The following is a 144,179-nucleotide window of genomic DNA, read 5'->3' as shown; positions in this document are numbered from 1 at the left end:
GTGAGAAGTGCTGTGAGGTGGGGCAGTTAACCTAATGTCCTGACTCATCATTCTCCAGTGCTGTCTCACCAATAGTCTGTCTGCTTCTCTCCAGCTTCGTAAACTCTGCCCCACCAGCGAAGATTCTATTAAGCTTTAGATCCTATAGTTTGTATTATGAAAACCCATATATGTGTAGGAATGTAAAATTGTTACAATACTGAATGTTTTCTCAAAGTGTTTACACATATCTAAAGGGAAGATGATAAAATGGGAATTACAACACAACATGAAAAACAAACTAAGTCAAATAACCTCACTTGACTGCTAAAACTCTTCAAAGGCTTCCCTTCCCCCTAAAAATAAACCTGCGCTGGTTCTTACCATCACTAAAGGTTTCTGCATGATCTGGCCCCTACGGGCTCATCCCCTCCACACTCTTTTCCCACTGTGCCCTAGCCAAGGTGGCGCCCAACTGTCCCTCTGCTTGGCACACTCTCCCTCCATCCCTTGGTGGTGGTGGTGACTGGAGGGTGTGGGGTGCACTGCTTAAAAATCATCAGGAAGGTCTTCTCTGGCCACCCCGTACAAAGGCAGTTGTCCACCATTATTTCCTCTCAGAGGAGCCTGATCTTTTCCTTCACAGACCTGTCATAGCATGGTATTATTTCATTTGACTACTTGTTTCTCTTGCTAGATTATGAGGTCCACAAAATGTTCTGTTGTTCAGCAGCCTGTCCCCAGAGACCCACGTGGTTTCCGGTTCCTTGTAGATACATTGTGAATATATTTTGAACAAATGCATGTTGCGGTGGTTCACAGAAAGAACACCTACTCGCAAAAGGGAGGCCGTCTTTTTGGGAACAGAAAGGGAAAGGCCTCTGCAGAACCAGAAGTGGTGCAACAGCGCCACCAAGCGGTCTGTCTCATTACCCACGGCACCTGCTTCCAGAAATCTCAGCATTTAGAACATTGTTCCAGGTATTTAAAAGAGAATCATAATCCACTAAGCTTGTTTCTTTCTTTATTTAAAAAATTACAAATTGCCCTCAAATCTCTCACACTTCTCCCCCTTCACAGAGCAGGATATTTGAAGGCCTGTGGAGGCCAGCTAGCTAAGAGGACTTTGGGAGTTGCTATGGTAACTTTTCCTTTCCTTTTTTTTTTTTTTTAACTAATAATTTGGAAACCTTACATTTTCAAATCTGCACGCTTTGAAAAGGCCTACTTGCTTCTACTTTTTTTTAAAGCTCTGCTTTGATTTACCGTATTTAATATGCCTCACCTTCTGATTTGTTCAATGACATGTTACTCACCTTCTGATTTGTTAAATGACATGTTATTACCCTCCCCCCCCCCCCCCCCCCCAAGGAGTCAGTAGGAGTCTGCTGCCTCAGAGACAAAACTGCATTCTGGAGGCGTCCGTGATTGCCATCTGAGCACCCCTTACACGGTTTTCAAAGCCCATTAGGGTGCTATTGCTTGGCCGCTGTGGCCAGAGTGAGCGGGGCCTGGCTGATGCTGGAAAAGCCGGCCTTATCTCTTCATTTCCTGCCCTCTGCGCCGTGTTCTCTGCTGCTGCTGGTCCTGATGCGAGAAGAGTGACCCTGATTACACCTGCTTGCTTCCTCTCATTAGCCATCCCTACAAGACAGGAAACCAGAACGTTCTGTGCTCAAATAGAATGACACTAACATGCGCCGCTGAGGTCTGTCCATCTCAGATACGAAATGAATGTAAGCAGCAGAACAGGCCACCGCGGTAATGAGCGGGGCCGCGCCTCAGGCTCAGGGCGGTGGGGAATAGGGTAATTCAGGGAGGCTGCACAACGCAGGACTGCCTCCTGGCGGTCGGCCCATGGAAGTGTTAAGGAAAGATTGCAAAAAACCTGCTCATGTTGCTAGTGGTACCAGAGCTTCCAGGAGGAAGGCCAGGGTAAAACTGTTTTGCATTGTGAGAAAAATAGATGCCAGCACCCTCTCAACATTACCAAACAGTTTTAGGCCCCATCTTGTCCTTTATGTAGATGGGAGGCAATGTCTGCTACAAACATTGGTGTCCTTTCTGTTAAGTGATATGTGCTTCTACCCCTTCCCTATTGTATTTTTCAATGGTAAAAATGTGTTATTGTTTTACCTGAATGCATGTCCCATATAAGAGGGGGTGGCGTCAAATAACACAAAACTACATAGAGAAAAACCCAAAGTCCCCTTATCTTAGCCCCTTTCTACTTACCTCACTGGTGCACGAATTCATGCATGGGTGGGGTTCCTTGGCCTGGCTGGCAATTGGGGCTGATCAGGGCCAGAGAGGGGGTGGGGGTGGGCACAGCTGCTAGAGGTTGACTGTGGGAGCACACTGACCACCAGGGGGCAGCTCCTGCATTGAGCGTCTGCCCCCTGGTGGTCAGTGTGCATCAGAGCTACCAGCTGGTCGTCTGGTCATCTGGTCGTCTGGTCATCTGGTTGTCTGGTCATCTAGTGGTAATGGTCACTTAGGTATATGTGTGTGTGTGTGTGTGTGTGTGTGTGTGTGTGTACAGTTTAGGTGTACAATTAAACTTTAGAGCTCAGTGCTCTTGTTGGGATATTTTTATTGAGTGCAGTTTTTATTGTTGCTTAATTTTGGTCCAGTTTGTGTCTCATACGCAGGCCTCCTTGGCCTCCTGACTCCTCCCCCCTTGGTGCTGGACTCTCTACACACCAGGCGCCACTCCTTGCGGGGTGGCTCTGTGTGTCCTGGGCATGTAGTCTGGGTTTTGTTCATGCCCTTCTGCCTCCTTTGGGTTTTCTTCAAAAGCCCAGCTCCCAGGCTGACCACCATGCTTCCAGAATCACTTCACCTGAGTAAAACCCAACCCCTCCTTTAGCTCCAGGGCTTGAGTTGCCCAGCGCTTCCATGCTGTCTGCTTGTCTCTGGGTGTGACACAGAATTCCAGTGTCTTCCCTAGGGTGTCTGATGGACCCGACACTCACCCGAGGTCTCTTTTCACCAACTTGTTATCTTGCTGCCTTAACATCAGGCTTGCCTCTTTCAACCCTAGGGTTTCCCAGATTCAGATCAATGGAGGGCACTTCCATCCTACATAAAATCTATCTGGTTGGCATTTTGCATAATGACAGCCATTTTTGCTTAAGAATTCTTGGGAATCCCGGCTGGTATGGTCATGGTCAGGCCATCAGGGCACATGCCCTGGTTAAGGGCTCAATCCCCAGTAGGGGGTGTGCAGGAGGCAGCTGATCAATGATTCTCATCATTGGTGCTTCTATCGCTCTTTTCCCTCCCTTCCTCTCTGGAATTAATAAACTATATTTAAATAAATAAATAAAAATTGTGGGGGAGTAATGTACCTTCAAGGTACATTCAGGTGGTCTGATAATTAAATCTACATGAGAGAGATTAACAAGAGAAAATAACCAAACTTAATTACGTATGTGTGTGGGAACCCCACATAGATAAGAGAGTCAGAGACCCCACATGCATGAGAGGGTCAGGGACAGAAATTAAAATGAAGTGTCTATGTCATTCTGAGATACGGGTGAGGTAGGTTAATGCCGGTGGTCTTAATCCAGCATCTAGAAGGGTTCAGGAATCTGGAGAAGCGCTGTATGTAAATTAATCAAGAGTCCAGAGATGAAACATAATTTTGGAAGGCATTTTGGGGGCCAGCGAAGACTTAGCTAAAGGAACTAAGTTCTCCTTTGTCTCAGGATCCCTTGTTTTTTATTAACACAAATTGTCCTAAGACAAAGTAGATACACATCAAAGGCCAGGGTTTAGTATACAGAATCCATTGTCAGATTGGAAGAATTGCCTATGGCTGTTCAGGTGTTTGGCCAGCAGGAGGCAATAACATGTAGATTGAAATGCCCTTAGCTGTCTGGTAGCAAGCAATCCTTTATGCATGCTTTTCAGGTTTGGGGAAATGCCCTCAGCCATCTCCAGATGATTCAGCCCTGCTGTCAGGCTGGAATTGGCTTTGGGCAGTAGATGCCTTAGGGCTTCAGAGGAAGGGAAGGTGATTGCAGGACAGTTAGGACAGCAGGTATTCAGTATTTGGTAGTTTGCCCTGCCATATAGATAATGTCAAAAAGGTTATCTCTAAAAATCTCCTATTCTTGTAGAGGACTCTAATTTAAATTCTTCTAGGTAAATAAGGAGTGGGAAGGCAAAAATTTCTCTTGACCCCAAAGGGTCTCAGTTGCCTTTACCTCAAAATAACCCTCACACCACAGAAGCATGTCTTGGTCGGTTACTCCGTTGGTTGGAGCGTCCTCCTAATGTGCTGGGGTTTGCGTTCAATCCCTGGTGAGGGCACATGCAAGAGTCCAGCGATGAATGCATGGATGGGTGGAACAACAAGTTGGTGTTTCTCTCTCTCTCAAATCAATAATACATTTAAGAAAATTTTAATAAAAGAAGAAAAAATGTGTCCTTATGGTAAAGCTTGTCACAGTTACTCCACAATAAAATCATGTTGCATTTTGCTGCTAAGTGGAATTGTCATATCTATTGGCTGGGAGAATCTACCTCCTTTCAGATTCTTTATTTTCACCTATAATTTATTTGACATCGACCGAGAAAGTAGCTATTCAGGGCATCACCCTGTGCTAGGCACTGCCAGGGATATATAAAAGCCATGGGACCAACTCTTTTACAAAGGTGTTAATTGGGCTTTCCCCATTTAAAACCCCCCATAGCATTTTATTTCCTAATACTGCTTCTCACAGTCAACTTCATTGCTCTGTTTAATGCAATTTGCTCCTCGTGATAAGATTCTATTAAGTGATTATTAAGACATTCTGAGTTACTTCAGCCAAGCACGTCTATAATCATTGCCTACCTCCTGGGGGTGATGCGAGGTGTAATTACCTCCCAGCATCCGGAACTGCAAACAGAGGTGCTTCCTCACAGCCAGTCTGCCAGCCCGAGCTTGCTCCCCCAGCAGGACCCATGCCTCCTGCACGCGTGCACACGCATCCCACACACGTGTTTGATGACAGCCAGTGTCAGACCCATGCAAACAGACAGCGTGCTGGAAGCTGGTGGTCTCTGTTACCGGAGAATTGAATTTCTCTGCTGCTGGTGGGAGTGGGGTTCTTGGGGCACCGCTGGAATAAGCATTTCCAGAGGCTCCCATGGGAGGATGCGATGTGGTAAAAGACTTAATTCCGAGTTCCAAAGTCCCATTTCCCTTAACCCAGTCCTGCAAAGGGTGCAGCTGGGGCTTTAGCAGAGCTAGAAGCAAAGCCCACGTCCAGAGTTTTCGTTCCCATTCCATGGTAGAGTTGGGTCAGATGAAGCATCGACTAGTTAAAGTCCATTTTTAAATATATTTTATCGATTTTTTACAGAGAGGAAGGGAGAGAGACAGAGAGTTAGAAACATTGATGAGAGAGAAGCATCGATCAGCTGCCTCCTGCATACCTCCTACTGGGGATGTGCCCGCAACCAAGGTACATGCCCTTGACCAGAATCGAACCTGGGACCTTTCAGTTTGCAGGCTGAGCCAAACCAGTTAGGGCTTAAAGTCCATTAGTCCGCTGTGTGGAGCCCACCTAGCTCTGGGCCACATGGCGGGTGCAGAGCATGCGAGACCTGCAAGCCAGGAGTGAGGCGCGAGCAGCAGGAGAGAGAGCCGAGAGATCCAACTCCCTTTGCTCAGGAGTTTAAATATCAAATCTTCCCGCGCTTGCAGTGTCAGGCCTATGCTGGTGACTGGCTTGGTCCCAGGTGCGACTGAGAAGTAAGCATCTTCCCACATCGCCCAGACCTTCCTGGGCATGCGTCTACACTGCCTTTGTCCAGCCCTTTCCCCCATCCGTCTTCGGGGAATGGACTCGGAGAGTGTCACACTGAAGCTTTCTGGCACAGCTGTTTGAAGGGCATGCCTCTACCATCTACTCTTCCCTTTAGTCCAGTGGTTCTCAACCTTCCTAATGCCATGACCCTTTCATACAGTTCCTCATGTTGTGGTGACCCCCAACCATAAAATTATTTTCGTTGCTACTTCATAACTGTAATTTTGCTACTGTCATGAATCGTAATGTAAATATCTGATATGCAGGATGTATTTTCATTGTTACATATTGAACATAATTAAAGCATAGTGATTAATCACAAAAACAATATGTAATTATATATGTGTTTTCCGATGGTCTTAGGTGACCCCTGGAAAAGGGTCGATCGACCCCCAAAGGGGTCTCGACCCACAGATTGAGAACCGCTGCTTTAGTCCTTTCCTGTTAATAATCACCAGGTTATTCATGGTATCATCTGCCTTGATATCAAATTCTATTCCTAAGGGTTGACTTTTTTGTTTGTTTCTAAACCATATTGCATATGGCTCCAGTCTTGCTGTTCATAAAGCGAACAGTGGAACCTCCCATAAAAACGGAACGAGGTTGAAGCGAACCCACGCAGCGCTACCCTCCACCTGTGTTCTCACTGAGCACGGAGCCCTGGGCGGGGCCCGAAGGCGGTGACGCTGCTTGAGGAAGTCCCTGCCCTCCGGGAAGTTTCCATCCGCCAACGACACATGGTGGGAATGATTTTTGGCAAACGTTGACATTTGCTGGCACACCAACCGACCTGGTAATAAGGGAGGGTGGGTGGCTGGGAGGGAGATGAGAAAGAAACAGCCTCTTAAATACTTAAATACTTCACGGATTAAAGAACGTGAGTCAAGTACCCGAGGCCCGGGGGCTAGTGTTCAGGCCGCTGCAGGATCAGACGCCTTTAATTAGGAGAGGGGCCAAGCGCCGCCGCAGGCGGACACCGTGAGGAGAGACAGGCGTGACATCCCCGTAGGAAGAGACCAGGCCGAAAAGCTGAACAGAGAAGCAGGACTTGGTGGACTCTGAGGGTCCGGAAGCTCTAGCCCCCCCCCCTCATCCCCCCAACCCCACCCCCCCTCCCGCTGCTCTGCACCCCAGCACAACGCACTCGCTCCTTTCCACCACTAACACACCAAGAGAAGGTGGCGCCCAAAAGGGTTCCTAGAACTTTAAGTCTGTTCTTAAGTGATTCCTCAGGAAGGAAATGCAAAAGGCAAATTCTGGTTCAGTACAAGGCAGTGTTTCTGGCCATGTGACGGGGAGCTGCCCTGGGTGGGTTGGCTCCGTGGAGAGGGGGTGAGCGCTCTGGGCTCAGAGGCAGTTAGGCCGAGTCTGAGCAGACACCTTGCAGCGGCTGCCAAGGGGCGACTGCCCACCTGCCACGCACTCTGTCCAGGCCGAGAACTGCGGATGGCGCTTACAGCTGTCAGTGTGGATGGTGAAACCCCAAGGTCTATGGGCTTTGCAGGGAGAACCGGGAGCCCATCTCACCTCTGGCCCCGGCAAGTGTCGAGTGTCTCCTGTCTGGTCCTTTACAGGAAACGGGCGCCTCCTGGTCTGGGGGCTGTGTTTCCCCGACTCCGAGGTGCGGGGTCTGAAGCTCGGCGTCTCCTGACGAGCCTCGGCCTCGGAGCAAGAGGCGCTATAGCGAAGGTGCTGCACGTGGAGCGGAGACGTGGGCCGTCCCCAGAAACAAAGCGGGGCGACTTCCAGGGAACGCCTGTGAGGCCATGCACACGCTGCAGCCCTCCTCCCCTCTTCCTTGCAACTTACATTTTATGCTTTCGGATTTTATGCGCCGACTAGGGATTTCATTCCCAGGCAAACAGCAAGAACAGGGCGTGTGTCAGGCGCCCAGACCTCCTCTCACATCAGTGCCAGTGGGACATTCCCTGGGGCACCCGCAAATAAAGCCCACAGTCCCTGGACCATCCTAGGGGTCCCTCCAGGGAGGTGGTAGCGGCAAGGGGCAGGGACCACCGTGTTATTTTTACCCGAGAAAAGAAACACCCTTAAGAAACGAAAGGGTACAGATTTCTCTAAACTTGTTTAACTTTTATTTATGTTATTTTGTTGTTGACAGTATTACAGATGTCTCCCATTTTCTCCCTTTTCGCCCTCCTCCACCTCCCACCCCCACCCCATGCTGTAGTCTCTGTCCATGGGTTATGCATATATGTTCTTTGGTCAATCTCTTCCTATCTGCCCCCTCACCCCCCCCCCCCCGCCCCTCCACACACACACACACACTGAGATTTGTTATTCCATGCATTCATACCTTTGGACCTGCTTTGTTCCTCACTTTATTTTGTTCATTAGATTCCATAAATGAGATCTCATGCTACTTGTCTTTCTCTAACTGGCTTATTTTGCTTAGCATAATAGTCTCCAGGTCCACCCATGCTGTGTGAAAGGGTAGGAGCCCCTTCTTTTTTACAGCTGTATAGTATTCCATGGCGTAAATGTATCACAGCTTTATTACCCACTCATCTAATGATAGGCTGTTTCCAGATCTCAGCTATTCTATATAATAAAGAGGTAGTATGCAAATTGACATCACACCCTCCCACAAGATGGCTGCCCCCATGTGGTCAAAGATGGCCTGCAGGGGAGGGCAGTTGGGGGTGACCAGGCCTGCAGGGGAGGGCAGTTGGGGGCGACCAGGCCTGCAGGGGAGGGCAGTTAGGGGCAACGAGGAGCACAGTTGGGGGTGACTGGGCCGGCAGAGTAGGGCTGTTGGGGGCAATTGTGCCAGCAGGGGAGCAGTTAGGCATCAATCAGGCTGGCAGGGGAATGGTTAGGGGGTGATCAGGCTGCCAGGCAGAAGCGGTTAGGGGCAATCAGGCAGGCAAGCGATTGATAGCCAGCAGTCCAGGATTGCGAGGGGGATGTCTGACTGCCTATAGGGATCAGGCCTACACCGGCAGTCGGACATCCCCCGAGGGGTTCCAGATTGGAGAGGGTGCAGGCTGGGCTGAGGGACACCCCTCCCCCTGTGCATAAATTTTGTGCACTGGGCCTCTAGTTGTAAATAATGCTGCTATGAAAGGGGTGCATATATTCTTTCTGATTGTTGTTTCGGGATTCTTAGGGTACATCCCCAGAAGTGGGATCACTGGGTCAAATGGCAATTCCATTTTTAATATTTTGAGGAACCTCCATACTGCTTTTCACAGTGGCTGCACCAATATGCATTCCCACCAATAGTGCACACGTGTTCCTTTTTCTCCGTATCCTCACCAGCAGTTGTTGATTGATTTTTTTGATGATAGCCATTCTGACAAGGTGTGAAGTGATATCTCATTGAGGTTTTAATTTGCATTTCTCTGATGGTTAGTGACATTGGGCATCTTTTCATATGTTTATTGGCCATCTGTATGTCCTCTTTGGAGAGTTGTCTATTGAGGTCCTTTGTATATATATATATATATATATATATATATATATATATATATATATATATATATATATATATATATATATATATATATATATATATTATTGACTTCAGAGTGGAAGGGAGAGGGAGAGAGAAATAGAAACAACAGTGATGAGAGAGAATTATTGATTGGCTGCCTCCTGCAGGCCTCCTACTGGGGATTGAACCTGCAACCTGGGTATATGCCCTGACAGGGAATGGAACCGTGACCTCCTGGTTCATAGGTCAGCGTTCAAACACTGAGCCACACAGGCCAGGCTGCCCATTTTTTAATGGGATTGTTTGTCTTCCTGGTGTTACGTGTATGAATTCTTTGTATATTTTGGAAATTAAACCCTTATCAGATGTATTATTGGCGAATATGTTTTCCCATGCAGTAGGTTCCCTTTTCATTTTGTTGATGGTTTATTTTTGTTTTTGCTGTGCAGAAGCTTTTTAGTTTGATGTAGTCCCATTTGTTAATTTTTTCCTTTGTTTCCCTTGCCCTAGTGAAAATTCTGCTATGTGAGATGTCTGAGATTTTACTGCCTATGCCATTATTTCTAAAAGAGAAATACCCTTAAGAAAATCAAAGTGTAGACATTTCTCTAATACGTTTTGTATTGTTTTTCTCCCAGTCTGGGGGGAAATAATCTTAGTTTAGAGACATGGCACCTCTGCCTGCCCTGCCTTTGCTGAGGGATTGGCAGCCCCGGAAAGGCTCTGGTCCCCGGGCAGCTGCGGGCAGGAAGAGGGGGGTCCTCTGTGACCACCACAGGTGTGAGGCGGTGGTCTCAGTAAGGAGGCATCCCTGAGGTGGAACAAAGGCAGAGAAAACCCTGGCAGTGCCCATCTTCACGGGAGGTAGCAGATGCCACCGCTCAGAGTGTGCGCCAAGGAACAACAGTCTTCAGGGGATTTCATAATCTCCAAGGTCATGTTTGATTTTGTAAATGTGCGTTTACACGTTTCTTAGCACAAGTCACTCTGAGCACGACAACGTGCCATGTGTGGCATTAAAAACCCCACAGTCTAAGTATTTGTAATTGTTTCCAGGGCTCTTTCTGTCTCTCTCTCACACACACACACACCAGCTCCGGTTCTGACTTTGCTCCGCTGTATGTCATCATGAATCCACGTCTTTCACTGTATTATGTTCATGTCACAGGTTACTACACATTAATTTCATGACCCACGTGCATCCCTCAGAACGCAGTGTTCGCCCACGGTGGGTGCTTTCTCTGCGGCTGTTTGCATAAGCATCTGTGAGAGAGGCTATGACGGGCCAAAGTTCTGCCATGGGAAGCTGCTTTGGGGGATATTGATTTTAAGCTGTTTATTAAGAAACAAAAGGCCCAGAAAGAAACCTTGACCGCCTCCCCCCTCCCCCCCCCTTTCCTACCGAAGAGATTCAGACAGAGAAACTTGCTTGAGGAAGGAGAACTTTGGATGCTCCAATGGCCTAATTTGAATTGTGTGGTACACAGAAGGCTTCAGGCAGGTGCCTGGTAGCTACACACTCCCCGTGCCCCACTGTTTCTGAGTCTCCCAGCAGGGATTTTCCTACCAAGTGTGTTCAGCTGTTCCTCCACTCCCTGTAAATCGCCCATTTTCACCTCTGAAATCTGATACCCTGCACCCCACTCTCTCCTTTGTCCAAAATGTCTTGTATACTCAATGTTGCCTCACTGTCTTTGGACTTTTCATGCATTTATCATCTCTATGTGAACTTCCCAGGCTCATGTATTAAACTGATTTTCTCCTGTTAATCCATCTCTGTTAATTTGCTTATTGGCCCAGCTGGAAGAACTTAGACGGTGGGAGGAAACACATTAATATATTTTAGTCCCCACAGCTAGAACTATCACAATTCCTTTTAGAGTTAAATTATGGTCAGGAAGCTACAAGTAGCCTCACTTTGTGTGTCTAAGCTTCCGGTCCCTGCTCCGCCTTCCTCCTTCTCTTTACACCCCTGCCCTTCACCTTCCTTCTTCCTCACACACATAATCTCACACTCCCCCTGGAGAATGCACTTGGGTCACGGGCGCAGTGAGTGGCAGCCTGGATGGGCACGTATCCTCCATCACAAAAGGGGCACATGCCTTTCTCCAAGCCGCTCTCCTCACCCCCGAGGTCCCGTTTCCCAGAGAGAATTCAGCTGGGAGGGAAGAGATGGCTGTAGGTGGCACCTACAAGCACACTGAACACCCACGCCTCCGCAGAAAGCTCGGGGAGCGCCACGTGGGAGCTGCTAATGTTGCCCACAGAAGGGAAGGTTTGTTCTTTTGTTGAGTTTGTTTTGAATGAAGAACATAAATAATACACACCCACCACTCCTTCCCGGCAACTGTGCGGAGCTTGCTGGCAGTCATGGTGGAAGCTTGGAGCACCCACATTTTTCCTGAACACGGCTGGGTCCAAGTGCTGTGTGCAATTAAGTCTGATTGATTGCCAGCAGCAAATAGTACTCCTATGGCTTTGCTCATAGTTAATCAGTGAATGAGAGTGTTTGTTTGTTTTTGCTGAGACAGTTATGTTTCCCTATTAAAAATTAAGATCTTTGTTTTCACAAAACCCCCAAAATCTCACAAAGTTATTGGAGCCGTGGGTGTCCCACCACCTTGGCCAATGTGTGTGCTGGGGAGGGGAGGGATGCAGGAAGGAGTGCATGCGGGGAGGAGGGGCAGGGACATCCCTACCCTCAGGCTCCTGAGAAAAGAATGTGCCATGAAGAAGCCGCAGGCCAGCTCTGCCTCCTGCCAGCCAGGGTTGCGTCTCCCCAGGCTTCACAGACTCACTCCTTTCAAGCTGTGCAAGCTCCTAAGAGCTCTGGGAGGCAGCACGGCTTTGCTCAAGGTCTTATCCAGTCCCAGGCACGGCAAGTTCTCCATCACTGTTACCGGCTGAGTGAGTGAGTGGTTAAGTGAATGACTGCTGGATAGAGCGTCGGCCCGCGGACTGAGGGGTCCCGGGTTCGATTCCGGTCAAGGGCATGTACCTGGGTTGTGGGCACATCCCCAGTGGGAGATGTGCAGGAGGCAGCTGATCGATGTTTCTCTCTCTTCGATGTTTCTAACTCTCTCTCTCCCTTCCTCTCTGTAAAAAATCAATAAAAAATATATTAAAAAAAAATGAATGACTGCTTTCTGGGTTAAATACATTTTTGATAGCTTCAAATGTGTTTTGGAAACACATTTAGTGTGTGTGTGTGTGTGTGTGCTTGTATGTATGGGCACATGTACACAAAAAGGAGCTAAAATAATCTAGCTAGCATATTAAATATGTTAAATATTATTTATTGTTGGTCTGTATTTTATGTTTTTCATGTATTCTGTTAACTGAAGAAAATTAGCTTCATTTTGTAAAGGAAACAAAACATGTAACTCTAAATAAACCAAAACAGCATCAATCATCATCATTAGAGCAATTGCAGGGTAAAAGGAAAGTCTGAGTGGGTGCTGTGTGGCAGACTTCTGAGTCTTAGGTGCGTTGCCTCATGTCATTCTCATGAGCGCACTATTAAGTAGGAAATGTTGTTAACCTCTTTTATAGAAAGGAAATTCATTACTGCACATGATTTATGTCCTTTAACAGTGTGCATATTGCAAAGATAAACAAAGGAACACAGCGTGCAATTTACAACCCATTTCTGGCAGTGGTGTGTAACCGACAGCTGGCACTGCTGAAGGTCACCTGGAGGACAACTGCCGGCCTCGTTGGGTTTGAGAGAAATAGAGAGATATCTAAGTGAGATGTCAAAGTTTCTGGCACTGTGCCTAGCTCATTGACTTCATTAATAAATGATAGTTCTCCCCTTCCACCCTCAGCCCAGTCCTCTCATGTCATTTCCTCCTCTTCCCCCGCCCCCCAGCTTTCTCAGAGACCCTTCAGGGGTGAGTGGTAACATCTCAGGCCTGAACTGCAGCATCTGGAAACACAGATAAGCAGTTTGTGACCCAAGAACAGGTCTGCACTAGGTGTTCTATAACCATTACATCATTCAGTCAGTCAGCCCACTGACTGCCCCTCCAGTGGCAACCGTATCGACCCCATTTGCCAACAGCGGGACTTGAATCAGTTTCCCTAGTGCACTTTTCCTGGCTTACTCGCCTGTCTCAACAGGAAGGGGTGGCAGCACGCATATTATTTTGCCGTTGTTTCACTAGAAGCTTCCAAAGGGCACATGCGTTCATTGTTGTTGTGAGTGTAATATAGTCTTGGATGTTGATGAGTTTTTGTAATACAATAATATATTTTGGTGTTCTGAGCCAGTTTTTCAGCTGTCCATTGTCCTTCCAATTAACTTCACATTGGACCCATACCGAGCTTGCACTTGTATAAAAGTTCCTATTATTCATAGTTCTGGCTAGATAATGAGAAAAAAAAAGTTCTTAAAAACAAAAATGCAGCTGGATTTTTGGAATTATTGAAGCATTATTATGATGTGTAAGCTTAGTTCTCAGTATCTGAGCCTCAAATGCTGATGATTTTCTGCACAACTAATCCTGCCTAATGCTGTCTTCTACGTTCAATTAGTAACGTGTTCTGGACGCTTCACAGTGAAGCACAGTCTGATTTTCATCCAGCCATTTGGGAAGCAGATGCTCTCGTAGAAGACCAACTATACCTCTTCCCGTCCTTAATGGATCCGGTGCCCGCCCGCAGTGGGGAAATTTGCAGACGTCTGAAGTGCACACAGGTCCCCTGTCTTTGTTCAGACGTCCCTAATGAGGCTTCTCACCCGAGGGGGCAGTCCACTCCGCGTCTTATGATCACAGTCAACTCCGGGGAAAACAAGGAAGCCTCCTGAGTTACTGCTAAAAGCAGGTTTTATACTCTCTGGGTGTTTTTTTCCAAGTTCTTTATAGCTTTTAAAGGTGATTATCTTTTTCACCAGGGAAGAACCACTGCAAAGGAATGCAATCCTTGTGATGCCCAAGGGCACAGGGTTTCTCTGGCTGGAAGGGAAGGGCGGCTCACAAGGCAGAGAGGCCGCCTGGGACTCTTGCTGCCAGGGACAGGGAGGGAAGGAGAACGGAGCCAGGGCTCCAGCGCTGCCCTCAGGGAGGCGGCTGCCATTTGAACTGACGCTTCTGCAGGTCCCCTGCCGGGAAGGAGCAGGAAGTGCTAATGGATGTAATGAACCGGGACTCCCAAGGAAGCCTGATTGAGCAAGCAGTACCACTGCCCAGCCATTTAAAACAGAACAAGGAAAACACTTGGGAAGAGAAACACATTGGGGCCATTTGGGGCCCAGGAGATGGGCTGCAGCCCCTGAAATCAAGGGCTAGTCATCAGCCCTTTGCCCGGAAAGAAGTTGTTTTGTGTATGTCTAGCGCGGAGACTAGAGGTGGGCGATGAGCTCCAAACAGGAGTCTTGCACCGGCTTTCGGGAGGGGCCTGGGGTGGTGAGAATAGCTAACAGATGTAGTCTGTAGTGGAGGGGAGCACAGAGAGCCCGGGCGGCTGGACGTGTCCTCCCACCTGGACCACCTCATCCTTGTCTGCACTCACCTGGGCGCCCACGTCCACCACTGTGTATTAGAGTCCTATGGCTGCTGCCCCAGACTGAGGGGCTTCAAACAAAACACATTTATTCTCTGACAGTTCTGAGCGTAATGAGTCCAAAACGCGTCTTATTTGGCTAAAATCAGGGCGTCGTCAGGGCTGGGTCCCTTCTGCAGACCGAGGGAGAATCCAGTTCCTTGTGCTTCAGCTGCAAAAAGCTGCCTCCAGACCTGGGCCCATGCTCCTTCCTCCGTCTTCAAAGTCAGCATTAGAGCATCTTCAAACCTGTCTCTGCCCCTGCTGCCCCTGCCTTTTCCCATAAGGACCCTGGTAATTGCATTGGACCCATCAGAGTAACCCAGGACAAGCTCCCCATTTAAAAATCCTTAATCTCGGCCTGGCTGGGTAGCTTGTGGGTTTGTTCTCTGGTCAGGGCACATATAAGAAGAAACCAATCCTATATAATAAAGAGGTAATATGCAAGTTAACCCTCACAAGATGGCTGCCTACAACCAGGCCTGCAGAGGGGTTAGTGAGGAACGACCAAATGACTGAACAAACAGGCCAGCTGAGGGGGCAGTTGGGAGCAACCAGGCCGGCAGGGGGGCAGTTAGGGGTGATCAGGCCAGCAGAGGGGGGCAGTTGGGGGTGACCAGGCTGGCAGGGGGGGCAGTTAGGGGCGACCAGGCAGGCAGGTAGATGAGTGATTAGGAGCCAACAGTCCAGGATTGTGAGAGGGATGTCCGACTGCCGGTTTAGGCCCGATCCCAGGGATTGGGCCTAAACCGGCAGTCAGACATCCCCCAAGGGGTCCTGGATTAAAGAGGGTGCAGGCTGGGCTGAGGGGACACCGCCCCCCCCCCCGCCCTTGTGCACAAATTTCGTGCACCAGGCCTCTAGTGAATATATAAATGAGTGGGACAACAAATTGATGTTTCTCTCTCTCAAAACAATAAAAATAAAAATTTAAAAATAAATAATAGCCTTAATCTCATCTGCCAAGTCCTTTTGCCATGTAAGGCAACATATTTACAGGTTCCTGGGGTTAGGACTGGGTGTTTAAGGAGAGCCATCATTCTGCCTACCACATCCCCTACAGTCTAATCTCAGCATCCAGCAGGGCAGAAATGCCAGGCTGCCTCAGGAGCAAACAGCTCAGGAGTCAGGGTGACGTTGAGCCAGGGCACTGGGAGCTGGCGGTGCTCTTTACCAGTTAGATTGAGTAGCATTTCTTTACTCCACTACTTCATCCCCTGGTCCCACCTGGCTCACTGTCTCCCTGGTTCCTGAGCTGCAGCTCTGGGACAGCCTGGCCCTCTGGGTAGACACATTCACCTGGAGCTTGGACCCTCTCTGCCCACACCCATGAGTCCAGGTCCACCGAGGCATAGTTCTTCTCTGTTATACCTCAAGCTTGGCTCCCTACCTGGGGCTCCACACATGTAGAGTTAAAAAATTATTTCCCCCTCCCACGCTTCCTCACCCACTTGCTAAGAAGCCCTTGAATCACCATGACAACGAGGAGCATTTGAGTCCTAGCATAACCTGTCAGAAATTAAAATCCATTTTCCAATGAGAACAGCATTGAAAATCATGGAGAGAAATCACTGAAATTGCACCATGCTCAAGGTACATTACAGGTCTGTTGGATGACTGAGAACTGACCTTTCCCTTGAACTTTATTTCCATGGCAAAAATGCTACTGAACAGCAAGCATTCATCAGCTGTCCCTGTCTGACTGATAGCGTTCCAGCTACTCTGCTGAACATTTCACTGCATTGCCTAGTCCACACAAATGCCTCCATCACCACTCCTCCATAGGAATTATATTATCTCAATGGTAGCTTCAGTTCCCTTGCTATGCTGGGCAGATTCTGCATGTGCCTCTTTGCCTGATGGAAAGAATTTACAATATTGAACCTCAATGGAAGGTTAATGGGAAGAGCCAGGAAATACAATGAATGGGCAAGCTGTTAAACTTGATGCAGTCTGTACAGCAGGTGAGGGAGGCATCCAGAGGTGTGTGGAATCTGGGCTCAAGATCAGACCTTCCTGAATTTTAATCTGAATTCTATCATTTCCAACTGTGTGACTTGGGCAAGTATAACTTTAACCTCCTCACATCTAGCTTCCTTGTCTTTAAGTGGGAGATAAAAATAGTACATTTCCAACCCCATCTTCCTGGCCTGCCTGAAACTAGAAGTTGAGTTTACCAGACATGTGCTTTCCCATTCTCCTTTGCAGATAGAAATGAAGTCTGCCGGGGAAGTTGGGAATATAGTTTCCTCAATCATAAAAAGCATGGGAGGAGCCCTGGCCACTGTGGCTCAGTTGGTTGGATCTTCGTTAGTCCCATGCACCAAAAGGTTGCTGGTTGATTCTTGGTCAGGGCACATGCCCACGTTGTGGGCTTGATCTCTGGTAGGGGGCGTGCTGGAGACAGCCGATCCATGTTCCATTCTCACATCAATGCTTCTCTTTCTCTCTCCCTTCTACTGTCTCTAAAAATCAATTTTAGAAAAGGCAGAGGATGAGATTCCTCTTTCCGCTTTGGGTGTTGTCATGTGAGAATGCGATGTTCGGGACTGCCATAACCATGTCACCATGACAGGAAGGCCAGAAGAAGGTGGAGGTGCTCCCTGACACCCTGCATCGCTGACTCCCCAACTAACTCTGGGACTGCTCGCCTCTCTGCTGGGTATGTCGAATGAACTCAAAGAGTCTGGAGACCTTGGCTAGAAGTCAATGATAAAGATTTATTTGAGGTTCTTAGAGTGTTCAAACTGGAAACACATCTAGGCAATACCCAGAGTGTCTGTCCTGAAGAAGAAAGACAAGCTAAGAGTTCTTGGAGTAAAAAGTACATCCTTGAGAAGAATCAGTCCTGCATTCATAGCTTCTGGATTGTTCTGAGGTCATCTCTAGATGACTGGTGGTCTGAATACATGAGCATCCTTTCCTCCATCTTTCAGTGGCCAATCAGAGGGTTGTCTGGAGGTCTGATGTATATGCAGGCATTGATGCAGGCCTGGAAGAGTCAAAGGTTAAGTTCCCAGGCTAGTTAAAACAAGAATAGAATTCTTTCCAATTCTGGGTATTTATCTTGAAGAAATCCAAAATACTAATTTGAAAAGACATATACACCCCTATGTTCATTGCAGCGTTATTTACAATAGCCAAGATATGGAAGTGGCCTCAGTTTCCATTGATAGATGAATAGATACAGAAGAAATGGATGACGGGAAACCATAAAAATCTTAGAAAAATCCATAGTTAGCAAAATATCACACATATCTCATAGCAATATATTTACCAATGCATCTCCTAGCACAGTGGAAACTAAGGAGAAAATAAACAATGGGAATACATCAAAATAAAAAGCTTCCATACAGCAAAATAAACCATCAACATAATAACAAGAAAGCCACTGCATGGGAGAAAATATTTGTCAATGTTACTTATGATAAGGATTTAATTTCCAAAATCTATAGGGAACTCATACAACTTAACAAAAGGAAGATAAACAATCCAATCAAAAAATGGGCTAAGGATCTAAATAGACACTTCTCAAAAGTGGACACACAGAAGGCCAAGAGGCATATGAAAAAAATGCTCAAAGTCACTAATCATCCGAGAGATGCAAATCAAAACGACAATGAGATATCACTTCACACCTGTCAGAATGGCTATCATCAGCAAATCAACAAACGACAAGTGTTGGCAAAATATGGAGAAAAGGGAACTCTTGGGCACTGCTGGTGGGAATGCAGACTGGTGCAGCCTTTGTGGAAAATAGTATGGAGTTTCCTCAAAAAATTAAAAATGGCCCTAACTGGTTTGGCTCAGTGGCTAGAGTGTTGGCCTGTGAACTGAAGGGTCCCAGGTTCGATTCTGGTCAAGGGCATGTACCTTGGTTGCGGGCATATCCCTAGTAGGGGGTATGCAGGAGGCAGCTGATCAGTGTTTTCCTCTCATTGATGTTTTTAACTTTCTATCCCTCTCCCTTCCTCTCTGTAAAAAAATCAATAAAATATATTTTTTTAAAAATTAAAAATGGAACTCCCATTTGACCCAGTGATTCCACTTTTAAGAATATAGTCCAATAAATCTGAAACACTAATTAGAAATAATATATGCACACCTATGTTCATAGTAGCGCAATTTACAATAGCTAAGAAACAGCCTAAGTGCCCATCAGTAGATGAGTGGATTAAAAAACTGTGGCACATCTACCAGTGGAATACTACACTGCTATGAAAAAGAAAGAACTCTAACCATTTGCAACAGCATGGACGGACCTGGGGAGCATTATGCTAAGTGAAATAAGCCAGTCAGAGAAAGATAAGTATCACATGATCTCACTCATTTGTGTAACATAATGAACAATATAAACTGATGAACAAAAATAGATCCAGAGACATAGAAACATTGAACAGACCATCAAACCCCAGAAGGAAGGCAGGGGAGGTTGGGTGTGTGTGTGTGTGTGTGGGGGGGGGGGGGTGTAAAAGATCAACCAAAGAATTTGTATGCATATAAGCATAACCAATGGACAGAGACAACAGGGGTGGGAAGGCCAGGCCTGGGATGTGGGGGTGGGCTAGGAGAGGTCAATGGGGGAATAAAGGGAACATATGTAATACTTTCAACAATAAAGAATTTTAAAAAAATAAATTAATTAATTTAAAAGAAAAAGAAGTGAATGAAATCTTGCCATTTGTGACAACATGAATTGACCTAAAGGGTATTATGCTAAATGAAATAAGTCAGATGAACATAGACAAATACTGTGTCATTTCACTTATAAGTGGAATCTAAAACACAAAATAAAACAGGAACAAACTAATAGATACAGAGAACAAGTAGATGGTTGCCAGATGGAGAGGGGGTTAGGGGGGTGGATAAAAAAGGTGAAAGGAATTAAGAAGTACAAAAAAGGTGAAAGGGGTTAAGAAGTACAAATTAGCACTTATAAAAAGTAGTCATGGAGATGTGAAGTACAGCATAGTCAATAACCTACACTAATAAAAGAGAAAAATACAAATTGGCTGTACCTTCATGACGCCCACCAGCCAATCAGAAGAGAGTATGTAAATTAACCAAACAAATATGGCAGGTTAATTTGCATACACAGGCACTGAGCAGCTGGGGGTGGGGCGGAGGGGGATGCTTGTGTCATCACCATGGTGACAACATAGGAGTTCTACACCACCCCAGCCGCTCTGGGCCTCTGGGAAGTGTGGGAAGGTGGAAAGGTGGCTCCGAGCCTGAACGAAGGCAGAACGGTGGCTCCAGCCGGAGCGAAGGCAGTGCCGGCAGCCAGGGGAAAGAAGGCCCATTCTTGCACAAATCTTCGTGCATCAGGCCTCTAGAATTGTAATAACCTTATATGGTGCCAGGCAGTATTACATTTATTAGTGGGATCACTTTGTGAGGTATATAAATGTCCAATCACTATGTTACACACTTGAAACTAATATAATATTGTATATCAGCTATAATTGAAAACAATTTTTTAAAAAATTAGAAACATCCCTCATGCCTCAACCTATTTCATTTTTTTAAGTAATTTAGCAACTTGACCATTGTGATCTCATTCTATTTTTTCACTCTATTCCTCAGGTCAGATGATTCAGTGACTCTGTGGTTTAGGCCATTGTCAGCTGAGTAATTAGATTTTTGCAACTTAAAGCATTCTAAAACTGATACAGTCTTCTGTCTTGAGCTTAGCCCTTTGCCAACCTGCAGTACGGAAGCTGGAGGGGTAGTAGAAAGGTCCACCATCGGCCGGGTCCTCAGTTTCGGTGCTGCCTCTTTCCCATTGTGGCACATGCAAAAGTTATAATATTTGTACAGCATGGAGGCTGGGCCAGTCTCCTTCTGGCACATCTCCCACTGCCCCCTGGGCAAGCGACACTAATGCTCATTCTTGTTCCAGGCTTCAGCCCAGGATCCCACATTCCACTTAGTGGTCCTGTCTCTTTGGTCTCCTTCAATCTGTGACAGCTCCTGTCTTTCCTCGTCTTTCATGACCTTGACACTTTGGAAAGTACTGGTCAGTTATTTTTGTAGGATATTTCACAGATTGGGTTTGTTGGATGTTTTCTTATGGCTAGATTGACATGATGCATTTTTATCAAGAATGTCAAGAATGCCATGTGCCCATCTCAGTCTATCATATGTGGGGGTACGTGATGTTAGTATGCCTTATCACTGGTGATGTTGACCATGATCATTTGTTAGAGTGGTGGCTGCTGGGTTTTCCCACTGTAAAGTGATTATTTGTCCCCTTGGCAATTGATAAGCGTCTTGGTAGAGATTGACACTAACCTCCTTCAAATAACCTGTTCAAACTTCTGCCCACTAATTTTAGCGCCCACTTGTGGATCTTAGCTATGGTGTTCTAAAGATGAATTTTATCCTCATTCCCTCATTTATTAATTGTAATTCTTCTGTAAAGAATATCTGCCCCTTCTCCCCTATTAATGCTATTTATTCAACTATTTATATCAGTATTGACTTAAAGATATTTCTTTTATTCTTTGAATTATAATTCAATACTATCATTATTTTGCTGCTCAAATCATTTCAGCTCTGGCCATTGGGGACCCTTTCAGGTTAGCTCCTTTGACACACCAAAGGCTCCAGATTTATCCTGGATTTGTCTTGCTTTGATCCTATAATCATCCACTTTTCCAAGGGGCCCTAGTCCCTCTTATTGGAGAAGGGTATTTAGGAAGCAAGTTCTTCATGCTAGGTGGCCTTCTATGTCATTGTAAGATAGTTGAGAATCAAAGTGTGATTCCAATTCAGAGATGAGAAGTATCGAAATTAGTGAGGTTACAGGATTGCCCAACGTTACCCAGGTCACAAGTGGCAGAAAAAGTTCAAACCAGGGCACAGCCTGCACTCTGGACCTTCCACTAGTGTGAATGCCTCATTTATTATAAACTAGTGACCTGGTGCATGGATTCATGCACATTGAAAGGAAATTAATTAGAAGGTGGCCAGCGGGGTGGGACTGGGCAAGAAGGGCTGGATACGCCTTGGAGCCAACCTCCCGTGGTCTGCAGAGTGAGCTGGGTCCCTCTGGCAGGTGGGATCCCTCGGCCTGGCCTGTGGGGATTAGGCAAAACTGGCTCTCCAACATTCCCCGAGGGCTCCCGGAGTGCAAGAGGGCACTCTGCAAAGTTGCTGTCGTACAGAGTGTGGAACACAAATGAAAGTGTGCCCCAGCAACAATATAACCTATGGCTGAAGGTGGAATCTTGTGGCCCTTGAGGAATTGGGCTCCCTCCTCTCTGATTTTTGGGTGTGTCACCCAAGAACCTCCACTGCCAAGTCACTGCAACTCTGCAGCTCCTGCATTGAGCATCTGCCTGCTGGTAGTCAGTGCATGTCATAGCAACCAGTTGGATGGTTGGACACTTAGCATATTGGCCTTTTATATAGAGAGATAGGAATCATTACTTCGCAGGAAAAATGCAGATGCCAAAGAAATGTGACTTCTGGTTGATAGAATGTCAAATAAAATAGATTCATATATCAAAACAAACTTGGCATCTAATAAATACTTTTGGATCCATTTTGTTCAGTGAATCATCATTACCATTAAATAGTTCCTGATCTCTATCTCTAGTAATAAAGTATCCCTACTGTTCAGTTGTACTTTCCTTTCCTTCTGGAACATGGTAGAGCATGTGTGGAAAAAAAAAATGTGAAAAACAGAAAAATAGAAACAATGGCAGGTTCATTTTCTGGGTCCCCGTGGTCTTGGCTGGAAAACTTGATGGCAGAAATTGACCCTCCCTTTGCCATGCTGCTTTAGTAAGCCAGGAAACCAAGGCTTGGGGATGTGAGCGGCTCACATTGGTGAGTGGTGAGCAGAGCAGAGTTTGCATGAAGATCCCCACCTGCCTTTGACCCTTATGATCTGGCCAATTACAGTTCCACGTAGGACGACGTACCCCAGAGGCACAGCCTGGGCAGGATCACAGGAGACTTCTCTGTACCTCGTGGTATTCTCTGACATTTGGTCATCTGTGAGGACCAATCCACACTGCTGGGTGTTAGGTCTGATCAAATAATTGAATGGATACCCTCTTCCCTGGGAACTGACCTTCAGTCTACTTCACCACCAACCTTCCCTTTCGCTTAGACCACCTTCCATTTGCTAAGACTATTACCTCTCCCCTCCGGACTTGTCCAGGCTCCCGCCCAGAGAATTCCCCGCCGAAAAAGCCTGCCTAGAGTCCTTTAAAATCTCTGATTCCCCATCCCTGTGAGCTGGCACCATTTTGGGGCCCAGCCCATCTGGTGTGTAGGTAACCTAATAAATGTATAGGTCATCTTATCACTTCTGGCCTCGTGCGTTCCTCCTTCAGCGAACCTAACACTGGGGAGGAGACCTAACAATTCCACTCCCTTCCTGTTTTTCTGGGTCTAATCCTCAACACCAGAGCTGCCTCCTGCTTCAGGAGTGGCCAAGAACCGAGACACACATAGCTAGAGAGAGAAAACCATGGTGGCTGGGCTGAGTGAGATGGATCCAGAGGTAGGGGACCTGGTTTCCATGCCCAGTTTTGCATTAACAAGTTATTTACACCAGGCAACATCTTTCCTCTCTCTGAGCATCACTTACCTGGCCTTGAGATGATAGGTTCGGACTAGATGACCTCTAAGACCCTATCCTGCTTCGAAATTCTTGGAAGCTTCAAATTTCCTCTCAGAATTTCCCTACCAGGGCCTTGGGCCAGCCGGAGTCTCATTGGTAGAACTCTTGCGCCACCTAGTGGCCAACACAGAGCCCTCTTCCTTCCCTAGAATGACTTCCCACAGATCTGGGCTCCACTGAAGCAAGAGAACAAAGCCGGTTCAGCCTTTCCTTTGCTGGAGTGCGGCAAACTGCCAGACCTGGGAGAAGCACATGTTTCACTCACGTCCGAGAAAGATATTTTCTGTGGACACACTGCCACGTGCTATGGCAAAGGCCTGGTGTGGTGGGCATATGGCTACAAAGCTAGGCTCCCAATGTCAGGTAGGCCCAGTGAGGTGCCCAGGAGAATGCAATCAGGAGGAGGTGCGTTTGGGCTACTCCCTGCGTGCTAATCGGCTACCTGCTGGTCCTTAATGCTTTAAGCTGCTCCCTAGTTAACACTCATTAAGCATTGCTTGCTGGGCCATCCCCTGCTGTCAGACCCTCCTCCAGGCGTCTGAAGCGGAAAGAGGAGGAGGGACCCCTTGGGCCTCCTGCTGACCCTGGCACAGTCCTTCATCCTTTGGAAGGTCCTCCTGGGTTTCCCTTTCCCTGAAATTCCCATTTCAACAAAGACCACTTCTGAGGCCTGCCTGACTCCCATGTGAATCCCTGTGTCACCCCGGAGCCGTGGTACATTTTCCTACGCATCCTGGCATTTGCCAGGTGTTGCCACTGATCCCAGAATGGCAGCCCCTACCTGCTTGCTCATCACCTGCTCGTGATGACTGCTGTTTTCCTGGGGCGGGAAGTTCCCTGACTGTGCTTTTATTTTCTCTATCCTGGGGAGGCAAGTACAGACAGCATTACTGGAGCCCATTGTACAGGCACGAAAAACAAGGTCAAATACGGGTGAGGTGACTCTCCCCAGCTATCCAAACAGGGAGAGGCTGAGTTACAATAGAATGAAGGAGTTCTGACTCCCATTTCTCACTCCCTGGGGTGTTTCAGAATTTATTTTTTTATGATCTCAGTGAGGGGCCATTGGTTAGTTACTTTTCACCACAGACACTGTTGAAAACTATCAATTGCCTCTGCCTTAAATAGCTGTCTTTTTTTTTTTTTTTTTTTCGTGCCAAGCAAGACAATAGAGTCAGAGGGTGGAGAGCATGGGGCTGGGAAGCGGACAGCATGGGTTCTTTTGCGAAATGGCCACCACCACGGTGAGGCTTCAGGAAAGTCCAACCACTGAGGCTTCCATTTCCTCGCCTGTGAAAGGAAGGGGCTGTTAAATGTTCCTTGCCTTCCAACACTCCTTGTGTGTAAGGAAAGGGCATTTCTGATTTGTGAGTTTCAATACTGGCAACCACGATCTACCCAAATAAAACGATTCAGTGAGGATATCTTTGCTTAGTAATTATGTATCATTTACCTGGCCAGTCAGATCATTTAGGTGGGTTTATTACTTTATTGGTTTTTAATCTTTCTTTCCTTTCTCTCTTTCTTCCTTCCTTCCTTTTCCCTCTCTCTTTCTTTCTCTTTCTTTCTTTCTTTCTTTCTTTCCTTCTTTCTTTCTTTTCTCCCTCTCTCTCTCTCTCTTTCTCTCTCCCTTCCTTCCTTCCTTCCTTCCTTCCTTCCTTCCTTTCTTTCTCTCTCTCTCTCTCTCTCTCTCTCTCTCTCTCCTTCCTTCCTTTCTCTCTCTCTCTCTCTCTCTCTCTCTCTCTCTCTCTCTCCCTCCCTCCCTTCCTTCCTTCCTTCCTTCCTTCCTTCCTTCCTTCCTTCCTTCCTTCCTTTCTTCCTTTCTTTTTCTTTCTTTCTTTCTTTCTTTCTTTCTTTCTTTCTTTCTTTCTTCCTTTCTTTTCTTTCTTTCTTTCTTTCTTTCTTTCTTTCTTTCTTTCTTTCTTTCTTTCTTTCTTTCTTTCTTTCTTTTCTTTCTTTCTTTCTTTCTCTTTATTCTTTCTCTGAGCGACCTGGCTGGTCCTTTGGCACAGAACTTCATTCTCAGGTTAAAATTCCTTTAGGGCATGATGACAGGCAGGTTTCACCTTGAGTGCCCTTCAAACCAGTGAGCATTGGCTGTCAGGAGCTCGGTGTTAACGGTGTTCTAAGGCTCCACAGGAGTGATTGATGAGCCATGTCTGCCGTGAGCACGGGCTGGGTACATGTGGAAGGGCAGGGCGGTATCTATGACTCAGCGAAGCATTAGCGAGGGGCCAGGGAAACCCTGCCATGCTTAAGGCACCGGGCGACTTACAGGCAGAGAGGAGGTGGGAATCCAGGCCTCCTCCCTTCGAGCTCAGCTGCCTCCCACCCAAGTCTTCCTCTTGTTGGGTGTCACGGCAATCAGGTGCTTAGAAGGTGCTTTTTGATGATGGCGTTGATAAGATTAATGGCACAGAGGCACCAGGCTCTCTGCTGTGCACACCCCACAGATGTGTTTCTTGCTTCCTGTGGGACAGAAAGCCTCAACACTCGACAGGAGCTTGTCTGGGAGACTTTAATGAAGGCTCTAAAGCAGCGGTTCTCAACCTGTGGGTCGAGACCCCTTTGGGGGTCCAACCACCCTTTCACAGGGGTCGCCTAAGACCATCGGAAAACACATATATAATTACATATTGTTTTTGTGATTAATCACTATGCTTTAATTATGTTCAATTTGTAACAGTGAAATTGGGGGTCACCACAACATGAGGAACTGTATTAAAGGGTCGCGGCATTAGGAAGGTGGAGAACCACTGCTCTAAAGACTCATGTCCCCACTACAAGGGGCCTTTCTCCTCCCGCCAGTTCCAAGAGAGACTGCTAACAGTTACGGCTGCACCACTGGCCGGCAGCAGCGGCAGAGGAGCCCCAGCTGCAGTGGGAGGCCCACGAGAGGGGAGGGCAGGGGCCGCGCCCGCATGGGCAGTGGGGCATCCGCGTGGCTAAGGCACCGGCCCCGGAGCTGCGTGGAGGCCCCCCCAGGTGGGCTCGCTGTTCTGTGAAGGAACGTTCCGCGCTCCCCGGCTGGCAGCGAGTGCCGGCCCATCAGCCGCCCCTGACTGCACACCCAGGGCCCCGGCGGCTTTCTCACGGCGCCCCGGAGCTTCTGCCCCGAGCAGATGCCTGGGCTGCGCGTTCCCACCGAGCGGGCCGGGCGTGCCTGCGGGGCTCCGTCGGCCTCCCTCTCCTTCATCTGCAGGCAGCGCAGCCGCCCAGGGTGCGCAGGGCGCCTCCCCAGGCCCAGGAGGGAGAACGCGGCCGGTGGAGCAGGCAGCCTGGGCCCTGGGCTGGCAGACCTGGCACCCACCCATGGCCCTGGAGCCTGAATGCCCTTCTGTCCGCAATGAAATAAAATCTACTCTTTAAAAAACCATCCGCGTTGCCAAAATCCTGGTGAAAGGAGTGCAGCTGACAGGCTGCTAGGGAGGAATTCCTCAAGCTCCCTGGGCCGTGACCCCTCTCCAGGTAGGCCTGGCCTGGCTGAGCCTGAGGGGTTTCCCCAACACACTCGCCTCCCTCCGCGGGGGCGTGGCTCCTGGGACGACCCTCCTGTCCCCAGGGGTTCCACCACACCCTGCAGGAGCGGAGGGAACACTCGCTCCATTGCTCAGGCTAAGCTGAGTCCCCTCTCGTTGAGCCACCCTTGCCCTGGGGATGGGATCAGGACATTTGTGTCAGCATTCCTGACCCAAGGCATCTTTCCAGGGTTCTGTATCCACTGTCCCCATTTCGTGTTCAGATCCACATGCACTTCTCTGCATTTTATTATAGGAAGAGGCTGCTCCCTATCCTTAGACAAATCAGTGAGCAAACATGTAGTGAGTATCCAGTCTGTTCCAGGCACTGTGCCAGGCTCAGGGCCCCCATGGGTCCTCAAGAGGCTTTCATACCTGCAAACCCACCGCCACAACACAGTACAAAAGGCTGTGCCACGTGGAAGGACGTATTGGGTTCAGGGGAGGGGCACAAAGTAGGAACCATTATCCCCCCCCCCCCCCCCCCCCCCCCGGAGGCGCTGAAGGAGGCAGGGGAGCGTCCCACTGCTTGGAGTTGCTTGGGGAATAGAAGAGGCAACACGGAGCTCCTCCACACGCCCTTAGATCCGCTTGCCAGGTCTCAGTCCTGGTGGTCACGGGCTGGCTGTCTGCCCGGTCTGGTGGGGACCAGCGTCTGGGGCATGGATCCAGTTCTCCAAGCCCCCAGGGCATGGTCAGGACAACAGGACCCTAATTTCCCACAGTGGGAGCTCTGTTTATCCATCAGAGAGTATAGCCGTCCAGAGAGAGGCCACAACCTTGCCCAGGAAATCCTTAACAGAGTTTTTTTTTTCATTAAGAGTTATGTTTATCTAAGAAACACTCCAAGTTGGGGCAGAAAATCTATACTAATAAAAGAGTAATATGCTAATTAGACCGGGAGATCTTCCGGGAGACTGAATGTCCTTCTGGACAAAGCCATGGTGGCAGGGCTGAGACAGAGGTGGTTAGGGGTGAGCAGGCCAGCGGGGGCTGGGGGGAGTGGCAGTTGGGGGTGAGCAGGCTGGCAGGGGGGGATTGGAGGTGAGCAGGCCAGCAGGAGGGCAGTGGGGGTGATCCAGCTGGCAGAGGGAGGCAGTTGGGTGTGAGCAGGCTGGCAGAGGGGGGCAGTTGGGGGTGAGCAGGCTGGTAGGGGGGGCAGTGGGGGTGAGCAGGCCAGCGGGGGGTAGGGGCAGTTAGGGGCGATCAGGCCGGCAAGGGGGGGCATTTGGGGGCAAGCAGGCTGGCAGGCAGGTGAGCAATTAGGAGCCAGCGGTCCTGGATTGTGAGAGGGATGTCAGACTGCCCGTTTAGGCCTGATCCCCCTGTTGGCAGTCGGACATTCCCCGAGGGGTCCCAGATTGGAGAGGGTGCAGGCCAGGCTGAGGGACACCCCCTACCCCGTGCACAAAGTTCGTGCACCAGACCACTAGTAAGTAAATAAAAGAAACAGAAGAAACATCTCACCCACAACCAGAGACCTGAACATTGCCCAGGGAATCGGGATAGTGAGCCACAAACTTGTGATATCTGGGGGGCGGCTCAGGACACTTCCAGTGCATACTTTCGGCCCACCCCACCGCATCATCATGACAGTTTGGGTTCTCCCAGCACCCATATTCATCTTCAGGGTATTATAGCTCTTACTGATTGCACCGCCCTGTCCAGTAGAATCACAGTCATGGTTACATTATGTAGCATGTACATTACCATGGAAACGCTGTCTACATCATAGACAATACCTTTCCGCTAAGATCCAAAGGCAGCTCCTTCCTTACCTTGCCAAGGTCACTGCTCAGGGTGGACACAGAGAAACCAAATTCTAACGTGAAATATGCCAACTGCTAGAGTTCAAGGAGCATGCTCCCCCTTTTGCCACTTGTCATTTTGTTTCATTTACTTTTTCTCTTGCTGCATTTCTCTGCTCTCTGCAGGCTTTGGGAAGCCACACGTCTCTTAGTACTGTCTCTAACAGTGCTTAGAATTTACAAGCTTTGCACTTTGGAGAAACTTCATGCCTATTGGAGGCGCCTCTAAGTCAGTCTCTGCTGACGGCTCTCAGGCTCATTACTGTGCCCAGCTGGCCCTCTCTTGGGGTCCCAGGAGCCCCAGCAAGGAGCTGCCAGCATGTTTACTGCTCTGAGCCCCGGTTCCTCTGGCCTTCCCCAGGCAGCAGCCAGAAGGAGGCAGCGCTTTGTCCACGATGCCCCATGCCGACCCCCACCAGGTGCCATCTGCAGGGCATGACAAGAGGAACGCAGGTGGTTGCACCTGAGTGGCAGCCAGGTAGAGCCAGGAGCAAACCTCCCTTTTGCTTTTACTGACTGAAAACCATGCTCCTGGCTGTGGGCTGCCATTAAGAGCCAATTTCTGGGTTTAAAGCAGTTGCCTACCCATTGCCACAGGCTACTTTTAAGACATGCTTTTAGTTCTCAAGGAAGTTGCACTCACTAACCAATAACAATCCTGGAGGGAGAGTAGAAGGGAGGACTAAGGGCGGGAAACACTCATTCTGGGGAGGGGAGCTTCTGCAAAGTTGCAGAGTCGCTTCCGGCTGTAATTTTCCGAACAAATGAAACAGTGAGCAGGTGGGATCCCCTCCCCTGGCGCAGGGGTTGCTTTGCACTTTGGGGCTGTAGGGCTCCCTGGACCGCAGCTCAGAGCCTCCATGGGTCAGGCCTTCTCGGGCACTCTGCTGGCAGCTCTGGAACCCAAGGCTTGCCCCAGATGTCCAATAGCTCCTGTGCCCAAAGTCCAGCTTTAGGCTGTGTCACTGTATGGATCATAACCTACTCAGAAGAGAGGCCTTGTACCCACATGCCTTCAATAGGCAGCTACTTGGTACCCTCTCCCACCCCCCTAGGGCAGACAAGCTCTAGGCACGAAAAATCCAACACAGTTGCTGTCATCACGGGGCTAATGTCCTTTGGAATGAGACAGACGATAAGCAAAGAAGCACAGGAACACGTAGGATAGCACCTGGTACCGGTGGTGCCATGAACAGCTTAAAGCAGGTGGATGGACCCGAGCTGCTGTGGTTGGGGGTGGGGAGGTGGGGTCAGGAAAGGTCTCGAATGGGCTGCCATTGAGTAGGATCCTGACGGGAGAGCGTTCAGAGGGAGCAGCAGGCGCTTAGAGGGACGAAGCTGGCCAAGAGCATGGTGGACACGCAGCACAGCTGCTATTGTGAAGTGCTTCCTGCGTATGCAGCGGGGAGGCTGCATACACTGTGTGGTCCGCGCACAGAGAGTCTCCTTTCATTGTCACGGCAGCCCTGTGACAGGCGCAGTTATTCCCCCATTTTATAGATGATGAAACAGAGGCTGAAGGCTGACCCAGTTGTTCCCACTGAGGCTGAGCCTGCGCCCAGTCTGATTCCAAACCGCCGAGCCCCTGACCCTAAGATCAGGTGCGCCGTGCTGCCCTCTCTGAGAGCGCCCAGGCCAGGCTTTGCGCGGAGGGCAGACGTGTCCAGGCTGCCGGATGCCCGGGAGGTGCGTGCTCACCAGGCAGATTGCTTTCTTTGACATTGTTTTCTCTTTCTTACTTGGAAACGCTGTCCCACCGGACAAAGCAGCTTCCCAGGTGGCTTCCCCAGTCGGTGCTGCTTCACCGTATTGTGAAGTCCCCATGGTCGCTGCCAGGATGCCCACGGATGCCACTCTGGCACTCAGTTTTATTGCGGGCTTCCTGCTGGTGCCAAAACATTGCCCAGCTCTTCCAAGGACCTAGGATCTGGGACTCACCGTGGATGGGTCTCTCCATTCATATGTTGGCCACGAGATCAGAAATGACTCGCGAAGGAGCCCCGTCTTGGGGAATGCCTCGCCCAGCAGAAAACATGGACGCAGTGCGGTGCGGCAGAAACAACAGCCATTGGGAATCCGTAAGTTTGCAGTTTTGCAGAGTCAGATGGAAAGAACAACAAAAAAGTCTGCCTGATCCTGAGCCAATAAGCCAGGAATCCTCCCTGAGCCTGAGTCCTCATCTGAAAAACGGAATAACCGTGCCAACGCCTCTCCACCTTGTCAGCAGTGGTGACCGTCTGCCTTCTCCCCCGGGAAGGCACAGATGAAGCGCCTAGTCCGGAGCCCAGGCCCTGCCCCAGATGGTCACTATTCGTGTTCAAACAGGAGCTGTGGGTGCTGCGGGCTCTTCACTGTCTTCCGGGGGGAGAGCAGGGTCACGGAGGTGTCATTTTAGGCAGAAGCAGCCTGGAAAGTACCCTGAGTCAAGATGAGGAGGAAATTATCTCAGTGAACACATTTCGGATTTAGAAAATCCCCAATGACCTAAAATACAGATATATGTGTGGGTGGCTGTGGGTGTGATGTGTGGCTAAGGTATAGATGTTGAGCCAATGCTTTTGAGATCAGACTGTGGCTCTGCCACTTACTTGCTGTGTTACCTTAAGGGACTTAATTGACCTCTCTGTACCTTTATTTCACCCTTTGGATAATAATAGCACTTACCCCAGGGTTACTGTGAGATTTAACAAGTAAATGTGCACACACACACACACACACACACACACACACCACAAACAGCAACGTGTAAGTGTGGGCTATTATTATAAGGAAAGGACCAGGTAAGTGTTGGTGCTTGATACTGGTGTCTAAAAACAAATGAAAGAGAAGAGGAAAACAAAACAAAACAAGACAAACTCAAGGGTCTTCCAGCTGAAACCACTGGGCTGACTGGAAAACAGTCCCCGGCCATGAGAAACGGGATCCTGCTGGAAAAGCAACCCTACACGTGCCCAGGAGACGTGGCGCCGTGGCCGAGACACGCTGGATGGACGCCTGGCCCACACGGAGGAGCCGCTGGCCTCTCTAGTTGCCAGGAGCGCGAAGGGCAGGCGGCATCGTCCTTCATTAATTCCCCGAGGGCCGCAGTGACCAGGGGGCTGCTGATGTGTGCATCCCGCCTTTCCCTCGGAGAATGAGTGGTGAATGGGAATGCAGTGCGCTGGAAACCGTGAAGAGCATTCGGGCTGCAGCGGTAGGGGAGAGACTGGGATGCCTCTAAGGAAGGGAACACCCAGGAGGCTCCTTTCATCACGGAGAGAGGAGCCATCCTAACTCAACAGCAGCAGGGCTCCCTGTGGCTTTTCAAAATATTATCCTTTGGATCTGGTTGTCGCTCTGCTCGTACCCTGTTGAACAATGCCAGGCTTCATCCATATTTATATTCCTCCCAGCAGGGAGTGCGGTCCTGCCAGGCAGAGTCCAGGGGCCGGATCGGCGGGTGTCCCTGAGCTCACTGAGATGTGCAGCAGGAAGGGCTGCCCAGAGGAGGCCCCGGAGGTCCCCCACCAGGGCCAGGCTCCGGGGCACAGGCCAGTGGCTTCTCTAATTCTTCGAGGCTGACCTCGGGGTGACACACACTCTCCTTTGCTCTGCCTTGGACCCCCCTGAGGAGGAGCTTGAAACCGAGCCCATCCGTCTGCTCTGCGAGGTCAGCGTGTTTCAGAGGACCTTGCACAGACCTGGACCCACCCTTTTCCCCAGTTGGTCCTGCCAGATGGAAATGTAAAGGGCCTGGAACAATGCCTCGCTGACAGAAAGCCCTCCAGGAGGGTGTGCTGTTCTCCTCGTGTTGTCATCGCTGACCGCCGGCAGACAGAGGCCACAGGACTTGGGGGTCCTGTCCCTTCATGTTCCACACTGGGCTTCCTGACAGCCATCGCTATACAAGTCCTCACACGAGGAGCCGTAGCATCTTGGATTGTGACTCACACCTCCATCCTTCCTAGTTCCCCATCTTCATCTTCGATCCACTTAGGTGGGTACCACCTCCTCCCATTCTTACCCTCCGCAGTGTGAGGAGGGGGCTGGGCCTAGGCCTCTGGGGGGAATGAAGGTTAGCCCATAGGCCAGTGATGGTGAACCTTTTGAGCTCGGCGTGTCAGCATCTTGAAAAACCCTAACTTAACTCTGGTGCCATGTCACATATAGAAATTTTTTAATATTTGCAACCATAGTAAAACAAAGACTGATATTTTTGATATTTATTTTATATATTTAAATGCCATTTAACAAAGAAAAATCAACCAAGAAAATGAGTTCGCGTGTCACCTCTGACATGCGTGCCATAGGTTCGCCATCACTGCCATAGGCAGTATTAGTACTAGATCAGTGGTTCTCAACCTTCCTAATGCCGCGACCCTTTAATACAGTTCCTCATGTTGTGGTGACCCCCAATTTCATTGTTACAAATTGAACATAATTAAAGCATAGTGATTAATCACAAAAACAATATATAATTATATATGTGTTTTCTGATGGTCATAGGCGACCCCTGTGAAAGGGTGGTTGGACCGCCAAAGGGGTCATGACCCACAGGTTGAGAACCACTGTACTAGATGATCAAGGCATATATCTAGACGGACTAGCTGCATCCAATGCTTTACAGATGAATATTAAAGCATTAATCACCACTGTACTCAGCAAGTGATGACCTGCTCCACAGTCCTTTTCTTTGCCACTATTTCTTGCCTCAGGAAAATGTGCAGGATGAGGGTCTTGGGGTAAGATAACCAACCCCAAACACTGTAAAGGCTGCCCGCTGACCTGTCACCCCAGTTAATCACCGTGACCTCAAGGGAACCAGACACACAGCTCAGGCTCCCCAGGCTGTTTATTGCGCTGAGGTAGGTGCAAGTGACTTCTTCAAAGTGGAGGGAGGCCCTGCAGAAGCGGCCCCCTTCCCAGATCAACATCCGCAGCAAGTTGGGGCACACTGGGCTGGCTCCATTCTCCCTTCCAAATAATAGGCTATTCAGTCCTGGGGAGAGGAGTGAGTCAGCCTCCTCAGGGCCATTCCGCAGCCCAGCCGGCTGCCAGCCGGGCGGCCCACTTCAAACAGCCAATTAGTAGGAGCACCACAAGCCAACTTGAGCAAACCCAGGCCCCTCGGTCCGTGCGGGCACGAGAAGAGCACGTATGTCTGCATGAAAATGAAGCTGTCTCACCCTCCGAGGCGCTGTCCCACTCAGAGGAACGAGCTTGATGTCCCTCCAACCGTGGCCCCCCTCCACTTGCCCGATGAAGAATGATGTGAAGGCACGGGGCCCGTCTGTCGAGGGGGATGAACCTGAGCTGCGTGAAAGATGTGGTGCTGCTTTTGCAAAGCACATCCGTCAACCTGTCTCCTAAGCAAAATGGAATTTTGCGCCCAGGCAAAGCCAGTAATTATTTCAAGTGACAATTGTATTAGAGGCAGGAGGTAATGAGGAATGAAGATGCTGGGCCCACATATGCTTCCTGTTCTGGTGAAGGTGGCACAGAAACGCATCGTGAAGCAGCCAGGGGATGGCAGCGGCCCCCTCCACCCGCCACGGACTGAAGCAGAATTCATCACAGCCCTGAGCCTCCCAGATGTGACAGGCCAGCAGGGCCCAGTGCACCCTGGATCCAGTCCCGCCCCGGGTGCACAGTGACCCTTGCAGAAAATGGAAAACTACGAGGTTGTATGGTAGTTAGTGAAATGATAATTTAGAGATATTTTTGGCTCTATTGCTGAAATGAAATAAGGAAACTCCAGGGACCTGGAGTATTTTTATTCAACATCTTCATTTTCTTATTTTAAATATATGTCTTTCTGCCCTTCCGGCGTGGCTCAGTGGTTGGGCATCGACCTATGAACCAGAGGGTAACGGTTCGGTTCCTGGTCAGAGCACAGGTCTGGGTTGCAGGCTCGATCCCCAGTGGGGGGCATGCAGGAGGCAGCCGATCAATGATTCTCATCATTGATGTTTCTATCTCTCTCTCCCTCTCCCTTCCTCTATGAAATCAATAAAAAAAATCACGTGTTTCTGGAATGGGAGGAAAGAAAATAGAGGGTGGGAGAGAGAGCGAGAGCAAGGACCACCTTGTCCTGGGAGGACTTTGACCAAACTGGGTTAGTGTGACCGAAAAGGTGGAGGCAGCCAATAGCGCTTTTGCACATACAGCACATTTGAGGTTTCTGCTTTGGTTGATGCCTCTCTGTGTTGCCTGAAAAGTCTATCCCTAAAGCAAAAACTGACTTCAGGGAGTAATTGACAAATTCGTCATCAGAGTGGGAGATTTAGCACATTTTTCTTAGTAATTGATAGATCAAACAGCCATAATATTCAGCAAAGTTATAAAGGTTTTGAACAACATGATTAACAAGTTTGATGCACAGGACTTACATAGATCACTGCACTCAACCACTGGTGAATACACCGTTTCCAAAAATCACATTACACTTATGAAAACTGATGATACATTAGGTATGGCGCAAAGCAAATAAACATCCCAACAAATGTCAGACATCTGTATCATAAGACTGCATACAATTAGGTTAGAAATCAGTGAAAAGGATAAGTTAGACCCTCCATACATTCTGAAATTTAAAAGCACGTCACTTAAAAATCCAGAGACAGAAAGCTTGTAGTTGCCAGAGGCGGGGAGGAGAGAGGGCTGTGGAGTGACTGCGTAAGGGGCAGGGGTTTCCTTTTGGGGTGATGAAAATGTGCTGGAACTAGATAGAGGTGGTGGTTGCGCAATAAATTATACACTTCAATATGCTTACCTTTGTGTACGTGCACGTCACTCAATTTAAAAAGGCGTTCCTATCTCTGTGTATAAATCCTAATCTGTGGATACATGGGTATGTGGTTTGTGAAACTTTTTCAAGCTATACACTATGACCTAGGCCAGTGATGGCGAACCTATAACACGCGTGTCAGAGGTGACACGCGAACTCATTTTTTTGGTTGATTTTTCTTTGTTAAATGGCATTTAAATATATAAAATAAATATCAAAAATATAAATCTTTGTTTTACTATGTTTGCAAATATCAAAAAATTTCTATATGTGATACGGCACCAGAATTAAGTTAGGGTTTTTCAAAATGCTGACACGCCGAGCTCAAAAGGTTTGCCATCACTGACCTAGGCACATTTCTATATCATATATGTGTATGTGCTTTCTATATTATGCCTCAATAAAGAGTTTAAATTAAAACACACACATACTTAACTCATAGGTCAACAAGAAAAGTCATACTGTAAAGTATAAAAAACAAGAACTATATGACACTACACTCAAAATTTATGATGTGCAGTGAATTCATTCAGATATCAGCCATGATAGAGGATGACGAGCTGTCCAAGGTGCACGTGAAAGTAAATGTACAGCTTTAAATGTTTATTTGGGGCGAGGGGGGTGGGGAGGAGGCTTAAAGCTAATAAGCCAAACATGAAACATAAGAAGGCAGAAACAAAATAGAATATCTTCAAATAAAGTAAAAAGGAGAAAATAATCTTAAAATAATGAAACAGATAATAGATACAATAAAGATGATCAACAAAATTAAAAGTTGTTTTTTTGAAGAGACTAATCCCTGGAAAGATTGAATAAGGAAATTATATATATACTAGAGGCCCGGTGCACAAAAATTTGTGCACTGGCGGTGGGGGGTGTGGTGTCCCTCAGCCCCACTTGTGCCCTCTCACAGTCTGGGACACCTCAGGAGATAACGACCTGCTGGCTTAGGCCTGCTCCCGGGTGGCAAAGGGTAGGCCCAGTCCCTAGGCGCAGCCCCTGGTCGGGCTCAGAGCAGGGCTGATTGGGGAATTGGGGCGCTGCCCCCCGTCATGCACAGAGCAGGGCGGATCGGGAGGTTGCAATGCCACCCCCAGTCATGCTCAGGGTAGGGCTGATTGGGGGGTTAGGGTGCTGCCCCTGTCACACACAGAGCAGGGCCCATTACGGGGGTTGGGGCGCTGCCCCCTGTCACACTCAAGGCAGGGTCGATGGGGAGGTTGCGGCGCCACCCCCTATCACGCACAGAGCAGGGCTGATCAGGGGGTTAGGGCGCTGCCCCTGTCACGCACAGAGCAGGGCCCATTACGGGGGTTGGGGCTCCGTACCCTGTCACACACAGAGCAGGGCCGATCAGGGGGTTGGGGAGCTCCCCCTGTCATGCACAGAACATGGCCGATAGGGGAGTTGGGGAACCACCCCCTGTCACACTCAGGGTAGGGCCAATGGGAAGGTTGCGGCTCCACCCCATCACACACAGAGCAGGGCCCATGGGGGGGGGGGGCGCTGCACCCTGTCACACACAGAGCAGGGTCGATCAGGGGGTTGGGGAGCTCCCCCCTATCAGGCACAGAGCAGGGCCGATCAGGGGGTTGGGGCACTCCTCCCTGTCACACTCAGGGAAGGGCTGATGGGGAGGTTGTGGCTCCACTGCGTCACACACAGAGCAGGGCCCATGGGGGGGGTTGGGGCACCACACCCTGTCACACACAGAGCAGGGTCGATCAGGGGGTTGGGGTGCCTTCCCCTGTCACGAACAGGGCAGGGCGGATAGGGAGGTTGTGGCCCTGCTCCCTGTCACACACAGAGCTGCAGGGCGATCAGGGGGTTTGGGCGCTGCCCCCTGTCACGCTGATCCCGGTGCTGGGAGGCCTCGCTGCTCCACTGATCCCAGTGCTAGGAGGCCTTGTGGCTCTGCTTGACACAGGGGCAGTGAGGCCTCGCTGCTCCGCTGATCCCAGTGCTGGGAGGCCTCACGGCTCCGCTGATCCCAGTGCCAGGAGGCCTTGCGGCTCCACTGATCCTGGGTTTGGGAGGCCTCACGGCTCCACTGATCCCAGTGCTGGGAGGCATATTACCCTTTTACTATATAGGATAGAGGCCTGGTGCACGGGTGGGGGTCAGCTGGTTTGCCCTGAAGGGTGTCCTGGATCAGGGTAGGGGTCCTGCTTGGGTGCCTGGACAGCCTGGATGAGGGGATGATGGCTGTTTGCAGCTGGCCACACCCCCTTCAGGGTGAGGGTCCCCACTGGGGTGCCTGGCCAGTCTGGATGAGGGGCTGAGGGCCGTTTTCAGGCTGGCGGGTGACTGCAGCTCCCAACCTCTCCTTTTTTTCTTTTTTCTTTTGTATTCTGGGATTTATTTACCTTCTATGGCTGTCACTAGAGCTGAGAGCCAGCTTTAGCTCTGAGGCTCGGCTCCAGCTCTGAGACCTCGGTTTGTTTGGCTTCTATAATTGAAACACTGTTGCAACTCCAGCTGGGCCAGCTGGCTGAAAGCGTGGGGTTTATTTAGCTTCTATATTTGCAACATAGTTGCTTAGACTGCAGCTCAGAAGCTGGCAGCGGCAGACAGGTAACCTTGGCTTCCTCCTTCACTGGAGCAAGCAAGCCTCCTGTTTGCTTCAGCTGCCTGGCTTCCGGCCGCCATCTTGGTTGGCAGTTAATTTGCATATCCTGCCAATTAGCCAATGGGAAGCATTTGGGGGTATGGTCAATTTGCATGTTTCTCTTTTATTAGATAGGAAATATATATATATATATATATATATATATATATATATATATATAGCCATTGTGGCTCAGTGGTTGAGCATCAGCCCTTGCACCAAAGGGTTGTGGGTTTGATTCCCAGTCAAGGGCACAGTTCTGGGTTGCAGGCTCATTCCCCAGCCCCAATCAGGGCATGTAGGGGAGGCAACCAATCGATGTGTCTCTCTCACATCAATGTTTCCTCTCTCTCCCCTCTCCCTCCCTTCTACTCTCTCTAAAAATCAATGGAAGAGTTATCCTTTGTTGAGGAGTAACAAAAAAATTAAAAACAAATCAGTAAATAACACACACACACACACACACACACACACACACATATATATATATATATATATATATATAGAGAGAGAGAGAGAGAGAGAGAGAGGAGGTGTAAATAGTATTAAGAACAAAGGAGAAAAACATACAAATAGCAAAAAGATAATAGACCTATAAGATGCAAAACCTATGTTGGTAAGTTTGAAAATGTGTGCATTTTAAATGGAAATATTCCTAGAAAAATATAAATTACCAAAAATTGACTAAAAAAGAAATAGAACATAATCAGCATAAAAAAAAAATCTTCCCACAAAAAACATCCAAGGCTTTGAGACATTTTAATTATAGCTGCAGATTCTAACCAGTGCATTAAATAAGCAGAATTCAAGGATATACTACATTTCTGTCTCCTGCTGTCCCTTTAAGTCTCCTCAGTAAAGGTAATCCCTACCCTGGCACTGGATGAAAACTCAGGCAAGCCCTTGACTTTATGGTTATTACTGAGTAATAAAAATGCCTATATTTACTTTTAGACATAAACCCCGACTCAAATTACTAACTTAAAATGATAAGCGAGGCTTTCAACGTAAAAGTTGAGACCTCTCCACCTTCTCTTCCCCCAACCAGGGCTGTGCAGCTGGCCACCCCTTTGGGGGAAAAGAAGGTTACTGTCTTCTCTTTTCCTCTCCCACCTTCTCAATCACCCTTCTCCTGCCCTCCCTCTATCAATCAGGGTCCAAGCGGGAGGCAGAAGACACACCAGTTACCCGAGGACAAATTTAATTTAAAGAATATTAACTAAATGCCAAGTTACTAACCAGGGAACTGAGGAGGCAGGAAGAGAATTCTAAAGTTTCATCAATGTAGCAATTTCAAGAAGCAGCTACCACCCCCAGGGCCCGAGGGAATAAAAGAACGAGGTTTAAGTTTTTAACACTTCAGAGCTGAGACCAGGGATCCTGTCACCGAGGAGGAAGGGGGGGCCCGGCTGGTGCTGGTATCTCTGAGCTCAGAGAATTGAGCCTGGGAGGTGGGACCCACACTCTGGAAAGGGGGTGCTGGCCGGCAGGCAGTGCTGCCTCAGGATGCAGGCGTGGATGCCAGGAGCCTGGGCCTGCACGTTTTTTGTAGACACTGCACGTGGGATTGGCTGCTGCTCTGGAAGGAGCTGCCACTGACGGGGTGAAGAAATGATGCTGCAGCGGCCCTCACAGGGACCGCCAGCAGACAAGCTGTCCAGGGAGAGACGCAGGGAGGAGTTCCTCCTGATAGATCCTCCCGCCTCCCAGTCCCCCTTCAGCATCCTGATCAGCAGCGGCCAACGGGGAGCAGGCGTCGGAGCAGAAATGCGGCCTGCAGGGCTGTGGCCCAGCATCACAGACAGAGAATAAAAGGGCAGGTTTGGGCTGAAAGACAGTAACTTTGTGGCTGGCACAGCCCCATTCGCTCACTGTTGTTTCTGCTCCAGGTCTGGGGGATGGGGAAGGGAGGGAGACAAAACCCTCACCGAACTGCTGCTGTTTATTTTTAGGGTGCCTTGCTCTCTCAGGACCTGCTGGCTGTGGAAGCTGGCTCTCCCTCTCAGGAGTGCTTTCCTGTGAATCTATGTTCCTACCCATCGCTGCTGACTTCCTCTGACCTGAATGAATGCACTGCATTCTGGAAGTTGCTTATTAACCCCCATTTAGAATCAAAAGAGCTCCATCCCCAGCTTCCCTGTAATGAAAGCTGTTCACCTCTCCACTGACCCGACTCTATGGGATGCGATCTAAGATGACCCCATGCCAGCTCTTTTGTGCATTTCTGGCTGCAGAGGAGCCAAGGAAACACTCATGCGTTCTTTGCCCAGACAAATTCGGGGCAGCAAGCTGATTCAAGCCCAGCAGCGCCCTTCTTTCTCTCCATCACCTAAGGAGCCAGCCAGCCTGTTCTTGCCTTCTGTGTGCTAGATGAGAGCCAGACACAAGTCCACTGGACAGCCCAGCAGCAGAGAATACATACGGGGCTCTCAGAGAGGAAGTACTGAATCCCATCTTGCTCAGTTCACATGAGCCAGTAACACTTCCCCCCAAATCTTGAAAAATCTCCATCAACTGCCCTCAAGACATTACATTACACAAGGAGTTGACAATGTTCAGGAATGAATTCCTGGGTATTTCCATCGAAAAGGCTCTCTTGGCCTACCATTCCACTTTGGAAGTTCATATCTCTTAAATCTTAGTGCTTCAAATGAAACTTAATTGAACATCTTCTTGCACCAATCTTAAATTCTTCCAATTCAACCTATGAGATTAGTGTAACATTGGTCTTAAAATTAAATTTAAAAGACTAGGAAGGAAAGTTTTAGGCCAATTTTTTTCATAACCAAAGTTGCAAAAACAAACTATTCAAAACAAACTATTATCAGCCAAATCCAGGAGAATATGAAAAAGATAATCAATCATACTAAATTGGGTTTATCCCAGGAATGAAAAAATGGTTTAACATTATACAGGCCATTAATGTAATTCCTTACATTAACAGATTAGAGAAGGCAGACCATTTGGCTATCTCAATAGATGCAGAAAAAGCATTTGAGAAAAGCAAACTCATTTGTGACAGAAACTCTGAAAATAAAAATTAGGAATGTAACTTCTTTAACAAGATAAAAGTCCAAAACAAAAGCTTATGACAGACACTAATATTATTAATGGTAAAGCTTACAAGTATTCCCTTTAAAATCAGGAACAAGTTGAAGATGCTCAATATCATCATTCTATTCAACATTATTCTCATTAGTAAAATTTTAAAAGATCCTATATAATAAAAGGGTAATATGCAAATTGACCCTAACAGCAGAACGACTGGGAATGACTGGTCACCATAACACACACTGACCACCAGGGGGCAGACGCTCAATGCAGGAGCTGCCCCCTGGTGATCAGTGCGCTCCCACAGGGGGAGCTCTGCTCAGCCACAAGCCAGGCTGATGGCTGCCAGTACAGCGGTGGTGGTGGGAGCCTCTCCCACCTCCTCAGCAGCGCTAAGGATGTCTGACTGCAGCTTAGGACTGCTCCTTGCTGGCAAGTGGACATCCTCCGAGGGCTCCTGGGCTGCCAGAGGGATGTCTGACTGCCAGTTTAGGCCCAATACCCTGGGGAGCAGGCCTAAGCCAGCAGGTGGTCATCCCCCGAGGGGTCCCAGACTGCGAGAGGGCACAGGCTGGGCTGAGGGACCCCCCGAGTGCACAAATTTTTGTGCACTGGGCCTCTAGTAAATAAATAAAAGACATACAAATTGGAAAGGAAGGAATTAAACTATCATTATTAGCAGATGACATAATCGCTTATAGAAAATATACAAAAGAATCTGTAGTCAAATTATTAGGATTAAGAAAATAATTTAGAAAAGTGTCTTTTCACACAGCAGTCATAAAAATTATAGCAATATAATTTTTAAAAGATATTATTATAATAAAAAACTATAAATAAGGGCAAGATCTTAAATGGAGAGAAACTTTATTGAAAATCTTAAAACTAAGAGATATACTGTGTCCATAGGTAGAAAGACTCAATGTCATAAATATGTCAACTCTCCCCAAATTCAATGCAATTTCAACCAATATCTCAATAGTTTATCATAGACGTTAATAATCTGATTCCAAAATTTACATGGGAGAGCAAAGGCCCACAAATAGTTCTTATTCTTGAGGTGTAATGGGGTGGAGGGGGGTTGCCCTGACAAATAGCAAGATTGATATATCTATGTATGTAAGACAATATAGTATTGAAACAAGGATGGAAAAATAGACCAAAGGAAAAAATAGTGAGCAGTGTGTGTGTGTGTGTGTGTGTGTGTGTGTGTGTGTGTGTGTGTGTGTTGTGCATGTGTGAGATACAGGGGATGACAAGGAATGAATTGTTCAATAGATAGTGTGGGAAAAAGAGTTTATCCATATTGGGAAAATGATATTGTATTCCTTCCTCACATTATATAGAAAATAAAGTTGGGGTGAAATAAAAACTTAAACATGAAAGGGAAAACTTTAAAAATTGTATATGTCAATATAGGGAATATTTTATGATTTGGGGTAAGGAGTATTTTCTAAACAAGACCCAGAAAATATAAACCATAAAGGAAAAGATTGACAACTTAATATATTTTTAATTTTTATTATTATTATTATTATTTTTTGCTAAAGCTGGCAACTTTACTCACAGGGAGCTCTGGTGATACTTAGAACGTTCTATTTCAGCCCTGGCCATGCGGCTCAGTTGGTTAGAGCATTGTCCCAGTCAGGGCACATACAAGAATCAACCAGTGAATGCATACATAAGTGGGACAACAAATTGATGTTTCTCTCTCTCTCTCTCTCTCTCTCTCTCTCTCTCTCTCTCTCAAACAATTATTAAAAGTTTTTTTTAAAAGAACATTCTATTTCTTAATTTGGGTGGTAGGCGCATGGCTGTTCATTTTATTGTTTTATTTAAAAAACAAACCAACAAACATTAAAGCAAGTCTGTCATTGTTTATAATTCTTCTTGGTGGATCCAAAGCTTTTGCCAAGAAATCAGCAGTAGCTGTAGGCTAGGACTGGGGTGTCAGGTGCTGCTCCTCCCTGGCCACCTGGGGATGCGTCCAATTGCTTGTGGTGGGGCTTTCTCCTTGTTGCTCTCTTTGTGCTTCTGTTGGTGATTACTTCTTCTACCCACAACTAAACAGCGGCTGTTGGAATCAGTTAGATAGGCTATCCCACCATCCTCCTTTTATAGTGTCTGGAAGTGTGAGGTGGTATGCAATGCAAGATACACTTTAAGGTCATGTTCCAAGCCATAAAAGATTTTTTAACTATCAAAGGGCCCTGGTATCTCCCCAGTTCCTCAGAAAGAAACACATCAGAAAAGAGATCACAAAGAACATCCAGATTAAAGAGCTATTACTTGCAAAATCACTTGCCTAGTTCCATGGGAAGGAGATTAATGGAGGGAGAAAAGCCTTCCATACATTTCATTGATGAAGACTCAATATCTAAAGACTCTTCTTGAAGCAAGTGCATAAGAAGAGGGTAAAGACTTTGCACAGAATACTGAGAACCCCAAAACAAGAGTAGGAAATTCTAGCATAGCACTAATAGCAAGGGGTGGGGTGTGGGGGCTGCTCAGGGCATAAGAGGAGATTCCCACCAGATAGGCCATTAACAAGCCCTGGGATTGTGAGCAGCTCATGCTGTATTTATTCCCTGTGCTTAATCCAGTGGCTGGCATAGACTTGTCCTCAGTAAATGTTTGTGGGTGGAATGCACGAATGCATCATAGATGAAAGAAATACTAAAGGGATTGTAAAGGTTATTACCAGATCCTTAGAAAAGAGGCATTAAAGAGTCACATCAGACTCTGTTGATTGTCTCCTTCATGTCCAGAGAGGGCAAAACCAAAGAAGCAGCGATTCCTAATGGATATTCCTAACAGGTACCACCTTACCTAGGCCTGCGTTCTGTCTGGGTTTGCTCAGTCACTCCTGCACGCTGTTTTATACATCGTTGGTTCCTTCTGGTTTCTTTTTCCATAAGGTGCGGATACACTGGCCTTCTCCATCAAGTCTTGCATTTAGGTAATCATTCATCCAATAAGTATGCATACGGCATGTGTCAGGCACTGTGCTAAGCCCTAAAGAGTTAGAAGTAGTTTTTAATGAGCACTTACTAAATCAGGCATAATTTGCAGCCTGCAGCAGCAGGTACTAGTATTATCCTATTTTACAGATGAAGAAACTCAGAGGCGAATAAGACAACAGCTTCAAGAGGGAAGACGCACATTTGCAATACACTGTTCTGAGGATTTTCCAAAGTGCCATGGGAACATAGTGTATATGTGACCTGAGATGCTGTCCCTTACCACCTATACTAGATAGCTACTGCTGCACAACAATATTAGCATCCAACGAGCACCCGAAAACAACACACACTTATTTTCTCACAGTATCGGTGCAATTAGGGGTCCAGGTTTAGCTGAATTCTCTGCTTCAAGGTTTCTCACAATCAAGGTCTCAGCCAAGGCTGGGTTCTCATCTGAATGCTCGACTGGGGAAGGAGATGCTTCCAAGCTCCTGTGGTTGTTGACAGCATTCAGTTCCTCCTGGGCTGTCAGACTGAGGGCCTGTTTTTTGCTGGCTGTCAGCTGTCGGCTGCCCTCACTCAATTCCTTGCCACGTTGCCCTCTCCATAGGGAAGCCAATGGCAGCCTGCTTCTCCAAAGCCAGCGAAAGAGCAGGTCCCCTAACAAGCGGGGCATTAAAGTCTTATGGAACACAATCTAGAAGGGACATCCTATCACCATTTCCATATTATATTGGTCAAAATGAAGTCACAGGTCTGGCCACACTCAAGGATGTGAATATAGAGGTTGGGAAGCAGCTTAGAGCCTGTCCACCTACCACCCTTTGCTCTTCTTTGTGTGCCCAGGTTAGCGGCCCCTCCCATCTGCCTCCAGAGCCACTAAGGCTGCCACAGGTGGCTGTGCATTCACCTGACTGCTATGTGAAAGGCCCCTGCCCCACCTGGAGTTGTGCAGTGCACCACTTGCTTATATAACCACACCCAGCAGCCCTGCACTTCCACCAGTGTTCAAAATAATACATTGTGATTATGTTTGCTTTTCCCTCTCCTCACTCTACCGAAAGCTCCTTGAAGTCAGAGACTAAAACATTTATTTATTTACTTATTTATTTATTGTAAGCATTGTTTTTAATTTTATTCTTAAATTACAGTTTACATTCCATGTTATTTTGCATTAGATTCAGGTGGACAGCATATGGTTAGACAGTGGTCGGCAAACTCATTAGTCAACAGAGCCAAATATCAACAGTACGACTGAAATTTCTCTTGAGAGCCAAATTTTTTAAACTTAAACTATATAGGTAGGTACATTGTTATTCACTTAATTAGGGTACTCCTAAGGCTTAGGAAGAGCCACACTCAAGGGGCCAAAGAGCCGCATGTGGCTCGTGAGCCGCAGTTTGCCGACCACGGGGTTAGACAAACATACACTTCACAAAGCGCTCCCCCCTGTATTTCTAGCACCCACCTGGCACCCTGCACAGCTATTACAATACTACTGATTGCATTCCCTGTGCCGTGCTTACACCCCCGTGACTACCTGTAACTACCGATCTCTACTTCTTAATCCCTTCACTTTTTAACCAGTCCCCCTACCCCCCTCCCCTCTGGCAGTCACCAGAGACAGAAGCTCTTATTTTTATAGCTCAGCACAGCAGGTGCCAAGCAAGTGTTTGTCAGACAAATGGGAGACGTTGCAGCCAGCTCACCTGGAGTAGCCGGGAGGATGCGTGGGGACAACGTCACAGAGGAGGCACCTATGCTCTTCCTTGCCACTCAGCTCTCACTGGACACTGAACGTCCTCAAGGGGACTTAGGGAACAATTTCCAACAACATATAATAGCAATAAAAGGAACAATTTCCAATGAGATGTAATAAAAATCTTGGTTTATTGTGCTTTAGTTTCTACTGAATAATCTCCATGGAGATAAAAACAAAAACACCCGGTTGATTCAATCCAGTTAAAACCAGTGTCGTTGTTCTCTGAATGTGGTCGGGGGGGGGGCAGTAAGTGGGGTGTTTCCTAGTTTTCTGGAACTGGCAGGTTGCACCCAGAGCAGAGAAAGGGCACTAAGCTTCCTGCAGTCCGAGTTGGGATGGCATCCAGCACTGGGTGCACCATTCTTCAGGGCTTGCTGAGGGATGGATGCCATCCCAAGCGCCATCCCACAGCGCCATCCACAGCGCCATCTCACAGCGCCCTCCCACAGCGCCATCCACAGTGCCATCCCACAGCGCCATCCACAGCACCATCCACAGCACCATCCCACAGCGCCATCCCACAGAGCCCTCCCACAGCGCCCTCCCACAGCGCCATCCACAGCACCAGCGACGTGCTCCTCCCGCCACCTGGCTTCTCTCACTGCCCCACTGTTAGCCCCTGGAGTGCCCTGGGAGCTCTGAAGTGAATATGAGATGGAAGTGGACAGAACTAAGAACAGTATTAAAACTGGTTACACAGGGTGGGGCAAAAGTAGGTTTACAGTTGTGAGTACACGAAACTTTACTCTTGTGTTATTATTAATTAGTATTATTTTCCTTACAGACAACTGAAAACCTACTTTTGTCCCACCCTCTATATTTCCAAATCATTGTCAAGTCTCTTTTTAGGTTTTTCTTCTTTCATATAAAATCATTTTTGTTTCTTTATGGTTCACACGTTACAGGCCTTGAGCCATTTGCTGTGATTCTTCTGAGGCCTGATAACGGCAACATTAAGACCAAGGCTATTAATGCCAGGTCAGGACAGCAGCTGCCAGGGCTGTCTCACCTGGACCTGACCGATGGGCCCGCGGGGAGCAGAGGGAAACTTCGGGACCAGCAGCCACACATGAAGAAACCAATGGTGCCTGCAGCAATGCATGAGAAAGAACGCACTAAAACCCGAAATGGCTGCCATTTCAAAATGACTCTTCTGTGGGGACAGAGTTGGTGCCTCAAATTAAGCTAATAAAGAAACAGAAAGTCAAATGCTTTCCTGAATGCCACACTTAGGGCAACGTCTTGGGGAGGAAAGACGGATGGCAGAGTAGAGTTTGATGGAACTCAGAATGCTGTCTGTTCAGTCACTACAGGCCTTTGGACCTGATGGTCCTCCTGTGACAAGGAACACTCTGGCTCAGAGCAGCGGCACCCACCAGCGAAGCTCATGGCCCTCTGCTGCCCACCACAGCACAGGCCACCGTCACACTGTCTGCCTCCCCGGGCCCTGGCCTGAAGGATGGCAGAGTTAGAAAGTTTCTTTTATGTTGCTTCCATTAAATATGAGCTTTTTGGTGCCCTTGGGTGGTTTGAGGCAGTAAAAACCATTCAGAGCTTAATGCTGCTTTTAAAAATTAATATTTAATTTATTAAAGTTACAGATTAAAAAACTATTTTTCCTGAAGCTTTAAGTTCTGCATCAAATATTATTGTTCTTTGTATATTAGATACAGCCTGTTGTACACTTTTTAAAGCTATGTTAAAGGCTTTTGACTAGTATGTGATCCTATTTCTAAACTTAACTAAGTTAATGATTTCAAGCTTTATAAATTGACTAGAGGCCTGGTGCATGAAGATTTGTGCAAGAATGGGCCTTCCTTTCCCTGGCTGTTGGCACTGCCTTCGCTCCAGCCCAGAGCTGCCTTTCCACCTTCCCACGCTGCCCAGAGGGGCGGAGCAGCTGGGGCAGTGCGGAACACCTGTGTCCTCCCCCGCCCCCAGCCACTCTGCACCTGCGTATGCAAATTAACCCGCCATCGTTTGTTGGGTTAATTTGCATACTCACTCCTGATTGGCTGGTGGGTGTCATGAAGGTACAGTCACTTTGCATCTTTCTCTTTTATTAGTGTATATGTCTTCTATTTTTTTCTTTCTTTTTTTTTATTTCAGTGTTTTGATTGAACTAACATAACTTCCTGAGTACTCAACACATACCTAGGTTTTGAATTAGATCCCTGGTTGGGACAAGTATGGGAAGCAATCAATCTCAATCTCTCTCTCTCTCTCTCTTCCTCTCTCTAAAAAATCAATAAAAACATATCCTCAGGTGAGAATTAAAAAACACAAATATGTTAATTTTAATATTAGGCCAAATTGTCTTAAACATTACAGGCCCATAAAATACCAAATATGTGCTTTTCTTTCACACAAATATTAATATACAACAAGTTGATTTCCTTAAACACCACAAAACTTAAATCTAAACAAGCCTGGGGTTAAGTGATGCTTAACCACTGTATTGGTTTCTTAGGGCTGCTGTAACAAATTACTAAAAACTGGTTGGCTTCCAACAACAGAACTTTATTCTCTCACAGTTCTGGAGGCTGGGAGTCTACATCAAGGTGTCAGCAGGGCCCTGGCCCTCTGAAGGTTTAAGAGGAGACTCCTTACTCTCTTCCCGCTGTGGTAGCTGTCAGCTTTCCTTGGCTTGTGGCCACATCACTCCAATCTCTGCCTCTAGCTACACATCACCCTCTCTGTGTGTTTCTTCTTCTGCCTCTCATAAGTACAATTGTCATTGGATTTAGGCCCACTTGGGTAATCCAGACAGGATAATCTTGAAGTCCTAATTTTATTACATCTGCAAAGATCTTTTTTTCCAAATAAGGTAACAAGTACAGGTTCTAGGGATTTGGATATGGACATATCTTTATTATTATTATTTTTTTGGGGGGGGGTACCATTCAACCTACTCCAAAGTGCCAAGAGTGGGGTAGGTTGTAGTTTAGATGGGATGGTTAAGGCAGATCAAATGGATAAGGTGACTTTTTTTAAGATTAAATATTTTTTTACTGAATATATTGGGGTTACATTGGTTAATTAAATAGGTTTCAAGTGTACAATTCTATAATACTTCAACTGTATATTGTATTGTGTATTCACCACCCATAATTTAGTCTCCTTCTGTCATCATTTATACCCCCTTTATCTTCTTCTACCTCCCCCCATGCCTTCCTCCTTTCTGGTAATCACTATACGAATGTCTTGTGTCTGAGGGTGTGTGTGTGTGTGCGCGTGCGTGCACGCGCGCGAGTGTGTGTATTTGCTTAATCCCTTCCCCTATTTCATCCAGTTCCCCAACCTCCCCATCCCTGACAGCTGTCAGTCTGTTTTCTGTATCTATGAGTCTTTTTCAATTTTGTTTATTTTATTCATTAGATTCCACATATAAGTGAAATCATATGGTATTTGTCTTTCTCTGATTGGCTTATTTCATTTAGCATAATACCCTCTAGGTCCATCTACGTTGTCTCCAAAGGTAAGATTTTCTTCTTTCTTAGAGAATGAGACTTCAAGGACGTGAGGGAGTGAGCTATACGTAGATATATGAGGAGACAGTAATTCAGGCAAAGGAACCAACAGTGCAAAGCCCTTGAGGTAGGAGTGGCCCTGACATGTGCAAGGACAAACAAGAGGATGATGTGGCTGGAGTGGTGTGAGTGAGGGGGAGACAGCGGGAAGGAGGCAGGGAGGTGACAGTGTGGATACGGAGGTCATTGGCATCACTTTAATAAGATGGAAGGGCATTGCAAGGTTAAGGGCAGAGGGATGACATGATTTGACTTGAATTTAAAAGGCGCACTTTGACTACAGTGTGGAGAATAGATGGAGGAGGGGAAGGGTGGGAGCAGGGAGACCAATCGAATGGTATGTAGGAATACGAGCAGGAGATGAAGGTAGCTCAGACCAGGAGGCACCGCTGAAGCTGGTGGTTAGATTCTGCTTTTATGTTGAAAAGAGTTAAGGCAATCTGTTGGCTGACTGCATGTGGGGTGTGAGGAAAAGACATGGAGGGAAGGCACCAACACTGTGACCTAAGCAAACTGGAGGATTGCGTTACCAGCAACTGAGATGGGCAGGGCTATGAGTAGAGCGGGTTTGAGGTGGGAAGGAATAAATACTAGATATTCAAGGGGAATTTTCTTTTTAAAAAAAACATATTTGTATTAATTAAAGAGAGGAAGGAAGAGGGAGAGAGGGATAGAAACACCAGTGATGAGAGAGAATCATTGATTGGCTGCCTTGAGCCCACAACCTGGGCATGTGCCCTTGACCAGAATTGAAGTCCGCAGGCCAATGCTCTACCCACTGAGCCAACCAGCCAGGGTGGGAATTTTCTATATGAGTTTAGAGTTTGAGAGCAAGAGAGAGGTCTTGGCCATAGGTAGAAATTTTGGAGTTGTCAGCAGATAGATGGTATTCAGAGCCATGTGACTTGAGATGACCGAGAGAGTGAAGGTAGATGGAAGAGAGAACTGGGCCAGTGGCAGAACCTTCCAGCAGCTGTAGCCAGGGAGAGCAAAACCAGCAAAAGAGGCTGAGAAGTGGCAGCCAAGAGAATGTGGTGCCCGGAAGCCATGGAGCGGTACCCTTTGCGGTGCTGGAGTCCGTATTTAACTTTGGAATGCCCTCCGTGGGACGACAGCACGCCCCTTAGCAGTCCAGGTGGCACCTGCCCTCGCCCTCCCAGTTCCCCTAACTCGTCCTCTCCAGCAGAACATCTTTTGCCTTTCTGCATAGACTTCTGCCGGGGAATCAAGTGGATTTTATTTTTATTTTTTATTTTTTTTAAAAAATATATTTTATTGATTTTTTACAGAGAGGAAGGGAGAGAGATAGAGAGTTAGAAACATCGATGAGAGAGAAACATCGATCAGCTGCCTCCTGCACATCTCCTACTGGGGATGTGCCCGCAACCCAGGTACATGCCCTTGACCGGAATCGAACCTGGGACCCTTCAGTCCGCAGGCCGATGCTCTATCCACCGAGCCAAACCGGTTTCGGCAAGTGGATTTTAATAATTAAAAAAATAATAAAGGAAATAAAAATCAAGAAATGCACCTAGAATAGCAATAATATTTTTTTAAATGTAGGCCTATAATGAATTCACATAATCTCCGTAAAATATGCACTTCAAGATGCAAATACCCTTGTGGTCATTAGTTCTTAGGAAAATTCCAGTTGGTCCCGTAGCAGTAGTAAATTTTACACCAGACCCTGCAAATTGTACAAAGGCGACCCAAACGGCACTTCTGGGCAGTCATAAATCTGGTCATACATTTGGGCAGTGTGGGCAACCCCTGAATATTAGCCTCTTTCTTGCCCCATGAATATCTACTGCAAGAGCCCTAGTTACTAGTGAAAGGTCTTTTTGAGCTCAAGGTCCGTCTTACTTTCCTTGGTCTTATTTTCAGTGCCCAGCACACCGTCTGACTCAGGGTAGACACTCTATAAAAGTTTGCTCAGTGAATGAATGAGTAGGGCCGGCTGCATTAATGAACTACTTGAACTAAAAAAGACTTTCACGGTCAGAAATGGAAACTCAGACAAGTATAACAATCATACTTGAAAGCTACCTTTTATGTTGAATTTATTGCGTACCTTTTGACCGGATGATTTATACTCTTTTCCCTATAAATAAAAACTCACCAGTGTAGGCTTTCTACTACAGGACAGGCAGGCTACTTTCCCACCTTATTTGGACCACATCTATTTCCCAAAGGAATAACGAGGCAGCGAGGAGGACCCAGCTCGCTAATCAGCACTGCTGTTGAGAACAGGTGCTGGTTTAGTTTTCGTAAACCTCTTGTTTTGCTACTGTTTCAGGAATTATGGTTTTCCCTCTTCTTAAAGTAAAAACAAAGCAAAAATATCTCTGTGAGAAGGCAATCAAGCTGATATTATCGCTGTGTTCATCCCACAGGTGGGTCTGAGCAGCCAAAGAGGCATATAGCAGAGTTACTTGCAAACCAATCAAAAGGGCCATTTCAGGAGCAGCCGCCTTATTAGATGCATAATCAACAGTCTACTTAGGGCCTTTTCCCATGGGGGAAGCGGGGAGATAGAGATTCATTCTGTCATGTTTTCATATCATTCTTTGCTGTCTCCAGAATGTTTTGTGTGTTCTTTCAGCACTCAAACAGACGGCTATAAAATTGATTGGCTTGAAAGCCACATAAAATAAAACACAGTAGCCCACTTTATCACTTACTACTGGCGATGCATTCTGAGCAGTGCTGTGTTGGGATATCGACCCCGAGATTAAAACTAGAGAAATATAGATGCTAAGATTCTGTGGACACATAAAGCTCCTCGGCCGTGGTGACTGATGATAATGAGATTATGCTCAGGGGCCATCTTTTATCTCAATGGAGCCCAAGAGCTATCATTTCTGAAAAATAAGGAATTATAAAAACAATATAGGGGGCATTTGCCTAGCAGTTTGGCAATGCAGCTTTCTCAGGCCCCACGTATATTGGCAGGCAGCCTTGCTCTCTGGCTACTGAAGACAGACACCATCCCAATTCATTTATGTGCTGGTGGGTGGATTGAATAATTTGTTCCTTCATTTACTTCATCCCACCTGGCCACGAGGGGCATCCTTCCCCCCGAATATTCCTTGCATTCATCTTGTTCTTTCTCGCCCCCCAGGCCTTTCTTCTCAGAGCATCCCTCGCCCTCCAAAGCCCTCTTGAATCTCCAAAATCACAACCCCACTGCGCCTTTAACACACAGCTCAAGTCCCATGTCTTTCACAAAATTGTAAGAATAAATTGGTTCTGGATCTAAATCCTGGCTTTGCTCCTGTTTAGTGGTGGAGCTGAGGGCAACTCACATTGCCTGTCTGGGTCTCAGCTTATTTACTCTAAAGTAGAGGTTACAATTCTTATTTTATTCGGGGCTGAGTATATAACATTCACAGCACAATGCTAGTTTCTCCTCTTGGGCTCCTTTGCTCGGTTAAATTGGCAGTCCCCGTTTAGATAATTTAATAGACACTGAATTTTTCACAGCAGGAGTCCTGGATCTCAGGCTCCTCTGCGAACCCTCCCTTCACCTTTAGCTTTATTTAATCCATTGCTCTGAACCCCGGCTGCATGCGGCGAGCACTTCGGATATGCCCACTGGAGGATGGGCCCTAGAGATTCTTATTTAATTGGTTGGGAAGGAGCCGAGACACTGTTTGACAAACAATTCCACTCTGTCTGCACCTCGACTGCAGCCAGGCAGCAAGACAGGCTGCAGAGAAACATGAATTTTTGGAATTGTCCCAGGTCGGTGCTCACCGGCCCCCGGGATAGGCTTTGGTCTGGCAGCCCCACTAAGCCCCCTGGTCCACCAGCTGTCCCAGGCCCCCTGATTCTTCGCCTCCTCCACTCTCCTCAAACCTCCAGCTCCTCTGCCTTATCAGTTAAGAATCTGAAGCACTCACTCAGGAATGAGATAGGAGAAAACAGTAAACACACCCCATCAGCACATCTTCCAGCGCCCTGCGTACATGCCCCGCCTTCCTTCCTCTTGCTGTGGATGTCATGGTCTCTGCTGTCGAAGCCCCACTTCTTCCAGGACTGATCCCTGTGGCACCTGCATCAGTACTTACTCCCTTTCTACAGGATCATTCCCACCAGCTGCTAATACGCTGGGATGATTCTGATCTTGAAATAAATCCCGCCCAGCTGGTGTGGCTCCGTGGTTGAACATCGACCTATGAACCAAAACGTCACCGGTTCCCTGTCAGGCACATGCCCTGGTTCCTGGCTGGAGGCTTGATCCCTGGTGTGGGGCGTGCAGGAGGCAGCCGGTCAATGATTCTCTCATCATTGATGTTTCTTTCTCTCTATCCCTCTCCCTTCCTCTCTCTCTCTAAAAAATCAATGAAAACATCTATTTTTAAAAGAAATAAATCCCACCCCTCCCCACTGGCCTCATATGCCCCTCTGTCTACTACCCCATTTCTCTGGGCCCTTTTTAGGAAAATAAAACAATTTAAAAAGAGCTAGTCCTCACAGTCTCCAAGTCTCTCCGCCCGGTCTCACGTGAAGCCCTTCCAATCAGGCTTTCATCTCCACCACCGCCCTGAGACAGCTCTGTCAACCTCCCCGAAAACCTCCCGCCCAGTCAGCTGTCAATTCTCAAGCCTCAAGTTGCGGCATTTGACACAGCTGATCACTCCAGTCTCCTCTGACCCTTGGTTCTCTCCTTACATCACAGGCTGCTCCTTCCGTCTCCTCAACGGACTCCTCATTTCTCTACCTCCAACATTACAAATGCTGGGGGTCAGTTCTCAGACGTGTCATTATCTCTACGCGGACTGTCCATGGGACTTAGGCTAGCCTTGTGACTTTAAATACCATTCCCATCCTGCTGACTCCAAGCTAAATGCCTCTGCCTGCCCCTCTCCCCTGAGCGGCAGATTTGTTTATCCAGCTGCCTCTGGACATCTCCACCTGGCCCTGTCTCTGCAACAGCAAATGGCACCCCGAAACAGAAGGCCTTCTCTCCCTTCCTCCTTCCTCCTTTCCCTTCGTCCCTCTCTGTCTCAATCTGCCACGTGAAGACGTAGCAAGAAATCGGCCTCGGCAAGCCAAGAAGAGAGCCCTCACCAGAAAACCAACCTTGCAGGCACTCTGATCTCAGACTTCCAGGCTCCAGAACTCTGAGAAATGAGTTTCTGTTGTTGAAGCCAACGCCCCTTCCCCACCCAGAATGCCTGGCTCCCACCCCCACCTCAGATCTGCCCGGCTTTCCACCTTCTCTATCTCAGTAAAAAGCAACTTCACTTTTCTAGCAGTTTGGACCAAAACCCTGGGAGTGACTGTAAGACACCTCTCCTGCTACCATATCCAATCCATCAGCAAATTGATTTGTACGTCATATAGGTTTTTCGATATTATTAGATTATCCATGCCCATAATTTTAAATTGCATCCTGTCAATAACAATAACGACACACACACAGTGCCCGGCACTGTTTTAAGGGCTCGGCATACATCACTTACTCGCCACAACAACCCGACGAGAGGGGCAGAGTTCTATCCCCATTTTACAGGCGCAAAGCTAAGGCTCAGAGGACCTTGCTGGCATCGCACAACCAGCGAGGGAGAGAGCTGAGATCTTAATCAAGGCAGCTTGACCCCAGGGTCATGGGTTTCACAGTGCTTTGCATTTATTGTGCACGTGAATGTTTACATTGTTTAGAAGTTTCCAATGTTATGAATCATGTTGTTTTGACAACCTTCCTGACCACCTTTGCCTAATTTAGAACACTACGTTAGCATATGTTCTCAGAAGTCTAATTGTTCAAAGAGCACAAAATTCTTAATCCCAAAACCTATTATTAGTAAACATTGACTTTTTGAAATCTTAAGTTATGAAAAGTTATTAGGGAACTTTCTCATGATAAAGAAGAAGCTACCTAAGTATGATCTTTGATTTAGTCACATACTAGGAAATACTCATTCAATAGTATGGACTTCAGTTTCCTCGACTGCAAAATTAAGATAATCCCTACATTACAAGGATAGATACATCAGGCACTTCTTTCTTCTACTTTTTAAAAAATTACTTTTCTTTCTTTTTAAAAAAATATATTTTTATTGATTTCAGAGAGGAAGGGAGAGGGAGAGAGAGATAACAACATCAATGACGAGCGAGAATCATTGATTGGCTACCTCCTGCACCCCCATTACTGGGGATCGAGGATGCAATCCAGGCATGTGCCCTTGACTAGAATCGAACTTGGGACCTTTCAGTCTGTAGGCCGATGCTCTATTCACTGAGCCAAACCAGCTAGAACTCTTCTACTTTTTCTTTTATTTTTTATTCTTTATTGATTAAAATATTACATATGTCTCTTTTTCCCCCTATTGACCTCTTCCTGGCCACTCCCACCCCAGCACATGCCCTCACCCCGCTAGTGTCTGTACCCATTGGTTATGCTTATATGCATGCATACAAATCCTTTGGTTGATCTCATATCCCCTTGCCTCCCCTGCTTTCCCTCTGAGGTTTGACCGTCTGTTGCATCTATCTCTGGATCTATTTTTGTTCATCAATTTATGTTGCTCATTATATTCCACAAATGAGTGAGATCATGTGATATTTATCTTTCTCTGACTGGCTTATTTCGCTTAGCAGAATGCTCTCCATGTCCATCCATGCTGTAGTGAATGGTAAGAGTTCCTTCTTTTTTATAACAGGTTAGTATTCCATTGTGTAGATGTACCACAGTTTTCTAATCCACTCATCTGCTGATGGGCACTTACGTTGTTTCCAAATCTTAGCTATGGTAAATTGTGCTGCTTTGAACATAGGGGTGCATATATCCTTTCTGATTGGTATTTCTGATTTCTTAGAATATATTCCTAGAAGTGGGATTACTGGGTCAAATGGGAGTTCCATTTTTAATTTTCTGAGGAAACTCCATACTGTTTTTCACAGTGGCTGCACCAGTCTACATTCTCACCATCAGTGCACGAGGGTTCCTTTTTCTCCACATCCTCCCCAGCACTTGTCGTTTGTTGATTTGTTGATGATAGCCATTCTGACAGGTGTGAGATGGTACCTCATTGTCATTTTGATTTTGCATCTCTCAGATGATTAGTGACTTTGAGCATGTTTTCATATGTGTCTTGGCCTTCTGTATGTCCTGTTTCCCAAAGTGTCTATTTTAGGTCCCTGGCCCATTTTCTGATTGGATTGTTTATCTTTCTTTTGTTAAGTTGTATGAGTTCCCGGTAAATTTTGGAGAGTAAGCCCTTATCAGAGATAACATTGGCAAAAATGTTCTCCCATGCAGTGGGCTTTCTTGTTGTTCTGTTGATGGTTTCTTTTGCTGTGCAGGAGCTTTTTATTTTTATGTAGTTCCATTTGTTTATTTTATCCTTAGTTTCTATTGTCCTAGAAGCTGTATCAGTAAAGATATTGCTACGACATATGTCTGATATTTTGCTGTCTGTGGGTTCCTCTAAGATTTTTATGGTTTCCCGTCTTATGTTTAAGTCCTTTATCCATTTTGAGTTTATTTTTGTGTATGGTGTAAGTTGGTGGTCTAGTTTCATTTTTTTGCATGTATCTGTCTAATTTTCCCAACACCATTATTTGAAGAGACTGTATGCCTTTGCCTCCTTTGTCAAATATTAATTGAGCATAATGGGTTGGGTCAATTTCTGGGATCTCTGTTCTGTTCCATTGGTTTATATGTCTGTTCTTGTGCCAGTACCAGGCAGTTTTGAGAACCATGGCTTTGTAATATCTGGTATTGTGATCCCTCTAACTTTGTTCTTTTTTCTCAGGATTGCTGCAGCTATGCAGAGTCTTTTTTTATTCCATATGAATTTTTGGAGAGTTTGCTCTAGGTCTTTGAAGTATACCATTGGTATTTTATTGGGGACCGCTTTAAATCTATAAATTGCTTTGAGTAGTATGGACATTTTAATGATATTGATTCTATCAATCTATGAATACAGTATATTTTTCCATTTGTTTATATCTTCCTCTATCTCTTTTTTCAATGTCCTGTAGGTTTCTGAATACACGTCTTTTACCGTCTTATTTAAGTTTATTCCTAGGTATCTTAATTTTTTTGGTGAAATGTTAAATGGGATTGTTTTCTTTTTCTTTTTCTTTCTGTGAGTTCATTATTGGTGTATTAAAAAGCCATAGATTTCTGGGTGTTAATTTTGTATCCTGCTACATTGCCAAATTCATTTTTTAAGTCTAGTAGTTCTTTGATGGAGTCTTTAGGGTTTTCTATGTACAATATCATGTCATCTGCGAATAATGGCAATTTTACTTCTTCTTTTCCAATTTGGATGCCTTTTATTTCTTCTTCTTGTCTGATTGATATGGCTAGCATTCCAGGACTATGTCGAACAGGAGTGGTGAGGGTGGGCATCCCTGTCTTGTTCCTGTTCTTAGAGGAAATGGTTTTAGTTTTTGCCCATGAGTATGATATTGGCTGTAGGTTTGTCATATAGGGCTTTTATTATGTTGAGGTATGAGCCTCCTATTCCCACTTTGCTGAGAGTTTTTATCAGGAAAGGGTGTTGAATTTTGTCAAATCCATTTTCTGCATCAATTGATATGATTATGTGATTTTTATCTCTCAATTTGTTTATGTGATGTATCACATTTATTGATTTGTGGATATTGTACCATCCTTGCATCCCCAGAATAAACCCCACTTGGTCATGGTATGATCTTTCTAATGTAATGTTGGATCCAATATGCTAGGATTTTGTTGAGGATTTTAGCATCTATGTTCATCAGGGATATTGGCCTGTAATTCTCTTTGTAGTGCCTTTATGTGGTTTGGTATTAGGGTAATGGTGGCTTCATAGAAAGAGTTTTGAAGTGTTCCTTCCTCTTGAATTTTCTGGAATAGGCTGAGGAGGATAGGTTTTAGTTTTTCTTTGAATGTTTGGTAAAACTCCCCTGTGAAGCCATCTGGCCCAGGGCTTTTGTTTGCTAGAATTTTTTTTTTTTAAATTTTTATTATTGCTTCAATTTCCTCAGTTATTGGCCTATTCAGATTTTTTAAAAAATTCTTCCTTATTGAGGTTGTATTTTTCTTGGAATATGTCCATTTCTTTTAGGTTGACCAGTTTGTTGGAATAAAGTTGTTCACAGTATTTTCTTACAATCCTTTGTATTTCTGTGGTGTCTGTTGTTATTTTATCTCTTTCATTTCTTTCTTTTTTTAATTAAATCTTTATTGTTCAGATTATTACATTTGTTCCTCTTTTTACCCCCCATAACTCCCCTCCACCCAGTTCCCACCCCACCCTCCTCCCTCACTCTCCACCCACTGTCCTCATCCATAGGTGCATGATTTTTGTCCAGTCTCTTCCCGCATCCCCCTCAACCCTACCCCCCCCTCAAGAATAATCAGTCCACTCCCTTTCTATGCCCCTGATTCTATTATAATCACCAGTTCATTCTGTTCATCAGATTATTCACCTGATTTTTAGATTCACTTGTTGATAGATGTGTATTTGTTGTTCATAATTTGTATCTTTACCTTTTTCTTCTTCTTCCTCTTCTTAAAGGATACCTTTCAGCATTTCATATAATACTGGTTTGGAGGTGATGAACTCTTTTAGCTTTTTCTTATCTGTGAAGTTCGTTATCTGGCCTTCAATTCTGAATGATAACTTTGCTGGATAAAGTATTCTTGGTTGTAGGTTCTTGGCATTCATCACTTTGAATATTTCTTGCCACTCCCTTCTGGCCTGCAAAGTTTCTGTTGAGAAATCAGCTGACAGTCGTATGGGTACTCCCTTGTAGGTAATTGACTTTCTTTCTCTTGCTTCTTTTAAGATTTTCTCTCTGTCTTTTGCTCTTGGCATTTTAATTATGATGTGTCTTGGTGTTGTCCTCTTTGGATTCCTTTTGTTTAGGGTTCTCTGTGCTTCCTGGACTTGTAAGTCTATTACTTAAACCAGGTAGGGGAAGTTTTCTGTCATTATTTCTTCAAATAGGTTTTCAATATCTTGCTCTCTCTCTTCTTCTGGCACCCCTATAATTTGGATGTTGGTACGCTTGAAGCTGTCCCAGAGGCTCCTTACACTATCTTCGTATTTTTGGATTCTTTTTTCATTTGCTTTTCCGGTTGGGTGTTTTTTGTTTCTTTGTATTTCAAATCTTTGTCTTGATTCTTGCAATCCTCTAGTCTGCTGTTGGGAGTCTGTATAATATCCTTCATTTCAGCCAGTGTATGCTTAATTTCCAGTTGGTCCTTTATCATAACATCGAGGGTCTGACTAGATTTCTTGAGGATCTCACTACATTTATCGGTGGTCTCACCTGTCTTTTCGAGGGTCTTACTCAATTTATCAGCAGCTTCTAAACAGTTCTTGAAAAACCTTAAAAGTGTGGTTTTGAACTCTATATCCAGTCATTTGCTTTCCTCCATTTCTGTCATTTGTGTCCTATTTCTTTGTCTCCACATTTTTTGTGCTTCCCTGTGTTGATGGACTGGCTTTCTGTGCTAGGTGTCTTATAGGGCCCAGTGGCTCAGCCTCCCCAATTACCTGAAGTGGACTCTCTTGGTGCACCCCCTTGTGGGCTGTGTGCACAGTCCTGTTGTAGTTAAGCCTTGATTGTTGTAGGTATCACTGGGAGGAATTGACCAATTGGCTGTGAGAATCAGCTGTGTCTGCAGTGGGAAAACTTCTGTGCTGGAGACACCCCTCTGGGGCAAGACTTGCTTCAGTGGGGCTTTGGTGCTCACTGAGTCACTCTGACCACCGGGTATACTGGCTCCTGGATCTTTCAGGAGGTGCTAATCTAGCCTTTGCCTGAGGCTATTCAGCCTGAGCTCATCTGTGAAGGAATGCAAGTTGCCTTGGGGCCTTGGGCCAGCTGCAAGTTTGTTAGGTAATTTTCAGATTGCAAAAGCTTCTGTGCACAGCTTGGGTGGGGCGGGGTCCCAGGGGATCAATAGGGCAGAGCAAACAGCTATGGCTGATCATCAGTCCTTCCCTAAGAGGCCCTGAGTCTCAGTGTCTGGGTAATTGCTGCAAGCACCTCTGAGAGAAAGCCGCCCTCGAGATGCGAATGATGCCAGGCAGTCTAGCCTCTCCCTGTATCAGTCAGGATCCCCAGAGATTCACCCGGAACTGGAGTTCAGAGCAGTAGGGAGTTTGAGACTGCTCAGCTGCCAGCCCTTTCCACATCCACCTCCATACCTGTGCACTTAACTTCTGCACCGCAGCTCCTCTGAGTCTCGGTATGCTTTTCTCTTTCCTTCTAGTTGTAGTATTTCCACTCAGCCAGCCTTCCTGTGGTTCTGGATGATGCCCTTCTGTCTTTTAGTTGTATTCTTGAAGTGGTTGTGCGAGGCAGCAATCTCTGGTGTTTACCTATGCTGCCATCTTGGTTTCCTGGTCTCTTTCATTTCTGATTTTGTTTATTTGGCTCCTCTTTTCTCTTTGCTTCTTGTGAGCCTGGCTAGGGGTTCATCAATCTTGCTTATCCTTTCAAGGAACCAGCTCTTGGTTTTATTGATCGTTTGTATTGTTGTTTGGTCTCTATGTCATTTATTTCTGCTCTGATCTTTATTATCTGCTTCCTTCTGCCCACTCTGGGCTTTTCTTGGAGTTCTCTTTCTAATTCTTTAAGTTGTAGAGTTAGATAATTTATTACCAGTTTTTAATTTTTTATTTTATTTTTTGAGGTAGGCTTGTATTGCTATGAACTTCCCTCTCAGGACTGTTTTCACTGTATCCCATAGATTTTGGATTGTTGTGTTTTCATTGTCATTTGCTTCCAGGATGTTGTTAATTTCTTCTTTGATCTCTTTGGTAACCCAATCATTATTTAATAGCATGCTATTTAGCCTCTAAGTGTTTGATTTTTTTAATTGCTTTTTTTTGTAGTTTATTTCTAAAATTATGCCATTGTGATCTGAGAAGATTCTTGATCTGATTTAAATCTTCTTGAATTTGGAGAGATTTTTCTTGTGACCCAATATATGTTCTATCTTTGAGAATGTCTCATGTGCACTTGAGAAGGATGTATATTCTGTAGCTTTGGGGTGAAATGTTCTGAAGATGTCAATTAATTCTCTCTGATCTAGTGAATCATTTAGGATTGATGTTTCTTTGCTGACTTTTTGTTTAGAGGATTTATTCAGTGATGCCAATGGGTTATCAAAGTCCCCTACTATGATTGTGTTGCTGTCGATTTCTCCCTTGATATCTTCCAGGAGTTTTTTTTATGTATTTGGTTGCTCCTGCATTGGGTGCATATATGTTTACCAGAGTTATATCCTCTTGTTGTATTGACCCCTTTAGTATTATGAAGTTGCCTTCCTTACCTCTTGTTATGGCCTTCACTTTGGGGTCTATTTTGTCAGCTATAAGTATTGCGACCTCAGCTTTTTTTTCATTTCCATCTGCCTGAAAGATATTTTCTCATCCCTTCACTTTCAGTCTGTGTGAATCCTTTGTTGTGAACTGGGTGTCTTGTAGACAGCATATCCTATATAATAATAGACAAACATGGTAATTGACCATACCTTCACTATGCCATCCCATTGGCTAATCAGTGAGATATGCAAATTAACTGCCAACAAAGATGGTGGTTAATTTGCATATGTAGGCAAGAAGCGGCGGATCAAAGACTGAAGGTGGCTCTGGCCGGAGCAGTGAAGGCTTTGAAGGCGGCTCTGGCTGGAGCAGCAAAGGCTTGAAGGCGGCTATGGCCAGAGCAGCAAAGTCTTTGAAGGTGGCTCTGGCCAGAGCGAAGGCCTGGGTCCCGGGTGCCAGAGGAAAACTGCTGCCGGCAACCAGGGGAAGGGAAGGCCTATCGCACGAATCTTTTCATGCAACAGGCCTATAGTATATATATATCATGTTTTCTTATCCATCCAGCCACTCTATGTCTTGGTTGGAGCATTTAGTCCATTTACAGTTAAGGTTATTATTGATAGGTACTTGTTTGTAGCCATTTTTATTTTTTGTGTCTGTGTTCCTTCTTCCATTTCTATTTCTTTTTTTTTCAACAGTCCCTTTAGCATTTTTTGCTTTACTGGCTTGGTAGTGAAAAACTCCTGTAGTTTTTTGTTGTTGTTTTGTTTTTTTGTTTGTGAAGATCCTGATTTCTGAATTCTTACTCTGAATTCTTTTTCTGACATATTGCATGCCTCCGTTTCATTTAGTACCTTTCCTGGTGACCCCCTCCTTTTTTTCCTTTGGGGATTGTTTCTTTGTCTCCCCATTTTTGCTCTCACCGAAGGATCTAGGTGCCAAGTTGCATGGGGCCTCTGGCTGCAGCAGTGAGCTTGGCAGGAGGGTTATGCTCTCTGAGACTCCCTGGAGGGTCCAGGCACCGCGATGCGTGGGGCCTAGGGTTGAAGCGGCAGGCTTGGTGGGGCCCAGTGCTGAAGTGGAGGGCTTGGTGAGAGGTTTGTGCAGTGGTGGGGCCCGGGGTCAAAGTAGAGGGCATAGTGGGAGGGTCATGCAGTTCAAGACTCACCAGGGATCCCAGTCGCTGGGATGCACGGGGCCTAGGACAGAGGCCAAAGCCGCAGGTGGGTGGGAGAGGAGCGTGCTCTGGAACTCACAGGAGCCTGTAGCTGGGGAGGCCGGCGTTCCGGTGCCTGTGACTCTGCAGCTGAGGTAGCAGATCTTTGGCCAGAGTGCCTGTAGGGTCCAGCGTGGTGTCTGAGGCCAGTCTGGGTGGTGGCGAGGCTAGGATTCTAGTTAGAGCAGCTCTCCCCTTCTAGATGGCATGGTTTCTGTGCTAGCATCAGCCTTCTGGGAGTGAGTGTAGCAGTAGCAGGGGCTCCCCATCTAGGACAGCCTGGTCCATCAGCCCCTGAAAGTCCTTCAGGATCTAACTGTCACACACACACACACACACACACACACACACACACCACGTCTATATACTCCACTTTTACTCCCTCCCTCACTCACACTCTCTCCCTCACTTCTGTCCTTCTGGCCACCATCTTTGGTCCCTCTCTACTTTTTCATATAATTATATGGAGTTCTTAGTTCTTTTCACTTATTTATTTTTTAAAAATATCTTTTTATTGATTTTAGAGAGAGAGGAAGGGAGAGGGAAAGAGAGAAAAACATTGATGCAAGAGAGAAACATCATGCACCTGGACCAGGGATGGAACTTGCAACTTGAGCATGTGCCCTGACCAGGAATCAAACTTTGCAACCTTTCTGTGCATGGGACCACATTCAACCAACTGAACCACACCAGTCAGGGCTCAGGCCCTTATTTCTATCAGAAGAAAAACTTTAATGTTACTTTCCCCCAACAAACCACAAATTCTGAAACTTAGATTTATTATTGTTCCACTCTAGGAAGGGGTTAATCCATTGCATCTTTCAGACCATAGAACACTCAAGTCTGACTTTTGAATGCCTTCACACATCGGAATTTGAGGCCTACTTTGGCTCACTCGTCATTCCTCTTCTATTCATCATCTGGACCTGAAGGGAAAATTAAGTAGAGTGAAATTTGCCATGGTTGTATATTAACTGTGACCACAAATATTTTGTTTCTCATGCTCTAATCTTAACTTAGACATCACAGGTTTGGATAATGAATAGTCAATAATATGCAAACTATGCTCTTATGTTCTTTTTTGTCTTTTTCTCATTCAGCCTTCAGAAGGTCAACTGCAATCATGCAGAACCGGTATATTGTATGCACCAACATTTAATTTTTTTTAGAGAATTTTCTCCCCTTACTCTAGAAGTAGCTATATTATCTTATACTTTCAGTCAAGAAGAACTGACAGGACCCATATCTCAGGAAAGGAAAGTTTCAGAAGCCCAGAAGAGCTCTTCCCTTCCATGTGCTGGGTTAGCTACTGGCAGTCAGCTGTCTGCTGGTCCTTTCTATGCTCTACCCTGAATCTAAAAGGTTGGAAGCCTGAGAACTATACAGGGTTGGGCAAAAATAACTGGTTTATAGTTGTGAGTATGCAAAACACAGTTTATTCTTGTGTTATTACTTATTAATGATTGTATTATTTTCCATACAAACAACTGTAAACTTACTTTTGCCCCACCCTATATTTCCTGGAATACAAAGCCCAAGAATATCCCAGTGGCAGACAACTATGAGTGATGAGGAAGGCAGAAGGGAAGCAGAACCTGTCATTTTCTTTTTAAAAAAATATATTTTCATTGATTATCAGAGGAAGAGAGGAGAGATAGAAACATCAATGATAAGAGAGAATCTCTGTTCAACTGCCTCTTGCACTTCCCCTACTGGGGATTGAGCCCACAATCCCGGCATGTGCCCTTGACTAGAATCAAACCCAGGACCCTTCAGTCCACAGGCCAACACTCTATCCACTGAGCAAAACCAGCTAGGGCGAAGCTGTCATATTCTTCCTGAAGCAGCAGATTGGAGATTTTACAGTGACCTCTGGGGGTCCCTCCACAAATCATCTGTCTCAGGAGGCAGTTTCCAGATGTTCCTGAGCTATGTAGCAATATTTCCCTGAAAGTTAGCTGCAAATATGAGAACTATGAGCTCCCCTTACCTTATATCTTCCAGGCTCTTCAACTGTTTAATAAGCCCTTAACTGCTTATTTTAAACTAGAGGCCCAATGCATGAAATTCGTGCAAGAGTAGGCCTTTCTTCCCCCGGCTGCCAGCACTGGCTTCCCTCTGGCACCCAGGACACAGGCTTCCCTCTGGCACCCGGGACCCAGGCTTTCCTCGCAGCCCCAGCTTCGTCTGGAAGGTTGTCAGTCTAATTAGCATATTATGCTTTTATTATTATAGATACCTCTTGCTTCAAGTACCCAGCATGCTTTCTGTTTTTCTAACAGATGACTGACTGATATGTCCCATCTCCTAATTTATACAAACGGGTGGTCAGGCATCCACTTAACTAAGAAAAACACAACCCCGATTTAGATGATCAGTTACAGACCCCCATCCGATAGATTGTAAGCTGATTTTAACCCAAAAGGTCACACATTTATGTGACTTCGTTTTCTTCCCCTAGGCTTGGAGAACTCCACATACTACAGAGATCAGATCTAAAAAATGTAACACAAATATCACCCATCTTCCATGGTGATACCTTGAGGTTGGCTACACCCACACATGTTTATCCCTAATATTTTCATTTCCCCTTCACTTTATTTCCATTGGATTATTTGTATATATGTGTTTTATTTATCATTATTATTATTTACTTTTAATCTTTACCTGAGGATATGTTTTTATTGATGTTTTTAGAGAGGAAGGGGAAGAGAGAGAGAGAGAGAGAGAGAGAGAGAGAGAGAGAGAGAGAAACATTGATTTGTTGTTCCAGTTATTTATGTATTCATTGGTTGGTTCTTATATGTGTCCTGGGAATTGAACCTGAAACCCTGGCACATTGGATATTGGATGATGTTCCAACCAACTGAGCTACCTGGCCAGGGCTTAATCTGGTACTTTCTTTAAGATGGTTGTCATGCTCATTTGTGTGAGTGGTGAACTGAACAAGCCTATGTATGCCAGTCATACTGAGGACATGCATATGTATTACCACCATTTTCTGAAATGAAGCAGTAAAGTTCTAATACAATTAGTGTATTAGATGATTTCCACTAGATGCAAGTAGAGTGTATTGAGGGAGAGATACCATTTTCTAATATGCACAAAGATGTGACCTGGGCTTGTGACAGGCAGTCCCTCTCCCCCAACCCCCCCACACACTTTATCTTTAATGCAACCTTATGGTTAACATAGAATGTCCATAGAATGTATAATTTTAATAACAAATACAGTACAGATGCAAGTTATGGAAATTTAAATTATGCAAACTTGAAGTTGCTGGTAAAGAAAAATTTTACAAAGTTTTGCTGCATAAAACTCTCTAAAAAGCTTCCAAGAACTGCAAATTCCAAAACTGGCTGGCCCTGTAGGTTGCAAATCATGTTCATGGACTGGCACACAGAGGTGCCACATTATACAGCATGATGTGAAGCACATGCTCACCGGTGTGTACTGGACGGAGTCTTTACCCGCATCTTCAGTGACCATTGTGCTATCGTTTGTACTATGAGCCTTTAGCTCAGAAGTTACACATACTAAAGCCCTCTGAACCCCTAACCACTGCCTTTAGTCATTTGCCATCTGCTGATTTGGGAAACAGCACACTCTACACAGCACTAGAGAGGATGCTATGAAAATCAAATATCGACTTAGCAACCCCTTCAAGCCCCCTGCCCTCCCCCCCCCCCCACACACACATATACAGTAACAGGATCTCTACCTAACATTATTCCTCTGTGATAACTGGTCTTAAATGATAAGTATTTTAAGTTATATGGTGTGCTCAGGAGAGCACCCCTCACACAAAATGCAGCTTCCCTTTAAAAATTCTTCATGTCTTTAAGTGATTCTAACCCCAATGCCTAAGCCTGAAAGACAATTTGTAAAACTGGAAGGAGCCCTGAAGTTTGCAATTTAGCATCACATCTAGTGGTCCACCATGGGGATAGAATTCTCTGCTAAGCATCCCAGAAATCAGATCTGTTTCTGGGTATTTTCCCCCCATTCTTTTTAGTAGATGGTGAGAGGCATCAGCGCGTAGAATGATGCTTTGGTTATTTTTATTTCAGGCACTAACAGGGCTTGAGTTTGTTGCTACCAGTACGTCACCTTCACGGGTGTCTACAGGGCTTACTTTCATTATGCTTGTTCATTCAATTAAAAAAGAGGGCCAAGTGTTTTTATTGTCCCCTCCCTGAATAATTAGAGGGTTAATGAGCTAATAAGCTCATAATACTGTCAACCTCATGAGGAAATTAGCCTACAGTCCTGGGGCAGGGCATGCCCTGTATGTAGTCTATGTGGGCTGCCATCAGCAGATAAACAGAGCTGCCCCTCACATCCCACCACAGCCTGAAGTGGATGCTGCTGACTTCCCCCAGTCCTTGGTCCTGGGCCATCCACCTATGGGCTGTGCACGTGCTCAGTACCTGTGACAGGGGCAGTGACATGTCTACATTTTGATTTTTAGTGTTTATCAAACGCGCCCAAGTGCTGACTGTGAGGGAGCTTGGAGCCTGGATGGAGGCGTACATTCAGTGTCGTTCTTATTTGGAACCACCACACAAATGGGGGCAGGGTGGCGCCATCATCGTTCCAGTGCTTAGAGCGTCTAAAGGTTATATTAGGGCTCCAAGTCTACCACCCACTTTTAAAACAGTTTCACCAAGAAATGTCAACAATTTACTTCCAAAAAAAACCCCACAAAAATCTGTCTTTCCTAGCAGGCCACCTTCACAATGGACTAAATTCTCCTCTAAGACAGACTTATCAGAACACCTTGCACAGCGCTACAAAATCAAAGAAAATTAAAGCTTACTTGACTAGGGAATAGTCCAGGCTTTGTTTGAGTCAAGAGTTGAGCTGAGCCCGGCCGGTGAGGCTCAGTGGTTGAGCATCAACCTATGAACCAGGAGGTCATGGTTCGATTCCCAGTCAGGGTATATGCCCTGGCTGCAGGCTTGATTCCCTGTGTGGGGTGTGCAGGAGGCAGCTGATCAATGATTCTCTCTCATCATTGATGTTTCTGTCTCTCCTCCTCCCTTCCTCTCTTAAATCAATAAAGAACTTTTAAAAAAAGAACTGGTCTGAAAGGTTTAAATCAAATTTTTAGAACCATCTGATCAATGACTTGCAGATAAGCTTGGGGTCCTAGAAACTGAGGAGAAACCTTCTTTTTCTATCTTTTTTTCCCAAGAGAGGGGTTTGCTGTGTTCTTGGTGAGTCCTGTGACCACTGCCATTTGTCATTTCCAAATACACATGACTTCTCTACTCCTGCACCATCTGAGACATGTGTGTGCATAGAAACAAAAGCTATATATTTCCACCACAAAATATATAGCTTTTCACACTTGGATCCCCTCCAGACACGATTCTGAATATGACACTCTGTTGCAGGGCACTAAAAATGGTGTTTTCCTCAAAATAAAACCTTTAAAGATCCCTTAGTAGCTATTTGGGGACTGAAATTCAATTTCAATTCCCCACCCTTCGGCCAGCTGTAGATTCAAAATGCTTACATAAAACAAGAAGGGTACGTACTTCATGGCAAATGTGATTTTCCCTCTGCAACAAAATGTGTGCTACAGTTACCACAAACTATATTTGTCCTTAGAAAATACAGGAAGCAGCCCTGCCCGGTGTGGCTCAGTTGGTTGGGTGTCTTCCTGTGCATTGAGGGGTCAATTGTTTGATTCCCGATCAGGGCACATACCCAGGTTACGGGTTTGATTCCCAGATGGGGCACGCGCAAGAGGCAACTGATCGATGTTTCTCTCTCACATCCATGTTTCTCTCTCTCCCTCCTTTCCTCTCCCATGAAAATCAAGAAAAACATTTTTTTTAAAGAAAATACACAAAGCAATAATGCACCTCAACAAGAGAGAAGAGATTCTTTCTTAAATTTTATTTCATAGATAGCTTTGATATAAGCTTCAGATAGACCCACGTACTATGCAGAGTTTGTGAAATCTATACCTTCAAATCATAACACTATTTTAGGCCATTATATCTAAAAGCATGACAAATTCTCTTATTCAAATCCTTTTATTACAAGTAGTTCTTGCACATAAATGTTACATCACAATAGCAAAAAAAATGTAAACTTCTTTTGCAAACTACATAAATACTATATATCTGCCTTGAAGTTACTGTTACTTTAAAATCAGACTATACTCTAAATGCTTTACACAGAAAACTCTGGTCAGTAGCTTATGTGTATGAAACAGTTTCTTTTTCTTACTGACTTGTCTTTCATGTTGCCTACTTAGTGAGGTCTTTGAAGAAGAAACATTTTAAATAGGACCCACATCAAAATTCAGTCCACAAGTAAGACAAGAACCAGATGCATGTCCATAACCGTGGGCAAAATATGAGATGTGAAAATTATTCCACAGGCTACCTCTGACAAGCCACCAATGGTATGGAGGTAGCTGAAAATGAGGACTTGAGTCAAGCTATTGGATCCCACATGGAAGGACTTCAGCCCGCTTGCCAATATACCTTTTGCCTGTTACAAATGACTCACCTCTTTCTCTTTTCTTGGAGAACACAACAGGTCATTTCTTCAGCTATAATCCTAGACTGGGAAGTCTAGGTGGCCAGTGAGCTTATGTCATCATCACTGTTCTTGATGTCTTTAAATACAAATTTGAAATGTATGAATATACAGATGCATTTACACACTCATGCATAATTAAAGGACCACAACGGGACTTTTTTTTTTTTTTTTTTGCTTCAAGAGAAGTTTTTAATGTTGACCTTTTTTTGTTATTAACTTTACAGTAAATAATTTTCCTCAGAATGTTCTTTAAGTTAAAAATCAAGTTTTATCTGAAGCCCTTTCTGTTTTGTTATTCTAAGATTCCTACTGAATACCTAGCTACTGGCCACGGTTTCTTCGAACAAAAAGAATATCATTGCTGAAGCATTTTTTAAAACTGTAAATGCATGCACAAAGAACTACCTAGGCTTTCCAAGCAGCTACACAAACTGGCTCAAGTAACAGTATTATTTACTGTGGCCCAAGCCCTTCCCCAGCATCTTTAAACACAACGAGAAGGCTACAAGGTGGTGGCGGAGCCCAGAGTGCGAGTCCAGGCCAGCAGGGCTCCGAGCGGCTCACAGGATGGCAAGCAGGAATCCACCGTGTGATCCCCCCACTTCCTGTGCATTTTCTCTAAATGCACGGTGTCCTCCCTTTACTGCCCAGGTTTTTAAACTACATAAAACAATTCCTTAAAAAAAAAATCTAGCAATGATTCATTGAGACCTCAAATAACACTGTACAGGGGCTTTGTTAGAGACAGGCAACCACTCTCAACAGCTCTCCTCCCCGTGCAGGCTGGGCGGGCGGCGGGCACGGGTTTAGGAGCTGCTCTTGTTGCAGACGGTGCTCTGGCTGATCCCATCTTCCATGTACTGGCTGCCCGTGTCGCTCCTGCTGAGGACGGTGGAGGTGATGCGGGAGGGCCGCCTCTCCGGGGTCTTCTCCTGAGAGAAGCAGCAGATCATCTTCTTCATGGTGCTGTACATGTCCTCGTCCTTGTAGGAGTAGATGACAGGGTTCATGAGGGAGTTGAGCAAGGCCAGCAGCAGGAACCACCTTTTCACGTGCTGCAGGTCGCACTGCTTGCAGTTCAGGCCGTCCAGCAGCAGCACCACCAGGCCCGGGGTCCAGCACACCACGAAGGCCCCTGGAGGGAGAGAGAAGCAAGCGACAGGCGCTCAGACCTCGGGCGGCTTCTGTAGGGTCTTCGGGCCCAGCCTCCTGTCAGTGGCACCAAGGGACCTTAGGAATCTGTTTTGACAACTGCCAAGCAAATGCCCACCTCTCACCTGAGCGTCAGACTGGGCTTGTGAGAGGCGAAGAGCTGAGGACCCTCTGACTATTACACGTTCTATTGCGCCTTCTTACCTGATTATTCAGGTCTGGTCATTAGGGCTTACACCTGCCTCCTGCTAACTCGGCGCTACACACACCTTATCTGTTAGTTCTTAGGCAGCAGTTCTCAACCTGTGGGGCGTGAACCCTTTGGCGGTGAACGACTCTTTCACAGGGGTCGCCTAAGACCATCCTGCATATCAGATATTTACATTACAATTCATAACAGTAGGAACATTACAGTTATGAAGTAGCAACGAAAATAATTTTATGGTTGGGTCACAACATGAGGAACTGTATTTAAAGGGCCAGAAGGTTGAGAACCACTGTGAGCCTCACGAGGAGGCCACTGCAGTCATTATCCACGTTGTGCCAATGAGAAACCGGAGGCCCGGATCCAAGGGCATCTTCAGGGAGGCCTCAGACACTTACCCAAACACTCTGCTGTTCTCTAAACCAGAATTCCTAAACGTTTTCCTGAAAAGTAAGACACAGTGCATCTATGGCTGTCTCCTAAAAATTTTATTCTTTATGAATCCATGTTGGTGCTTAGTAAGCACTAACATATTCAGAGGCCATCTGCTTAAAATCTGTTTTAGACTAAGATTTTTTTTGAGTCAGAAATAAATTTCTTTCAGGATGAAACAAAGATGTGCTTTTTAGCACATTTATTTATTTAGCACAATTTTAGCACCAATTGCACATGAAAGGCAGTCTCTATGAGTCTCTAGCCATCTGATTATACTCAGCTTACCTCTAAACATTCTGACATGTTTTTCCTAAAATATGAGACATAGGTCCGATATTCCCGGGCCTTGTCATCATAACCTCGGACCACAGTGCTCATACAGTACTTGCTATGAGCCAGGAGCTGGTAGAAGTGCCTTCCTTTAGTAACTCATAGAGCCACACTATGAGGCAGGCACCATTAGCCTCCCCAGGAAGCTGAGGCACAGGAGAAGTGACTTGCTCATCATCAAATAGCTTATAAGGGACATCTAATTCTGAACCCAAGCAGTCTTTCACCGTAGGCTGTGCTCCCAGCCAAGAGGTGACCTGCCTCCATACTAAATGCCCTGGCTTATCTATTCCATAAATATTCACTGTGAGTCTACAATGTGCCAGGAGCTATACTAGGCAGTGGAGGAGGTGAAGACCATGTGCTCCGGGCGCTAACGGGCTAACGGGGGAGAGAATAAGCAAGTGAGTCTACAAACCACATCACCAACTAGTTTCTCTTATTGGTTAAAATTCATCCTGGACAACATTCCTCTTGTTGCTTTGTCTTCTTTCGGAGAGGAATAGTAATAAGCAAGTCAAGTCGAGAATTCTAAAGAGTCAGTGTGAGGCCATGAAACTCCATATGCTTTGGGGTCAGACAGCTATGCCCAGGTCCTCATCTTATGAGCTGCATGACGGAGGCACATCATTTATGTGAGCCATCATCCCCTCGCTGATAAAATAAGGAAAATAATCTCAATTGTGCAGGTGGTTGTGAGGGTTAGAGGTAATAGAAAGTGGTTCCACCAATGAGTTGGGTTCAGCAAGCAGTGTTACCCTGCAATGCCGAACGTAGATGTCTAGGAGGTATCAGGAGACTTAATTTCCCATGTCATACTTAAAGCTCCCCAACAGCTTCTGTTTTCTCCATCCTGTGTGACTGTTGGTCTGGCTGACATATGTGAATGAAGGAGTGGACTCAGAGGTTCCAAGCGTTCAGAGATTTGGATCCCAGCTCTTCACTTACTGTACAACTCGAGGAGACCCATGTCATAAGTCGGGGCTTCGGCTTCCAATGCCGTAAAATGGGGACTTCAGGCTAGCTCTGGGTTTTTTACATTAAGGATTGTACACCCTTAGGGGGTGTGCAATCAATTTAATGGGTTTGGACAAGTTTTTTTAATTTTTATTTTAATGAAAGGAAGGAATGGAATGGAAAGGCTCATATTGTACTATCCACCCCTGGATGGCAAACTGTGGCTAGCGAGCCACATGCGGCTCTTTGGCCTCTTGAGTGTGGCTCTTCCACAAAATACCACGTGCGGGCGCGCATGTACAGTGTGATTGAAACTTCGTGGCCCATGTGCAGAAGTCGGTATTTTGCGGAAAAGCCACACTCAAGGGGCCAAAGAGCCGCATGTGGCTCGCGAGCCGCAGTTTGCCGACCACTGAGTCCTAGACTAAGGGACGTATTCTTTCATGAACTTCTGTTTCAATTTTACAAACTATTTATGTGTGTATTGGGTAATAAGTAAAACATTATTTCTTACTGTTGGACTAAGTAAAAAAGTTTTAAAAATACTAGTTTAGGTAATATTTAAGTCTCCAATCAGCTAAACTGGTTTGTATTTCTCATAACAGTATCACTTTCGTTCTGTCTGCTCTTCCCAAGAAAGGATTACTATGTCATCAAGAGGGAAGAACTAGTAAGAGCCAGGCATCAAAAGCTGTAGCTACCAACTTTGATGTCAAGAGTCCTTGCCGTGTAAGGTGCATATTTCCAAAGAAATTCCTTTAGGAGTGTTTAAGGTTGTTGTGTTAATGAGTAAAATATTAACTTTACTCTTTGTTAAATACATAAGTCTTCCAAACCAATGGGAAGACTGGAACTAAAGGAAAGGAAAACAGACTGCAAATAAAATAAAAATAAAAAAAGGAGGGTGAGGAGCAAAACATAGAAAAGTGAGACAAATAAAGAACAAAATAAGATGCTGGAATTGAGTCCAAATATACCGAACACCGAACTCAGATTTAATTGTGGTGTAGTTTATTTTTGTTAATATATTTTTATTGATTTCAGAGAAGAAGGGAGAGGGAGAGATAGAAACATCAATGAGAGAGAATCATTGATCAGCTGCCTCCCGCACGCCCCCTACTGGGGATCGAGCCCACAACCCCTGCATGTGCCCTTAACCAGAATCGATCCCAGGACCTTTCAGTCTTCAGGCCGACACTCTATCTATCCACTGAGCCAAACCAGCCAGGGCAATTGTGGTATAGTCTTTAAAAGCAGGTGAATCTGGCCCTGGCAGTTTGGCTCAGTGGTCAGAGCGTTGGCCCACAGACTGAAGGGTCTTGGGTTCAATTAGGGTCAAGGGCAGGTACCTCGGTTGCAGGCTAGATCCCCAGCCTGGTAGGGGTGTGTGCAGGAGGCAACCAATTGATGTGTCTCTCTCATCAATGTTACTCTCTATCTCTTCCCCTCCCTTCTACTCTCTCTAAAAATCAATGGAAAAAAATATCCTCAGGTGAGGATTAACCAAAAAAACTTTTTTCCCTCAAGCAGGTGAATCTAAACAATATGATGTCTAACAGTGCATCCATATGAGGTAAAACCATGAGGAAAAAGCAAGATGAGTAACACAAAATTTACAATCTGGTTACTTCTGCAGGAGACAGAGGGCCACTGTGATGGGGCACATTTGTTCTAGAGATAATGGTAATGTTCTATGAAATTGGGTGGCAAGTACACAGGTATTTAAACAATATTTTATTTAAACTGTAGCTATATCTTCTATAATTTTGTTTGATATATTTCACACACACGTATACATATAAAAAAAGATAAAAGTAAACTGACAATATGTTTTCCTAAAAACTGTTTTTCTAAATGGGATTAAAAAAAATCATAAAAGCTTTTTTCCCCTTCAGCATGAAACTCTAGTTGGGATTAGTCAGAGAACTGAAATGCTCTAAATAAATTTTCAGATCTATGCTCTGTTTGTTATATGTGGTAATTCATACAAATTTTTCCTTTGTGTTGAGTTACGTAATTCATTCAATCAACACCAGACAAACTTTTCATTGAGCAATGATTATATGCCAGGCACTGTTACAAGCATTTTATATAAATTAACCATTCAATCTTCACAGCAACCCTTGGAAATAGGTACTAATGCTATCCTCATTTTAAACCCGAGGAAACGGAAGCACAGAGAAGTGAGGTAATATGCTCAAAGCCACACAGCTGATCAGAGGAGGAGCCAGGATCCGAACCCAAGCACCTGGCACTAGAGCCTGTGCTCCAGTCCACATGCTAGGCTGCCCAGCAGGGGGCTATAAGGATCTTATTACTAAAGTGAGTGATGGAAGAGGGGGGAGGGGAAGCCACTTCTGGCCTTTAAAGTCCCCTCATAGTGTGACATATCTGACTGTGAGGCTGCATATTTCACAATTAAGTCATTCTCTGGTTTGCTAACAGAAAGACTTTCTGGTTATGGGAGGAAGGAGGGAGGGAGGGAAGGAGAGGAGGTGGAAAGGGGAAGGGAAGGGAAGGGAGGGGAAAAGGAAGGAAAGAGAAGAGGAGGAAGGAAGGAAAACAAATTCCAACAAAAATATAAACTGGCCGTGGGAGTAAGAAGAGAAACACAAATCTGACCTCTCCTTCATGCTGTTTCCAAGAGTAACAAGAGGCAAGTCTTCTTTGACAGAACAGCCCGAACACACTAACTGCTAAGCTAGAGAGAGGGCGCTCAGCGGTGGTGTCTGAGATGACGATTACACTCGGGCAGTGACCCTGGGAAGCACCACTGCGCTCCATGACTCCTCCACCCGGTACATCTCAGAGCAGGTGCACAGCTTATCCAACAGCTCGTTCTTCTGTGTTTTTACTGTATATCAGCAGCTAGATATGAGGCCGCCCAAAGAATTTCAAAGGAGAACATGTCAGGAATGGTTTGGCCTTGGAAACTATAATCTTGGAGGATTCTTGGAGAATGTGTGAAATGTCAGAAATATACAAATGGACCATTTCTTTCTGTCCTTTTTATTTATTGACTAGAGGCCCGGTGCACAAAATTTGTGTGTGTTGGGGAGTGTCCCTCAGCCCGGCCTGTACCCTCTTGCAATCCGGGACCCCTCAGGGGACGTCCAACTGCCAGTTTAGGCCCAATCCTGTGGGATCACTGGCTCCTAACCGCTCGCCTGCCTCCCTGCCTGATCACCCCTAACCACCTCTGCCTCAGCCCCCGCATCCGGGACCCAGGCTTCCCTCCTCCAGCTGGCCACAGGCACCTGGGACCTGGGCTTCCCTCCCTCCAGCTGGCCGCAGGCACCTGGGACCACGACTGTGGGTAGCTTCCCTGCCTCTGGGGTGGCTTCCGCTGGACCAGGCCCCGGCTTTATCTGGAAGGATGTCAGATGTCCAGAAGACACCCGGTCGATCTGGTCTAATTAGCATATTACTCTTTTATTAGTATAGATTTTTTAAAATATGTTTTTATTGATTTTAGAGAGGAAGGGAGAGGGTGGGAGAGATAGAAACACCAATGATGAGAGGGAACCATTGATCGGCTGCCTCCTGCATGCCTCCCATGGGGGATCAAGCCCGCAACCCGGGCATGTGCCCCCGGCTGGAATCAAACCCAGGACCCTTCAGCCCTTCAGTCCACAGGCTGATGCTCTATCCACTGAGCCAAACCAGCCAGGGCTATTAGTATAGATTTTGAGAGAGAGATTGGAAGAGAGAGAGAGAGAGAGAGACTTGTTGCTCCACTTTTTTATGCGTTCACGGTTGCTTCTTGTATGTGTCCTGACTGGAAAATGAACTCACATCCTTGGTGTGTCAGGATGATGCTCTAACCAACTGAGCCGCCTGGCCAGCAGATGATGGGTCCTGGGAAATACATTTCAGTCGGTACCCCTCATTTCCAATGAATTTTGGAAGGAAATGCTAATACATATACATTTTTAGTAGACGCAATGCCCAGACCATGGCAAGTGGGAACAGTTTTCAAAGGCAGCATGCCAGGCTCAAGCCACATGTTTTAAAAAAATCGGGCATCCTATCTAATAAAGAGGGAATATGCTAAGTGACCCTCACGCCATTGCAAAGATGGAGGCGGCCACAGCCAATAAGGAGGGAATATGCTAATTGCCACAGCCTCGCACAAGATGGCCGCCCCCATGTGGTCAAAAGATGGCTGCCACAAGATGGCCAGCAGGGGAGGGCAGTTGGGGGTGATCGGGCCGGCAGGGGAGGGCAGTTGGGGGTGATCGGGCTGGTAGGGGAATGGTTAGGGGGTGATCAGGCTGGCAGGCAGGTGAGCAGTTGGGAGCCAGCAGTCCCAGATTATAGGAGGGATCCCTGTGGGATTGGGCCTGAACTGGCAGTCGGACATCCCCCGAGGGGTCCCAGATTGGAGAGGGTGCAGCCTGGGCTGAGGGACACCCCCCCCCCCCCGTGCACAAATTTTGTGCACCGGGCCTCTAGTTAACAAACAGGAGTGGAAATCAGGTATGTTTCTCTTGGAGAAGAAAAGGCTAAGGAAAGACAGGATGTATTGTTAACTGTCTCCAAAAACTAAAGGGCCATCACATAGAAAGTGTAAGTGCAGACTTGTCCTTGTCCAGAAGGTCACCTGAAAGAAATGGAACAGTACAAAGAGGCAGAATTTGGGTGTAAAACCTCTTTTAAGTAAATGAAGCTGTTTAGGAGGGAACTGGCGGCTCAGAGGCCAGACAGCCTCCCTGAGCAGGGTGCTTCCTTGCCTGAATTATCCTGAGATGTTCAAAGGGAAGCGATTTTTCCTAAATGAGAGGAAGGAAGTGGCTTCTGAACTCTTTTCCAGGTAGAAAATTGCTAAATTCTGTAAAACTATGAGTTTCCACGTCCCATAACATTCAAACATACGTGACTTGTTTCCCAAACATATTATAAGACTGTATGGCTAACCACTGCTTAAGGTGAATTCTCTGAGCTGGCAGTTCTCAAACCTGGCTGGACATCAAAACTACGAGGGGAGCTTTTTAATCATGCAGGTTCCCTGGTCCCACCTCAGACCCAAAAGTCGTAAGTGCTGGGCGGTGCACAGAAATTTGTAGGACTCAAAAGTTCCCTGGGTGATTAGGATGCATAAGCCAGTTTTATAAACCACTTCTCTATGCTGACCCAAAATGGTTTATTCAAACTAATCCTATCAGCAAAATATAGACTCTATAAACTCAGCAAAAAGTCATGGGAAAGAGAAAGGAGGCAGAATTCTTTAAAATAAAATAATTAAAAAACAACAACAAGCATCTCTCGAGATCAATACCTTCAGCTTCCATCTGGACAAATGTTTGAGCACATCATACACATAAATAAATGCACAAACACTAGCGGTGAAACCAGTCTACAGACAAGGCATACACAGCCCTCCTCTGGCCTTTGCTGGTTCGCTGGTTCACCCTACCAGGATGCCTTCCCACCTCCTAATCTAAGATCTACTTTTCTTTCTAAGCTTAGCTCACATGCCGCCTTCTCCACCGGACCTCGCCCATCTGCCCAGCCCACAGTAACCATCACCTCCTTTCAACTCCTGCGCCACTTTCTACCTACAACATCCCCGTGGCACTGGGCATGCTATCAGCCTGATTCCCTCCAACACACTCCGAGAGCTCTGGGCCAGTGTGCATAGGGCATCCCACGTACCGTCTTTTAAAACCCCCAGTCCAATGAGATGGTTACTCTTCTTATTATTCCCGTCTTCCATGTGATGGGTTGGGAGGTTAGGGTGGCTTAAGAGTTTGTCTTGGTCCAGAAGCCAACAAACAGAAGAGTCATAATTTGAACCCAGGCCTGACTCCCCCAGACAACCTCTTGAACATTGGCTATGCTGGAGGTAGTTTAAAAATACATATGTCCTGTCCCTCATAGGCTAAGCTCCCTAAGCATGTAGGCTGTGCCTCATACCTGGCTGTATCTTTAGAACTAAGCCCGGAGCCCCACACTTGGAACAGTGAACATAACTGAGGTTTATTAGGTGCTCACATGGGGCCAGGTACTTCAGTAGCTGTAGCACCTGCTAATGCAAAGAGTGCAAGTCCTACCCAGGCACCGACAGGCACAGAACCTAGATGTGATGACTCTGACTACTGTCAAGGAAGGTCTCCGGGGAACTGACACTCAGCTGAGCTGAGTGCTGAATGTCAATGAGGACTGTGCAGAAGTGAGAAACGGCATGATGCATTCGGGGAATTCTAGTTCAGGATGGTTTTAATCCAGGCAGGTAACTGAGGAAGTAAGATGACGTCTAAGAGATGAACCTAGGTTAGATTTGGAAGGACCCAGTGGGCAATAGTCAGGACTATAAATTTGTTGTGTAGATCTGACCCCGTAAGCCTTTTTTTAAACCAGGAGTTTATCAAGAGAATTAAGCTTGAATGCCCTCAGGTACCCATTGTATGTAATGGGTTAACCTCTCTCCCAAGCATCTAGAAGGGTCTGGTATGAGTCAGATACCATATTTGGGAGGATTAAGAAAATATTTCTAAGGTCCATGGTTCATAAAGGAATCCCACTGAAAAAGGCTAGATCAGAGATTTCTCAGGCTCAGTTGCAACTCACTAGTGGGTTGTGAAATCAAATTTGCAATTTTTGCAAAACTGCAACCAGCAATTTTTTAAAAAACAAAATAGAACAGAACAGAAAACATCACAGTACAAGCATAGTAAGGTACATTTCATGAAACTTGTTTTAGTTACACACAAAAATATGTGTGTGTATTAAGCCATGATACAGAATATACATTATTTCTTATTGTGAGTACCAAGTTAAAAAAAAAAGAGTTGGAAATCCACTTCTATAGATAAGTGGTTTTTCGAATCATTCTTTAAACAAGTAGAGGAATACTTCCCAAAGGAAATCTATTGTTAACACATTGTTTGCGGGTAGTTTTTTATAGCGCGCTAACAGGTGGCGCGGGCCATTTTTGCTAATTTTTGCGCAAATGGCAACGTTCAGTAAAATTACGATAACTTTAGTTTACGTATTTATACGTTACCTGCATCCTACTGCTAGTCTATAAAAAACGTATTAATACGTGTCCCGCTCTCTACTACACTGGTAGAATGTATAAATACGTTTCCCACATATAATGTGTTAAACTTCAAAATCAGAGCTGCTTTGACTAAAGAAAAAAAGGGGAGGGGGAGTTTGACTAAAGCTCTTTGTAGCAAAATTCAGTCTCATCTTCATACTATACTAGAGGCCCAGTGCATGAAATTCATGCACAGGGGCGGGGGCGGGGGGCGGGATGTGTGTGTGTGTCCCTCAGCCCAGCCTGCACCCTCTCCAAACTGGAACCCCGAAAGGGATGTCCAACTGCCTGTTTAGGCCCAATCCCAGCAGGATTGGGCCTAAACGGGCAGTCGGACATCCCTCTCACAATCCAGGACTGCTGGCTCTCAACCGCTCACCTGCCTGCCTGCCTGATTGCCCCTAACTGCTTCTGCCTGCCAGCCTGATCACCCCCTAACCACTCCCTTGCCAGCCTGGTTGCTCCTAACTGCCCTCCCCTGCAGGCCTGGTCACCGCCAACTGCCCTCCCCTGCTGGCCCAGTCACCCACAACTGCCCTCTCCTGCTGGCCCCATCACCCCTAACTGCCCTTCCTTGCCAGCCTGGTTGCCCCTAACTGCCCTCCCCTGTTGGCCTGGTCGCTCCCAACTGCCCTCCCCTGCAGGCCTGGTCACCCCTAACTGCCCTCCCCTGCAGGCCTGGTCACCCCTAACTGCCCTTCCCGCAGGCCTGGTCGCCCCCAACTGCCCTCCCCTGCAGGCCTGATTGCCCCCAACTGCCCTACCTTTCAAGCCTGGTCCCCCCCAACTGCCCTCCCCTGCTGGCCTGATCGCCCACAACTGCTCTCCCCTGCAGGCCATCTTGTGTGTTGGAGTGATGGTCAATTTGCATATTACTCTTTTATTAGATTGGATACCCCACCCCTACCCCCATACTCACACACACCTCTGAGGAATCCTTGGGAACCCCATGGAGCATAATTTGAAAATTGCTCCTATAGAATAGCAGTTCTTTGAAGATTGTTGATCAGGGGCATAGTGAAGTCTGATATCTCAGAGTGAAGCGTTGTCTGAGTGCTCAGGATGGACTGGAGGTAGGTGAAGCTCACAGCCTGTTCCCACCTGCATCAGAATCACCTGGGTGCCTCCTCAAAATTCAGATTTCTGGGCCCCACCCAGACCTACCAAATGAGGAACTGATGAAAGTATGACCTGGGCATCTCCAGTGTGTGTGTGTGTGTGTGTTTGTGTGTGTGTGTGTGTGTGTAATTGATTTCAGAGAGGAAGGGAGAGGGAGAGAGAGATAGAAACACCAATGATGAGAATCATTGATTGGCTGTCTCCCACACTGGAGATTGAGCCTGAAACCCGGACATATGCCCTGATCAGGAATCAAACTGCAATCTCCTGGTTCATTGGTGGATGCTCTTCCACTGAGCCATGCTGGCTGGACACATCTCCATTTTTAATCAGCTCCTTGGGAAATGCTTTAGTGTCGTTAATGTGTAAGAACCACTGGCCTAGGCAGGGAGATTCATCCAAAGACTGGTTAAAACTCAGGAGAAATGACAAGGTTTGCAAAAGTAGTGTGGTGGAGGAGAGATGTGGATGGGTTAGAGTCAGTAAGGAGGAAAAACGTTAACCCTTGATGAGGATCTGGGTCTAGGAAGGGAGGGAGAGGAAAAGCCCAGGCTGACTGGGTAGCTTGTGGCTCTGACACCGAGTGGGAGAGAGAGAAGGGGCAGGTTTGGAAGGAGAAGGTGGTTCGGTTGTAGGCGCTGGGCACTTAGAGGGCCCGTGGCTCCTCCCGGCAGAGACACGGAGAAGGCAGCCAGGCGTGTGTGAGAGCTCTGAGAGCTCCGAAGGGAAATGCTGACTCGGGAGTCATCCGCAGGGGGCAGGCACTGAGGCCGTATGTTCTTCCGTTAATAAATGTTTACCAAGCAACCACCTGCCATGTGCCAGCTACTCAGGGTAGATGTCTTCATGATGACTGCATTTGGGTAACAATTCTCATTTCCTTCTATTGCCGAGTGACGGGTCAGTTATACTGATCAGAAGCAACTACTTTTCATTTTAATGATGTTCTGTGTTCTTCCAGTGCCTGTTTAAGAGACTCACCAGTCATCCAAATAGACTACATATGAGCTTTCCTCTAGTAATTAAATAAACTAGCTTCAGTGCTATACTCAAAAACCAAGAAGTTCAATGTTAATTTTTAAAGTATAGTGAATCTTATACTGGACGATCCAATTAAGTACTGAAATGGTATTTTATGACTGCAATTTAAGGCAGTCAGAAACATCAATTTAAGGAATGTCTAACACTGTGGAAGATACAATTACAAATGAAAATATTGGTGACAAGTGAGATAAAAGATTTTTCAAAGTCCCCAGTCAATATTATGTTTAAATAATCTATAACTGCCACCCCTCTTACTTGGAAGTTTTCAAAATATCTCAGACAATACTCTGGTTAATACCTCATCCACATTATATGACATAAGAAAGAAGACTACCTTCTCTGGGAGAAGGCCCCTCACTGGAATGTACTTGAGATAGTTCAGCATTCTTGGGATTTTAGTGACAGGATACGAAGAAGATTGAGGCCTCAAGTTGCATGAAGCCTGTTCTTCCAGACTCATACTTTTCTAGTCCAGCTAGCTGGCCATTTTTTCATCTGTTTAAAAATTCACACATGCAATTAAAACGAAACCTTGACATGCCGAGTGGCCCACAAACAAAGCATCCGTAGCAAAAGCAATCACTCTCACTGAATAGTTTCGCTTTGGCACATGGACCGCTCATTTCATCAAAGAGGAGGATATATTTTAAACGTGTTCCCTCTGTTATTCTTTGTGTTTAGTCCAGGAAAAAGTGGCCGGGCACAGGCAATGCTGCCAACCTAGTCAGCCACAGCACTGTCTGATTTACTGAAATAGAAAATGACAACGCGCCATAAAAATCAGGTTGGGAACCTCTTCTCAGGGAAGCTCTCTTCTTTTTTTCTTTTTTTTTTTTTAAAATATTTTATTGATTTTTACAGAGAGGAAGGGAGAGGGATAGAGGCTAGAAACATTGATGAGAGAGAAACATCAATCAGCTGCCTCTTGCACACCCCCTACTGGGGATGTGCCCGCAACCAAGGTACATGCCCTTGACTGGAATCGAACTTGGGACCCTTCAGTCCGCAGACCGACGCTCTATCCACTGAGCTAAACCGGTTAGGGCGGGAAGCTCTCTTCTTATTTGAAAAGAACTTTAAAGCTAAAATTGAAAAGTAAATGGCTCTTGGTCAGAAGCATTACAACGTGTAAGTTACACACTAATAGAATATTCAAATGAAATGCTCTTTCCACACTAAGAACTTATTTGATAATTTAAAAATAACACTTCACATGTGGTTTGCATGCAGATGCATACTCACTTACCCACAGTGTTTTAGAAGTTCAATAACTCAGAAAATAGATTGTCACGTATATGAAAGGAATGAAAATATATACCTTTGGTAAACCTGATTTATTTTTATTGCCGAACACAAGAAAACACCAAGACACTTCAAACAGCTGATGAGCAGTTAAGCATTCCACAAATGATTCATTTAACACTATTGTTACCACGGCTGGATCTTTTGACTCTGACAGCTGGTTTTAGACACTTGTTTTAAATTTATGGCCAGCTTTGGGAAATTGATAATCTTGGTGCCAAGTGGTTATGAAATAAAATTTAAAGCAGAGGCATACCAGCTAGGACCACAGCCTAGACCTAATTCTAGTGTTTAACTCGGGGCAACAGCTGGAAGTCATAAAGTGCATAAGAAAACACCATCTCCTCCTCCAGATTCCTCTTTAAGCATCGCAGGCCCAGACCCACCAGACTTCAGCACCTCCCTGTTATGTCCGGGGCTCTCTGGCATCTAAGAAAAGGTGTGAGGACAGCCATGTATTGGCATATTGGCTGCTATACTCTCACGACTGACAGATCCCGATTAGCCTGCCCAAGGATCTGAAATCCTTCTGGCCAGAGTCACTGCTTTGAATTAGAAGGCCCATGCTGCCCCTTACCTAAAAATATTAACCTGTTACGCTGTAAGCATGTACTATTCTCTCACATGAACTGCCATTACCACCAAGTATCTTGGGGTAATGCAAAGGGGTACCTTTGGGGAGGGTTAAAATTTTTGAAAGGGTTACAGCATAAGGCACTGCATGCTAACCTGACTAGGAGACAAGATTCTGGACACCCAGATGCCACAAAACACCAGTCTAAGCTCAGAAGAAGGAAACAGAAAGTAGTAGGAGCTGGGGGGAGGTGAGTTAGAGATAGTGGGGCCTGGAAAAGTGACAGCATGGTGTAACTAAGGAACTACAGCGTCTTAACCAGGGGTCCCCAAACTATGGCCCGCGGGCCACTGCAAATACAAATATTGTATTTGTTCCCGTTTTGTTTTTTTACTTCAAAATAAGATATGTGCAGTGTGCATAGGAATTTGTTCATAGTTCTTTTTAAACTATAGTCCGGCCCTCCAACCGTCTGAGGGACAGTGAACTGGCCCCCTGTTTAAAAAGTTTGAGGACCCCTGGTCCTGACATACGGTTACCACTTTCCATCCTCTGCCAAGGCTGCCATCATGAATCCACCACACTACTTGCTTCTGAACCCCGATGTGCCTGGATCCTCCGCAGCACAGTGCTCCGAGCGGCCTTTAGCCATCGGCTGGAATTTGCCCCTGAAATGAACCCCACTTCCATCCCTGTATAGTAAGAAGAGCATGGGCTTGAGAGGGAGCAGACCCTGAGTTGAAATTCTGGTTTTTGCCCACGGGAAAATCAATTCCCCTTCCTGGGCCTCCCACCATTTTCTTAGCTATGGAATGAGCATGTGGATACTGACCCAACTGGATTTTTCTGAGAATTTAATGAGAAAATGTGGGGAGAGTGCCCTCACAGAAAATGTTAGTTCCGACTGCCCAGATAGGGTGGCTACTTCCCCTGCTGCACTTCCTGAGGTAACTTACAAACACATCTGGTAGGGGCTCCAGCGGCTCTGTGCCACACCTGCATGCACTCACACACACAGTTTACTACACTGTACCCTATTTCTGTATGCCTGTGGCTGCTGTTAGGCTGACAGCCTCAGGAGAAATCCCTTTTATATCTCATTTAACTTGGGACACCCAGGGATTAGTCAAGCACCATATACATAGACCGTATTTAATTAAAAAAAAAAAAAAAGCTTGTTAAATGAACAAGTGAGCGATCCTGAGTCAAACCCAGACCACTGGACTAGAGTATGCTTTTTCAAAGTCCACTCTATTGCTCTGCTTCCGGTTCCCTCACCCATGTATTAATGAGGTTGGACTGAATGACCTGCAAAGGCTCCTTTTGACGGTTCTGGGTCTCACTCCATAGATAGCTTCATGGCCAATGTATAGTCCAAGTAAATAAAGCAGAAAGGCAAAAATAGACGGTGTGTACAGCGCTGAGTGACAGAGACCATTTTGTAGCAAATTTATGATGCATGTATGTCACATGATTCCAGCAGAAACTAGCACCTGGAGATGGGAATATCTCAGATATTCGGTATTTATCCAACTAACATAACAGTGAGCAATTGTGATGTGTCAGGCACTGTGAATAATGAGACAAAGGAGACAGAGGAGTTGATGATTACCATGCCGGGTGCACACAAGAGACCCTAAGGCCATACCGCTTAATGGTCTCAACAACCGGTAGAATTATGGGGTCACCATGGATTGAATTTTTAAAGGAACAGAGATGTTAAGAATGGCAGCTACTATTAAATTGTTTTCAATATAAACAATATTTTTGAAATAATTGAATCAATAACAATATTGAAATCAATAATGGTCATTAAAATATTATTAAAACAATTATAATATTGCTTATTAAACAGCTATTAAAACAATAATAATATTATATAAAAGATGCTCATAACATATTGCTGAGTTTACTAAAAAAGGGTTACAAAATACTATAAATAGTAAGATTCCATTCTTATTAAAAAGAATAAATTAGGCATGCAGTTGTGAATGTACATATGGGCACTTAGAAAAGATCTCGAAATATACATCCAAATATTCTGGTAGATATAGGCAGACTGACCCAACAGGTTTATCCTTCCTTATATCTTTTATCATTGTCTTAATTTTTTGCCTTTTTTAAATAATAAGCTCTCATTAAAGCTATTTCTGTTTTTATTTTGGGAACAAATTTACTTGCATGCACTAAATTTCTACTGCAAAAAAAAAAAAAAAAAAAAAAAAAGTGCCATAAAATTGATCTCACGTAGTTGAGAAATGAGGCAAAGACTGCCTTTCCCAACCAATCTCTTCAAGGCAATTTCACTCCTTTTACCTTCAGGCAGTTTACTAAGTAAGAAAACACACAGCAAGAGTGTGAGAAAGTCATTAAATCGTAAAGCCATGCCATAACCCTTGAAATTGAATCAATAAAAATCAATTGTGTAAAATCTGAGGTTTGTTACTATAATACTCAATTATTTCCCATTAGTTGTACATTAATCATAAAAAGCACAAAGGTACAGGAAGGGAAATATACTGTGCTGTGCCTGAGCCGAAGGTCCCAAACGGTCACGCCCCCTCCCACTGAGCATAGCTACGGCTGGTCTCCATTTGCAAGCAGGGGCTAGCCAGATGGAAGCCACCACAGATTACATATCAGTGGGCGATGCTGGCCAGACGCTCTCATTGATCTATTATCAAAGAATGAGAGTCCACATACTCCCCTTCCCAGATAATGAAACTTAAAAACCTTTTAAAACGAGCCTCCCCTCCCTTCCTTATGAAGGGGAGCCCACTGACTAGACCTCTGCCTTTCCTTGGTACCTGTGTCACCACTGCGAGCATCCTTACCCCCAGAGTGGAGGACAGCACTTGACAGCTGCCCTCATGGTGCAGGCCATCAGCCCCCCACAGCCAGCAGTCCCTGCGCCTCCGACAAGCCCCTCTGCCCTTCTGTTTGCTGGTGCAGTAAGAATGGTAGCTGAACCAAGTCAATGGAGCCCTGAAGAATGACCTGGGTGGGGGAGGGGAGAGCACATTAAAAGACTTTGAGACAACTATTTGTGCTCAGAGGACATTTTCCATGATGGAGGTAGGAGCCAGAGATTGTTTTAGAGATTAAGTAAATGTAGGGACACTCAGAAAACATAATTCATATCTATATGGGTTAATTTTAAGGATTCACTCCTGCTTGGCCAGCATGCCTCTGTGGTTGAGTGTCAACTTATGAACCAGGAGGTCATGGTTTGATTCCCGGTCAGGGCACATGCCTGGGTTGCGGGCTCAATCCCCAGTAGGGGGCATGCAGGAGGTAGTGGATCAATGATTCTCTCTCAGCATTGATGTTTCTAACTCTCTCTCCCTCTCCCTCTCTGAAATCAATTTTAAAAAATCTATTTATCTATATAAGTATATATTTTTAAATAAATTTTTATTGATTTCAGAGAGGAAGGGAGAGGGAGATTGAGCCTGCAACCCGAGCACGTGCCCTGACCTGGAATCAAACCTGGGACCCTTCGGTACGCAGGCCGACATTCTATCCACTGAGCCAAATCAGCTAGGGCATGAAACATGAAAACTAGATAACTACCATTCATTATTTTTTTAAAAAGCAAGCAAACAAAATGGTTATTAAGCAAGTCATTTGCAGCTCAGTTCCAGTTTCATCTGAGATCTGAAAACTAGTACAAGGGCACAGGAAAACAGATTCACATCTTTTCTTACATTTCAAGCCCTCGCCGTGAAAGCAGGCTACGCAAGCTGTGGACACACACACACACACACACACACACACAGATGTGGAGATATTCTGCTGTGAGTACACCCTGCTACTTTTTAAACAGCCAGCTTCTTCTCCAATAACTCAGTTTGCATTGCTTATGCTGCCTGCTCCCAAGAGAGGGGAAAAGATCCAGTGACAAACATCTACAGTTTTAACTCGGCAGGAGTATGAATCAGAGCACCACTCAAACTCTGTAGAAATATCTTCCACTTATATTTCTGATCACATTAACTTTTCCCTAAGCTAGTTGGAGTTGGTATTTACCATAATTTGCTTTAAAGGAATGTAATGTGATTACTTTGTAATAAAGAAAGCAAGGCTGGTAAGAGCATACTGCTCAAATCCCAAGAATATGTCAGTATTTACTGATTTGCTTATGAACCAGCAGTACAGGGAGAGTGCTGATTACCCAAGGATTACCCAGGACATGGAGGTAAACAAATTAGACTCAAGCTCTTCCCTATTCCTGATTTCACCCGTTCCTTCTGATAGCCCCAAAAGTGCCCTTGGGAGAGGACTTCCCTTGTGTCATAGAACGTAGCACGCAGCCCAGCCACCCCCAAACATCACTCTGTTTGATTTCCTTGTATCACTCTCGGCACTAGTTTATTGGTGTACCAGTTGGTCGATCGATTTACTAATTCACATCACCCCAATGGGAGCTTTGCCCATTTTATTCACCTACATACATCTTCCATGTACACAGAGCTTCCTAGATCCCTTCTGGAAGTTCTGATTCTAGGAATCTGGAATGGGGCACAAGCACCTGAATGTTATCAGTCAGGCTCATACTCAATAAGAAGAAAAGTATTGGTAAAACATGACCTGGTTAATAATTTACTACAATGAACAAATTATGCAATCTGAAAAAAGAAAAATATCATGTTATTTGGAAACATATTCTTAGTTTGCTTTGAGCAAACTTTCAAAGTTTGATAGAATATGATGAGGAAATGGGTGGTTAAGTCTGTAGTAAGGATTAAAACAGAAGGAGATAAAGTAAGCTTGGGAAACACAAATAGAGCACGTGTGAAAGGTGATGGTGACAGGAAAGGTGGACACGAAGAGCATAGAGGAGATGCCATTAAGGGCTCCCATAGGAACCTGAAAGTGAGAGAAAAAAGGTTAAGCTCTAAACCAAAGTCACCTTAAAGAGATCTTACTCGTCCCCAGGCCTGCAGGACCTTTACTGAAATGTGACTGAAGCAATAACATCTTAGAAGAAAGAACGTCACGAGAGCCAGGATGTCTAGAAGGACCCTATGCAATTCCCAGGGAGAAAAGTGCTCGGTCAAGATCAGCCTGTTCTGATTCTGTTCAAAAGGCAGCCTCTGATTGTAAGTGACCTTGTCATGTACTGAGTATCCAAACCCTGTGGTACTTATATTTCCTTAGTCCAAATAAATATGTTGGCATCTGGTTCATTACACAGACACACACACACACACATGCATGCACACACGCACGCACGCACGCCATCCAGAGAAAGGACAGGCAAACGGAGGAAGGAAGGAGGCAAATTAGTTCTGAGGCCCACACTTTATTCATTTCTTCCCTCTGCTGCCTTCACTGCCGATGTGTTACCTTCTCTGCGAAGCTTTCCCCAGCTGCTCCCCTCAGGTTGAGTCAACTGCTCCCCATTCCACGCTTCCAAGGCCCTCTCTACACGCTTATTGTCAGATCAGACACCATCAGTGGATCATCCCTCTATTGGCAGCCAGTCTGAGAGCACCCGGAGGCAGAAATGCTGGCATATTCATATTGGGTCCCTGCACCTGATCGGGTCTGTATGCTTAGCAGGTGTTCCATTTTCAAGGAAGTAGAAAAGCTGAAATGTCACAGGCAGGAATCGCAGAGGTAATACAACAGAAAATTAGATGCACTGCTTGCTGGATTTTCACTTAGAATGATCCATTGCAATGCACTGGTTTCAGACAGAACATTTCTCAAGCAACAGATCCTGATATATACATACATATATAAATATATATATATATTTCAGAGAGGAAGGGAGAGGGAGAGAGAGATAGAAACATCAATGATAAGAGAGAATCATTGATCTGGTGGCTCCTGCACGCCCCCTACTGAGGACCAAGTCCGCATGTGCCCTTGACTGGAATCAAACCTGGGACCCTTCAGTCCGCAGACCAACACTCTATCCACTGAGCCAAATCAGCTAGGGCCCTGATCACTGTTCTATGCCATGGAGGTAAGCGCAAGGATACGGCACCACAGGAGACCCACCTTATGAATTTACTCAATAGCTTATTCTGTTTCCAAACTTCACAAGCTGGTTGGGTGGGATTCAAAATACACATTGTCATGAGCACAACTGATGCCTGGGGCTCTACGTCACCTAGAAAAGCCTGTTCACCCACAGACAGTTGATTACTTTATAGGTGATTCTGGGCTCACAGCAATTTAATTTGCAGTTGATTTTCCATTGATTGATTCTTGGCCAGTTAAACCCTTTCTACCCTTGCTAATATTTGAAATAACTTCCAGCAGTCTCTTCCCAACTGTGAGCCTTTTCTTGCCTAAGGCCCTGCTACTTCCTGCAAAGGGCGTGAGAGGTCTGTCTCTGTTTCTTCTGGTTATTTCTTCAAGACTCTCAGCCCTTTCCCAGAACTCCATGTACTCCTTACACCTCTGTTTTTGAAAATAAATCTTAAAACATACAATTGCTTGCTCTATTTACCCTGTGTAATTCATATACATATATACACACTTGCACATTTTAAATACATACACAGGCTTTATGTTATATACAAATCTTTTATTCAGAGTTGTTAAAATAGAGTATTGGTAAAAATTTCCTTTAGAGAGAGAGTGAGCATTCCAGGCCCTTGGGTGGGAACATAATTCCCTTTTAAGACATTGTTTTTACTGAAAATTCTATTGAACTTAGTTTCCCTTACTTTATCCCAGAAACGAGCAGGAAGTGTAAGCATGAGGACTCCCTGTGCAGACAGGGCTGCACAGCCTGTGGGCAAGGGGATCATTTTCTTCCCGTGGTCACCATTCATTTCTGTAACAAGTGTTGGGAAAACAGGGTGGTTTAAGGGGAAATTCCTACCCTCGACGTGTTTGCCCTCTAATACAGCAAAAAGAGCACACACATAAAAATAACTGTTGTTAGTTAGGTAGTAAATGACATGCATCAAGTGAGTAGAATGGGCCAACGATAAAGTAATTCAGAGGAGAAATTTCTACAGGATGGGGTGAGAGAAGAACTGGAGGAGAAGACAGGGTTTGAGGGGGTCAGAAAAGAAATGCAGGAATTGAGTTATTGGGTAGGAAGAACACTTTCAATTTGTCCCCTGACCCACTAGCCAAACACATAATATGTAAATATACCAAACGCCTTAGGATCAGGCTCCACACCGCAGGGCTGTAATAACAGCGAGCTGGGACAACACTGCGCGTTTCACTACAGGAACTGCAAACTGTGCTATCACAGGTACTTGGAAGCCAACGCTGCTGGTCTGATTAAGGATTGTTTATCATCATTTAGGGCAAAAGAGTTTGAGGCTTTCCTTACAGTCCATGTGTTTCCACATTTGGGTTCATCAAACACATTTAAACCATATCTATATATATAAAAAGCTAATTTGCAAAGTGTCCCCTTGGGAGTTCAACCAGGAGAAATGGAGTTGCATCACTTGCTATGACATGCACTGACCACCAGGGGGTGGCACAGAACATGGCAGGTGACCAGCAGTGGTGGCAGCAGGGAGGCGGGGAACCTGATCAGCCCTGATCACGGGCCAGGCCTAGGGACCCTACCCGTGCATGAATTTCATGCACCGGGCCTCTAATTATATCATAGTTTGAAAGAATCAGCTGTTTAAAACGTTATTTTTACTGTCCTAGTAATCAAATGAGATTAGTAAGTCAAAATGTGTAAACAACAACAAATAATTTATAAATTGTTCATCAGTGAAGAGGAAACATCTAAATCACGCATGTCTAGATGTTGAGAAAGATCGTTCAAAAGTTTAAGGGGCCACGTCTCTGAACTAGAGACCATCCATTCACTTTAGCCCAGGGTATTAGACAAATCAGACATCCTATATTTAACAAGGGGAAAATAAATGGAGTCTAGGGTGCTGCCCCACTCATACCATGGAACTGGAGACCTGATACTCAGATAACAAAACGCTCACCTTCTTGTCCCCGCCTCTCACCCACAGGAGAAACATAAAACACTTCCTCTTTCAACACAACAACTTCTATTTTCCTGAAGCAAATGGGTTTATTTATTACTGTGTACAGTGACTAACTGGGCATGTTTACCCAATGATACACATATCCTGAAGGACTTACTAGTTAGGTCAACTTGGGCGATTCACTTAAACTTTCTAAGCCTTTCTTCCCCATCCGTCAAGGACAGTAAATCCCCATCCCGGGGCTGGTGAGGTCCTTCAGGGCAGCATTTAGCATTAGGGCCGTCTCCATGATCCTGACCTCTTATTGCTCCAGGAAAGGCCTCTGAGATTTGGAAATCCTACACTGGCACTGGTCAGAGGGGCAGTTTGGTGTAGCATTTGAACAGCTTGGTCTCAAGGGCCAGGCTGTTGGGTTCAAATCCCAGACCCTTGGGCACTTTTTATTTAACCTGTGGAGCCCACCTGTGCCTCAGTTATCTCATCTGCAACATGGAAATAATAAGAATATCCACCTCCTGGGTTGCTGTGAGGGTACGTGACTGATGATGTATGAAGTACCCAGAGCAGTGTTCGGCACAGAGCAAGACTCGGGGTGTTAGCCATTCCTGCTGCTGGCCCTGCTCCCCACGTGTAAGGATGGTCAGCGGCAAACTCAAGAGTCTGGTGAGGCGTGGAAAAATACTCAGTAACCAGCGTTATTCAAGATGCAGATCAAAACAACAACAGGTAGTTGTTATCTAAGTAATCCCAGAGGGATAATGATTTTTAAAATAAATTTAGTCTTTTAGGACATAGCTCTACAGATGGAACTGAGAGAGAAAGACCTGAGTGGTAGGAGTAGCATGCTAACCCTCTCCATTCCGCTTATCTCTATTACAGCACTAGAAAGGCTACAGATATTTTTTATTTTCATGCTTGTTTCTTCTACTAGAGTCCCATGGTCGGCAAACTGCGGCTCGTGAGCCACACATGGCTCTTTGACCCCTTGAGTGTGGCTCTTCCTAAGCCTTAGGAGTACCCTAATTTAGTTAATAACAATGTACCTACCTATATAGTTTAAGTTTAAAAAATTTGGCTCTCAAAAGAAATTTCAATCGTTGTACTGTTGATATTTGGCTCTGTTGACTAATGAGTTTGCCGACAACTGTACTAGACCATATGTGCCTCAAGGACCAGGACTATACACAGTTGACTTGCTTTGCATTCCCAGCTCTTAGCATAGTGCCTGACATAAATAAAGCAGGCACTTAGTCAATACTTACTCATGAGCGAATGATCAAATGAGGGAGTAAAAGAATAGAGGTACATGTAGATATTAATCCAAGTGCAAGAAGACCTTTTACTATTGAAGAGCAGAACTTGACTCGCGGGTCACCAGGTAGGAGCGAGCGAATAGCAAAGGAGAAGATAGATGAACAGGAATGATGTTCCCATAACCTGGGACCTCAATTTCACGGTGCCTAGTTCTTACCACACGAAGCTTCTATTATGAGTCATCTTGTTTGTTAGGCAATTCCAATGAGCCTAGCCAGAGCTAATGTACTGCATGGAGCCTTGGGCAAAATTGCTTTATGTAGCAGATACACACCCATACAATTAAAATATTTAATGCTGTGCCCAGTTCAAATGAGATCAAGTCATCTGCTCATGCTTATAAAAAAATCTTATCAATAAATCTAATAAAACATTTGCTGTAGACTCAGAGACTCTGAGGCTTGCAAAAACTCTTAGTTTCTCTATCTATCCTCCAACCCTGTGAAAGCATCTCTAAGTACCACTACCCATGAGGGCCAACCAACATCTACTTCCACAAGGGTCTCCAACAAGGCAGAGCTCACCCCACTGTAGTAGGCAGCCAGATCCGCTGGAGAACAGCTCTAATTTTTAGAACATTTTTCTAATAATAAGTTAAAATATCCTTTCTGTTATTTCTAAAACTTGATCCTAGCTTTAACCTCCAAACCTCTGTAATATAATTCCTCTTCTAGGTAACAACTCTTAAACTGTTTTTAGATAACTGTTAGGTTCTCATTTAATCTCCTCTTTGGTGACAGTTCCCTAATTCCTTCATGTTTTGGATCCTTCAAAGCCTCTTGATGGAGTGGTGTGGCTCAGTGGTTGAGTACTGACCTATGAACCCAGAAGTTCATGGTTCCATTCCTAGTTAGGGCACATGCACAGATTGTGGGCTCGATCCCCAGTAAGGGCACGCAGGAGATAACCGATCAATAATTCTCTCTCATCATTGCTGTTTCTATCTCACTCTCAATCTCCCTTCCTCTCTTAAATCAATAAAAATAAAATAAAAACCCCCAGTCACTTCCTGGAGATACTGGCACATACTGCACTGACAATATTCCTCTCAAAAGGTGATGTCAAGAGCTGGCCTTACAGTGCCATCAGGGACTTACTTGTGTCCGAAGAAAGCGGGACTTCTCCCACTCTGGATTCTTCATGTTTTATTACTATGTCTATGATTGCAGTATACGTTCTCACAATCACACAGCACGATGTCCTCCACACCATAATATTTCTGATCAATAAAAACTGTCTTTTTTTTTTTCTCCTCACACACGCACTATTTTTAAGGAGCTCTTCCTTATCTCTGTTGTTGGGTAGTTGCATGCACATGTGTTTTGTCTAAACCTAATGACCATATCTATTCTTACAAAATGCTGTTCTTGCTTGTTTGTTTGGGACAGCTGTTTGAATCTGAACCCTCCTACCTAACATATTAGCTCTTCTTTCCTCTTTTTGGCCCTTACATATTTTGCCACCTACAAGCAATGTTCTTTCCATCTTCTCCAAGTCACTATATTTTGCTGAGGAAATACAGACCAAGTGCAGAGTTCTCTGGCCGTGCTTGAGAGTCTTGCTAAGTTGACATTAGTCCTATCGCTAATCACCAGCCTTCAGGTGTAATTGTTCAGTTATTGGTGAATCTCCTGACCTACCCGCCTGACCCCAGCTCTTCTTGATCACCAGAATATTATGTCAATTGTCAAAGGTCTGCATGGCATCCACATCTATCCTCTGCATCTACTTGCCTCGCAACCTGACCACAAAATGTAAGTTGGGTGGTTAACTTGTTATTTCATTTTTGTGGTATATTATGAACACCACTTCTTTTTTTTTTTTTACTCAAAAATTCATGACTCATTTTCGGGCTTTATACAAAACGGCTCATATTATAAAATATTCAAAAATTTTCTAAAGATGCTCAGAATATGAAATGTAAAGTTCTGAAGTTCAAAACTATTATTCTTTTTTAGCGTATACATTGTGTCCTGGGGAAGAATAATAACATTTCATTTTCAATCAGCCATAATAGCTTATTTGGGACTTAATTGGAACAAAATCTTAAAACTACAGGTCTCCAAATGAACAGCCACTTCTGTGCTTCCTAATTGCCTCATTTTTTAGATGTAGAAACTGAGACACAGAGGTGTTAAGTGAATCTTATGAGCAAATGACACAATTAAGGCTGATCTCTCCTGCAAATTAAAAGCCCTATGTTCTTAAAAAGAACTCTATCACTGAAAGAAAATCACTTACTTCATCATTCACTAATTTTAAAAACCTCACTTATATGCACACAGCACTTTAATTCTTTAAAGAAAAACAGAACATTCCTCTAGGCCAACGGTTCTCAACCTGTGGGTCGCGACCATCAGAAAACACACATAGCATATCAGATATTTACATTATGATTCATAACAGTAGCAAAAGTACAGTTATGAAGTAGCAACGAAAATAATTTTATGGTTGGGGGTCACCACAACATGAGGAACTGTATTAAAGGGTCCTGGCATTAGGAAGGTTGAGAACCACGGCCTACTAGGCTGATTCCACATCGTCAGCAGAGGTGCCTTCCTGCAGGAAGCCAGTATGGGGCCAGCAAGGAGAATGTGGGCTCCTTTCCCATTGAGAGAAACCAAGGTGACATCAACTCCTATGGCGTCAACAGAGAGTGGATAAAATGCCAAACTTTGGCAGGAGTTACTCATCATAAGACATGGAAATGAGGCCCATGAGCAAAATCTTGATTATATGTATCATACACACACACACACACACACACACAAATAATATTCATATCAGTTTATTGCCTCTGAAAAGGAAGGCTGAAATACTAACGACAGAAGAGAGATACAGAAACCGGAGGGTAGAAAGACTGGGGAGCAATTGTGCAGATTGTAATTTAATTTCACTTTCCTTTAGAAACCCCTTCTTTTCTGGGCCACAGTAAAATCAAAGGGCATATGGTTTCCTCCTCTGGGTAGAAATGTATATTCTTATTTGCCCAGAAACTAGAATAAAAGGAATACTATTTGTAGCAAGAAAAAAAAAAAAATGATGTGATTCAGGAAAGGATAGTCTTATAATAGTACTATCATGTGTGCAATACGCTCCTGGGAGGGTTGAACCAGACAACCTCTAAGGTCCCCACTGATATAATACAATGTGATTTTTAAAAATCTCTAGAACACCATAGCTCTAGGACGTATTAGGGCATAACGAACATCTCCTGGAAAAACATGATGTAATTACCTTCCCCCAAGAAAAGGATTGGAGCTGGAGGAAAAGTTGGGGGTCCTTGGAGAAAAGGTATCTGAGGATGAGGATTACTTTGCCAACAGGCTGGTTATTAGTCTCTCTGCATGAATGTGAAGGGATGGGTGCCACCCAGTAGTAACACCTCCATAGGTCACCCTCTTTCATTGTATACGCCACCATCTCTCAGTGATTCCAGAACCTGTACTTTTACATATGGATTACATGCCCTGAGTTACAGGAACAGGATCACTGCCCACTCAGTTCTCCAGGACAGAAATTCAGGTGTCATTCTTGACTTCTTCCTCTCCTACTCTCATATGGGAACAATCGCCCAGTACTATTAATTCTACCTCCTTAATATCTCTCTAATCCATTCATTTATTTCCAACCATCCTCTCCCTCCCTTAGACAAGATTCCCATAATCTCTAGCTTGGATTAATTTTTTAAAAATATATATTTATTGATTTCAGAGAGGAAGGGAGAAGGAGAGATGGAAACATCAGTGATGAGAGAATCATCGATCAGCTGCATCCTGCACTCTCCCGACTGGGGATCGAGCCCACAACCTGGGCATGCGCCCTGACCTGGAATTGAACCGTGACCTCTTGGTTCATAGGTCAAAGCTCAACCACTGAGCCATGCTGGCTAGCCTGGATTCATTTTTAATAGCCTTCCACATGGCCTTCCTGCCTCCAGTCTTTCTTTGTTTCCTCATTCAGTTGTCTGTTTGGGTTGTGACTATGTTTTAGGTAGGTCCTCTACTCTCAACCTCTAGTGCAGGACAGTGTTAAAGGCTGTTTCTGACTAATTGGATCAGGCAAAGATTCAAAGCCTCCTGAGACCACCTCTATCTACAGACTAATACGATTCCCAGGCTAATAGGATTCTGAGTTGAATTGCCCCAAAGCAATCATCCTCAGGTGTGGTGAGAGTTTTTTTCAACAGGGTGGGGCAATTGCTTCTGCCTGGAGGCTAATTGTTACTTTTAATCTCTTAAGTGGCCTCAGGTCAAGATGTTTCCCAATAGGATGTGTCTTCCCCTGAGGCAAGGCAAATGTCTGTGTGGGAAAGATGTCCTTCACTGTGTGAGGGAATGACTCAACCCAGGAAACTTGGGGTGTCTACCTTCTGAGGTCTATCCCCTGAGACCCCAGTTCTGGGTTCTGCTTTCACAGTTCCAGTCCACTTCACTCTCCCTCTGCCACAGCACAAGGTGGGTGGCTCCACAGGGAATTTTTGTGTGTTGACCCTTTAAGAGGGTTCTCAAACTTTCAAGCTGCCACTCCCTGGCAGACAGTACCCCACTACTTTTCACAGTTCTCTAAGGAGGAGCCCAGCTTCAGGATTAGATCCCAGAGTTCCCAGTAGCTCCCCCCCCCCCCCCCCCCCCCCACACACACACACAGCTGAGATATCTCTCCAGGACTTCAGGTGCTATCCGGCCAGCCCTTTTGCGCCTCCCCTCCTCCTACCAGTCTCTATGCAGTCTCCACCTTCGGTCCTTCTTCCTGCCTCCAGTCTTACTCCTTCTAATTCCTTCTCCAAAGTGTGGTCAGTGATCTCTACATAAGGCAAGTCTGACAAAGCCACCTCCTTGCTTAAAGTTCTTCAGGACTATCCCAAAGTTCACAGCCAGAAAGGCAGTCCTTCATGACCTCACCCCAACTGACCTGTCAGCCTCCTTGCTCCTCTGACACCTTGTTCTCATCTTTTGTTATTTGAATCGCCCTGAACTGGCCAGGCCAGCTTTCATTTCTGGGTCTTTGTCCCTATAGCTCCCTCTGCCTTCAGCATGCTTTATAGGTCCACAACCTGGCTTCCCACACAACTCCACAGCTTCCAGTGCTTGGTTTAATAAAAATAGCAGTTTATACTTAATGTGAGGGGTTCTGTTCAAAGCATTTTTATGCATTTGGTCATTTAATCCTCATATCAACCCTTTGGGGTAGGTATTATGTTCCTCTTTTATCGATGAGCTCGCATGATCTCCCAAAGTTAGGTTATATGCCTCTTCCAAGTGCCCCAGAGCACCTGTGCTTATCATAACACTTAGCATTATCTATTTTCCCAGTTTTCTGCACCACAGACCGTAGGTCTTGAAGGGAAAAGAATGCCTGATTTCTGGTGGTCTCCTAGATGAAGGAAGGCCAGTGAGTGTTTGCTGACTTGATATATGATGACAAAGCTCAGGAATATGGTTTAAGAGTTAGGAGCACATTCTAGAACTAATCTGCTTACAATCAAATCTTAGCTCTTCCAATTACTAACTGTGTGACCTTGACCAAGTTATTTAACTTCTCTGCCTAGAATCGAGATAACGATAGCACATATTCCTAAAAGACCTAAATAAGTTAATATCTGTAGAGTGCTTTGATGAGTTCCTGGCACATACAAGGACTGTGTGTTTGCTATTATTAGCCTGGTGTTAATGAAGGAACTAAAAGCACTTGTGAAATGGAATTAATACCATTAGCTCCACTTTACAGGCAAGAGGAACTAAGAGAAAGTGACAATCTTCAAATATATGCTGATCCTATAATTAAATATTGCCCAAAGATCAGTTACAAACCATTGGAGAAATAGCTTAATGATTCCCAACAACATAGGCTAGCAGTAAACTTTTTAACAAACAACAGCAAAACCAGCAGGTGAATGAATAGGCTCCTACCCACTGAAAAAGGGGAAATGACCCAGAAGTTCTAGGACATATGGAACTCCTACACATGAAACCACATTTATAAGAAAGTTACAAAAAAAATGCTTCCTAAGACTAATAGTACAATCTCAGATTTATGAGAATCTTTAGGACCAAAGAAGTTCCATGTTATGGGGAAATTTCCTGTACAATTTACTCACTAAGAGTGAAAAAAAACTTGTGTCCTCAGACTTCCACAGAGCAGATGTCTTATTAAAACTTTTTTTTTTTTAGAAGAAGATATAACCAAAGGAGTGAAAACCATGCCAGGATTTTGTTAAGAGCATTGTCTTTGCTCAGAGATCATTGAAATGAAGACCCTATTTGCTGCAAATGTGTGACTGAAGACACAGAGATACAGAAAGCTTTTCCTCAGATTGACCCTCTGCTGAGCATCCAAAGCCTTCGTCCTCATGTCTGTGACCCACTTGAATATCCCCTAGAATTTCCTTGTGAGGAAACAGCAACTGGAAGTTTTACCATAAACATTATCCCTCAGTTCTCAACAGTGACTCCATACTTTGGAAATGCTTGGTGATAAAAATAATAGAGTATCCATTGAAGTTCATCTTTCTTTCTAGATCACAGGTCAAAATGAATGCTCAGCCCTCGCTGGTTTGGCTCAGTGGGTAGAGGGTTGGCCCGAGGACTGAAGAGTCCAGGGTTTGATTCTGGTCACGGACACGTATCTTGGTCGCAGGTGCGATCTCCAGCCATGGTCAGAGTGTATGCAAGAGGCAACCAATCGATGTGTCTCTCTCACATCAATGTATCTCTCTCTCTGTCTCTCCCTCTCCCTTTCACTCTCTCTAAAAATCAATGGAAAAACATCTTCCAGTGAGGATTAACCAAAAAATAAAAATGAATGGCCAAAACTCTATTTCTCATTTTTGTGATACAGATGAAAATCCCACTTAAAATAAAGAATAATCATAAAAATCTTTATTTGCCTGAGAGGTTTGCCAAGACAATGGTGCCTTATGTCAAATAATGTTTTATTCATTAACTTAATAAAAACATTTTGAAAAAAATAGAAGGCTGGAGAGTCCTTGGATTTTGCTGAAGTGGAGTTTTCCTTTAGTGGGGAGAAAAAATGAAAAAAAACCCCATGAGATTCTAGAAAATTCTCAAGGACTCCTCTCTCGTTCTCCAAGCTTCGGCCTCTACACTTTGAGGTCAATCAGTGTGTACAGCTTCACGTCTGGGGACTGAAATGGACACTTACAATCAGGATCCCATTTTTTCTGGTGACTGCGCCTACCTGCACCCCTCTCCATTAATTTCTGTCTCAGATTTGGAGTAATTAAGTATTGCATCCCTTGTCTCTGTCGCTCAGTTTCTTCTTGTCTGTCTGTCTCTCTCTGTGTTTCTCTTGCATCTGCACGGGTGCACACACACCCTCCAGTCACATGGTTACGGAGATGAAGCTCCTGGCACACCTGAGTCCACTCCCGACCAAAATTGGTTCCTCAGAGAAGCCCCTGACCCAGAATGGACCAATCAAAATCCCCTCCTAGAACTCAGCTTCTGGCCAGATGTGAGTGGTCTAAGGGCTGGCATCTAATTCCAGACTGGTGAGTTCCTTCCCAGAAAATGTGTAAAGGGGAGAAAGAGAGAGACGTTTGACAGATACACTTAGGAACTGCTGGCTGCCATGTGTTGTGCCATATACACAGAAGTACCAGGGAGGGGGAAAGCAGTCTGCAGAGGGAGATATGAATAAAATAAAAGAATTGGGGGACATTCAGATTAAAAGTGAACAGCATTTCCTGGATAACAAGGGGCTTTCCAATCCCACCTCCAGGCTATTCCTTAGGCTGGGTGATCTACACACCCTTGGGTTCTATTGAACATACCCAGACACTCTTGTTTCTCTCCTTTTTCACTTAAGCATCATAAGCTGGCTCCTGTTTTTGCAATCAGAAGAATAGTTAACACACGAATGGAGTTCTATATTTAAGTAAAGGACCAACACATGAAATATATATAGTTTCTTCCAAATATGATATAACCACGACTACCATATCAAGCATTTGCTATAATGTTAGAGTCTCAGGCAAAAAAGTTCAGTTACTGGTCAAAAGCCAGAAAGTTCCCAGAGAGTTTGCAACCATGAAAAAACCAACAACCTATAATATACGGCTATGCAAGCGAACTAGCAGAAAGCATTTTCCTTACATTTCCATTAGCTTCATAAGCTAGAGCTTTGAAGAGATGTATTAAAGAAATGCACTTCAGCAGATTAGTTTTTTAAAATAAAATGAAGAGTATTTTAGCAGATTATAAACCCCATCAGCCTGTTCATTCATAGCACTCTTTAAAAATTGTCATTTAAACGATTATCTGTTAGCATACTCATGAGCAAGCACATTTTTTTCTGTATGTAGGCAAAGGAGGGTAGCATTGGGAGTTCCTCTTAGAAGCAGAAGATAATAATAACAGTTCTATGTTTGAATTTCAAGTTCAATATCACATTTGGCATGGATTTCAAAGTCTTCCAGGGGTGCTGTTTTGTTCACAAGGAGGTTTTTCTTGTTGGAGCCCTCTTGCATAAGACTCTTACAGGAGAGCAGAGAAAAGAGATTCACTACATGTTGAGACATGGAGGAATCGGTGTTCGGGAAACGTAAGCCACCCAGTAAGTAAGCATTGCTTAAGCCTCTGTAACTTTATATCAAGTCCATTTCACCTTTCCTTAAAAGATGAGGCCTGAAAGGAGGGGACCAAGTGCTGAAGGGAAAGCAAACTCCTGTCTTGGTCTTCACAGGACTCGAAGTAAGCCAAGCCTGGCTCAGTGGCAGGGTTCAGCCAAAGTCCAGTGCCTGCAGAAAATTCTAACTCCTGCCTTCAACCTCACATTCACAACTGCCTTTGCTTCTTTCACCATCTCCTCATCCACCCTCCACACGGCCACCCCTCAATCTCCTGGCTGCTGTTCTCAGGCCATGCCAGAGTCTCTGAGTCAGGGGGAAGGTGGGGGGTGGGGGGGAATGACCCATCTTTAGACACAGGAGAAATTCCCAGGCCTGGTGAGTGGCAGCTTCTCTCTGTGGCAATCCTCTAACAAGCCTCCTTTTTAATTGTGACTTCTTATCTCCAGTTGTATTAAAACACGTCTAATAATGAACTGGGCTCTCACGACGCCAAGGAACAGGAGGAAGGACCCATCCGCCACGAGTGCGCTGTCTCCCCTTCTCCCTGCCAGAGGGGCAGTGGGTCCGCACTGCCCTGTTATACGCTTCAGTGCAGACAGTCCTATTGCTGGGGAGAGAGGCTGGGAGGAGCTCCACATCTGCTGAGCCTGGGCAGACACTCCCTGATGGAATTTACTGGTCAAAATCCTACTCTACTCCGACAGCATTGCTCTTCTAAGGAGACACAGGCATTTCACATGTTCATTCACCTGAACGTGGCCTTCTTGAGAGCAAGCAGCCCAACTATTCCCTTTTGGCAGAGCAAGAGTCAGGGAAGCTTTGGGGTTATTTCTGGAGCCTTCCAAATTGCTCCATTCTCGGGGCTTTTGCTCTGGAAGGAACTTTCCCTCCAGATCATCCCTGGGCTCAGCCCTCATTGTGTCTGAGTTTCTATTCAGGCATCAGGTCAGCAGGGAACCACCCAGAGCCGCCCAATTTAAAGTAGCTGCCCCTCCCGCTAGCTCTGCCTGTCACTCTTTATCCCTGCCCTGCTTTATTTTTCACCAGAGATCTTACTACGACCTGACATTTCATTCTAAGTCACTTGTTTATGGTTCACCCACACCAGAATGTAAGCTCCTGGAGGCAAGGACTGTTCTAGGTACCACTCTGTTCCCAGGGCCTCAATAAGGCCTGGCCCGCAGTCAATCCTATTTAAATGAATGAACAGGAATAGAAGCCAAATATCTCAATTTCTAACTTAACATGTGCTCATCTCCTTGTCAGCTTTAATGTGCTCCTCTATGCTTCCTGCCCGTGATATGCTGACAGGGGTTGATAGATAAATAGATCTCATGCTTTCAAATATCTTGTGCTAAAGCAGAAATGCGCCATTTAAAGGTATGTGCATTATAAATACCTGGTGTTGCCCGGCCAGCGTGACTCAGTGGTTGAGAGTCTACCTATGAACCAGGAGGTCATGGTTCAATTCCCAGTCAGGGCACACGCCTGGGTTGTGTGCAGGAGGCAGTCAGTCAATGATCCTCTCTCATCATTGATGTTTCTATCTCCCTCTCCCTTCCTCTAAGAAACCAATAAAAATATATTAAAAAAAATAAAAATAAATTAAAAAAATTTTAAAACTGGTGTTAGGTGTTGATGGAAAGCAAAAGATTACTGCATTGTGTATGGGAATGGGGATTGATAATCTCTGTGGGAGAACAAGTTAGAAATACCTAACAAAAATTTTAAACAGGCATTTTCTTGACCTACTAATTCCCGAAAAATATAATCCATAAAAAAGTCCCACAAATGCTCAAAGATCTATATGCAAGGATGCCTATTGCAGCACTATTTGTAATGGTGAGAAATTAGAAGTAGCCCATAAAATATCAACAATTCAGTATGGACTACAATGTAATCTTACACAGTCACTGAAGAGAATTAGATGTGTTGATGCTGACTTAAAAAAATATTCAAGATATATCGTCAAGTGAAAAAAGCATGCTGGAGAACTAGTATGAATATTAAGAACACACATCTGTACTAAAACCATTACTAAGAGTGTGCGAGTGGTACATACATGCTTTTATTATTTGCAGGGAAAGTGTCTGCAAGATGGCGTATCAAACTGTTAACCATGGGTCTGATCTCTCTAAAGAGAGGGGACTGAGGAGACTTCTCTTTCTAAATCATACATTTCTATAATGTGTAAATTTTAGCAACAAGCAAGTACTACATTCAAGAAAAATAATAAAGGTTTTAAACATCATTCTGGAGCTAATGCATTTTTTTGTTGTTAACCCTCACCTGAAGATATTTTTCCCATTGATTTTTAGAGAAAGTGGAAGGGACGGAGGGAAAGTGAGAGAGAGGAGAGAGAGAGAGAAAGAGAGAGAGAGAGAGAGAGAGAGAGAGAGAGAGAGAGAGAGAGAGAAGCATCAATGTGAGAGAGACACATGGATTGGTTGCCTCCCGCACAGGCCTCTACCAGGGCCAGGGATTTAACCTGCAGCCTAGGTATGTGCCCTTGACCAGGAATTGAACCCCAGACACACTGGTTCATGCGGAATGCTCTAACCATTTAACAACACCAGCCAGGGCTCAAGCTAAAGCTTTTTTTTTTCCTGACAGGTGGTAATTTTTAAGCATTAACACACTGAAAAGAATGTTCCCCAAAAGGATGCTGATCACAAAGTGACTGATTACTAACAGAAGTGGTTTTAACCGGCCCATAAACCCACCATGTTTCTGTACCCCCTTTCTTGTCTGTCAGGTTCCGTTTGGACTCGTTACTGGTACAGAGAATCAGTTCACCCCCAGGAGCAGTACATTCAGCTCCTGCTGGGCCCCCAGCTTCCTGTTCATGCTACTGAAATGCCTTCATCTTGTTGTGGAGGTTTGGACTTCTTCCACTGAGCATTGAAAGGTCAAGTCAACCAGCAGAAGCATCGAATTCAAAGCCCAGGATAGTAGAAATCAAGAAGTTCATTCCTATTGATCCTGTCCCATCTCCCACCAAACCACCCAATCGGCTCCCTTTAAAGAATCAATAAAGAACTGAATGACAAAATGCACTAATGGTGGTGCAGTATAGAAGTACAGGTTTTACTAGCTTGAGCTGATAGAAGTTTTAAAAGGTGCCAATGCATCTTTATATTTATAAAACTATTTACATTCTGCGCTCAACAGTTAGATTAACAAATTCTGTCACCTCTCTAGGTTTTATTTATTCCTAACTCATGAAATGAGGCTAGGAATTCTGGTCCTGTCTACTGCTCAGGGTTACTGGGTGGCTAAATCAAATGCATACGGAGCATTTTGAAAACATTTTAAAACCATGAATTCCAAGAAGCCATTATGTTATTGTCTGAGTTTCTCGTTAGCATTATATTTAATTTACTCCTAAGAATACACTCTGGGAGGCTTTGTGTTATGACTGGTACAGGTGAGGAAAGATGGGAGGAGAGAAATTAAGTTTCTATCTTGGACAGCAGGACAGGAATCAAATACTCAGACTTTAAACCCTTGTGCCATCCCATTCATCAGAGAGAAGGTAGTTGACAAGGCTCTGTGAACTATGACCCCTACAGGGTGAAAGGGACTGGATAGAGTCAGGAGCAGTAATGAGCACCCTTGGCACTATAAAATAAAATAAAATAAAATAATAAAATAAAATAAAACTCCAGGGGAAAATCTGTATGTTTCTTATCCTGCAAAGTGTGTCAGTCCATCATCTCAGTTAATGTTTTAATTATGCTCAAATATTGCATATAAGCATAACCAATGGACATAAGACACTGGGGGGTAGGGGAGACCAGGGGATTGTCAAGGGGGGGGGGGGGAAAGGAGATATATGTAATACTCTTTGTAATACTTTAAGCAATAAAAAAAAATTATGCTCAAATAAATGTTTTGATGCATCTAAAACCAGAAACCAGAACAATTTAGGAAAACCTCTTTAGAATATTGAAGATTTTTTTTTTAAAAAATATGAAAATGTATTGGCTTTGATGAAACGAACATGTCTTTACTTGGAGGAAATATGAGCCTCGTGGAAAGCAGAGGCAGTGATTCACTGCAACAAACAGCGGAAAGGGAGACTTTATCCACCGGGAATTCCTAAAGGCTCGCTTGTACAGCGATGCTACTGTTATCGACAAACAAGGTGTACAAACACGAGGGCTGGACAACATGTTCTAGCTGTTCCACAGGGCCACAATCCTAGAAGTTACTACTCTTACCAAGGCTTCGAATAAGAAGGCCCCTTTCCAAATAAGGCAGGTGGGCTCCAATTCCCCCAGCTTCAAGCAAGCACATTTTAGCCCAATGTTACAAAGTTCTATTAATTTTCCAGCACCAGGGGTCTAGTAAGAAAATAAACAAGCTAGTAAGTTTATTGATCAGAAAAGATAAATTTTCCTAAGTGTGGAAAAGGCATTTTAAAGCTGAAACAGTAGGCAACTATCCATTACCCTGCTCCTAGATGTTATTTCTTAAAGAATAATCATTATTCTCTTTTCCTTGGGAGTATCATCCAGGGATGTTTCACAGTAATAAAAGACTGTCTTCTAAAGGCTTCTCTGCTTAGATAATTCAGTTCAATAAACATTTCTTGAGCCCAACCACGTACAGCGCTCTGTGCAATCTAAAGATAAAGGAGATGTTCCAGTCCCTAACTCAAAAAAGTTCACCCAATGCAGAGCTTTAACGTTAGAAATGATGGGCCTAATCTGCACTTCTTTGAAAGTTCCAGTCCCCATGCAATTTTTATTTCCCACATGCTACACCCACAGGCTCCCGGGCCCCATTCAGACACACTGGTGCTGCAGACGTGCGGCTCAAAACTATAAACCTTGCTATTGGGTTAATTTCAGAAGTCCCTTCTCCCCTCTCGTTTATAGCGACTTATATCTCTCTGCCTTCTCTCTTAATGACTTTTCCATAGGAAGCATTCTCTAACATATTTTGGGGCAAGATTTCATTCCCTGCTTCCTCAAGAGTGCAATAATATTGGAAGCACAGTTTGCGGGTCATTGTGCGAGGTCAGTGAGAAGTCCCCTGGCGTTAATAGTTTGAGTAATACTGGTTTCTCCTTCAGACCACACCATTAAATTGTTTTCATTACCCACAAAGGGATCATTGGTGTCGGCACAAATGAGATGTGAAACGAATTCAAACTGGCTCATTCCAACCTAACAAAATAGTTTATTCCTAATAACTAACAGAACAAGGCAATGACAAAAATGTGTGAAGTCTCTTTAGACAAGCAAAAAAGCGCAAATGTACTAAATAGATGGGCCCCGTTATGCAAGTATGCAGTTTCAACTCACTGAGAGTTTTGAGGGGCCACCCCAGGGGTGGGCAAACTTTTTGACTCGAGGGCCACAATGGGTTCTTAAACTGGACCAGAGGGCCGGAACAAAAGCATGGATGGAGTGTTTGTGTGAACTAATATAAATTCAAAGTAAACATCATTACATAAAAGGGTACGGTCTTTTTTTTCAATAGTTTTATTCATTTCAAACGGCCGGATCCGGCCCGCGGGCCGTAGTTTGCCCACGGCTGGGCTACCCTGTGGTTTACTTTCCTAGAGGCAGGATTTGGAGAGGATTTTCCAAAGGTTTTAAAGAAATGATAGCTTCTGTTCTCTAGGAATAGCAGAGATTCCACCTGGGGCCTCTCTATTTCAATGAACTTTCATTTCTAAACGACCATTTTCTTTCTTCTTTCAGTTACTCAAATGTAAAACTCTGAAGCCAGCTGGATTCATCCTTTGCTGCTCCCCTCTTGCCCAATGTGTCTCCACCTCCTGAGGCGTCTATCATTTTAATGTCTTATATTTTTTATTATTTTTAACACATTCTTATTGATTTCAGAGAGGAAGGGAGAGGGAGCGAGAGAATCATTGATAGGCTGCCTCCAGCATGCCCCTTACTGGGGATCGAGCCCACAACCCGGGCATGTGCCCTGACCAGGAATTGAACTGTGACCTGCTGGTTCATAGGTCAACACTCAACCACAGGGCCACACAGGCTGGGCCATTTTAATGTTTTTAAAATCCATCTTTCTTTCCCGTTCTCACTGTTCTCACAGTAACTCTTGCCCCTCAAGGGTTTCTGCATGGATGAGGATATTCAGAATACCTAAGAAATTTCTTCAAAATAGACACTCGAGGGTTTGACCAGCAGTTCTCTGATTTAGAATCTGGTCTGTGTGTACAGGACGGGAGAGAACTTGTGCACATGCTCAAAATGCTGCCCGAAGGATCTTGACACAAAGCACCACACCACCTCCTGAAACCACATTCCTACAAGTAACGGTCTGGGCCTCTTTCCGCAGCCCTCCAAACCAAGCCCTTGGAGCCAACAAGAGCCCATCCGTGGTCAGGAGGAACCTGAGGAACCCCAAGCCTTAGTTTAGCCCTGACACTGGTGTCTACTACATCTTCACCCTCTAATTATGTCTCCATGGTAACCTGCTGGATACTCTGGTCTGCTGGGGCTGGGCCTCTCCCCAGCTCCTGTCACTCTCTCAGGCACCTGCGGGCCCTTCAGAGGATGTATCCACCCATCCTGATCCCCAGCCTGGCCCAGGTCAGTACCCAGGTTCCCACCACCTGCAGCCAGGTTCCCCTGACCCTGACTTCCTGCTCATCCCCAGGGGGCCTGTGGCTCCTGGTTGTTGGAGGAAGTGGCATCTGTTGTCCTGCCTGGACCCTAACCCTTCCTGGGTGGCCCTTAGGCATTATTCTGGGGCCCATGCTGCTGTGCTGTCCCCCGGGATCCACCCTTTACACTGATGTGCCCATGGCACTCCCCCAGCTCTGCCTGCACCAGCAGGCACGGGCCTTTGTGCGCTGCCCAGATCCAGCCAGTTCCTTCCTGCAGTGTGCGCTCCAGCAGCCCTGGCCCAGCCCGCCAGCCGCCCAGCCTTTCATCTGCTGCAGAGCTCAGACGGGGGCAGCTCGAGGGGACAAGTGCTCCCCATCCGAACGGGGCGGCCCCACTTGTACTATGTCCGTCCGTAAGCTTCAGTGCAGGTCCTGCCATCACTCTGTGGCCTTTCCTGGCCTGGAGGTGTTAGGGAAGCTCCACCTAAGTAGGCCCCGGATCCCAGGGGCAATTTGTGAGAGGTCAGGGGATGACCTCACATGCCTAGGGAAAGCTCAGAGAGCTTTCTGGGAAACTCGGGAGGAGACCAGGGTGGTAGAGAATGTACCTCCTCTGGAGACATGAGTGAGGTGAGCTTTACATCTAACCTTTCATGCCCAGCTTGGCAGAAGCTCTCAGCCTACTGCCCCCTGATTGGTCAATATAAGACATGCATCAGTGCTCCAGTAAGTCTTTAAGGGACTTTACGGCCTCTCTTGCAGAACCCTCGGGCCCTAGTCCACTCCCTTTCCCACTGTCCAAGGCTGCCTCTGGCTGGTGAGCCCCATGCCCCCCGCTCGGCTGTGCTCTCTGCACATCGGTGCCTAGTGAAGCCAGTCTCCGTATGATCCAGGAAGGCTGCTCTCTCCTGAGGCCCTGCCGCCTCCTGAGGCTGTCCTTAAACCCCCAGGTCCCAGAGCCTAATCCAAAGGGCTTCAGAGGGGCTTCAGGCCCCAGCGAATTCCTCAGTTTAGAGGTTCCGTCCTTCTTTGCCAGATCCTAAAGACCACAGCCCGTCCACCCCACCATCTGTGAGGCCCCTCAGGCGGAGCCCGCCATCGAGTTTCCCTATGGGGCAGGCCTAGACCTGATTCTCCCTCCCCGCCACCCCCCAGCAGAGAACTCTCCTTGTTACCTCATTCCTGAGCTGAAGGGAATCCTAGAAAGCCTTTCATTTAAGAACTCTCAAACTGTCCCTATGGGGCCCCAGGCTAGCCGCGGTCCCTTCCCAGATGACAGAAGTCCAGGATCCAGCAGGCAGTTCTCGGCATTGTCCCTGGGGACCACGTTCAGAGAGGCTCCCGGAGTCGGGTCTGCATGATCCCTTGTTGTACAGAACCCAGCAAAGAAGACCAGGAAGCCTGACGATTCTCCAGGTCCCGCCAGTGCTCCGCTCCCCGAACAGCGAGGAGCCTCAAAGCAGAAACATTTCTCCTCCAAGTTAGAACAAATGGAGAAAAGTCCAGTTACCGCCCAGAAATGAACACTAACCTCTTGTAGGACCACCTCTATGTCCTTCTGAGGGTCCATCCCACGCTACTGAAGAGCCACCGTTTTAGCGTCTAAGCTGCACAGGGATTCCGTTTGCACCCAGAACAACTCGGGCTGCTGGCCACCTTGGCGTCCTCATGGTCCCCGGGCCCGGGAAGAGGACACTGACTCCACTCTGAGACCGCGTCCCTAAGTTTGCCGTGTGTCCCGAGACATACAAGGGGCCGTGCAGATCGCAGGAACTTTGCTTTTGTAGTGTCTGAATCCTCACAAATAAACTCAGTGTCACTCCTCTGGAGCCCGGAGCCTGCAACAGAGCCTCGGGCTAACCATACGGAGCCCAGCAGCCAGGAGCTGGGACACATCCTGGGAGGAAAACACTGGCCTCCCAAGGCAGGAGCCGGTCAAGTCACACAGAAAGTCCTGCTCTTTCCTACCAGGCTCCTCCGTGGGGTGCTTGAGGTGAGCCCAGTTCGTTTACAGCCAGTCTGGATATAACACTGTATTGCGTCAGCCTCGTCCTGGCCCCGATAAGCAGGCTCTGAACAGACCCAGAGCAGGGACCATTCCCTGACTCCTGGTGAACCCAGTTCGTATGGGCTGTAAGTCGGAGCCCCGGGACTGTCTCAGCTGCACAGCCTCAGTCTACCTCCTGCTGGCACTCATCTAGGGATAAGGAGCCTCGCCCTGGAAACAGGCCCTGCCCTGGAGAAGACAAGGAGGCCCTAAGAAAATCCCTCTCATGGTCGAGGAGCTCAATCCTGAGACAACGCACCCGACTGGCCCGTGTCACCCTGGGGGAGCGAAATGGATGGGATCTAAGTCCCCCAAAGTGCCCAGCATCGCAGTAACTTGGTCCTGGGCTGGGCAAGGCCGAGGGGGTGCAGTGAGCAGCACAGCCGGCCTCGGTGTGTGTGTGGCCTCTCCGGTCACACAGGGCCCTGCACCTGGCTTAGAGCTCTGCTGTGGCCGTCTTGACAGCCTCAGTAATTTTGTCCTTGAACTTGTTTTGTGTGAGTGTGGCCTGATGGCACAACAGAGCCCGGGTGTGAGCAGAGAAGATATGCAGAAGAAAGTAAAGAACTTGTATCTTAGTATCTTTAGTGGCACTTTTTTCCTGCCTTTTTTTTTTTTTTACAAGAGGCCCAGTCCTGTCAGCAGCCCTGATGGAACCACCTCCCAAGTAACCAGATAACCTGTGAAAGAGGGAATTAAAGACATAATAATCACCAGGAACTCTCCGGTGACCCCTCAACCTCTAATCCCCAAAGAAATAAAATAAAATAAAAATCTTTTATGCGAGTAGCAAAATTACAGTTATGAAGTAGCAACGAAAATAATTTTATAGGAGAGAAAATGGCGGAGGTTTAGACAGACGTGTCGGTGCCTTGTCCCGGAGCAGATAAGGGCGGGCAGCTGAAACGGGTAGCATACAGCCCGAATAAGCAGAGGAGATTCAGCTGAGACAGTCTGCAGCCAGGAAAGACAGAGAAATCCTAGATAAAGGGAACGGTTAGAGGCTGAGGCTGAAACCTCTCCAGGTGCGCCTGCACAGCAGCGGAGACCGTGCCATCTTGGGTGACTGTCGCCGGCATCCAGAGACCAGCTACTAACCCGGCAACAACGGCTCTCAAGCAGCGCGACTACGTGAACTCAGAGGAACTCGGCTTCTCCCCACAGAAAGATCCAAGCAACAGCGGCCTCCTGATCTCCACACGCTCTGTCTGAGGAACAGCTGCTGTGGGTGAAGCCTCCCTCCACCAGCCAAAAGAGCCACAACAGCTGTGAACAGCACCCATCAGAAGACCCGCTAACAACAGAGGAGCAGCTGCTACCACAACCGCCCAAGGAGCAACCACAGCCCAAGGAACCACTGCCACCTAGGGAGCAGCCACTGATCGACTCAATATCTATATACGTCAGTGAGATCAAACATGGGTAGACAAAGAAATCCCCAAAGGAAAGAAAAGGAGGACTCACCAGAAAAGCAGCTAAGTGATACAGAGGCATACAACATGACAGAAAAAGAATTCAGAATAAGGGTCCTAGAGTGCATACACCGGATGGAGGAAAAAATCGACAACTTATCCAAGAAGCAAGAAGAAACAGATGAAAAAATCGACAACTTAACTAAGACCCAAGAAGAAATGAAGTGCGATATAGCTGCAATAAAGAACACCATTGAAAGTATCAACAGTAGACTAGGAGAAGCGGAAGACCGAATTAGTGAATTAGAAGACAGGGAAGCAAAACACACCCAAACTGTACTTCAGTTGGAGAAAAAAATTAAAAGACAGGAGGAGAGCCTAAGGGAGCTTTGGGACAACATGAAACGAAACAACATACGAATAATAGGGGTGCCAGAACAACAGAAAGAGGAACAAGGATTAGAAAACCTATTGGAAGAAATAATATCAGAAAACTTCCCTGAGGTGGGGAAGAAAAAAGTCACACAAGCCCAGAGAGTCCCAAGCAAGGTGAACCCGAAAAGACCCACACCAAGACACATCATAATTACCATGGCAAATGTTCAGGACAAAGAGAGAATCTTACAGGCTGCAAGAGAGAGACGGAAAGTTACATACAAGGGATCTCCCATTAGATTATCAAATGATTTCTCAACAGAAACACATCAGGCCAGAAAAGAATGGACGGAAATTTACAAAGTGATGCAAAGCAAAGGACTGAATCCAAGAATACTCTATCCAGCAAGGCTATCATTCAAAATTGAAGGGGAAATAAGAAGCTTCACAGACAAAAAAAGGCTAAGGGAGTTTATCACCACCAAGCCAGCAATGCAAGAAATGCTAAAGGGACTGGTGTAAAAAGAAGAAATAAAAATCCCAGAAAGAAAACAGCCACACACACAAAAAAAGAAATGGCTACAAACAAGTACCTTTCAATAATAACTTTAAATGTAAACGGGCTAAATGCTCCAACCAAAAGATATCGAGTGGCTGAATGGATAAAAAATCATGACCCATACATTTGCTGTCTACAAGAGATCCACCTCATTAGAAAGGACTCACACAGACTGAAAGTGAAGGGATGGAAAAATATCTTTCAGGCTAATGGAAAAGAAAAGAAAGCTGGGGTAGCAATACTTATATCGGACAAAATAGACCTCAAAGTGAAGGCCATAACAAGAGATACGGAAGGCCACTTCATAATACTAAAAGGATCAATACAACAAGAAGATATAACCCTGATAAACATATATGCACCCAATGCAGGAGCACCCAAATACATAAAAAATCTTCTGGAAGATATCAAAGGAGAGATCGACAACAATACAATCATAGTAGGGGACTTTAATACACCACTGTCATCACTGGATAAGTCCTCTAGACAAACAATCAGCAAAGATACAGCAATACTAAATGACTCACTAGATCAGATGGACTTAATAGACATCTTCAGAACACTTCACCCCAGTGCCACGGAATATACATTCTACTCAAGTGCTCATGACACATATTCAAAAATAGACCATATATTGGGTCACAAGCAAAGTATCCCCAAATTCAAGAAGATTGAAATCATAAAAAGCGTCTTCGCAGACCACGATGGCATAATATTAGAAATAAACTGCAATAAAAACAACCCAAAATACTCAAACACCTGGAAGCTGAATAGCATGCTATTAAATATTGATTGGGTTACCAATGAAATCAAAGAAGAAATTCAAAACATCCTGGAAACTAATGACAATGAAAACACAACAATCCAAAACCTATGGGACACAATGAAAGCAGTCCTGAGAGGGAAGTTTATAGCTCTACAGGCCTATCTCAAAAAACAAGAAAAAATGGTAGTAAATCAGCTAACTCTACAACTCAAAGAATTAGAAAGAGAGCAACAAGAAAACCCCAGAGTGAGCAGAAGGAAGGAGATAATAAAGATTAGAGCAGAAATAAATAACATAGAGACCAAAAAAATAATACAGAAAATCAATGAAACCAAGAGCTGGTTCTTCGAAAGGATAAACAAGATTGACAAACCTCTAGCCAGACTCACCAAGAAGCAAAGAGAGAGGACCCAAATAAGCAAAATCAGAAATGAAAGAGGTGAAATAACAACAGACCCCACAGAAATACAAATGATTGTTAAAAAATACTATGGACAGCTCTACTCCAGCAAACTAGACAACCTGGAGGAAATGGACAAATTCCTAGAAAAATACAACATTCCAAAACTCAATCAGGAAGAATCTAAAAATCTCAACAGGCCAATAACTATGGAAGAAATTGAAGCAGTCATCAAAAAGCTTCCAGCAAACAAAAGCCCAGGACCAGACGGCTTCACAGGGGAGTTTTACCAAACATTCAAGGAAGAACTAAAACCTATCCTCCTCAGACTACTACAAAAAATTCAAGAGGAAGGAACCCTTCCAAGCTCATTCTATGAAGCCAGCATCACCCTAATACCAAAACCAGGTAAAGACAACACAATGAAAGAGAATTACAGGCCAATATCCCTCATGAACATAGATGCCAAAATCCTCAACAAAATCTTAGCAAATCGGATCCAGCAGTACATCAGAAAGATCATACACCATGACCAAGTAGGATTTATCCCAGGGATGCAAGGATGGTACAATATCCGCAAATCAATAAACGTGATACATCACATAAACAAATTGAAAGAAAAAAACCACATGGTCTTATCAATTGATGCAGAAAAAGCATTTGACAAAATTCAACACCCATTTTTGATAAAAACTCTCAGCAAGGTGGGAGTAGGAGGATCATACCTCAACATAATAAAAGCCATATATGACAGGCCCACAGCCAACATCATTCTCAATGGACAAAAACTTACACCATTTCCCCTAAGAACAGGAACAAGACAGGGATGCCCCCTCTCACCACTCCTGTTCAACATAGTACTGGAAGTGTTAGCCATTGCAATTCGGCAAGAAGAAGAAATAAAAGGCATCCAAATTGGAAAAGAGGAAGTAAAACTGTCCTTATTTGCAGACGACATGATATTATACATACAAAACCCTAGAGACTCCATCAAAAAGCTACTAGACTTAATACATGAATTTGGCAATGTAGCAGGATACAAAATTAACCCCAAGAAATCTGAGGCATTTCTATACACCAATAGTGAACTTTCAGAAAGAGAGATTATAAAAACAATCCCGTTTACCATCGCACCAAAAAAACTAAGCTACCTAGGAATAATCTTAACTAAAGAGGTAAAAGACCTCTACTCAGAAAACTACAGGACGTTGAAAAAAGATATAGAGGAAGACATAAACAGATGGAAGAACATACCGTGTTCATGGATTGGTAGAATCAACATCATTAAAATGTCCATACTACCCAAAGCAATCTATAAATTCAATGCACTTCCCATTAAAATACCAACGGCATACTTCAGAGATCTAGAACGAACTCTCCAAAAATTCATCTGGAATAAAAAAAGACCCCGAATAGCTGCAGCAATCCTGAAAAAGAACAAAGTAGGTGGGATCTCAATACCAGATATCAAGTTGTATTACAAAGCCACTGTTCTCAAAACTGCCTGGTACTGGCACAAGAATAGGCATATGGATCAATGGAATAGAATAGAGAGCCCAGAAATCGGCCCGAACCAATATGCTCAATTAATATTTGACAAAGGAGGCAAGAACATACAATGGAGCCAAGATAGTCTCTTCAATAAATGGTGTTGGGAAAATTGGACAGATATATGCAAGAAAATGAAACTAGACCACCAACTTACACCATACACAAAAATAAACTCAAAATGGATAAAGGACTTAAATGTACGACAGGAAACCATAAAAATTCTAGAAGAATCCAAAGGCAACAAAATCTCAGACATATGCCGAAGCAATTTCTTCACTGATACAGCTCCTAGGGCACTTGAAACTAAAGAGAAAATGAACAAATGGGACTACATCAAAATAAAAAGCTTCTGCACAGCAAAAGAAACCATCAACAAAACAACGAGAAAACCCACTGTGTGGGAAAACATATTTGCCAATGTCATATCTGATAAGGGCCTAATCTCCAAAATCTATAGGGAACTCATACAACTTAACAAAAGGAAGATAAACAATCCAATCAAAAAATGGGCAAAGGACCTAAATAGACACCTTTCAAAAGAGGACATTCAGAAAGCCAAGAGACATATGAAAACATGCTCAAAGTCACTAATCATCCGAGAGATGCAAATCAAAACAACAATGAGGTACCATCTCACACCTGTCAGACTGGCTATCATCAACAAATCAACAAACGACAAGTGCTGGAGAGGATGTGGAGAAAAAGGAACACTTGTGCACTGCTGGTGGGAATGCAGACTGGTGCAGCCACTATGGAAGACAGTATGGAGTTTCCTTAAAAAACTGAAAATGGAACTCCCATTTGACCCTGTGATCCCACTTCTAGGAATATATCCCAAGAAACCAGAAACACCAATCAGAAAAGATATATGCACCCCTATGTTCATAGCAGCACAATTCACCATAGCTAAGATCTGGAAACAGCCTAAGTGCCCATCAGTAGATGAATGGATTAGAAAACTGTGGTACATCTACACGATGGAATACTATGCTGCTCTAAAAAGGAAGGAACTCTTACCATTTGCAACGTCATGGATGGAACTGGAGAGCATTATGCTAAGTGAAATAAGCCAGTCAATGAAGGAAAAATACCACATGATCTCACTCATTCATGGATAATAGAGACCATTATAAACTTTTGAACAATAATAGATTCAGAGGCAGAGCTGCCTCAAACAGATTGTCAAACTGCAGTGGGAAGGCCGGGGAGGGTTGGGGGGCAGGAGGGAGGGGGGTAAGAGATCAACTAAAGGACTTGTATGCATGTGTATAAGCATAACCAATGGACATAAGACACTGGGGGATAGGGGAGGCTGGGGGACTGTCTAGGGCGGGGGGATAAAATGGACACATATGTAATACCCTTTGTAATACCTTAAGCAATAAAAAAATTAAAAATAAAAAAAAAATAAAAAATTTAGGTTAAAAAAAAAAAAAAATCTTTTATGCCTTAGAGCAGCCGTGGGCAAACTACAGGCCCGTTTGAAATGAATAAAACTAAAAAAAAAAAAAAAGACCGTACCCTTTTATGTAATGATGTTTACTTTGAACTTATATTAGTTCACACAAACACTCCATCCATGCTTTTGTTCCGGCCCTCCGGTCCAGTTTAAGAACCCATTGTGGCCCTCGAGTCAAAAAGTTTGCCCACCCCTGCCTTAGAGTCACTCATCAAGTCAATTCCAGTCCCAGGATTACCTGGTACTTTCTTCAAACTCACCCTGGATCAAAGAAGTCCATTGGTGAGAACCAGGATATAGGGGCCCTGCATCCCAGGAAGGGAATCATGTTGTGACACCACAGGGTTGGTGAGAAGGGCCCTGAGTGGCCGTGGAAGCAGCCCTGTGGTCATGATCTGGACAAGGACCGAGGCTGGGGCAGCTGTGCTGTTCCTGTCCCGGGACCCACCCAGTGAATGTGTTTGCTAGTTCACTATGTAAACACTTTTGAGTCCTTGCTGTACGCCAGGCACTGTGGAGATGAAGAGACACAGTCCTGTCCCTGACAAGAGATACGAGGATTTAGTGAATAAATTATAATAAAATGAGCTAAATTTCTGTATGCATATATAGAGGGTGCTACAGAAGCACTGGATAATCAATGCTGCCTGAGGGAGTCAGAAAACATCTCAGGGAAGGATCCTGAAAGATGGATAGGAGTCCCCCATTCATGCTAAGAAAAAACAAGAGGAGCATCAAGCCATCCCTGCACACCTGTCACGGGCAGAATGGTGAGAGCTTGGCACAATGAAAGCATGGGCTGTGTGGGAAGGGAAGTGTTTGGAAAAGAAGACTAGGAACAGAACTGTGAAAAGGGCCTTGAAAACCAGCTAAGGAATCTGGGCTTTATCTCGTATGCAGGAGGAGCCAAGAAAAGATTAGTCAGTGTTAACTGTGCTTTTCAGAAAGATGGTTCAGCTGGTGGTATGGAAGAAGGCCGGGGGCAGGTAACACCAGAGGAGGGAATGCAGACAGAGACAGTGGTAAGCAACATAATGGCAAGGCTTTGTCTAATGGAGGTGGTGGCATCTGAGACACCACTCCAGCAGACTTGTTCAGTAACTGGATGTAGGAGAGAGAGAGAGAGAGAGAGAGAGAGAGAGAGAGAGAGAGAGAGAGAGAGAGACCTGCCAACCATTCTGTCTTGGAAGACGAGGCAGATGGGACCTGCACTGCAGAAATCCAATACAACACATGGAGCAGGTGCATAGGGGAAGATGAAGGTTGCAGTGCCTGCAGGACGTCCAGGTGTGTGTGTGCAACAGGCAGTTGGAAACAGAGATCTGGACCTCAAGAGAGAGGCTGAGGATGGGGACGCTGCTCTGGGAGGCACTCACACAGAGGCACTGGTCCGCACTACAGGGGTGAGTACGACCACCTCCCCAGAGAGCATGGGGAGTCAAAGGAGCAAAGGGCAGCTCAGGGATAGCCAGAGATGGGAGAGACTGGCCAACAGATAAAGAAGGAACAGAAGGGGGAAGAGACCGTCAAACTAGCAGGAAGCAGGCAGCCGCGCCACAGGGAAGTCAAGCCAGATCACTAAATTCGGCAACCAGGAGGGCTCTGCTTCCTCAGCACAGTCTTGGTGGCGGCAGATCGCCCACCACTGTTTCAGGTATTAATAGGATAATAAAGGGAAGGAGAGAGACAGAACAGTTAGAAAGGGAAGGGAAGGTCAGGGACTATAAATATTTGTATATTTTTTAAATTATTTTATTATTTATTTGTTTTCAACATCTTTTTTTTTTTTATCCTCACCCAAGAGCAGTTTGCCATTGATTTTTAGAGAGACTGGAAGAGAGAGGGAAAGATAGAGAGAAATATCGATGTGGGAGAAACATTGATTGGTTGCCTCCTACATGCACCCTGGAGCTTATAATAGAGGTTTGTGCCCTTGACCAAAATCGAGCCTGGGACCCTTCAGTCCACAGGTCAATGCTCTATCCACTGAGCCAAACTGGTTAGGGCAGGGGCTATATTTTTTTAATGGTCAAATATATAGGAGAGCAAAGATAAGGATGAGAACAGGCTCCTGGGGAGGCAGGAAGTAGCTTTACTAGAAAGCTACTTTAGTAAAGGGAGGGACAGGGCCTGTGCGGGCTGGCTAAGCTGGTGAAGGGACATTCATGCCAGATGTCTCCGATGTTCTTGGTTAGAAGGAAGCAGGAAGTTGACATCAGCTGGGAGGTGAGAAAGGGCAAAGCTCAAAGGCTTTAAAGAGTCTTAGGCCCGGCTGCCGTGGCTCAGTGATTGAGTGTCAACCTATGAACCAGAAGGTCCCAGCTCAATTCCCAATCAGGGTACATGCCCGGTTGCTGGCTCAGTCCCCAATACGGGCTGTGCAGGAGGCAGCCTATCGATGATTCTTGCTCTCTATTGATGTTTCCATCTCTTTCTCCCTCTCCAAAGTCAACAAAAATATATATATTTTTAAAAAGGCATCTTAGTTTCCAAGGTGGAGACCTGCTTCAGGGTGGAAACCTGCTCCCTGCTTCCAGGTTTCTGGGACCTTGGTCAGCTGTTTATTCCATCTCTGCCTCCTGCCTGAGTTCCACAAGCTCACACCCACCCATTGTCCTGCTCCCCAGAGCTCCTGCTGGGCTTCCCGCTGCTCCCCCTCTCTGTGTAGACTCAGCCTGTTGCTCACACATGTACCTTCCTGCAGTGCCTGCTATGATTGGCCAGCTCTGCCTCTCTCTGGCACTTCGGCCACCTACAACCCACAGAGCCCTGGGCCAATCCCAGCAGTCCCCATCATGATCTCTCTCTCTATCCCATCTTTCTAAAACTCTGCTCTGTATCTAAGCAACTCCCACCTTCCTCTCAACCCACCAGTACCCCCAAGATCCTACAGGCGCTCTCCACTGCCAGATAAGGCAATTTAGCTGTGGGCTGAAGACTGGCCACCGACTTATTGAATTTGGCCTGCATAACATTTTAACAAAAATTAAATCTATCCAGTTAGTCACATGTGCCACCCTTTTTAGGAAGATGCTTCAGCTGGTGGCACGAAAGAAAGGAATGTGTTAAGATAATTAACCCATCCAACACCTCACGTAGTTAATTCTGTTTATTTTGTTGTTTTGCATCATACCCACCTCAGGCCCAATTCACAAACACAAGATCTCTCTGCAGGTGTTTGACAATACAGTCCACACAATCTTAGGATTCAAGGCCTTCTATTCTCTGACTCCAGAATGCCTCTCAAACCACACTGCATCATGCAAACCCCTTATTCCAGAAGCCAGCCTGTCCTGTCCCCGCTTTGCATTCCTGGCCTTAGTCAGATCTCCCTAGCTATGTGCATGCCTGTCTCCCACCCTGCTCCACCTATCTGCATGCCCTCTCCTCTGCACTTGTCATACTAAGATCTGGCTCAATCCTACCTCTTCAAGGAGGCCTCAAAAAATCCACAGCACTTTTTGCCTGGACTCCCCTCACTTTGTGATAGGCAGTGAGAAAGACATGAGCAGAGCAAGGACAATGGGCCAGGGTCACCAGGATGGAAAACCCCAGGTGTCTACCAATGGACAATTGATGGGTGGGACCCTGACCCCAGGGTGACCATTCCTCCCCTAGCATATGGCTGATCTTGACCTTTGAACTCCCTGACCTTTTCCTCCCCAGAGATAACATCTGGGCCTCAGTTGTATTTCAGCTCCAGGCCCAGAAAAGCAGCAAAAGCAGGCCAGCGACCCCATCCATGGTTGACCTCAGGACCACCTGCCTTGAATAATGACCCCCTGCCTTGGCCAACCAATCAATACGGGGAGACCACAACCCTAAATTGACACACCTGGAAAATTGCTGAATATGCTATTGAGATCTTCCCTGGAACCTCCCCTAAAATCTCCGCCCTTAAATCCTTTAGGATGGAAAACCCAGTAGCCCTCCCCATGGGGAGCATACCTGTGCCTTTCCCTTCCCCTTCCCTCTCTCTCTCCCTGCCGTGGGCATTACCATTGGCTTCCTCACTCCCAAGCTCCAAGAGCCCTCCCTTTACTTCTATAAGTTGTTTACTAAGCCCATTTATTCTAGGGATTACTTTTTCTACCTCTGTGACTTACCAAATAAATGCTCTCTTGTTTGGGTCTTGGCTCTGACTTCTTTCCCCGCGGGAAGTCAAGTACCAAGGTTGCGGAACCCATGGCCAGTCTGACTCCATGGGTCTAACACCTGGTGCCGTCCCCGTCCCCGATGCCTACAACTTGACGCTTGTGTGTATTTCTTTGTTATCTTTTCTTTTTGGTAAGTTGCCTATTTCCTCAGATAAGCCCATAAAAAGGATCCCTTATAAGCTGTAGATACTAAAGGCCACGTGGAGCAGATCTGCCTCTGAGTAATCTGTCTCGCACATGAGCCAACCACTGACTCATAGACCTCGGCCGTCTCCGGAGAACCGTAAAACATCAGAATGAGCACACATGCATAGCCTTCAGGGCAGAGGCCGCATCTTTAGTTTGTATACTGCCTAAAACCTGGTAGGTACTCCATAAATGTTTATGATGAATAAGTACAAAAAGCAGAAATCTCTTCTTGTTCCGAAAACATCAAGGCTAACAGAGTCCCACTGGTGGGCAGTAAAGTCTGACTCGATGGAAACAAACAACCCCTGTTGTGTACCACTGTCACGCAGGCGTCCGAGGCCAGGTGCATTGCACCAGGCTAGAAGGGACAGCCACCAGAAGCAGCAGGAACTAGGAAGGCCAGAGCTCTGGCCACACACTAGCAATGACTTACAAAGTGACCTTGGGCAAATCTCTCAACAGCTATTGATTCTTCAAGGTAACGGGATCCTTTCTCCTCACACTCTGCAATCATAATAACGATCTGGTGGGGAGGGAGAGCGGGTGGCTGGACCAGAGGGACAACTCTCAGAACAGGGAGAAGGGCTGCTCACCTGTGGTGTCCCCAACCAATACTACGGGTTCGCCTGCCCTTTCTCCCGGCTTCTCTGTAGATCCCTGGGTCTGTGACAGGTTGGGATTCCAGTAAACACCCTTCATTCCCTACTCCCACCCAACCTGTGTGCTTTAGCTACACACTAGTTGCACAGTCCCTAGTGGACATTTTCTTCCTTTTTTAAAAAAAAATATATTTTTATTGATTTTTTACAGAGAGGAAGGGAGAGAGATAGAGAGCTAGAAACATCGATGAGAGAGAAACATCGATCAGCTGCCTCCTGCACATCTCCCACTGGGGATATGCCCGCAGCCCAGGTACATGCCCTTGACTGGAATCGAACCTGGGACCCTTCAGTCCGCAGGCCGACACTCTATCCACCGAGCCAAACCGGTTTCGGCCAACATTTTCTAAGTACAAACAATATTAGCACGGATTTGATAAAATTCTACCAAGGGGTCAGTACACACCAGGCTATTCCAGGTATTAGCCTGGAGGTGTGACAGGTAATAATCCCATTCTCCTTTTGGCAGAAATGGAGGTTCTAAGAGAAGGCATTCCCTTAAGCTTCCAGCCTGGGTGTTGGCAGCAGGGTTGGTCGTCGCTGGGTAATGGAACTTCTCTGCTAAGTGACAAGGCAGAGAAAGACAAACACTGTATCTATCTCTTATATGTGGAGTTCAAAGCAAAGAAAGAAGCCAATTCCAAAGAAATGGAATGAAGACCCCTGTAGGAGCTTGAGGATACTGATAGGTTGAGAGGAAGGCGGGAGTTGCTAAATGCAGAGTAGAGTGGTGGTGGTCAGGGTTGCGGGGAGGGGAAATGGGAGATGTAAGTCAAGGGGCACAACATTTCAGTTATAAATTCTGAAGATCTAATGTAGGACATGATGATCATGGTTAATAATACGGTACTGTTTACCTGCAAGTTGCTGAGAGTACATAGTAAGTATTCTCACCCCAAAAGCAACAACAAAATAAACAGAATTAACTATAGTAGGAGATGGATGTTTAATTGTCTTAATCTTGGTAATCATTCCACAATGTACATGTATATCAAATCATCATGCTGTACACTTTAAATATATACAATTATACCTATCAATTATTTTGGGGGGGGGGGTGGAGATTGAATTTGAGAAGTGTTTCTTTACCCTGCACCCAGGCAATATTCAATCATTGTTTGTCCCAGCTGAAGAGGAGCGTTTCAAGTTTCTAAAAAGAAGAAAAGCTAGAAAGAGCGTTCTGGAGGAGGACGTGTGACTGGAGTGGACCGAGAGGAGCAGGACTGAAGGGGCGTGTGGAGGAAATGGAAGGAAGAGAGCAGAGCAGTCATTACGCTGGAAACAAGGATGGCGATTTGGAAAAATGACTTCTGCACTGGGAGTGACTCACAGGGAGGCATCGGCAACCACGAAGCAGGAAAAAGAAGAACCAACAGCCAGGCATGAGATAAAGGGCCACAGGCAGCAGATGAGAGGCTGGGACAGAACTACACCCGTGGGGGTGGGAGTAGTCAACAAGTGGAACAATCTGAAAAGGTGGGATGCGGTGGCGGGCAAGAGTGGGGTTTTTTTTGTGTGTTTTTTTGTTTTGTTTTGTTTTTTAATTTGAAGCTGTCTTCCCTCTAACATCAGACGCTGAGGTTTCTTAATCACCATCCTCCCCCTCAGAATGGAGGGGTCTGTCCAGCAGAATCGCAAGGAGCAGCAATTGGGAGGAGGTTATGTTTGCACGCTCTCATTCACAGTTTGCCCTGGAATAACTGCCTCTCTCCCTCAAGGCCCTCATCCCCGCTGCAATGTCCTGAAGCACACACAGGTGCTCCTTGATTCGCTGTTTCAAGACAAAAGTATGAACACCCTGGACTCAGTGTACTCAGGGTCGGTGCCTGGGCGGCTTGACTGTGAAAAGAATGAGGCATTCTGACATGACTGCACAGCAACAAGACAGCTCCTGTGTGCCAACAAGCTGATCGCCTCACTCAGCACTTCTTAAGGCAAAGCTTTCACCTTTTTTTTTTTTTTTTTAACAGATATCTGATTGCTAAGGCATGCAAGGCAGCAAACACTGAGAGCAGGCTTCTGTGATACGGAGGCCACTGTAAGTCCACAAAGGCTGAAAGCAAATGTTCAGAATTCCCAGGGGCTCTGGTTAGTGTCTTTTGACTCCTGGTTTCCGCATGTGTGTGCATGTGTGGGTGCATGTGTGGGTGCCCCCCCTTTTTTTAAATGGAGCAAGGACAGTTCATTGATGAAGTTCAGAAACAGAAACTTAAGTATAAAAGGTCTGGGTTCTGGACCCCATTCTGTTCTGACAAAGGTCAAATTTCCAATCCTACTAGGGATGGTAATAGTACCTGACTAACGAGGCACCCTGCTAGGAGGCATCAGCAAGATGAGGACAGTGTCTTACGCGGACTGTCGCGTCGATCTACACACAGGTGTTGGTGCTGTGTTATGAGATTTTTATTAAGCTGACACTTGATAGTCAGGGTCTCGCTTATAATTTTTCATTCATAAATGTTGCAAAAGTGGAATCTTTAACAGAATTTCGCTGGGGGTAGGCGTGGTGGTGACCACATGTTGGCCCTGGTCCCCTGGAACCAAGCTGGTGCAATTTGCCAGCTGTCTGGTAGCCTCTGCAAAGCACCCCCAGTTAGCTTCCTCCAGGCTACTTGTCCACTTTACAAAACCTGCCACCATGATGGCGCCATCAGGAAGTCTCTAGTCCCCATCCCTACAGTGCCTGTGACATTACCTGGGGGAAAGGACGCGCTGCTTGAATGCTGGGCAAGGCTCTTCAGGGTCAAACGAAGGCCTAAGAGTAGCTTACTTTCCTTAGCACTTACTGCTTATTATGTGAGTGGCTTAGTACTTACTGTGTGCCAAGCGCCCCACTAGGTACTTTGTATGTGTGTTATCTCACTGTACCCTCAAAACCTGGCCATGCCAGAGGTACTGCTGGCATCCCCATCTAACGGAGGGGGAAGCGGGCAGGCACATTGTTCAGCGTCACACAACCTGGAAGTGGCGTGGCCAGAATTTAATCTGGTTCCCACCCTACTCCAGGGCCCCTCCTCTCGCCATTTACTTCACTGAACATACGGTTTGAAGACTGGAGCTGTCCGTCCTGGGATATAACGTCATGACTGTTACTACCATGCTGCTACATCTCTGGAACCAATCAAGAGTGAGCTAACCTTGAGCAATCAAGTGACTGTACAGAAATAACCTTAACTAAGAATCAAGGGACATACAGGCTCTACACCTCATCACCTGGCTCGATGCTGCTCTAGCCCCACAACTTACAAGCGGCTGCTAACTAGCCTTGAAGAGTGGGGTCCGGGGGCCAACCTGCTGGGACTCTAATCTCTGCTTTCTTCTAATCTTGGGCAAGACACCGAACCCCTCTGGGCCTCAGTTCCCCATCTGGTAATAATAACAGAACCTCCCTCCTCGGGCTGTCATGAAGATGAAATGAAATAAAACATGTAAAATGCTCAGAGCCACATAGAGCCCAAATGAGTATTACCGACAATTATTTCTACCAGTCAGAGTCTACGGGCCAGATGCCTTCTACCCGAGTTTCCCTGTCTATAAAAAATCAGCAGAGTTGCTGTGAGAATTAAGTGAGATAAAATCCTGAAAGCATGTCACATGCAGACCTCCTTGTGGTAGGCACTCAGAAATGTTCATTTGTTTTCCTCTTCCCCGTGTAGCACTCTCACGTGGTCTTCTAAGACCTGTCTCCCATGTTATAAAGTGAGACGCCCCCTCACTCCCCAGCCCGGTGACCTCACAGGCAGGCCATGTCAGAGCCAGAGCGAGCCAACGGCCCGGCTGCATGTGAGGAAACCTGGGTCCTACTTATAGTTCCAGCTTTTGAAAAGCCACATACCTCCCCTAAACCTCGACTTCCTTATTTATTCAGCCTATTATAATCTCAGCAAGTGTGTTACAGACAGCGTGCTGCATGTTAGAGATGCAAAGATAAGGTACAGTCCCTGACTTCAAAGAACACACATTCTAGTTAAAAAATAAAGGCAGGTAAACAATGAAGTGCATTGATTACGGTATAGACAACACACAGGTGGCCCGAAGTCCGAAGGGCAAGGAAAGATTCAGAGAAGACAGGCCCTGGAGCTGAGTCTTACAGATGAATGGGAGTTTCCCAGGCAGAACCAGAGGAGAGGTATTCCAGCAAGTGCAAAGGCTTAGGGATGCAAAACGAGGAACTGTAAATAATTAATTACGGCTGAGTACAGGGTGCATCTAGGGGAGTGGCAGCAAGACAGGATAACATCATCCCCACTTCCCTTGCAGGATTTCTGTGAGACTTGATGAGAACAATGCCTTAAAATACTGAAAGGGACACCATGTTACAGAAATGTCATGTATGATTGTTAGGAGTGCTCTAGCAAGGCTCCTTATGGTACTAATTTCACCCATTTCCCAGCATGAGAACTCCCAATATTATTTCTTCTGTTACCACCACCTTACCTCCTTCCTCTCTCCCCTGAGAGAAGGCAAACGGGAGTGAGTATTGATCTAAGTGGAGAGGTGTGAGGGAGGAATGAGAAGAAAAGCGTCTAGCTCTGTCTTTCAATTACCACAGATCTTTTGAAAGCCCCTTATCTGTAATGTTTCTCATATTACAAAAGAGTTCAGTTCTTTATTGGCCAAAAAGGAAACTTGACCCCCAAACCTTGACTTTTTAGACGTTCTTGACCATAACCCATAGTAAGAAATACATTTTATAGCATAATCCATCACACACACACACACACACACACACACACACACACACATTGTAAAACAGTGTCAGTTACAATCTCCAAACTGATTTCATTACTTGATAGTGGTTCACAACCTACAGTTTGAAAAACACCACCCTAAGAGACAGGAAGGTTCATGGAAGATTTCAAAAGTGTAATTCACGAATCCCTTCAGCTTTTCTTTTCTTTTGCATTTCAAGTCATTGCAAAACAGAAGCAATTACAGCCCATTTTCTGGGAAACAAACCACCCGTTTGCTCAGTTCACTTGGTGCTGTGCTGATGGTACAGGAGAGCTTTCCACGGGGGGTTCCTTGTGTGTTTGGTTGCTACAGATGATTAGCATGCTGACAAGCAGAATTCCAAAACACAGGACTCTCTCTTGGGCAGGGCCTTGGTGCCCTGTGGAAAGTAAGATCCTATGTCCCCAATGCCTTTGCGATGAGAACATTCAATAAACAACTCTTTCATGTAAAGGGCTCATCACACTTCATAACCCAGAAGTGAGCAAGCATTCTGCCCCAGGGCTGCTGAGATGGGAACACGATGACTAGTTGCCTTTCCAATCATGCACAGATTTAAAATTCACAGCACCATCCTCACGCTTGCACCTCCCTCAATGAGGAAAGAATCTGCTCCCTATCCAGCTCTGCATGCCTTTGTGTCCAACCAGAATCTTAAAGCTGGAGAGAAACACACAAGTCTTCTGGTCTACCTCTCTCCTTCCAAAAGGATGGCCAACTAAACTTTCCCAGCTCACAGCTGAACTATTTGCCCTTGTACTACAACATGCATCTGTGCTCCTAAGGGCTTTCCTTGTGGTACTGCAAAAGCTTTAGATGTTTCTACCGTCACACTTTTAATTATACTGTTTCTCCTACTTAGAATGTCTTTCCTTCCTGCCCATACAAACTCCATTTATTTTTTCCAGATCACATCCCAAGCGCTCTAAGAAGTCTCCCCCAAATTCTATAGGCCTGTCCATTCCTTCCCCCTTCTCTGAAATGAGATTCAGCTCACTGAATTCATGCAACCTTTTGCCTCTTAGATGCTGTTTAACAAACAGCTAATAGGCATTGATTGACTTTCTAATACTTAAAAGGTGTGTTTATAAGAAAATTTAATCTTAAATTAACCTTTCTTACAACATACATAGCAAGGAGTAAATAGAAAGGCTTAGTATTTTACTATGAAGCTATTTAAATCGGGTAATCATTATAGAAAGAAGCACTAAGTTATTAATTTCCATATGCTCAGCACCAGTGACAACCATAATGGTAGATGCCGGCACTGTTGATTTTTCTGATACACTATCACATGGGAGACACTTGTCTCAGGCAACTGAATTTTTTCATGTATCAGACAGAGCAACTGAGCGGCTTCCCCCCTGAGCGGACGCTATGGTAGATGCTCTCATGGAAGAAGACTCTGTGCTTGATACACAGTCAATCCACAGAACTCTGTATCAGCTTTGGTGACCTTTGGTTATAATAGGATCATTGAATTTTATAACATTGAAAGAACTTAAAGATTATCTGTTCCACCTCAGATGAGAAAATTTAACCAAAAAAGGTGAGCTAACGTGCTTCAGATCACCTTTGTAGAAAATGACAGAGTTGGGGTTCAAACCCCAAACAAATCTTCTGTTACCCAAAGAAATCACCTCAAAACCTCAGACCACCTAGCTCTTCAGTTTCACTTCCCTGGTCCCCAGACTTCCTGTCTTCCAGCAGATCCCTCAGTCTCACCACTGAGGAACTTCCCCAAGTCAACACCAAACTGTCTTCCTCTCATCAACCAATTCCCTGATGTTGTGGCATCTCAATGTCACGACTTCTCTTGTCCCACTGGGCAATTTCACTTTTTATTCCAGTGTTTCCTTTATCCAATACCACACCTACCAAAACCACACAGCTGTTTTATTTTAAACTCTTCCTTATGGTCCAGACAAAGTTACCTATGAAACCAAAGCTCGTGACCATGACCACATCACAAAGAGTCCTACTCTCTCCATCTAGTCTTATAGAAGTTTCTTCTATCTCATGCTGCATGTGAATATCATATACTGAAAAAGTTAAGTTTTCTCCTTAATCGGGCAGGTAATTGCTCAAGACACATAGCCAAGCAAACGATTATGTTTGAAAGTGAAGCAGGGAAAGCAGCAGAGTCCATTCACACTACCAGTAAATAACAAACTTTACTCTTTACCAAAAATATCCTCTCTCGCTCAAGAGCGGAACCATTGATTAACCGACCCCTTCTTGTCTTTTTCTTGTCTATGTTCTTGTGAAGGCACTCAAAGAACGAGGAGATGGTCAAAGCCGAAGACAGGACAAAGATGAGATGTGTAAAAAGTCCAAACAACCAAAAGTAGTTGCAGAGTGTGTGTTAAACATGTGGACTCCAAAGGCCACCTGGCCAGTCTTGGTTCCACTAGTAACAGCCAGATGGCCCTGGGCATGCTGCTGGAACTCTCTGCTTAGTTTCCCCATCTGGAAAATGGGGTAATAGTAGTACCTACCTCATGAGGTTGCCATGAGCATTCAGTTCATACATGTAAAATACTTAGGACAATGCTTGACACGTATGAAACACTACATAAATATTAGTTAACTAAGCCCTAGGCGGTTTGGCTCAGTGGATAGAGTGTCGGCCCATGGACTGAAGGGTCCCAGGTTCGAATCCAGTCAAAGGCACATACGTTGATTGCAGGTTCCCCGGCCTGGTCAGGGTGCATGCTGGAGGCAACCAACTGATGTCTCTCTCTCACATCAGTGTTTCTCTCTGTCTCTCCCTCTCCTTTCCACTCTCTCTAAAAATCAGTAGAAAAATATCCTTGGGTAAGGAGTAACAAAAATAATAATAAATATACCAATAAATAAATACTAGTTAACAAAAATAAATCCTGAGTTGGAAATTATTTTAACAATCACGCTGTGTGTCTGCTGATCTGTAAATCTTACTAGCAGTTTTAGGACATAGAGACATGATGATGGTTTCCACACCACACCGCAGACACCCTATTTCCTCTAATGTGGATGGTTTCCTGAGAACTCATTTTTTAATTCCTTTACATTGGGACTTGGCTGTGCTCCTGGGTCTCTCACTAACAGTCCCCCTTGCTGCAGCCATGGTGAGGAAAGGCCTCCAAACTTCAAATACAAGGCCTGGGAAACCACAAAGGTATCTGCCCACACATCCCAAATTCTACCTGCAACCCAGGACTGGAATTGGGGGACAACAAGCCATCTGCCATAGAAAAAACAAAATGAAGGGAACATTCTTTGCACTGAATGTGACTTCATGGTACAGGGCTCACAGGTCAAAGCAAACTTCTCAGAAGTTGTCCTAAATCCTCCCCTCCATTTTCTTCTTCATTTTGCTCGGATCGGGCTCGTGGCTACACTAAATTCAGTCTTCTCAAGGTCCTTATAATACGACCGCTCTGCTAAACCCCGTAAGCTCATCGGACTCCATGTCGCAGGAGGACTCCGCTGCTGATACTGCCTATCCTCCAGGGCTTCCCGCTCTTGGCTTCTGGGCCACCAGATTCTCCAGGAATTTCTGGCTACTCCTCTGGGGCTCCTTCGCTGGCTGTCCCCTGCCTCCCCTCCTCCTCACGTTGGAGTGTCCTGAGGCTCGTTCCTGGGTCCTCTTCTCATCTCCATCCAGTCTTGTGGTTTAAAATAGCATTTCTTTCCTCAGTGACTCTCAAATATAGATCTCTCACCCATGCCTAATCCTGAACTCCCGATTCATACATCCCACTGCCTACTCAGTGACTCCACTGAGATGTCCAACAGATCCTTAACTTAGTCTGTCCAAAACCAAACTCCTGACTTTGCCCCCAATCTCCCCCTCTTCTGTCTTCCCCACCTCAGTAAATAACACTCCCCACCTTCCTCTCCTCTTCTCACTTCCTTCATCCCTTACCTATCAACTCTACCTTTAGAAACATCCAAAATCTGACCAGATCTCATCACCTCCAATCTGCCCTCTGGTCCCCAGCACTATCATCCCTCCTGAGTACTGAAAGCACCCTCGTAAGACATTCTCTCGTGTTTGCCCTGGCCCCACTGTAGCATTTTCTCAAAGCAGCAGCCAGAGAGAGGCCATCAAAACCTAAGTAGGATCATGACATGGTCCTAAATAATCTGAGTTGCCCCATTCTATCCTCAGGCCTCTGACCTAATCTCCTCCTCCTCTTCCCAGTTCACGCCACTCCAGCCACGCTGGCCGCCTCCTGTTCAGGCCCCTGTGCTTACTGCATCTTCTGCTTGGAACGCCCTTCCCCACCCATGAGCTTGGCTCCCTCAACACCTTCACGTCCCTGCTCAAAAGTCATCCTCTAGATCAGTGGTTCTCAACCTTCCTAATGCTGCGACCCTTTAATACAGCTCCTCATGTTGTGGTGACCCCCCAACCATAAAATTATTTTCGTTGCTACTTCATAACTGTCATGTTGCTACTGTTATGAATCGTCATGTAAATATCTGATATGCAGGATGTATTTTCATTGTTACCAATTGAACATAATTAAAGCATAGTGATTAATCACAAAAACAATATGTAATTATATATAGTGTTTTCCGATGGTCTTAGGCGACCCCTGTGAAAGGGTCGTTTGACCCCCAAAGGAGTTGCGACCCACAGGCTGAGAACCGCTGCTCTAGATGAAGCTGGTCCTCACCGTGCTTTTTGAAATTGCAAACTATACCTGCTTAGCACTCCTCATCTCCCTCCCCGGCTTTGATTTTCTCAATAAGATTCATCAACCTCTTATTTTATCAATGTTATCTTAAAATTTTTATAAAACTATTTTATTTCTCCCTATTAGAATACTCATTTTTGTCTTCCCCCACTAGTGTGTCAGCTGGAGGCAGGTGGAGATTTACACCTGTTCTCGTTCACTGCTGCGTTCCTACTACCTAGTAAGTGCCTTATACACAGTAGATACTCAATAAGTATGCGCTGAATGAATGGGAAAAATGATTCCCTGGGCTCCTCTTACCTAAGACAGTCATCACTGTCTTCATTAGCTTCATGGGGGTCCTCCGGCGGCTGATGGAGCCACTGGTATGTGGGGATAAGACGTTGGTTTTCCTCTTGACGTACATGTAGATCCGCAGGTACACCACGACCATGATGAAGAAGGCCAGGAGGTTGGACACAGTCCAGAAAATGAGGTAACTCCTGCTGTAAATGGGGGCCAGGGAAGAGCAGGTAGAGATGTCACAGAGGCAATTCCAGCCCAGTGTGGGGACCGCCCCCATAAAGATGGCAATGGCCCAGACAAGCAAAATGAGCAACGTCACCCTCTTTTTGGTCAGGTTGCTGTGGACCCGCATCCTCATGATTGACATGTGCCTCTCCAAGGCAATCACCAGCAAATTGGTCAGGGAGGCAGTCAAGCTAGTGTCCAGAAGCCCCTGGCGGAGAAGCCAGCGGTTGACGGTCAAAGTTCTTGAAACGGGGCCAGTGTTGAACATCAGGAATACATAGGCAATTCCAGCAAAGAAATCTGCAGCAGCTAGGTTAGCCAACAGGTAGTAGAAGGGGAAATGAAACTTTCTGTTTTTAATCACCGCTGCGATGACCAGAGAATTAGAAAAGAAAATAAACAGGCAGAAAAATGTTCCAACACATAGAACTATCACAAGCTTCGTTCCTGTCCAGTCATCGGCGGTGTCACTGTCAGTGTTGCTTCTGTTATAAAAAAAGTCCATCTGCTTATCATAGTGACACTCATTCATTGTGGAGAAGAACTGAACATCCTAGAAAGAAATTTAAAGAAGAAACAAATATCACTCTTTGCAAAATCAATCAATAAACCACCCCTTGCCCCTTGTCTGGCCAGCTCCTCTCAATCCTTCCAATCTCAGTAAATGTCCCTTGCTCCAGACCCTAACCCTGACCTCCTATCACAGCATTTATCTCACATGGGTAATTGTTGTCTGTTTCCCAGGTGAGGTGCAAGCTCAGTGAAGGAGTGGAAATGTCACCATTATAACCCCAGAACTTATATTCCCTGGCTGCCTCAAGACAGGTCTTTGCTGAGTGCTGGCTGAATAAATCAATGAATAAATGATCATGGAGGCAGCAGTAAGTCAAATATTCTGAGCCCTGCAATATCCACTCTGTCCTGGCAATGATTGCAGTACAGCATATTAATGCTTTCTCCTGGCAGTTTCCAGCTCATTTCTTATTTATGGGTTCTGTTCATTAATCAAAGGCAGGTTGGCAATGGCAGGCACATTCTTGCCAAGATAACGGGTGTTGAGTTACTTTTCACATGACCAAGTGGCTTCCCCAAGAGTTCAATTTTCCACCACTCAGATTCCACTCCTTGATCTTGCTTTTGCCATCTCTTGGTTTCAAGTACAATGACAACACTCACTTGACAAGCATGTGGCACAGGCTGGAGACTGGTCTCAATACTCCTTCCTTACCTTGTTGTTTACTTCTTTCTTATTCTCCTAGTCCAACCTGTACCAATGCGAATTTGTTTACTGGATATTCCAACTCAATCGCTTTGAGCCAGTTTCCTTCCCTGGGCTCTCTTCAACACAGTAGGTGGTGGGAGGGCAGGCCTTCATGGGCAAGACTGAGATCTGGAGTTTGGACAGAAGTCCAAGGATGTGAGAACATAACTGCCAAGCAAGGGCAAATCCTCAGGACATGCGTCTGAAAGTGGACCCCAACTTGGGGTATCAGGCAGACAGGCAAGATACTAATCTCAGCTCCAAGATCTCTTGGACCCCAAAAGTGAGGGCTTTTGGCCAAGAAGGGTCTGGGCGCAGGCTCTAAGGTTGATTGCCCATCCTCCTATCCATGGTGGGAAGACCAGATGTTCTGCCTCACAAGGGTCTGGGTATAGCCATGTAAGTTTCTATCAAAGAAGACCAGGGTTGAAGGTCCGGAAATCTAGCGTCTGGGGAGAATAACCATGGTCTCCCTCACAAGGAATGGGGCTGCAATGTATTTGCGGGAGATCCAGTAGGCTCAGGCCCTGAGCAGTTCACTGCTGGGAATGAAGTGGTTCTAACAGCAAAAGCTTCATGGAAATCCCCAGCTTTTCAGGATCTTATAAATTCTGTAATCCAATACCACATACAGAATCAGGACAGGCATATCAGATATCAGTTTACAGGACTACGAAACAGAAATGTATCTTGGGCAGTCTTCTTTTTATTTACATTTTAATGACATATGATACCTTTAAATGAATTGGACACATGCCTCTCTGCCATAGCAAATGGAAGGTAAGAATATGACTTTATATGCTTAAAATAAATAAACTGAGAGTGGTCTCAAGAGACAAATAGTTCTAGTGCCTTTCCATTGCAAGGAAGGGGACTCAATTTTAACAATGACAAAACAAAAATTACTCTCTTTCAAACAGCAATCAGGCTATCAAACCCCAGAAGGAAAGTAGGGGAGGGCGGGGGTAAGGGGAAGAGATCAACCGAAGGACTTGTATGCATGTATATAAGCCAAACCAATGGACATGGACAACAGGGGGATGGGAGCATGAGTTTGTGTGTTGGGGGGAGGTTGGGGGTTAATGGGGGGGATGAGGACACATTTGTAATACCTTAACTAATAATAAAAAAAAAAGAAAAAAAATTACTCTCTTTCGCAGGATCCACTGGTATTTAATTGGCAATACAGATAACTCCATACAACAGGCCAATATATCTACATTTTAGTGTGATAATTTTCTAAAATTAAAAGTATAGATATATTTGATCATTTTAATAGCTTCCTAATATTCAGTTTATGAATACACCACACTTTATTTAACTGATCCCTAAATGCTGGACACTTAGGTTGTTTCTAATATGTTGCTTTCATAAGCAAGGTTACATTCTTGTGCATTAATCTTTACATACTTGGCCAATTATTTCCTTAAGATTAATCCATAGATTTCAAGTTGAAGTAATTCATATAAATTTATTTAAAGGTTTCTGATACATATTGTCAAACTGTCCTTGAGACAGATTGTGTTTCTAATTCTACTAGCAGCATATAAGAGTTGAGTAGACAATACTAATCTATAAAATTAAATATCCAAGGAGAAAATTCAGCTTTCAACAATGTTGAAAATATATAGAAATTCAAGACAAACAATAAAAAACACACATGAGAAATTTTAATGATGCAATTAATATGTGTCCTTTCACTAATGAAAAATAATGTATTTTATTTTGCTATATGTTCTAAATACCTAAGAGAAACACATTTCTAATTTTAAATTATATCTTTGATTAATTCATCAGTAATGTCAAGATTAATATGTCAGGAAGATGTTGGAAATATAATACTACCAAAAAAAAAAACAACCAAAAACACACAACACTTTAAGGTTTCCCAATTTCCTTCCGAAGGAGTCTTAATATTTTAGTTTGGGTTCATAAATTTGGTTGCATTTGTAATTATATGATGTCTTAAAACCTCAATGATTTTTACTTCAAAAATCTTCAAATTCAACTTTCCTCCATAAAAACTGAAATGGCACATTCTTAGACATATTTTAACAAAAATTGTCCTGAGACTGAGAAGTAGTTTTGTCTGACAAAGTAGAGAAACCATGATTAGCCAGAACTTCTGCCAAGCAGCTCCCTATCTCTCAGCCTTGAATTCTACTTTTGGGTGAAACATATATAGGGAATTGGTTAAAAATATTCCAGAGGATAGAATATTGTGCAGCCATTAAAAAATCATATTTACCATGAAGTAGTGGTAATATGAGAAAAAAATATGCCATTATTTTAATTACAAATAATTATATATTAGGTATATGTATACCTATATTTATATACATATATACATACATAAATATCTGTGATGTCTTGACTATTTTTTTAAAGATACAGAAAAAATATAAGAAAAAGTCTCGAAGTGTAATATTAAGAATGGTGGAATTGAGGGTTATTAAAAAATTCTTTACAAATTTTTCTGTTCAACATTTTCTGTAAAAAATAGGCTTTTAAATGCTACTTTAAAAGTTCTGTCTGAGAAGCACACATTCTACTTAATGCATTCTACCTTTCTTGACAACTACAGTCTGAAATATCAAAATTAATGTTCAAAAGAAAAGCCACAAGGATTCACCTATGTTCATTATTACTACATTTATCAGCAAAGCACACTTTAGAGTTTTTCAGTGATAATGAAAATAAAATGGTTTTCTACTTAAAGCTTCATGTAGCCATAAAACCTTATATGTTGATAACTAAACAAATCAGGACATCATTTCCCCCAACTCTCCTATAAAACATTTCCTAATGCAATCATCCCGGAGCTCCAAAAATGAATAACTGGAAGTTTTGTAAATTAGTAAATACTTTTGATTTTTTTCTCCTCTGCCATATGCTGCCAAGCTTGTTGACCATCCCAGTACATATCAACTATAGATCATCATATTTTCTTAGCTGGAAATTACCAAAAACTTTGGTGAACTTACAACAAATGATCAGATTTATCATCTCTTGATCCCTCTCAGACCTTAAGATAAGATTCTGTGATCCTCGCCTAAATACCCCCTTCACAGAAATATCCCCTTCACAGAAATACCTTCTCTGACCAATCCAAAGTAACTCCACACTGAAGCTATAGAACCCCTAGAAGAAAACATAGGCAACAAACTCTTTGGCATTTCTCTTAGTAATATCTGTTTGGATGTGTCTCCTCAGGCAAGGTCAATAAAAGAAAAATTAAATAAATGGGACTACATCTAACTAAAAAGGTTTTGTACAGCAAAGGAAACCATAAACAAAATGAAAAGACAACCTATAAAATGACAGAAGATATTCACAAATGTTATCTATAATAATAAAAGCATAATATGCTAATTAGACCAGACTTCCTTCTGGACGACCTTCCGGATGAAGCCAAGGCTGTGAGAGAAGCTGGGTCCCAGGAGCCAGAGGGAAGCTGGTGCTGGCAGCTGGAAGAAGGAAGGCCTACTCTTGTATGAATTTTGTGCATCGGGCCTCTAGTATATCTAATAAGGGGTTATAACCAAAATATATACAGAACTCATACAACTTAACACCAAAAGACCCAAACAATTCAAATAAAAATTTGGGCAGAGGACCTGAATAGACATTTCAGATGGCCAACAGACATATGAAAAGATGTTCAACATCACTAATCATCAGGTAAATTAAAACCACAATGATATATCACTTCACATCTGTCAGAATGGCTATCATGGATAAATCAACAAATAAAAAGTGCTGGTGAGAATGGAGAAAAGAGAATCCTCACACTGTTGGTGAGGTTATAAATTGGTATGGCCACTATGGAAAACAGTATGGAGGTTCCTCAAAAAATTCAAAATAGAGCTGCCATACAATCTAGAAATTCCACTTCTGGGTACTTATCCAAAGAAAACAAAAACACTAATTCGAAATGATATATGCATCTCTATGTTTATTACAACACTAGAGGCCCAGTGTACAACAATTTGTGCACTCGGGGGGGAGGGGGTCCCTCAGCATGGCCTGTGCCCTCTCGCAGTCTGGGACCCCTCGGGAGATAACACCCTGCTGGCTTAGGCCTGCTCCCGGGTGGCAGAGGGCAGGCCCAATCCCTAGGTGCAGCCCCTGGTCGGGTTCAGAGCAGGGCCGATGGGGGGGTTGGGGCGCTGCCCCCTGTCATGCACAGAGCAGGGCGGATTGGGAGGTTGCGATGCCACCCTCAGTCATGCTCAGGGTAGGGCCGATTGGGGGGTTAGGGCACTGCCCCCTGTCACACTGAAGGCAGGGTCGATGGGGAGGTTGCGGCGCCACCCCCTGTCACGCACAGAGCAGGGCCGATCAGGGGATTGGGGCGCCGCACCCTGTCACACACAGAGCTGCAGGGTGATCAGGGGGTTTGGGCGCTGCCCCATCACGCTGATCCCGGTGCCGGGAGGCATATCACCCTTTTACTATATAGGGTAGAGGCCTGGTGCACGGGTGGGGGCCGGCTGGTTTGCCCTGAAGGGTGTCCTGGATCAGGGTGGGGGTCCCCACTGGGGTACCTGGACAGCCTGGGTGAGGGGGTGATGGCTGTTTGCAGCTGGTCACACATCCTTCAGGGTTGGGGTCCCAACTGGGGTGCCTGGACAGCCTGGGTGAGGGGATGATGGCTGTTTGCAGCTGGTCACATACCCTTCAGGGTGGGGGTCCCCACTGGGGTGCCTGGCCAGTCTGGGTGAGGGGCTGAGGGCTGTTTTCAGGCTGGCGGGTGACTGAAGCTCCCAACTGCTCCTTTCTTTCTTTCTTTTTTTTATTCTGGGACAGCTTTAGCTCTGAGGCTTGGCTCCAGCTCTTAGGCCTCTGTTGCTGAAAGTAGGTTTCTGGCCTTTGCTTACAATGTTTCGATCCTGCTGGCTGAAGCCTGGCGGACTAAAGTAGGTTTCTGGGGTTTTGTTTAGCTTCTATATTTGTTACATAGTTGCTTAGAGTTGCAGGGGCAGGCAGGAACGTTGGAGTCCTCCGTCACTGAAGCAAGCAAGCCTCATGCTAGTTTCAAGCTGCCTGGCTGCCAGTCGCCATCTTGGCTGGCAGTCAATTTGCATATCTCGCTGATTAGCCAATGGGAAGGGTAGCAGTCATATGCCAATTACCATGTTTCTCTTTTATTAGATAGGATAGCTAGTAATAGCCAAGATATGAACACAACCTAGATATCCATCAGTAGATGAATGAATACAGAAGTGGTATTTACAAGATGAGACAAAAGTAGATTTACAGTTGTGAGTATGAGAAACATAGAGTTTATTCTTGTATTATCAAGTATTAATTATTATATTAATTTCCATAAGGCAACTGTAAACCTATGTTTGCCCCATGCTGTATATACAGTAGAATATTATTCAGCAATAAAAAAGAATGAAATCTTACCATTTGCAATGACATGGATGGACAGAGTGTATAGTGCTAAGTAAAATAAGTCAGACAGAAAAAGACAAATACCATATGATGTTACTTACATGTGGAATCTAAAAAAAACCCCAAAAAACCCACACACAAATGAATAAACGAAACAAAACAGAAACAAACCCATAGATATAGAGGACAAGCTCATGGTGGCCAAAAGAAAGTGGGGAGGGGAGTAACCCTACAGCTCTCACGACCAGAGAGCCTGTTGTAGCTTCACCAAAGCACCTATCATCTGTTACCTATTTTCTTTTGTGTTTATGCATTTATAGTCCAGCCCCCACCCTAGACCAACCAGTCTGCTCTTGGAGTGCGGGCACCATGCCTTTTATGCTCCTGTTGATAACGTCAACATTTGTGGAGTGAATGAATGAATCTCCGTCCTACACTATCTCTTCCCCTCACTAAAATGAAAAGGTTCAATTAAATGCCTTTGCTGACTTACACGTCACCCACTAAATATACCAATTAGGGAACTCCTTACTTATTAACTACTTGTTCTTGGTTTAGTTACTATCTCTACCTCATTATTACTACTGCATGTTTAATTGCTAATATTTGAGTGGTTACTTTGTGTCTGGTGCCGGACTAAGCATTTTACATGGGTCTCATTCAGTCCTCCCAGAAATTATGTAGATGCTCTTATCGTAGCCATTTTGCAGAAAAAGAAACTGAAGTACCCTTCCCCGAGGTCACACAACTAGTGAGTGGAAGACTCAGGCAGCTGTGCTCCCAGCCGCACATGCTTTTCTGCAACACTAAACATTCTCCCTCTACAGACAAACAAAACACCAGACAGACCAAGCGTCACTTAAAATAACTATAGAATGACCCGATCAAATGACATTCAAAGACTGTCTTGGATTATTAAAAAATAATAATTGGGTATTCTAAGTGGTCTTTAGGGTTTTTGTTTGTTTTGTTTTAACAGCTCTAAGAAGCACAAAAAAAAAAAGGCACTTTTCTGCAAATATATTTTCAAATTTTAGAATAACAGTTCATATAATATGGTCAATATCAAGACAACATTAACATTGCTAAACTTTTATTCTGCCAAATCCCAGCTGTCTTTTTCTTCTTTTCTTTTATACTAAAAGTATAGAGGGCCTGTGTAGTTCTGACCCAGAAACAAAAGATGTTAGACTCTGGAGCTATTACCACAACTCCGAACTTCAGTAATTTAAGACTTCATGAAATGAAGGTTTAGAAAGTCTATATGTGGAATCCAAATGAAAACTTCATGAGCAAAGCTTTCATTTAGACTCTCCCAAACTTGATTCTTTAAAAAAAAAAAAAAGTCCAGCCAGCCCATAATGTGGAAACAATTATGAAAATTAAGACATCTGAAAACCACTCCAGCAGCTTTTATTTCTAGCTACATCTTATGAGACAAGTGGCTGCCGGCCTTTCGGCTGGCTTTCAAAGCCACTCTCCTCTTCCTCCTAGGAGCAATCGGGGTGCAGCCCAAGCAAGGTGGCTTGGCGCTGGGCATATTTTCTTCCCCTCTGGTCCACAAATGTAGAACAGTCCTCTCCGTTCTGGACTCCCAGACACACAGGAGTTGGAGGCTAGGTTAGCTGGCATGTTCACAGCCAGGAAAGAGACCACTCCTGCGTAAAAGCAAACACATTTGCTCACTGAAACCTCATTAATAATTCATACTAATGGAAAAATCAGGGTAGCCCGGGAGATTTAAACCTACATATGACCCCTGAGGTTCACTTTAGCCATTAATTTCTGGGTCTTTGGATTTGCTGATCACTCTTCCCAGAAGCCTCTTCTCCAGATACCCAAAGGACTCACATCTCCACCTCATTCCTGCTCAAATGTCACTTCATCAGCCATCCTCACCCTGCTGCACTTTTGCCCTTAGTGCTTTACTGTCCTCACAGCATTTCTCACTCCCTGAGGACGGTCCATCTCCGCATGCACTGAGGACGTCAGGGGTGTTGGGCTGTGATGGTGCATCCCCTGTACCTGGGACAACGCCCAGCAGGTAGCAGGCTCTCAGTAAACACTTGTTAAATGTAGAAGTAGATGAAGCATCCTGTGCACATGTGCCCGCACGCACCCTAACCGTTTACCCACACTGAGCACTATTACTTTCCTCCTCGGCACACTTTCTAATTTGGGTCTCAGAACTCTTTCATTTCCCTCTAGAGGCTTGGCTCCATCCCTGCTGGCTGAGAGGTGTGAGGAGGGGCGTTTGCCACCCTTGAACAGTGGCTTCATCGGAGAAAACAAGACAGGGTGGTCTGAAGGGCAGTCCCCACGAGACCTCTCCCTTGTCAGTATAGACATCAGAAACGAGGGCTCCTCCTTGGACCATAACTTCAAAAGAGAGGGGGACCCAGTGGCCAAAACGAGCAACAAAATCAAAGCATTATAACCCCAAGTATATAATAAACATCCAAGAGTCCATACTAATATAAATCAATGACTGAATAAAATAATGAATAATAAGTGAGAAAGGAGAGGCAAGTCTCCCATGCAGAAGAGCTGCAAATAAATGATGTAGCTATTGCACCCTAAAGGAGGGAAACATAACCCCCACTCCCTAAGTGTGGGCTGTGCTCAGAGACTTCCTCCCAAAGAGGGCAGTATGGAAAGGTGGCGGGGGCGAGGGGGTGGGAGTCACTTTTCAGTGGAGAAACTTGACAAACAGGACCTCAGGCGATTGAGGTCAACATCAACAGTGATAAGTGATGCTGCTAGTCCGTAATCTTAATAGAATGTTAAGAATGGCACTTCACTGTGTTATCTTCCTCCCAAAAGCCACAACCCCAGCCTGATTCTGAGAAGAACCTCAGACAAATCCCAATTGGGAGACAGTCTACAAAAGTCCTGAGCAGGACTCCCCAAAACCATCAAAGTCATAAAAACAAAAATCTGAAATAATGTCACAGCTAAGGGGAGCCTAAGGAGACATGACATCTCAATATAATGTGTACCGTGGATCCTGGAACAGAAAAGGGGCATTGGGTAAAAACTAAGGAAATCTGAATAAAGTATGGAGAAATTAATAATAATGTATCTATATTGGTTCATTAATTTTACAAATGTACATTAATGGAAGATGATAATAGTAAGAGAAATTGTGTGCAGAAGTGGGGGTATAAACTCAGTATACAATCTGCTCAATATTTTTGTGAATATAAAACTGTTCTACAAATAAATAATTTTTAAACTTTTTAAAAAAGATGGGGCAGGGGGAGGGGCTATTATCAACTCTACAACAGTCATTTAAAAAAAAAAAAATAAAGCCCATCTGTTTCATAAGCACTTTCTTTACTCTTTGCTATGATAAAATACACAGAGGGGTAGCAATTTGAGACTCAATTAAAAAGGGTGTTGCCTGTAATCAAAGCATTGGAAGCCTCTGCTGTTATTGGGTAAAGCTTGTATGTTCACTTTGGGGATGCCTGTGAAGTGAAGGGCTGTCACAAATCTGCTACACTTTCTTAATCAGAGGTTCTCAACCGGAGGGTCGCGGACAATGAAAATACATCCTGCATATCAGATATTTACATTACGATTCATAACAGTAGCAAAATTACAGTTATGAAGTAGCAACGAAAATAATTTTATGATGGGGGGTCACCACAACATGAGGAACTGTAGTAAAGGGTCCCGGCATTAGGAAGGTTAAGAAAGCTAAACTCAACCTTGCTAATGTTGACTTTCTTCAAGAGCCAATGGTAGCCTCAGGCAACACAAAATTGTTCTGATTTAGATCCCCGGTCCTCTACATAGAAACAGCTCTCCACACACACCCAGTGCCTCTGCATGGTGGTAAAGACAGCAGCCACAGAGAGGCAGGCACACATGGGGTGTGCTTGGGAAACGAGAAACTTCCGTGCCTCAGGTCATCTTCAGCTCAGAGGTGGTGCCACACAGGAACACTGCCTGAGCCTCACGGATAAACAGGTTCCCGTGTCAGCACAGTTTGTGGGCCCTTCCGGTCGGGAGGCCAGCCCGCTGTGTGTCCGCTGGTTCACCCACTGCTGCTTCTCTCCCCACGGAGTGGGCGGGTTTACAGGAGGCCCTGGTGCACACGCTCTTCTACCCTAGGACTTGTTTAATAAACAACTGTAATCAACTTTATTGTTCCCTGGATGTCACTGATGACTAAAGGCTGCCTTAAACCTCTTGATTAAACAGGAAAGCGAACTTGCAAACATACAGAACTACACCAAATAAAAGAGGTGAGACCCACATTTTATATGGGTCAGCAAATTGCTGGCTTAGTTTATCCAAATGTAAATATTTCATTGTGTTAGCTTTCTCTGTTATACAACTGTTTTTTTTACTTTTATATTGAATTTACTGGGAAGACATTGGTTAATAAAATTATAAAGTTTTAAGATATACTGTTCTATAAGACATCATCTGCATATTGTATTGTGTGCTCACCACGCCAATTATGTAATTTTAATCTCATCTAATTCATTAGGCTAGAAAGATGACAGATTTTGTCCTTTGACCATCTTAAAAGTAAATATGTCAATGGAAATTCTCAAAATTAATATGTATATATACTAGTAACATAACTGCATATGTTCTATTATATAGGAACAACCCTTAGACTATTGTGTAATCATGTCATTAGCTTTGGAGGAGGAGAAAATGCCAACATTTAAAGAGACAGTCTTCTTGTACAAAGAACGGTGTCACTCAGTGAAAATGTATTTTGAGAAATTTCAGTGCTTGTTCACAGCAAATAACTTTCCGTGAGAAGAAAATTAGATTTCTTCATGTTGCAAAATTGACAACAGACAAAACATTGGTCCGGACTGTTTGTCCTAATCCAGTGGTCAGCAAACGGCGGCTCGCGAGCCACATGCGGCTCTTTGGTCCCTTGAGTGTGGCTCTTCCACAAAATACCACAAGCGGGTGCGCACGTACAGTGCGATTGAAATTTCGTGGCCCATGCGCAGAAGTCAGTTTTCGGAAAGGAGATAGACGAAACAAGTATACAAGATGAATGTGGATGGGAGAGCTGGAAGGGGTTGACCTTAGCGAATGTACCTCAATCAGATTGAGGACGTTTTTAGCAAAGGCCAGCTTAGGAGTACCCTAATTAAGTTAATAACAGTGTACCTACCTATATAGTTTAAGTTTAAAAAATTTAAATGTAAAAAATTTTCAAAAGAAATTTCAGTCGTTGTACTGTTGATATTTGGCTCGGTTGACTAATGAGTTTGCCGACCACTGTCCTAACCTAACCATGGTCCTGCTTCCCCTTGCTTATTCCATTTCGTGACCCGTCTCCTGCCTCCAGCTCCAATGACTCTTGGTCTACATGGTTGGTTCCAAATAACCCCCCAGGGAGAGGTCAGTGGTGACCTGCAGTGATACCTCCATGCTCTGGATGCCACGACCGCCCAGGTTAGTGCCTGACAGAAGCCTGAACTCTGTACAGGAAGGGAAGTCATATTCCCAAAGCATGTGGCTATCGTGGGAAGCAATGTTTTAATCCAGGCCTCAGAGGCTGGCAAGGAGAATGGAGCTACTGCTAAACAAACAAGTCAGGGTCCCGGCAGGTCAGGACACAGGTTCATCACTAAAGCAGGAGGTTCAGAGCCACCCCCGCCCCCCGCAACCCCCAATCAACCCACCTCGCTCTCCCACCTGGGCCAAGCTGGTAGTCAAATAGCACATCTGTGTAAAGACAGGTCATAGAAACGCAGGGAAAAGGTATTTGAATGCTGGGCCTGATCCCATTGTTGGCCCCTCCAGCTCCACTCTCCATCCTCCCTGTGTTCTTTATTCTTCCGGGCGGTGAATCAATAGGCTTCCTCCCCTTCCAGCTCCCACCAAAGAGAGGCCCCGATGAGAGGCACAGCGACAGATCTGGAGAAGGGAGGAGGCTGAGGTAAGGATTCCCCCTG

The 144,179-nt window shown here is 45.2% G+C and overlaps 1 protein-coding gene across 2 annotated transcripts; it reads right to left on the bottom strand.

Moving 5' to 3' along the window:
- Positions 1–69,653: 69,653 nt before the first annotated feature.
- Positions 69,654–143,949, bottom strand: LPAR3 (lysophosphatidic acid receptor 3; the record flags this gene model as incomplete). 2 transcript variants are annotated; one of them, XM_081086610.1, is made up of 3 exons in its annotated part: positions 69,654–70,615; positions 131,370–132,132; positions 143,920–143,949. In XM_081086610.1, 3 exons carry the CDS (start codon positions 143,947–143,949, stop codon positions 70,287–70,289), a joined length of 1,122 nt encoding a protein of 373 aa, XP_080942736.1. In that variant the 3' UTR covers positions 69,654–70,286. The 2 variants fall into 2 exon arrangements, with proteins under 2 accessions (XP_080942736.1, XP_080942737.1); XM_081086611.1 differs by lacking the exon at positions 143,920–143,949 and having other exon boundaries at positions 131,370–132,126.
- Positions 143,950–144,179: the final 230 nt, after the last annotated feature.

This window comes from Myotis nattereri, assembly GCF_964212035.1.
Source record: "Myotis nattereri genome assembly, chromosome: 3".
NCBI classification, from domain to species: Eukaryota; Metazoa; Chordata; class Mammalia; order Chiroptera; family Vespertilionidae; genus Myotis; species Myotis nattereri.
This window is presented reverse-complemented; position numbering and strand designations above follow the sequence as displayed.